We start from the raw sequence: 144,179 nt of genomic DNA, 5'->3' as shown, positions 1-144,179 counted from the left end.
TTATTCTTGTATGTATATGCTTGTTTATATGTTAGAAAAGTTATATATACATAATTTTTTTTTTTTTGGGGTGGGGGTGGGGGAGGCATTACTTAGTTTTTCACACCGCTATCCTCACAGCAGCGCATCTGTGCCTCCGTTTCCCACGCCGGTCCGGGACCAATTCAATCATCCGTCTGGGAGGCGACTTCGCTCTTTGACAAAAGGATCAAGCCAGATCCGACGGCTTTAGCGCTCGCGGCCCTTGCGAGGACGATAAACGTCAGCGGGATATTTACGGTGCCGTAATGATACACACATCTGCGAACGACATCAGCGCCGCGACGGTGGACGGACAACGAAGGCCGTTTTCCTTTTCATTTGGGCAGTGCTGACATAACTCCCCCCCCCCACACACACACACACACACACGCACGCACGCACACACACACACACACGGTGACCCCCACCCCCCGGGCCTCACCGTGTCCATGAACGGCCAATGTACTCCACACTCACGGACTAACCCTACTGTACAGCGTGTATTTTTTACGCAGTCGTGGACGACTCACAAGGTGTCCGTACGTTTTCTCCGGGCACTCCGGTTTCCTCCCACTTCCCAAAAACATGCAACATTAATTGGACACTCTAAATTGCCCCGAGGTGTGATTGTGAGTGCGGCTGTTTGTCTCGACGTGCCCTGCGATTGGCTGGCGACCAGTTCAGGGTGTACCCTGTCTGTTGATAGCTGAGATGGGCTCCAGCACTCTCCACGACCTTTGTGAGGATAAGCGGCAAAGAAAATGAATGGATGGATGGGTGGATGGAAGATTTGAAATTTCGGGACAGATTTGAGCAAGAATCGTGGCAGGTGACGCACTTGATTTGCTTTTGGGGGGCATATAAAATGACATAGCTGGTCGGATGTGGACCCTCGGGCCTTGAGTTTGACACCTGCGCCCTCGATGAAGAGACCATTGTAAAGCACCGTCACATGTATTACTGTATATATTACGCACACAGAGAAAGGCAAAGCCTCTTTTCCACAGCGGCCAGGTCACATCATTCCATCTTGGTCACAGACAAATGTGCAAATCAATTTTACACTCAAGCATTCGTGTCACGCATGTGTGTGTGCGTGCGTGTGTGTGTATGCTCACATAAACCATTTCAGCACAGCTGTGTTCTGCCACTCTATCTGTCTTGGCATAAGCCTTCCCAAATCTCCCTCCGACCATCATGTGGCCTCCAGCCTGGACTCGGCGCAAACGTGTGTGCGTGTGATTTAGCCGTGCCTAATCCAATCATCTAATCTAATCCACACAGCGGGTCCAGCGCAGGAGGTAACCGGGCACCGGGAGGCCACCTGAAGATGCTTGGAGGCCATCCCCACGTGACAAAAAAGGTGAAGAGGCGCCGAAGGTACAGCGTTGATGTGATTTTAAACTATTTTATTATGTGCAGAGGTTTGGGGGGCGGGGGGGGGGGGCAGCGTGTGGGGAAGCGCACAAAAGTAACAACATGACTACATGATCCATTTTGTTCATTTTCAAATGTGTATTTTTGGGGGAAAGTAGGAGGAAGCCGAACGGGCAAACTTCACACAAGAGGGCCGGACCCCACAACGTCACAATTGTAAAGCAGATGTGCTAACCTTAAGATTTCAGCGGCATGGGGATGTACATCAGCTGTGAGCTAAAAGCTACAAGGACGGTGTCATTTTCAGACGACAACTTTTAAGACGTGTTGTGTTTCAGCACTAATAGAAAGCTCAGCTAATTAAGATCGGAGAGGAGGGGGCACCAGCAAAAAGCCAGCGGGATTTCAGTTCTGGGTGGGGGGAGGGGGAGGACCGAGGTTTTTGGGCCTCAGCACCTGTCGCGTTCAGCCTGGGGGTAATGAATGCTATTGATGAGCTGAGCGGGGAAAGCTCGGACCTCGGGATCTCCGGCGCAAAGCCAGGGGATAGGCAGACACCTGTCAATCAGGCCGGGAAGGCGCAATGGTGGTTGGGGGCGGGAGAAGTGGGGCGTGTATGCGTACAGACGGGGGTAGGATCCCCACTTGGCTACTGACAGCGCAGCTGTAAGATTGCTAAGCTCTGAGCCCAAGCCATCTTGTGACATTCTCACGGAAACCAGATCAGCCCATGGTACACAAACACCAACTCATAGCGCGTGGGGCACGACCATTTTCGGAGCGGACGGGACATTTTGGCTCGACACAGTACCAAAGAAAAGTCACAAAAACAGCTCAGGCATTTCCTAATGACCATGTGTTATTTGAAAAAATAAAAATAAACAATCCAAAACGTCAGCGTCACATAAAAGCTTGAAAGATGGCTGAGGTCACAAAATTTCCCAACAAGACATAACTGAAAGGAGACAGGAAGTTTGTCATTTTGGTTACAATCATCTTTTTCGGGGTCAAACTAATAAACTCAGGTCATCCTTTTTTTTGTTTTGTGTTTTTGTTTTATTCCACCCCTATAGGCGATTTTATTCAAAAACTAAAAGCCCTGCTTAAAAAGACACAGGAAGTCAGCCATTATTATGTTTTGAAATTCACCCCCCCGGAAAGAGTTTCACGTTAAAACTTGGTAGATGATAAATGGGTGCACAAAAAAAAAAAAGTCCCAAGAAGCCAAGGCTTGGAAAGAAACAGAAAGCTGGCCATTTTTTGTTTGCTGTAGCTATTTTAAAGTCATTTTCCAATGGGCCTTTAAAGGTCAAGTGTCATCCCTATAAACATTCTAAAATAGATATTGTAATGAAAAATACATACAACATTATTCACTTCAATGTCCATACGAAAAAATAAATATGAGTGGAGAGCGCGTCATCCATGCACAAAGTTGCAGAAGTCTCATTCGACATCCAAGTGGTAGCCATATTGCCTGCAAGGTCATCAGTAGATGCTACACTGGGACATTCACCATTGAAAACACGTAGTGGCCCCTCCTATGGGACACGGAAGTTCTTTTTGAAGAAGAGAACATCCCATAATCGAGTGAAGTGACCGGGGCAAAATTACCCCATCATTTTTGGCCACATTTAGATGATATGCGGATCACTTCTAACTAATAACAGACTCCTAGACAGTATGTATAAGCCAGCCCGGCCCAAGCTGTGCCTCATTCACGGCGGACGAAGCCCCGCCAAAACCGTGCTCAGCGCCGACAGGTACATTGACACATTTACCACCCCTGACTTACGTGCGCAGATTTTTTGTAACATTCTGAGAGGATTACGTCCCACCCCCCCAAAAAAACTATTATTTTTTTTCCGGTAGTTGTATACACACCTACCTGTCATTTGGAACCCACGAAGCTCTCGTCCTTTTCACCCGTGCAATCCATTTTTCACACCGAACTGGGTCTTTTTGAAAAGTAAGAAGAATGAATCCACCCTCCTGAATGTTCAAACAATATCCAGCAATACAACAAGCCGGCATTTTGGCTAACACAAAGGAACAACGAGTGACCTTCCAGCAGGTAAAACTAGTAGAAGCATACAAGACCGCCTGAGTTGGGCGTCTGTTACTAACGTCACTTCCTGCTTCTTCTCCAAAACAAATCCCTCGTGAGGATTTTCACGGTGGGAGTGACAAAAAGCCATACACATAAAAATCATGTTGTGTGGTGAAAAAACGGATGGGTCCATTCCGGCTGCCTTTTTTTTTTTTTTCATTAATAACATACTAAAAATCATACATTTCATGACAGTGGACCTTTTAATTCAGACTGATACCAGATTTAATTTGAAACTAGAAACTTGTTAGCCAAACCTATCATGACCAGACCTACTAAAAGTCTCTTAAAGCCATCCTTGAAAAGTTTCGAGACTTGGAAAAGTCTCAAAAAGCCACCCTTGAAAAGATACAGAAAGGCAGCTATTTTTCTGTTTGAAGACACCATTTTAGGGTCATTGTCTAACTTCCAGGGTAACATCAGCATCTGAAAACTGTTTCACTTTGAAACATGAAACTTGTAGGTAGAGATGTGTCTATCAGGAGTAGAGCCAAAAAAAAAAAAAAAAAAATGCCTCAAGAAGCTATGGCTGAAAAGACTGGAAGTCTGCACTTTCCTTTGAAACGGCTACATTAGGATCACTTTCAGGCGGTCCCCACAGACGAAGTCCTCCCCGGATTATTCAATGCATTTCCTGCCCGTGTACAAGACGGATGCCGCGTTTGGCCCCACCCACATGCCCTGGGTTGCCCGCCCCCGTTTTTTAGAGGGTGAGAAGAAAAACACCCTGCACCACCTGCAGTGAAATGGATTTTTGGTTTTATGTTGTGTTATGGTTTTAGGTTTTATGTGCAGCTTTGCTGGGCCCGCTGGAGGCTCAAGTGATCCAGTTACTTCCAAAATGTCATAAATTATGAGTTAGTGTCATTTCAAGGTACATAATTAGTATTACTTACATTATAACATTACACCCTGTCTGAATTGTAAAGGTTTTTTTTTTTTTTTTGAAACTGAGGCAGCAAACAAAACAGCACCTGAACAACAAATTATATATCAAATCTTTCCGGATTAACTGAATGGAAATTGGTTGATATATTAATTGTTATAACAGCGATGTTATTCATTATGGTGCGTTGCATTATGTGTTAGCATTTTGCGAGCAGATTTTCACAAGACGATGGCTTTGGCTTTGTGTTTAATTTGACAGTACACTTCAGCTACGAGTGACAATGAACAAGTTGACGTAAACGTTTGGCCTCTTTTTTTTAAAGTTTGCGGCTTCTGTTTAATGATCATATCGCAATTTTTTTGCTCACAACTCAAAACAAAAATTCGGTCAAAACCCCATTAGTCAAAATAAGTGTGTTCAGTTTAAAATCCAACTTCATGATTGGCCCACAGGTAAAAAAGCCCTTTCCCTGATTGGGCACTGCGCTTTTTCCCCACAAGTGACTTTCTTCAGGCTTGTGATTGGTCAAAGTCGCGTCCCAGTTGCTGTCGGTGTTCTAGCGCCCCCTGTTGCTTTGACATTCCCTCTGCATCTGTTCCATGTGGAAGACAAGTGCTAACCACATTCGGAGCTGGTTTTGCGGTTTTTAGTTTTGCGTCTTTCCACTCCGTGATGGTCCATTGCAGACACTTGCTTTGCGCCCATGTTACATAATATGCGGTGACATCACTAATAAGTGTCATAGATTAATGACGGCTCTTGATTTGCATTGATTAAATGCCGCTTTTTGTTGCCAAATCATGATTGCAATTAGCTGCCAGCCTAATGAATTCGCTACCATTTGCCTGCCAATCAGTCGCCAATTGAAAAAGTGCTCGACTGCTCCAGCTGCATTTGGAAAACGAGGCTAACTTGGATCAATTTAGACCAGGGGAAAATGTTCCTACATGGTCATTTGCGGAGGGGTTCTGTGACAGCAAGTTTTTGTGTCAAAACAGAACTTGGATGTCTTTCATGTTGGCAAATCCAAGGCCTGCTCGCTCCGGGACTGTGAATGACAGCAGCAGGATTTGTTTGATAACACCTCAATGGATCGACCTGTATGTGGAATAACCGGCAGAGGGGTGGGGGCTGGGGGGGGGGGGTGTTTCTCACCTTTTGTGGTTTATAAAATGTAATAAAGTAGCCTATTGCGTCAAACGACGTCAGGCATGCTGTGCATAGAGGACCCAATGGCTCAGTGTGTTAGGGCCTCTTATTTTGATGTGATGGTCCGGTCCAACTGGGCTTGGTTTGACCGCATTGCGCAGTGGGCTGCGGGCCATAGAGGGAAGCAACAAATGTTACAATGTGTGTGAGAGAGAGAGCACAGGTGTCATATGGTGGTGGGGATGGGGGGAAGAGTGTCGGGGTCTGACAATGTGAGCACATCGACACCAGGGAGGTCCTGGAGTTGTTCTCTCAGGAAGCAGCATTGGTTCAGGGAAAAGACGGCACATCCCGTGACCGTTTTTGCTTCGAAGGACTTGGCAGGAAAGCAAATTTTGCCCCGCCCTCATCACCAGATTTCCAATCCCTGATTTGAGCCCCCACCGATCACCACTGCCACCTCCGCCCGAGTGGTCCGCGGCAGCTGTTCCGTTTCCCTCTAATTTTTCTCTGTCAGATTTGCTCCTATAATTAGCAGACAGACCTCAGCGACCATTCTGCCCCCCACTCGTGGCCCTGGAGGGGCATCGGTAAATTTGCCCCGCCTCCCCAAGCGTCCCTTACCCGGCTCAGGCATTCCGAGGGGGCCTCCAACCACCCACCTGCTGCCCTCCTCCACCACCACCACCACCATTTTTTTTTTTTTAATCGGCAGGTTTCTGTGAATCTCCACGAGGCAAGCGAGGAGCGCCTCGGGTCCGGTGAGGTCATCGCACTCGGACCGCCGAAGCACCTGTTGCCGGCCGCTCCTGCCTCGACAGGCCCTGGAGGAGCTCAGTGACTCGTCGTCACGTCCGCGGGGACGCTTTGCACGTCGGTAATTGTTTTGCCGACATGTTGCGCTGCGAGACGACCAATCGGGAAAAGTCAGTTTCACGCAACATTTGAGCACACTGCTGAAAACGGTGTGAAAAAGGCTTTTTTGTCTTTGTTTCAGGGGAGAAAAAAAATCAGCTTGAAGAAATTAAAAATGCTTTTTTTTCTGTTTAATTTTTGGAGACAAATTGTGCTCTTTATTTAAAAACGTTTTTTAAAAAGACAAAACCCACTTTGAGTGATGTGTATTTTTCCAAAAATAAAATCAACAAAAGATGTTCTAGTCCTCTAGTTATCTTTGAGAAAGAAAAAAAAATCTAGTTTTAAATTTTTTCAAGATAATGGTATTTTTGAGGGGAAAAAAATGTCTCCCTAATAAGAAAAGGTTGATGGGGGTTCCAAGAAAAGTTGCCATCCCATGACAATAAAGGCAAATTTGATTAGAAAAGGTACTTTTTTAAAAAAGAAAACAAATTGAAACAAAAGTGTTAACCTTTTTTTTTAAATAGAAAAATAAAACATTTTAAGTAGATTTTTTTCAAGCAAACATGATTTGATCCAGAAAGGTGTAAGAAAAAAAAATCTACAGCAGTTGTTTTAGTCATGAATGTCATCTTTTTTCAAGAATTAACAAAAAATGTTTGTTTTCCCGAGAAACACGTCATTTTTCTTTCTTTTTTCTTTAAAGAACCCAACAAGTCAGCAAAAGAATCAAAATTTAGCCATCACTCCCTAATCTGCCTAGCAACCCATCAGGTAGATTTTCCCCCTTTGGATGGGGATACTCCGAAATTTAGAAAACCCATTCCAGAAAATCATTGTGGTGCATTCAATTCTTTGATATTTGACTTGGACGTGGGCCAAGGGCGGCTGCCTCCTCAGACCCTCTTTAGCCTTGCACCTGAGCACAGACCTGTGCCACGGGGGGTTAGGGTTACTTCTTTTGTATTTTTATTTGCTGGTTAGTTAGCAGTTCGACGTGAATTTGCCACACAATTTACCGTGAAAGTGAGCAAACTTTGTGGCAAGTTGAATGGTCTGCTGCGTTCCCAACGGTTTTTAGCTGAGCCGAGGACACGGATCAACACCGCGGGCTGAAAAGTGAGGAAAACACGGACTTTTAAAATGTATTTCTTGTATTTTTCTGTTGGTTAGTTAGCAGGTCAGCAGAAACACAAGTAAAAACTTTCAAATGTGAGCAGCTGGGCCCATCTGCTTTGAAACGTTTGCAGAGCTCAGACCGCCGCCACGGCCTAAAAAGTCTCTTCATCTTGTATTTTTATGATCGTTTATTTGCAGTATGAAGCGAAATCCACCGGAAACTTTGCGGCCGACTTGAAGGTCTCTGCTGCTCTTGAGCACTTTTGAGCCAAAGAAAATGGGAAAAGATTGTCTAAGTTTGACTTTGTCTGTTTGAAAGATTGCGTTGTGATGCAAAAACTACCGGAGACTTGTCCTGGGCCACGAGCCGAGAAAGAAAGTCGAAGTCCACGTTCCAGAATGGCCTTCAAAGAGAAAACCTTCAGTTTGCGTGCCACATTTTGCCATCACGCTTCAGAATATAAACAGTGGAAGCCACAGAAGCAGTGAGCGTTTTACGCCGGGTACGCTCTCAAATAAAAATAGAAGGCGGCGGACGCAGCAGTCCAATAAACACATGCGGTGGGAGCGCCGTATATTTCCAAAGGGCCTGAAACCCAAGCCGAACTATTTCCAGTGCGGGGGGCCACGCCCTAAGCCAGCGTGAAAAATTAAGACAAATGTCGGGCCGCATTGTGGCCGCGGAAACACGAGCTTCATCCTCGTCGTTAGATTTGCTTTCTTTCTTTCCCGTCGTTTTTCCTTCCTCTCTCACACCCGTTTTGGCCGCGACCCTCGTTTGGCCGTCATGGCGGATTTGCCTGCTTTACGCCTTTTCTCGGCCCTTCCAGCGGCGGCACGCAACTCTGCATTCGTGCGAGCAGATGTTGACTTTTTTTTAACGCACCGTGATGGTAAATGTGCGCGCACTACACGTTCTATGTTCTCAAAGGATTTATTTGTTCTTTTAATGCACGTGTCACTGATGTTTTTGTTTTCTTCAAGTTACAAGTTGTTAAAAAACAGGAGCGCCGAGGCCTACGAGTTCTGTTTGGAAGCCGCCATATTTAAAAAATGGGGTAAACAAGGAAGTCACGCGTCAAAATGGAGGAGCATGTGTAGACAGGACAGACCACCATTCCGCTTTACAGCTTGCATGATGGAAATTGACTTCTAAACAGTTTGCCAAACGGAATAATCCACCCATGCAAAACCAAATTAAATTCCATTTTCATTCGGTGTGAGCTGCTAAAATGAGTACAAAGCTTCCAGATGGAGCACAATATCTGTTTTTGATTTAGGGCTGATTAAAGGCATTTTTAAAGATGGTCGACTGCCACGTATTATGAATTTGAATGTGAGCGATTAACTGTCGTAGACGAATGCAGTCGCCAAGTATGTTGGGTCTCGCCCAGCTTGTTTGTCAAATTCAGCTTTGCCAACCACTGTAATGTCGAACGGATTCCTGCAGGTGGCGGCACCGAACGGCTTTAGATTTGGGATCGCCGCAGCTTTCCGGCAGAAGATAAAGATCGGCTTTGTCACGGCGATTACGAGGAAGAGAAATGCCAACACCTTGCAAGTCAGACAACCTTCCGCACCTGACGCATGAACAGAGGATATACTGTATTTGTACGGTATAAACAGACCATGTGTCACGGCAGGAAGTACAACGTATGTGATGCAATGCTAAGAAACCGGGCATTTAGACAGGGGTGTGAAGAATTTCTTTTCCCACTACAGATGTGGAAAATGGATCAAGTATTTGATTCTCCATTACAAAAAAAAGTACATTTTAACCGTGCTTTGTAAAAATAAACGTAGACAACAAAGGCTTGACCCAGAAGAAACCTGGCTCAGGTTCCTCTCACGTCACAGAATCACGAGCCAACACTGAGCGGAATACAATCAGGAAGATCGCTAACGAGGTAGGCGGGCCAACATAATTGCGGGGGTGTTTTGGGGACATGCTTTTATTGACTCATCTCTTCTTATCCACTGATGATAGTACTCTGATATAACTGTACATCGGGAAAACGGTTGTAAGCTTATAAAAGTACTTTTATTAGTCAAGACAGCAATAAAAAGTACACGAATAGAACGGCGCATGGAAAAAATTATCTTGCCATCACCATCTTTTCATTCCAAGTCATTTAGTTGCTTTCATTGGAAGAAGGTGGGGATCCTATTACAACCATGTTATTACAACCAAAGTCTACATATATGTGAGTGTCTGTACATAAACAGTATACGCACTCTATATACTGTATACAGTCAGTATCACCCGCCTTGATCATTTCCCCACATACTTAAATACTCTGTGAAAAAGCTTCAGATGAGAAAAAGGCCTCTTTTTTTTCAAAGGAGAAGTGACATTATATTGAAAATAAACACATAGTTTTTTTTTAAAGAACAAAATAACCTTGGACCGAATGAAGTCATGATTTTAGGAAATGTAATAAATATGTAATAACATTTTTCTTTGTTTTTTTTTAAAGCTTCAGTAGAATAAAGGTGTAATATTCCAACAACAACATAAATGTCATATTGTATCAGGCAAGACTATGCATTTTTAAAGCAATGATACTTTTGAGTGTCCCCAAGACTTCTGCACTTCTGCTTCAAGATGGCTGCTCCAGCTCAATCTTGGAGTTTGTCCCTCTGTTCCCCGCACTAACGATTGCTGTTTTGAGGAGCTTCAAGCCGCTCGGGTACTGCGCTATAATAAACTCGGTGAGGTTCAAACGGCATCTAACCTCGGCTGTCCGAGCGGCGGAACTATTTCGACTTCTCCGCCGCGGAACATTCGCACCGCGAGTTCAGAATGCCAAAGTCACACGTTAACAAACGGCTTTGTTGTGGCGATCGGCAGAGGGCGTGTGTCAAGGTGGGGCGGATTTATTGAAGCGCTACTGGACACCTGCCCCCGACGGTGCCGACTTCAGACGCCGTCACGACCGACATGTGACGATCTGGCTAAAGTTAGGACGGGATGAGATGGGGCAAAAGCGGCCCAAGAACTCTTGGTTAGAGGACATCAAATGTGTTTAATGTTAAAATGTCAAAACAGAGAACATTGATTTGCAAGAATAAAGTACCGTAGTCTTTTGTTCACACTGAAATTGGATTTTGGGAGAAAAATGAAGTCAAAACAGGGAGAACATCTGCCTCTCAGTTCCTAGGACTGGGGTTCAAATCCCGTCCCGCCCGTGTGGAGTGTGCATGCTCTCCCCGTGCCTGTGTAGATTTTCTCCAGGCACTGCAGTTTCCTCCCACTTCCCCAAAACATGCAACATAAATTGGACACTTTAAATTGCCCCTAGGTGTGATTGGGAGTCCGAATGTCGTCTGTCTCTACGTGCCATGCGATTGGCACCAGTTCAGGGTGTACCCTCCCTCACCGCCTGATGACAGCCGGGATAGCCTCCAGCACTCCTGCGACCCTCGTGAGGATAAACGGCTCAGAAAATGGGTGGATGGGTAATTAATAGATGCTAACATGAATGCTAACAAAAAGAAAGAATACATCAGTTAAGCCACTGACAACTCGAGTGGGCTAACTCCATAGGATTTTTAAATTAAGTCCAGAACTACATAGAGAAAGGGTTACGTACTTTTCAGATAAAGACTGTCCTAACACAAGGTTCAGTTTAGTAGTGTAGTAAATAACTGGAGGAGGCAAAATTTCCTTCACCTAAACCACAAAAAAAACCAAGATAATTGTTTTTGGCAATAAAGAAAAAAAGGATTGCTGTTCGTAAATACCTAGACTCACTATCTTTAAAAAGCAACGGCCAAGTCTAGAATCTTGGTGTTCTTACTTTCAACAGTCATATCGAATCAATCACAAAAACTGCTTTTTACCACCTGAAGAACATATCTAGGGTGAAGACTTGTATGTGTCAAGCAGACACATACATGCTTTGATCTCAAGCAGACTTGACTATTGTAATGGTCTTCTGACTGGGGTCCCCAAAAAGAGCATTAAACATTAAATCTTCCAGTCAATTTTAGAATAAATGTTAAATTTCTGCTACTGGCTTATAAATCACTGAATGGTTTAGTTCCTGAATACATGAAAGAAATGCTAGTGGAATACAAGCCGGGGTTGGGGTCTGAGATCGACTGACTCACGTCTAATAATGGAGTGCAGAGTCCAAAGCAAACATGGTGAAGCAGCATTTAGCTATTATGTTGCAAAAAATGGAATAAGTTGCCAACAGAGGCGAGGTGAGTCCCAAGAATGAGTGTTTTCAAATCCAGATTGAAAACATCTGTTCTACAGTACTTCCACTTTCCAGTGATATTTCTTGCACTAAAAGCTGTTTTAATTACAGTATATTTTTTTCAAATGCTTTATGTATTATGTATGCTTTTAATCACGTAAAGCACATTGCGTTAACGTCTTTATGAAATGTGCTATAGAAATACATTTGATTTGGTTCCAATTTTGACATAAAGTGAGCAAGTCATAATTGCACCCAGAAGTTTTCCCGTGATTGTTGTCCACTAGCTTGTACTGCAAGCTAGCGAAAACTTTGACCACTATTATGCTGAACGTTTGCTAGCTGCCGTAACACTTATGATCACTCTGTTTGCAAAATGACAAAAATGGAGTTAACCCACAAAAACGGACTTAGTCCACTCTAATTCCCGGTGGATCACTTACTTTGAAGTCACGCAACATTGTGAGGCGGCCACAGCACGCGCTGACCCTGGGAAACTGTGTGCGTGTGCGTGTGTGTGTGTGTATGTAACGTTAGCTGCACAGCTCAAGCCAGGCCAGGACAGGCCATTAAAGCAGACGTGAGCCAAGCGGGTGAAATGTAGTCTACCGGAATGTTCCACTTGACTAGCCAGAGCACCCCAAGTCAGGATGAAGGAGAGTGTGCACGCGTGTGTACGCGCGAGTATTATAACGTTTCATTAGACCTTCTCAAGTTGCAACAGTCAAGCAAACGTTTGAGTTCACAAAAAAAAAAAAAAAAAAAAAGATGTGCTGACTGACTTTGTCCGCGATGGCCGCTACGACGTGTTAAGAGTTGATGTGAGGCTACCTCAGTGTAAACACGGAATACATTGACATTCTTTCTCGTGTGTGGTGTGCGCGTCATACGTCATGTCGCGTTTCATGATCATTATTTTAGGGGGGCATTAAATATAGCCTTGGAGGCAAGAAGCAATGTAAATGTTGTTTTTCAGCCTGTTTAAGACACCTAGCGAGTAAGAAACCGACCAAGCAAACTTGAAAGAATCCAAATTAACTAACCAACCAAATAATGTGAATGAGTGCTTGTGTGTATGTGGCTGAGCATGTCGTGTGTGTGTGTGTGTGTGTGTGCACGTTGCTTTAGTCGAGCTCCAAAAATAGTCTCCCAGACAAGCCTCAGAGTCCCTCAGACCCCCACACCCCCAAACTCCTGCACCCATGTCCCACCGGTGGAAATATTTCTGTGTGCATTTCTCGGTGCCTCCTTTCAAATACATCCTCAGCGGGCTTGGCAAGTCCACGTCCTTTTAAGCGGTGGCAACAAGTTTGCGACTTTTCGACAGAAAAAAAAAAAAAAAATCGGTCGCCGCTGATGGTATCGCGTTGCCGCATTGGTGCCAGCTGAAAAACACTTAGCACTCAGCGACCCATCTGTCACTGAACGGTTGACAATTAGGACTTCATAAATCAGATCTTGTTTTATCAATGCTGCTTTTTTTTTTGCATTGGAACACTTGATAGTGAAAAAAAGTATGTCACTTAGTTTCATTATCTTGTTTTTTTTACGCACTAATTTGTAGGTTAGCTACTTTTCTTTGTCAGTTTGTCCCTCAGCACAAAAAGACGGGGTGTGTAGCCACCCTGGACTTGCTGGGTGACCACCGCCGAGGCAGCGCGAACTGTCAGCTGACCTTAACAGTGAAAGTCCACAAAGTAAACAAACAAACAATTTGTCCAAATGTCTTGGTTTCCCCCGCTGGGCGTTTTGCCGCCACGGGTCAAAGGGAAGAGATGAGTGGAAACGTCATAAATCAGACGGATTTTAGAATCTGATGACAAACCTCATTCCTGTCTGAAAACAGCCGAGACCCCCGAGACCCGCTCCCTCCCTTCGTCCGTCCCCCCACCACGCAGGACTGTCATCGAAGCCGCCCCATAAACATCGCAGCTGTCAACCAAGCTCGCCCGGACCGCCATCCGACCGCTCACATGCTCCTTCTGAGGGACAATTCTGGCCCGGTGAATTCCACTTTGCATTTTGTCACATCAGACTGCTGCGGTGCTGGTGGGGGTGGGGTGGGGGGGTGAAGGGTGGTGGTGCTCGTGAGGGTCTCGCAGTGTTTAAAAAAAAAAAAAAAACTAAACAAAAGCGACCCGCTGCCCGCTTTGACCATCTGTTGAAGGGCACTGAGTGGTCCACAATGGCTTCATCCAAAAACAGGCAGCTTATCTGGGAAATGGCTGAGCGAGGGTCCTGGGGTGCGGGAAGGTAAGGGTGGCATGCGCGGGGGGGGGGGGGGGGGGGGTCATCGCATCGTGCTAAATGTTGTCACGGCGAAAGGTGAGTCGAGGAGCTTTGGAGGCCATTTTCCACTCAACAAATGCTCACACACACACACACACACACACGCATGCTCGAGTGGTGACAAGCTAGCGGACTGCTCGGCAAATTATAAACAGAAAGTGGATCAAGTTGTAGGAAAACAAATATAAAATGAGAAAATATGAACGTCATCATATATTACGACGTTTGGAGAGTTTGTTCATATGGTTGGTTGGGTTGTTACTTTAGTGGGTTAGCTAGTTTGCTACGCTGGTTGTTCAGTTGGTTTGGTTCGTTGGTTGGTTTGCTACTTTGGTTCATTGCTTTTTTTTTGTGGGGGTGTTACTTTTGTAGGTTTGTTGCTTACGTTAATTGGTGTGTTGCTTTTGCTTTGACGATTTGTGGTAACAAGAGAGTGGTTAACGCGCTTGCTAGGCTAATACACAACTAAACCCGGTGAGTGCTTTGCTAGAGGAATTTAGTTTTAAAAGCACTGATGTAAAATTACACATGCAGTGCCCTGCACACTGGGTCAATTGAGGTTTATCAGTGTTTTATGGAAATCTATTCATCCGAATTAAATACTCGTTTGATTTGTTACTGGGATTGTTTGAAAAAGTGATTACGCTCTTGGCGTGAACAAGTTATAATGTCACAGTACGACTTAGCCGTCCTAAATTAAAACTTGTCCAAAGGCGCTAGTAAATTTAACTTGACATTCTGTCACGCAGCAGGTGGGAGGGATTATGGTGGACTGCTAGGAAGTGGGTGGAGGCGGGCGACAGGGAGGGGGTGAGCTTGTGGTGGGTTCAAGGGTCGTGAACAGTAGAAAAGGCCGCACGTATAAATACATCCACGTGGTATATGCCACATGAAAAGACGTTTACCTAGAAAAGGACAACTGCGCGGTCGTGCTCTTAAGATATCTATCTGTCAACTGACACCTGTTCACCATAGCAACAGCAGCACTTCTGATGCATTCTGGGTCGCTCGTACTTCACATCAGTAACTACAGTAACTCCAAGTAGCTGAAACAGGCAGAATAGTACCTGTACCCCTTTTTATACTTGTAAGAAGCTGGACTTTTTTGTGGGGGTTGCTTATCATTTTTTTATGAAGGGGGGTGGGGGCGTAGGTTGGTTGGTGACTTTGTTAGTTTGGTGATTATCGTATTTCATTGATCAGTATCAGTTGGTAGTTTGTTACTTTGATTATTCACTTTGTTAATTTACTTGACAACTTAGTTGATTAATTTATTTTACTCAAGTTAAAATACTTTTATTGCTTGGTTTATTATTTTGGTTGGCAGGTGTCGTATTTGCTTAATCAGTTGATTTGTTGCATTTGGTCATTGTTTTGTTAGTAATTTTGAGAGCGGGAACGTGTTAATGAGGCGGTTGGTTTGTTATTTTGGTGCCGTACTTTCATTGTTTGTTAATGCAAAAAATCAAAGTTGATACAAAAAAAAAATAAGACACCAAAGTGAACTAGCGGCGATCCCGTCGTGGCCATGCAACATGAAATAAGGAGGCTCCGAGGCCGCTCCGACTTTTATCTTCAAAACGCTCGTTATGATCACAGGAAATTTGTTTAAACTCAGCATAGGCACGATTCTAATGACTAGCTCTGCCCCCCCTATGGTGAAATATTTTGTAATAATGAAGCAACACACACATGCGTGACTTAAATCACTTTTATAACGCTTGTCACATAAAATTGGGCTGCAGAATGTGTCGGCTGCGTTTAAAATGGAGGCCTGTTTTCTGCTTGACCCCCCGCCAGTCTAACAATGGGTCTGGGTCATACATACGTACTTGCATCCATACAGTATACAGACACATATAAAGTAGTGGTGATTGAATGTGTGTTTGAGAGTGGCAGCTGAACGAGGATACAAATATGCACAGACCTCCACCAAGGCCAAACAATAAAGGCATGGGGGGAGGGGGTACTTTTATTACCTCAAATGAGGAATATTGCTTGGTCGACCCATTAAGTAACGGCCTTATACAGAACAGCGACCTGGATAAAAGGTGGAAAATCTTCAGCTATAACAAGCATAGATCTGCAAAAGATGCTGTTACAGCTCTTATATTACCCTCCTAATGCAGAATACTACACATTCCGTCTCGGTGTTGTTATACCAAACAATAGCCTGCAAACAAGACATAAAGATGTTAGCTTTTTCATGTAGAAAGGGGCTAGATGCAGTGTCTTCTGCCGATAGTACCGCTAAAAGTGGTACTATCTACGCGTGCTCTTAAGGCTCACATACTACCTCTAAATTCCGAACATTGCCGGGTCGACATCAATCCCACATTTTGTTTGATAGAAGTGCAAAAAGAAGCTACAGGCACTGTCCCGACTACGATACTACTTCTGAAGGTAGAAACATTACCTGGTCAACTTGGTCAACCCAGTTCGTGTCAGTGCTGATAACGTACAGTCCAGGTGACACCACATCCGACGGTGGAAAATTAATGGGTTGACTTTATTCACGTATTGGTGGTCAGTGGTGTGAATCCAGGATAGCGAGCTGGAAAAAGATTGAAAAAAATGTGGGGTTCTATGAGTGTAAAATGGGCTACAAGTACTGATACAGCCCTCACATGACCTCAGAACACAGAATAACGCCAGGACAAAAACTATGACGCATCCACTGCCTCGCTAAACGAAATTAACCTTCCCTCACTGTTGGCGGTCAGCCTGGCCTTAGCATGAAAAAGCTGCCTTCTACGCTGACGTTACAAGAGAAAAGCCAGGTGATAATGTAAGCAGCCTGGTGTTTGGGGGGGGTTGCAAAGCGTGTTGTTAACAAGGCGGCTAAAAGCCAGCAGGCGCACTAACATGTGTCGCCGCGGCGTCTCTTAAGGTGTGAGGTTTACGTGAGCGCTGGCTGGCTACTGTTCCTCGCGCCCCACGAAGCCGACGCCCCCAAAGACAGCAACGTTAAATCCAGGGAGGGGCGCCGCAAAATTGGGTGAAATGTAACAGGATGCAAGGAAAAGTCTCTGGGATCCATGGTTGGATATTTTGTTTACAAGACGCCATTTTGAGCAACAACAAAAAAAACAAAACCGCAGCCCCGGACGCCACTTTCACAATTCGACACAATATTCTGTGGCGTTGCCTATCATGACAGGAAGCAGACGAAAAAAGTAGTCTAAATAACAGATGGGTGAAATCCAATAGGAAGTCGGACATTTTGATTTCAAATCAGCTATTCTGAGGAATATCCAAGGCCTGAAATTTAATCAGGAACAGGAAGTTAGCAAGATAATCAGATCTGGACATGAAATTCACCGATCAACAAAAATTTGGTGGAAATGTCTGTCATTAAAAGTCTCTAGGTGCAAAATTTTGTTTGGAATCAGTCACTTTGGGGTGAATTAAAGGTCTAAAGATATATGAGAACATTTGGAGAGAAAAAAAAAATCCTGCAGACACCAGTCTGTGTCTGGTGTTCTGTGCGACAGAAGAGTCTCCGCTAGGATGAAGGGCAAAGTTTACAAAACAGTGGTGAGGCCGGCCATGATGTACGGATGAGAGACGGTGGCCCTGAAGAGACAACAGGAAGCAGAACAGGAGGTAGCAAAAATGAAGATGTTGAGGTTCTCGCTCGGAGTGAGCAGGTTGGATAGGGTTAGAAATGAGCTCATTAGAGGGACAGCCAAAGTTGGATGTTTTGGAGACAAGGTTCGAGAGAGCAGACTTCGATGGTTTGAACATGTCCAGAGGCGAGAGAGTGAGTACATTGGTGGTAGGGTGCTGAGGATGGAGCTGCCAGGCAAAAGGGCGAGAGGAAGACCAAAGAAAAGGTTGATGGGTGTTGTGAGGGAAGACATGAGGACAGTGGGTGTTAGAGAGGAAGATGCACGAGATAGGCTTAGATGGAAAAAAAGATGACATGCTGTGGCGACCCCTAATCGGGACAAGCGGAAAGGAAAAGAGGAAGAAGAGACCAGTTTCCCTCGTCAACAAACAATTGAGGAGACATGTCAAGTGAACCAACAACTTCCTGCTGGCTCTTGTTCTGCTCTTCGCTCGTGCAATAAATTCATTTGGATCAGCCATTTTAGGGGGAATTTTGTTTCTTTCCGTAGCGCATTCTAGCGCTCATATTTTGACCAATTATGACTGCGCCAAGAAAAGGCAATAACTCCAACACTACCTCAGCCCACTGGGCAGGCTTCTAATGGTTCCTCTCATTCTCAACAGGGGTGCGGACGAGGGTTCCGGGGAAGGGTGGGGTGGGGGGCTTCAGTGTATCCGGGTCACCTGCGCGGTCAGTCACACTATCCGTCGGACCTCTCGGGACCCTGCCCACCAGAGCGGACCTCTCTCATTTAGACACGGGCCCTGCTCGGCGGGGCACCTTTAAAAATGAGAACCACCTGCCGGTGGGGGTCGACCATATCACCGAAATCTCCTTTGGCTCCCTAGGCTTTGGTGTGTGTGTGTGTGTTTCTAAAATGAGCAAAAACGGCCCGCGGCTGCAAAGTGTAGCCAGTCATCTGGTCTTTAGAAGCTTCAGTCTGGTGCTGGTTATGCTTAAAAGTGGCGGCCAAATGCAAACGTTTTTTTAATTGATCAAATGTTTTTTTGTTACGTTTTGGGATTTTTTTCCCCAAAGAGAACAGGCATGAGGAATTCTGGCTATGCTTAATGTCATTAAAGCCACAAGAATGAAATTGACATTTGAAAATTGAAAATTCAGGCAACAAAAAAAAATACAAAAAATTGGGAAAAAAAATTAGTCAATTTGTCTTTTTTGTTAGCCTTGTATATTTGTAAAATGTGTATTTTTTAATCATTAAAATCTAATGTCATTTCAATATATTTTTAAAATTATTTCAAATTGTTTTTTAATATACATACACCTTGTGATATGTGGGTACATCTTTAAAATAATGTATTTTAACATCCATGACCCTTGTGAGGATAAATACGGATTAAAAAAAATAAAAAAATGTTCATTGCTATAGCAATGCATTATTTTATGATTGTAATAGTCTAAATTTGTGTGGCAGATACATTTGCAGTGCTCCTTTTTATTGCTTGAAAACTGACAAAATTATTTAATATACTATTAAATATTCTGATGGCCTTATTTTACGACTTCAGATTTTTTTAAATCATTTAATAATGGATTTTTAAAATGTTTTATTTTTGTGCATATATTGATTTTGATAAGTGTTTTAAAGGTTGAAAATTGGTATAAAAAAATTAAACTAAATATTGGGTCAAATTGGGCCAAAAGATCTCCCGTGCAAATCCACCCAACGATAATTGGATCCTCTTTTCCCACATTTGCTTGGCAGAGCATGCATGTAAATCAAAACAGATAGCGGCGCAAATCATATACAGTCCTGTAAAGTAGTTGGGCAAGACGATTTCCAGTGTGAAGGCAGGCTACGATACCACAAGATGACTGGATCCCGCTTCTTTGCTTACATTTTTACCATCTATGGTTTCAAGCCGAATCTGAACAGACTTATATCAAGATCGTTTTGATGCAGTCTGTATATAACTTTAAAGGGCCACTGTTATGAAATGTATGATTTTTAGTATTTTATTAATGAAAAAACGGCAGCCAACATGGACCCATGCGTTTTTTTCACCACAAAACCCGATTTTGATGTATCCAGCTTTTTGTAACTCCCGCCATGAAAGTCCACTCGAGGGATTTGTTTTCGAGAAGAAGCAGGAAATGACGTATAGGACCGGACCGCCCGCAAGTGGACTCGTTTGTTTCTATTAGTTTTACCTTCCAGGAAGGTAGCTGGTTGTTCCTTCGTGTTAGCCAAAATGCACCCTCGTTCCACTGCTGGACATTGCTTGAACACTCGGGAGGATGGATTCACCCTTCATAAGTTTGCAAAAGACCTGGTTTGTCGTGAAAAATGGATTGCACGGGTGCAGAGGACGAGAGCTTTGTGGGTTCCCAATGACAGGTAGGTGTGTGTACAGCTACTAAAAAAAATAATAGTTTGGGGCGGACCACGTAATCCGTCTTTCACAACGTAAAAAAAAGTTCCGGGTACGGATGACAGGCGTGCTAAATGTGTCGATGTGCACGTCGGACGGCGTCGGGCTGCTGTGTCACGACGCCAGCAAAGGCTGTGGGTCGGGCTCGCGGATGGCGGCGGCTCTGAACAACGCTTCAGACAATGCCGAACTCAGCCGCGTGCGACAACGCTATAAAGCTCCCGGCTCGACGGTGTTGTTCATTGTGGACGGCAGCGGCTTTGAACAACGCTCTTGGCGAATGTCCGGGTGACGTCACGGACAGAGGATGCAGCCAATATGGTGACCACTTGGATGTTGTATAATGACACTTCTGCAACTTTGCGCATGGATGACGCACTCTCCGCTCACATTTATTTTTCCGTATAGACATTGAAGTGAATAATGTTATATGTATTTTTCATTACAATATCTATTTTAGAATGTTTACAGGGATGACACTTGACCTTTAAAGCCTTTTTTATGTCTGCGAAAGGTTTTTGACTGAAGGTGTCACGGGGGTCGGGAACCTATGGCTCGTGAGCCATACCTGGCTCTTTTGATGGTTGCATATGCCTCACAGAGCGCTCATAACGACATACTGTACATGTGATTTCTGTCGTGCAGGCAGCGCAAATGACACAGAGAGCGTTTGTCCTGTAGTGGCGTTGCCGTAGTTTATTGTGGCGGGCTGATCTGCGAGGCACGGAAGGGTCGAATGCAGGTCGGAACAACCAATTATGGAAACACTTCCGACAAAGGTCGCTCAAAGAAAAAAAAAAAATTAGGAGTACTGAAGTCTGCAACGAGAATGGAAAGAGAAAGTTCTGCTGTGTGTCTAAATTCACAGATGTACTCGACATTGCCAGTAAACATTTTGACAAATTCCCATAAAGACAAGATAATCAAACGAATAAAAGACGTGCCTTTGTGGGCAAGAACTCTTGTACTCATTGTACCAGCATGATGGCAAATCAAATTGAATTACGTTCACGATTAACGGATGGAAGTCTCAAAGCCTGCGTGAAGCTTAATCTGACAACGTATGAACTACCTGAAGTCACATTAATGGTAAGAAGTACTTTTGTCATCATTGGTTGGCAATATTATAACAATGTTATTTAAAAGAATTCAGAGACTTATTGTACTGTAAAAGTGTTGGTCCGAGATTAATACGCCAATACACCTATATTTACTTTTTAAAACATTGCATGGCTCTTTTGAAATTGCGTTTTAAAATATTTGGCATTTTTGGCTCTCTCAGCCAAAAAGGTTCCTGACCCCTGATCTATCAGGAACTGTGTTGTAATTGGCCATTACAAATTCAGGTTAAAAATGAAATGGATCCCCCTTCATTCGCCGTACCTAATCGAGAGTACATACAGTCTGGAAAACAATTGATATTGTTGCTGAAAGATGAGTGGCCATAAAGATGTACAGTACCTCTGAATTTTTTTTCTGTTTTTTTTCAATCAGGTCAATCACTGAGCCACGACTGAATTGTTGTCTTTTTTTTTTTTTTTTTTACTTAATTCTACTTCATCAAAATAACCAATTAGATCAGGGGTCGGGAACCTTTTCGGCTGAGAGAGCCATAAATGCCAAAATGTCATTTCAAAAGAGCCATGCAATATTTCAAAGCCTAAATACGGGTGTATTTGAGCATTTATGTAGACCCAACACTTTTGGCGTACAAGAAGTCCCTGAATTGTTTGAAATAACATTGTTATGATGTTGATAACCAGTGATGACAAAAGCACTTGTTACCATGTGACTTGTGATTTAGCTGACGGCTTTCTAGTGTTTCATACGTCGTTAAATTTTGCTTCATGCAGGCGTTGAGACTTCCATCTGTTCATCGTGAACGTAATTCAATTTGATTTGCCATCACGATGATGTACGATGCTGAACAGTTCTTGCCAACACTAGCGTGTCTTTTATTGGTTTGATGATCTTGTCTTTCTGCGAAAAGTTGTCAAAAAGTTCATTGGCAACATCAGGCACGAATGCTTTGGCCTCCTCCTCCATCTGTCAATGGCTGTCCAGTCTTACCAAAAACTGTACAACTCCCCATCTTTTTTTTCTTTGAGCAATCGTTTGCACAATGAGTAGTTGCGACCTGCTCTGCGTTGGACCCTTCTGCGCCTGCGCACATCGACTACTACGGTGAACTACGGCAAGCCCACTAGGACAAACTGTCTCTGCTCATTTGCGTTCCCTAAGTGACAGAAATGACATTGTACAGTATGTAGTGATGAGGGCTCTGCGAGCCATGTGCGACATCAAAAGAGCCAGATATGGCTCGCGAGCCATAGGTTCCCGACCCCTGAATTAGATCCTTCTTCCATTACTAAAATCTCATTGAAAGAATGTGAAAAAAACAAGAGGATACAGACATTAAATGTAAATTGGATGTTAAGATCTTAAGTGTAAATTAGGTTTAGGACACAAAGAGATAATTGGATGCCACTTCCCTCATGTAAATAAAAAGACCATATATATATATACAGTGAAGAAAATAAGTATTTGAACACCCTGCTATACAGCAAGTTCTCCCACTTAGAAATCATGGAGGGCTCTGAAAACTTTCATCGTAGGTGCATGTCCACTGTTAGGGAGATAACCTAAAAAGAAAAATCCAGAAATCACAATGTATGATTTTTTTTAACGATTTATTTGCGTGATACAGCTGCAAATAAGTATTTGAACACTTGCCCATCAGCTAAAATTCTGACCCTTAAAGACCTGTTAGTCCGCCTTTAAAAGTCCACCTTCACTCGATGGCTTATCCTGTATCAGATGCACCTGTGTGAGATCGTTAGCTGCATAAAGACACCTGTCCACCCCATACAATCAGTAAGACTCAAACATGGAACATGGCCAAGACCAAAGACAAACTTGTACAACTCCACACGGCTGGAAAGGGCTCCGGAGAAATTGCCAAGCGGCTTGGTGAAAAAAGGTCCACTGTTGGAGCAATCATTAGAAAATGGAAGAAGCGAAACATGAATGTCAATCGCAGTCAGACTGGAGCCCCAGGCAATATATCACCTTGTGGGGTATCATTGATACTTAGAAAGGTGAGGAATCAGCCCAGGGCTACGTGACAGGACTTGACCAAAGACCTGAAAAGAGCTGGTATCACCGTTTCCAAGGTGACTGTTGGCAATACACCAAGACATCATGGTTTGAAATCATGCACGGCACGAAAGGTTTCCCTACTAAAACCAGCACATGTCAAGGCCCGTCTTAAGTTTGCCAATGACCATTGTGATGATACAGAGGAGTCATGGGAGAAAATTTTGTGGTCAAATGAGAGCAAAATGGAACATTTTGGTCATAATTCCACTCACTGTGTTTGGAGGAAGACAAATGATGAGTTCTATCTCAAGATCACCATCCCGACTGTGAAGCATGGGGGTGGTAGCATCATGCTTTGGGGGTGTTTACCTGCACATGGGACAGGACGACTGCACTGTATTAAGGAGATGATGACCGTGGCCATGTCGTGTGAGATTTTGGGGAACAACCTCTTTCCCTCAGTCAGAGCATTGAAGATGGGTCGTGGCTGAGTCTTTCAACATGACAATGACCCGAAGCACGCAGCCAAGAAAACCAAGGAGTAGCTCCCTCAGAAGTATATCAAGGTTCTGGCGTGGCCTCGCCAGTCTCCAGACCTAAACCCAATAGAAAATCTTTGGAGGGAGCTGAAACTCTGTTTCTCAGTGACAGCCCAGAAACCTTTCTGATCTCAAGATCATCTGTGTAGAGGAGTGGCCCAAAATCCCTCCTGCAGTGTGTGCAAACTTGGTGAACAACTACAGGAAACGTTTAACCTCCGTAATTGCAAACAAAGGCTACTGTACCAAATATTAACATTGGTTTTCTCAGGTGTTCAAATACTTATTTGCAGCTGTATCACACAAATAAGCCAAATTCTCATCTCAACTCAGCTGTAGATGTTGAAATTAATTTTGGTGCATTCCTGACATGCATGTGATGACCTCACAGCTGACTTGATGTGCCTGTGAAGCTTTTTTGCCTTTTTTTTTTTGATATAGGGCTTCAACACGTGCCGGCCGCACCGCGAAACTCCTCCAAAAAGCAAATCCGTGTCTACTGTCTGCAATAATTCATGTCTGCGGAATCTTGACAAGAGATGAACAAACGTAAGAAGGAAACACTTACCAAGTATGTTGTGTGGAAGATTCGGACGCCAAAAGGTCACTTAAAAGATTGGCTTAAATTGGACCACCAGAACCTTCTGATCTTGTTAAAGGGATCCCCCTTTTATTCCCCGTTTGGGTGTCGGATGCCCGCGACTTATCCGTCCACGCCATGGTGGGAATGATGAAAGGCTTCCAGGACATTCTTTTCCACTTCTGGGACTCTGATGGATGGCGGAAGGTCCATTATGTCATTGATGAATTGGCGGAGACTTGGAAAGAACATCTACGCCGTTGGAGCACCGCCAACATTATGAAATCATGCTTGTCTACGGTCATTATTTAACGTCCCTCGAGTCGGGGGGGAAAAACAGGTGGTTGCAATAGTCTCGCTGGTCCTCATCGTGTACTGATGATGGCCCAGATATGATATTTCATGCACGTGATTGGGGAGAGACGAGTAACATGCATGTAATGCTGATTGGCCCAGGAGGCTGAATCCAGGGAGGCTAGTTAGCAAGAGGGAGAGAATTTGTAGTCAATATTACGCATGGTTAACTCTGCTGACCATATCAATGTGATCATCATATTCATGTTAACTAACTCATTTCTTCCCACTTTATGCTGACTTTTGTCGACATTTTTAACCATGCATTAGCATGTCTTCTGTTCCTTCAAGATCGCCATAGTCTTTGCTTCCAGGAAAAGGTCGTCAAAATCACATTATTATTTTCGTCTTAGTCCTGACACTTCCTCATTGCTTTTACGTCGAAAACAGGATTTTTTTTGTCTTTTCAGTGTCAACGTGTGACTTCTGGAATCCGTGAAAAGTCATCAAGATGACACGATAACATGCCTCACTTGATTCTCAATCTTATTGATGTCAATAAAACTGAGTTTTGTCGCTTCGGGGCAGCGTAATTGTGTGAGGCAAAAGCATTCAAGCCTGACACAAAGTTACACATGACTAACTCGACTGATTCTTTAGCACATCTTTTAGGAAAGTGAAATCTTTTTTACATTTCAAGCCACTGCCTATTCTCATGTTCAGTAGTCAATGAGGCACATTATTATGCACGACTAACTCAAGTGTTTGTCAGTGTGACAAGCTTATTCACAAGTTCACACAGCTTTATGAATGAGAACTGCAAGTCTTTGGTCGCTTTAGGGCCACCGTACATGTCTATCTTTGGTAGAAGACAACATTACGTGAGACTAATTCAGAAAACCATATCAATCTGATCATCTTTCGCATAACTACTGGATAATCAGCCAATTTTTTTACCATCCGACATTCACTTGTGTCCGGCAAAAGTAGCCAACATGATACTTTATTAAGCACTACTAACAAATAAAATGTCGGTAACAAATTATTTTTGTTCGTGTTACAGTTGTTAGCCTAAATTTCACCCACAGTGCTGATGGAAAAACCATTCGAAACACATACCTGAATTAAAACGTTTATTGAGGTTTTTTATGTGCTTGGCACTTTTATTTACATTTACACACAAAAAAACATATTTTTGCTGTTGCTTTTTTTTTTTTTTTCTTATTTTACTATGCCACACATTTATATAACAACGACGGTACTGCTCAGTACTTAAATACCACAAAACACACTTGAGCAACTTCGCTTTGCTATTGCTGATAACTTCACACGTTTAAGCTTATTGATTGCATTAAACATCTAAAAGACATAATCCACTCCAAAACGGCGACGCCAGGTGTCAGTCTGTCAGGGGATTTTGCTTCGGGGGGTTGATATTCCTTTTAGGACAGGTGAGGCCGCTACTTGTCCGACAAGACGCGTCCCGAGATTCCGTCCAAGGTGTCCCGATTCTCACCACACTTGGGCGGTCATTTTTTGCAGAACCAGGCTATAAGAAAGGGCGGTGAAAATATTGAACCAGAACAAATCTTGACTGTGTTGAGCCCTTTGCCCCTGTCATCCTTTCCAGCAATGGGTCACCTCTGTAAGTATAGCAGCCCGCCGATCCTGCCACCAACACAACCGCCCTTACCACTTCAGCCATCATCGTACCTAACATCTCCCATGATGCCGCCACAGTCACCACCACTTTCGTCATCCCTGCTGCCCCCTTTCGTCCCAAAAAAAAAAAAAAAAAATTAAATAGTAGTAGGTTGCCCCCTCGAAGGCCTTTTTAAGATGAGAAGGGCGTATTCACAAGTCACGATCCTTTTTTAAAAGGCTAACAGCTGGGGGAAAAAAAAAAAAAAAAAAATTCACAAGTTCCAAATTTGCGGCAGAATATCTCTGCACCACCCTCTCGTCTCTACACCATGTGCATGGACATCTGGGAGGAGGTGCCGTACTGACGTCCATCACAGGGAGCGGCGCCCTGCTGCTGGCCGCCGGCGCTGTTACCAATCATGTGCATCGTGTCCATGTTGCCGTTGGACAGGTACTGGCGCTCTGCAAAGGCACCGGCTGGGGCGGAGGAGCACAGCAGCCCCCCCTGGGGCTTCTCGGGGCTGGTGGCCAAGCGGGGCGAGGCGGGGAAGTTGTATCCGTACAAATTGTAGGGGTTGTGCAGGGAGAAGGCATTGTAGGAGCCCTGCTGTACGTGGTGATGGCCCCCGCTGAACATGTGAGCTGAGGACGGAGAAGAACCTGAGGGGGCGGTGGCCGAGGGACCCCCGGACCCGCCGGCGCCTGCCTGCATCACATACTGCAACTGTGATGCGGGGAAGGAGCTCAGCTGGCCTCCGTAGGCATCCATTTTGCCGCCGGTGGCGCCGGGGGCGACCGTGGAAGCGCTGCCTTGCATGCCGATCAAAGAGGAAGTCCTCTGTGGCAGGAAGGACTCGGCCGGCTGCGTGGGGGCCACGCCGCTACCCGCCGCCTGGAGGCGTCCGTAGGAGCCGTCAGCCAGGCCTCCGTAGCCCTGTAGCGCTGCCATGTTGCTGCGGGCGCACGCCGGGTACTCAGACAGTCCCAGGTTGCACAGCTGGCTCTCCCGGCAGCCCACATTGAAGGTGTTGGGCGCAAGATGGAAGGCGGGTGGCGAGCAGGAAGGGGACAGGAGATGGGCGGCTCCGGAGGGGGAGGGCGTCCCTGTGCTGGAGGTGGTTGGAGATGTACCCGTGCTCCCACCTGAACACACACACACATACATATAAAAAAAAAAAAAAAAAAAAAAAAGCGCAAACGTTTAATCCCGTTAAGGCTTTGCTGGTGGAGGTACATGCTGCAACCTTTCATGCAGACGCCGTGGGTTCTATTCCCGGCCACTGCCCCAATACACAATATTGTCGCTTTAGGGCACAGCTGGTCCGAAGTCCGGATAAAAAGAAGGGTGGATTGTGTCAGGAAGGCCATCCATCGTGAAAACTGTGCCAAAGAAATCATGCGAGTGATTCGCTGTGGCGACGCCTGACAGAAAAAGCTGAAAGTCACCACAACCGACCACGATTTTGGATGTCTGGCAACCCCTTACGTGAGAGCCGATATGGAGCTGCTTTTGGTAAACTAAGAACTTTGGACGCACCGAGTAAAAATGTGCTATCGATGTGAACATCTCTAGCATACTACCACTCATGCCGCCACCCTTGCAGCCGACTGACAGAGTAAATTAAGACTACCGCTTTTAAGTATCTTACTACTTCCTGTTTTGTTTGTTATTGTTCATCTCGCTTCTCCACCTTATTTCAGACAATAACCAAAGATTAGTTGTAGTGCTTTTTCTTTGGCTTTTGACACAGTCACAGTCACCTCTTAAATTTTTGTACGTTGCGACTTTCTCTTTTCTTTCATTGGTCTGACACGACTCTCAGTTGCCATTGAGCAATTCTTTCAACCAAGGAGTTTAATTTTCATTCATCCTTGACCAGAGTTGTGACACTGAGTGTAGACATCAACCACGATGTTGGCAACTCGTTACTCTACCTCATTTTCTGTGTTTATGTCAGAATGTTTTTCTTTCTCTTTGGCTTTATAATAACCACAAGAAGATATCATGAAAGAGGATGTTATCACTTTAATTGGGATTTTGAGAAAGTGTGTGAAAAGAAGAAAACACTGTCTTTTTCCAAACACGTGTACTCTAACTAATTTTAGTTTGGTATGTTTCCCCTTGGTGTTTTGTTATTTTGCCATAACAAGACTCTTGGCCCTCACTGAGAAACTGAACAAAGAATGAGAGTCTTCAATGACTGGTCTGTTTGTACCGTTCCGATAAAATCTGAGCCCTGAATACAGACGTTGACTGCTATGCTAGCTCCCAGTGCTAGCTGCAGACTGGTTCAATTGTAATAATCGCATGCGCCATATGCCTTCGATAAGAAGCGGGACAAAAAGGGTTCACCGTGGGGGGGAAGGCATATGCATGAAATATATGTGAAGTCATGTTTTCCTTTGCTTCTAAGGACTTGAGGGATGTTGGGAGGGCTTGCTGTGGACTTGCAGAAGGAGAAAAAAAAAATGGTGTTTGCGCTCAGGGTTCACGTTTTTAAGAAAAAAAAACACGTCGTCCCACTGCAACGTCAGGCGAGCCGGGTCGCCCTGGCAACGGTCACACGGTGTCAGAGGATGCATTGGGTGACCTATGTTACTCACACCGAGCAAGAACTGTATGTTTTTTTTTATGTTTTATGATGCAAAACCATTGCAAGTGACCCAAAAGGGAACGGTTCCATTTAGGTGTGGGGATGGGAAAAAAATTGGAGTAGAGCCATTCTACTGTTATTTTATCGTCATTTAGCCATTTGTGCAAAAAGAGAGCATAAACCTTTTAAGTGTTCATCTTTTGTTTGCTGGATTAGAAAAAAAACTTAAGAGCATGGAACGAAAAACCTTTGGTGGTGGATAGAGAGAAAAAAATAATCCCACGGAAGAAAAATGGCAGGATTTTTCTTTTTTTCCCCTTCAGAAAACGGTGCAGATGTTCCCCCCCAACCGCATTTTAAAGTCAAATCATAGACAAATATTCTTTTTGAGTACAAATTACTTTTTTCCCCATTGTACAAGAAGTTGAAAATTTCATTCATTTATTCATTTTCTGAGCTGCTTATCCAAATAAAGTGTTGGGGGAGTGCTGGAGCCAATACCAGGTGTCAATGGGCAGGAGGAAGGGTACACCTTCAACTGGTTGCCAGCCAATCGTAGGACAGATTGAGAAGAAATAAAGAAAACAATAAAATACATTCCCACTCACAGTCACACCAAGGGGCAATTTAGAGTCCCCGATTTCTAGATGTTTTTGGGATGTGGGAGGGAACGGGAGTGCCCGGAGAAAACCCACACAGGTACAGGGAGAACATGCAAACTCCTCACAGCTAGGGGGGCACTTGAACCCTGGCACTCAGAACTGCAAGGCCAACACTCTAAGAGTTGCGCCGCCATGCCGCTGAAACAAATATATTTTTTAAAAATGAAAAAAAAAAAAGTGAATTATTGTGTAAGATCAATGTGCAAAGGAAACATCTAAAATGGCATAATTTTTAATAATTTTGCATGGGCCAAAGTAATGGTGTAATTTGACATAATATTTTCTCCAGAATTGTGCAAATTGTCAGTTTTCACTTAAAATGTAAGAAAGGGTTGGAACACTTTTTTTCCCCCAAAAAAACATGGTAATCATAGATTTGTTTTGCTAGTAATAATTTTACTACTGTTTTGTGGCTCCAGAAAATTACAGAAAATGTTAAATTTTTTTCATTAACATAGCAAGTAAAATACTACCCAAAAAATGATGCAAGTTTCTGAACTCTGAAGCATTACAAAACATAACGTAAAGACTGAAAAAGTTAAAGAATCGTCATCACACACTTATTTGGAACATGCTACGGGTGAACAGGCTAATAATAAATAATAAGAAGAATAAAACGTTTCGCTGAATTGTTTTTGTTCACAAGCAAAGATGAACAGGTGCGTGAGAAAATGGTCAACCAGTTAAGGACAATGTTCCTCAAAGTACAATCGCTAGGAATTTAGTGATTTCATCATCTTTGCTCCATGAGATCCTCAAAAGGTTCAGAGAATCTAGAGAAAAACTGCATGTAAGCGGCAAGGCCAAAAACCAACATAGAATGTCCGTGACCTTCGATCCCTCAGGTAGCACTGCATAAAAAAAATGATCATCAATGTGTAAAGGATATCACCACATGGGCTCAGGAACACTTCAGAAAACCACTGTCAGTAAATACAGTTCGGAGCTGCAGCCTTAAGTGCAACTTAAAACTTTACTATGCAAAGCAAAAACCATTTATCAACAACAGCCACAAACACTGGCCCCGAGCTCCTCTAAGATGGTCTGACGCAAAGGAGAAAAGTGTTCTGTGGTCCGACAAGTCCACATTTCAAATTGTTTTTGGAAATAGTGGACGTTGTGTCCTCCGGGCCAAAGCGGAAAGAACAACATCCGGACTGTGTGTGTGTTCACTGTGATGGCTAAAATGCAGAGAACAAATTTCATGTGCACGCATGCATGTTCATGACAATAAAGATGATTCTTCTTATTCTTATGATTATTAGTGGAAAATTCAAAAGCTGGCATTTGGAATGGGATGGGACTGTGTTCGTGTCAATGGCATGGGTAATTTACACATCTGTGAAGACACCACTAAAGCTGAAAAGTACATACAGGTTTTGAAGAAACATATGCCGCCAGCCAAGCAATATTTTTTGATGGATTTCCCTGCTCATTTCAGTAAGACAATGCCAAGCCACGTTCAGTACGTGTTACAACGGCGTGGCTTTGTAGTAAATGAGGGCGGGTACCCTACAGGCCTGCCTCCAGTCCAGTCCAGTGTGGCACATTATGAAATGTAAAATGTGACAACAGAGACCCCAGACTGTTGAACAGCTTAAGCAGTACATCATGGAAGAATGGGAAAGAATTCCACCTAGAACGCTAGAACAATTGGTCTCTTGAGTTCCCAAATAAGTATCAAATGTTGCTATAAGAAAAGGTGATGCAACACAGTGGTAAATATGATCATGGCCCAGCCTTTTTTGGAACATGTTGCGGTCATAAAATTCTAAGTTACCGGTAATTATTATTTACTAAAAAACAAACTTTATGAGTTTGAAAATTAAATCATTAAATATCTTTTCTTTGTAGTGTATTAAATTAAATATAGGTTGAACATGATTTGGAAATCATTGTATTCTGTTTTTGTTTAACACAATATCCTATCTTCATTCAAGTTGGTTTTAAAAAAAAGAAAAAAATATCCACCTGATACACCGCCCAAATCCATCATTGAGTAACACTATGATTAATACAGATATGTATTAATACTATAAACTTGTAGTATTGCAATCTGGGCATCTTTCTCAGTACCGCGTGAACGTGACGACTCACCCTGCTGCTTCTGCATGTTGGTGAAGTCTTCAAAGGTGAGCGTCCTCACTGGAGGTCTCCAGAAAGCGTACGTCTCCATGATGGCCTCAAGACCTGTCCTAAAATCAACGGACACATAAACACACACAATAAAAAGTATGAAATAACAATTAAAATCTAATCAGATAATGCTAATAACCTACTGCTATCGCAGAATGCAAAAGATAATCCAAATAAAAACGGTTCTGCAAGACCAACAGAGTGAAGTGACTCGTCTGCGTCAGAGGGTGATTATAATTACATGCTAGTGTAAATGAGCTACGTTTAAGCATTTTGAAAATAAAAGCAAATTCAAACGTGTTCCCTAAGTCCAACAGCGTGATGGCACGACTATGGGTCAGTGGCTAATGCTAATAAGTCTTGAAAAAGTGATCAAAATAAAAACATTTCTCAATCACACGGAGACCAACTCACAGGCAAATGCTAATGCTAGCAGTAGAGTTTGCCTGGCCTAAATCAAGGTGGTTGACATGTGTAATGCTAAAAGGAAACCGGAGAGGAAATGTAAGCAATAAACTAAAAGCTATTGCAAAGATGAGCTACTACCAGCGGAAGCATCTACCGCGTTGAAAGAAACCAAAGATTCCCGCTTGCAGGAAACCAGAGCTCTTAAAGACGAAGGCAGCGTTTTATTGTGTGCATAAATCTGCGTGAAAGTGTGGACACAAAGCTCTGCGACTAGCGTGATTTACTCCCATCGAACTCCCAGACGAATAATTTTAAGGCAGAAACTTCCTGGCTGACTGCTGTAGCACGTTAGCACTAACGCTAACTGGCCTCGGAAGCTGCCACAGGGGAAGTTGCCAAAATTTGGGATAAATATGCAAATAAGGGAAGAAAAACCTTACCAATCGATTACAATTTATGTAACTTTAATGTGGAAATAGCTGGCCACTAAATGATTTCCATCTGGTTGTCAATGTTGCTAATAAGTACAATCACGTTAGTAGTTTGATAAATACATGGGAGATAGTTGCTGCTTTTAATTAGTACATTATATGTGTATGTCTGTGGGAGGGGTGCGGGGGGGGGGGATGTCTGTGGCTGCGTGTGGACTGAAAACAGTTTGATCAATGAAAAATGGACATGAATATGGAATTACAGAACTATTTAAATGTGTTTTTTTTTTACTGCCAGCGCTATCAAGTATAATGATACCTTGAAACCTTCCTTTACTGCTAGTCATTTGATATTTCTTTGGAAATAGGAAATGTTCAAAATCGTTATATATGTCGGTAATTCACTATGTAACACATTGCAATTTGGTTTTTACTGCCACAAACAACAATCACAGCTAGATATGAGTCGAGTCAGTTGAAGTCAAGAAATGCATCAACATTTGCTACTTATGATTTTTGTGCACTGAACACAGGTCGCAGTTTTGCTGGGTTTGTGTTCAAATTTTGTTTGTAGCATTAAACATGTAACAACAATCTTTAAAAAAATTGACACTTTCATACTTTGTACAATTTTTGTGTAGATCCATCCATTTCCTTTGTTGCTTATCCTCACTAGGGTTGCGGGGAGTGCTGGAGCCTATCCCAGCTGTCTAGGGGCAGGAGGTGGGGTACACCCTGAACTGGTTGCCAGCCAATCGCAGGGGACATAGAGACAAACAGCCGCACTCACAGTCACACCTACGGGCAATTTAGAGTGTCCAATTAATGTTGCATGTTTTTGGGATGTGGGAGGAAACCGTAGTGCCCGGAGAAAACCCACGTAGGCACGGGAGAACATGCAAACTCCACACAGGTGGGTCCAGAATTGAACCCGGGACCTCAGAACTGTGAGGCCAATGCTTTACCAGCTGAACCACCGTGCCGCATTTTCATGTAGATATGAAATATATTTAAATTGGCAATCACTTTTATTTTAACCAGAGTATGCATCCCATCCATCCATTCAATTTCCAAACAGTTTATCCTCACAATACTCCAGATAAATTCGGGGTATCAGCGGACTACACCCACATCCCAAAAATATGCAAATTGATTGAAGACTAAATTGCCCGTAGGTGTGAATGTGAGTATGAATGGTTGTTTGTTTCCATGTGCCCTGCGATTGACTGGCGACCAGTTCAGGGTGTACCCTTCCCCCTGTCCCTGAGATAACAGATCGGCTCCAGCACGTCTGCAACCCTAGTAAGGATAATTGGTACAGAAAATGGATAGATAGACATACAATTGGCTGGGTTTATACTAATTATTCTGATGTAGTTGTTGCTATCTTTAATGTTAAATATACTCAGAACCAGCCAACCCTCGTTGTAGTTGCTAGATACTTGTCGTAACTTGTTTGGGAATAAAAAAATTGTAAGTTTCCTGTATTTGTCAGGGTTGTGTGTGTGTGTGTGTGTGTGTGTGTGTGTGTGTGTGTGTAGTGTTTGAAGCGGTACTTCAAATGTTAACATGAACCAAAAACGCTATCTTTCATTCTTCCGCTCTTTTCTGTGAGTGTGAAGACCACGTTATCTTCTCATGTGTTGCTGTTTTTCCTTTTAACACGGGGCCATAAATCACAAAGTCTATTGTTTGAAAAGCGAAAAAAGAAGTCTCAGATATCTGCGCTGCTAATAATGTGGACCAGATGACGGGGGGCTGCTTTCATGTTCAAAACACACCATCCCCCCCAACCCCCCACCCCATTCCTTAACATGCCGACTCAAAAGAAAAAGGAAAAGGAAGGTATGATGTCACCACCGATGGAACAAATATGTACTAATCAGATTTTTATTTTTTTTAACCTTTGAACTTTGTAGCTAACAAATAGTAGCCAATTTGACACACAGTTTAACGCCGATGGCATTTGTGTCAATGCCTGAACATGTAAAATCGTCACCGGAGAGCAACAGGCGCTTTAAACACGTGGGTGGGAGATGTAAGGGCTGGGTGTGAAGTATAACATTCCGGTCTTGGCTTTTTTTACTATACCATTCCGGAATCCAATAATTCACTGACGTTCGTGACAATGCCTTTCAACACAACAGAAATGGGGAAAAATGAGTGTCAGTTGTGAAGTTGCACATAACTGTTCCAGCTTTTCATAATACTATTTTGACACAGAGAGACGCCGTCAGTGGTGCATATGAAATAGCTGTGGGACAATTGCTTTCAACACAACAGGGGCCAAATGTGAGAAATGAGTGTTGAAGCTCACAGCCCATTCAAAAGAGACAATATTTGTCGTACAGCAACAACGGCTTTATGCACAAAAGGGGCAGCAGAAGTGAACGTTGGCTATAAAGTAGAACACTATGGTCCCAGAACTTGAATGTAGACTTCCATAAACAGAGACGCCATCCTGCAATCAAATGCAGGAATTGAATCACACCAACATTAAAATAGATAGATGTTGGACAGAGATGATTGGTTTTAATACAAAATATGCAGGAGAAATGAGTCCCAGGTGTGAAGCGTGACAATGTGGTCCTGTTCCATTCCATTTTGTAGAGACATGGCATTCCGCAATCAAATTATTAAATGATACCAGCCACCAAAACGTTCTTCGACAATGTTGGCTGTTGAACTTCACACCCCTTCCCAGATTTTTATTATTCCATTTCACACGGAGACTAGGACTCCCGCGAAATTATATGATGTCATCAGACTCAAATAGTTGGACACTGCCAATTGCTTTCAACATCACATTGTGTTGGGTGCGAAGTTCAACACCCTGTGCCGCCTTTTTCTCTATTCCATTTCACACTCCCAAAGTGTGAAAACAACATGAACGCACCTGTTTCTGCCAGAGTCCCGAAAACCTTTGGCAAAGGGGTTCCGGTCGATCTTTAGTCTGGTGATCTGCAAAAGAAAAATCCCAATCGTGACTCACGATTAAGCATGGGATCAAGACTGAACGATGGGGCCGCGACAGAGTTGGGACGGTACCTGCTGGTTCTGGTAAGCGGTGACTGTGGTGAAAACAGTCTCGGGAAAGCTGAAGGTCTTGACGCCCTCGCCGCCTGGAACCTGTTTGTTTGGCGACAGCTCACTGCTGAAGTCCTTGCGGATGACGTGAACGCGAGGCTGGTACTTGTGCATAGAGTGAAGGATGATCTGAGAGAAAAATAAGAAATGAAATTAATACTTACACCTTGATGTCAACGTGTTGTGCGTGTAGGATTATTAATACAATGCCATCTTTAAATTTCAACTGAACTAAAAATAATTGTCGGAACCAAAAAAAAAAAAAAACATAGGGTGAAAGAAACGAATGCAGAAAACCATTATCAGTTCTTGCACCGGGACATGAAAGTCTAGTATATACGGCACCATTACAACAACTTTTTTCCCTCCACATTTTTATTCAACTGAACTAAAAATGATTACCCGAACCAATTTAACATAAGGTCATGGATGATCTTTGGGAAAAGAAATAGAGAATGGGCATGGATTCCACCAAAATGACACCTGAGTGTGGCGTGTTCGGGATTGGAAAAACATTTTTAATTTCAACTAAACTAAAAACAATGGACTTTGGTCATTGATCACCTCAGTTCGGGTGACTTTTTTTCCCCCACACAGATTTAACTGAACCAAAAAGGATTGTCAGAACCAAAAAACTTTGAATGGTAAAAATACAGGCAACCGTCATTAATTCTTCCATCAGAATGCCAAAGTGTAGTACATATGGGATCATTAACAACAAATAAGCTTCAACTGTACTGAAAACTATTATCTGAACCAATAAGACACAAAGTGAAAAATATAACAAATGGGAATGTATTCCTCCCACAAGGACACCATAGTGTTATGCATACAGGATTGTAAAAAATATTTTTAAGTTTGAACTGGATTAAAAACAATGGATTTGTCAGCCAAACACACATGAAGCCATGGGGAATCTCCAGGAAAAAAATACCAAGAATGGACATAGGACCCCTGAGTGTAGCATGTACAGGTTAGTTAATAAAGCATTGCTTTTGTAAATTTCAACTAACCTTAAAAAAAAAAAAAATGCCAGATTCAAAACAACATGGAGTGAAGGGTCTACAAAAAAAAAAAAAAAAAAACACGTGAATTATCAATCATCAATTGTAGTGCAGTTCCTTAAACCTTTCAACTGGACTAAAAACTATTATCCATGCCAAAACAATATGAAGTGATGGATAAACTGTGAGAAACTATGCCAAGACAGATAAATATATAAATGATTCCACCAGGACTCCAGCAAGTATGGGGTTGTCAAACCAGCATTATTTCTGAACTGAAAAGAACGGGGTTGTCACGACAAAAACAACAGAGTGATGAATAATCTGCGGTAAGAAATACTAACAGATATCATGAATTCTCGCAGTAGGGTGTCAGTGTGTACCACGTATGGGACCGTTAATACAACACATTTTTTAACCTCAACTGAACTTAAAAGAATGGTGTTGTCGGAGTTAAAAAAAAAAAAAAAAAGATGGAAGTGATGGATATTAAGATAGATAAAATGCCAAGAACAGACATAAATTCTCCCATTAGGACACCAGAGTGGAGCGCATACGGGATTGTTAATACAGCACATTTTTCTTGCACAGTTTGAGGTCTCTTTTTTTTTTTTTTAAAAGAATATTCAACTAAGCAGCCAAAGTGCTGCTTGTTGTCAAGTAAGTGACCTACGTGGAGTCACCTGCAACCATACAGCTCTTGTTTCTCAAATTTGGGGTTGCAAGTCAAAGCAAAAACATGTCTGACTGTAACTCAAATCCCTCGTAAATTGAGTCACTTGTATCTCAGGGCACCACCATATAATGTAAGCACACGGGGGGAAAAAAATTAAAACTGAATTATTAAAAACCAAACTGAAGTAATCAAACAGTGACTTAATAAAAAAATCATTTAGTGTAACCTGGTAGTTTAACCTGAAAGTTTTGATTTAATAAAAAAAAAAAAAAAAAACTATGTCTGAATGTTGGAATGAACATTACCTGTTTTCAGAGGCGACACGAGGGGATTACTAGGGGTCGCCACGTTATATTTTAACAACATAAAATGTTCTATCACCATACCACCAATCGACAAATCTCTTTGGCCACCCAGCCCAAAACTCTCTGGATGGGGCCCTGCTCGTGTTAGCCAAAATGTTAGCACTAGCTTACTTGTCTTAGCTTGATTTTGAGGTTCAGTTCTCGTACACATTCACACACTCAAACAAGCTTCACACAAGCGAGAAGCTTTTACTTTTGTTATCAAAATAACATTTTTTGGCAGATCTCTGGTTTATCTACCACAAATACGTCTTAGCAACAACTTTTGGTTTCCACAGTAAGTTATCATCTACCAGGCCTGTAGTCTCGGGGCAAAAGTGCATCGGATAAGAGGCCTGAAAGTTACGTCCAGTCAAGGACAGATACATGTTTTTAAACATAAATAGGCCTGAGAATTGAGAACCGATCGGATCTGGGACTAACATGCCAGTTCTCACGAAATGATTCAAAATGATTCAAAAAAAAAAAAAAAACCGGTTCCCAGTTTTGGATGCCCACAGCCCAAGGACCCCGAAGAAGAAAATGGCGAAAACCAATGAAGAAGAACCCGCACGAAGACGACCTTGCGTCCAAAGTCACCGGCGGATAAAAAGTATTACACACCTTAGAACAAATGACCAAACCCGAGTGTGACACTTACGTTAAGATTATACTGTGCAAAGAAGTCTTTCGCGATGTGTTCAAGTCTGATGCTCTGCCTCCGAGCCTCCGCACGGGACTTCTACCAAGAGGTGAGTGAAATATGCCTACGCTAACATCGAAACCGCTAACAAAATGTGGCTTCCACTCTTCCATTGGTGATTTTTAGCATCTAGTCTTCAAAATAAAGTAAGAGCTGATGACAGATGGAAAAACAAAACATCAATTACTTCACTGCACTGGAAAAAGTAGAATGAGTCGTATGACCTGCGGAACACTGAGCTAAAATGTCACCAATTCAACTACCAACATTACATCACAATAAAGAGGAGACAAAACTCACAAAAACGTCGTCTCATAGTATTACAATGACGAACCTCGTGTTTTATCAGTGTATAGGTAAAGAAATCGACATTTTACAGACTATTTGGTTCTATTTCTTTTTTTTTTTTTCGGTTCGTTTTACCAGTTTTGTGTGATGTTATTTTTTGTGAAAAAAATTATTGTACATCACTTTCAAAATAAAAGGCTTTATGCGTAAAACAGGAAGTCAATATAAAATTAGATAAAAGATTTGTGGCGATAACACTGTTGCAAATAACTTAATGCTATATTTAAACGTTAGCTGAAAGAATTAATGAAGACTAAGTCAATTAGGTTAGTGCTACACACATTGCCTTTTAATCCATTTGTTGGATATTGAAACTGGTTAAAAAAAACAATCACAACATGGTCAAATGTTCATTTTACTTTATGCTGTTGGCTCCTTAAAAAAATTGAAGTTCATAATTTGGACACTTTTTATTTAAATTATGCAAACTTTTTTGACCCAGCCCCCTGAAACAATTAGAATCGTTTGGAACCAGAAGTGAAATGAAGAACTGGAATCATTCAAAATCAAACAATGCCCAAACCTAAACATAAATAACTAAACTGTAAATTTACCAAAATGCAGCGTTTCTTAAGTTATGTTACCAATGTCAACACTGCTTTGAAAACTGAATGTTTAGCAAATCGCATTCAATTCATGAAAATGTTTTGATCAAAATCAAATATGTCCGTTTGGTGCCAAGCTGTAAAGTTAAATTTCAGTCAAGACTTATTTATTTATTTATTTTTACATCACTCGACCCAAAGAAAACTAACATTTTTCAATAATTTGAATTAAAAAAAAAAAAAGAAGATAGCTGGGATAGGCTCTCGTGCTCCCGTGACCATTTTGAGGATAAGTGGGTCTGAAAATGGATGGAAATTATTATAATATCTTTTTTTAAATGCTTTTTTCAGTGTATATCGACGTAGACGCATTCCTTTATGCTTGTAGGTGACTCGATAGACATGGCGTAAATGCTAACAGCAGGTGGCAAAGACCCTAACATCCCGGCTTTCACCAAGCTCGCACGACTCGACTTTTAGGAAACATATTTGTCACAGCTGGTGGGTACACACATGTAGCGAGCGCGGGATCAGCCAGAGGACGACAGCTCGTCGTTGTTCGCACTCAAAGGCGCTTAAGCCTTAGAAGTGATGTTTGTCTTTTCATGTCGCAGCTGGACCAGCAAAAGTCCAAGTCGACACAATCCGTTGGCGCTAATGTAACTAAAGCACGAAAAGGCTGTGAAGTCAGCGCCAAACGCAACAGGTGGTGGCGCCGTAGTCCCCATGCACAGAGGCAGATAGAGCCAATCACAAGGTGGAGGAAAGTCGTTCCCGGAAAAGGTGCATTGGGGATCGATGTCACACAAATATGAAGTTATCCCAAAATAATAAATATCGAAACATTAAGTTGGCTGTTGACAGAACAGCACCCCACCCCCCCAAAAAAAGAAAGAAAAATAAATAATATCTATTTGCAGGGCCCATAGAAACAAAGAATCATTCCAACTCACAATCACACCAAGGGGCAATTTAAAGTCACCAATTAATGGCTGCCTTTGGGATCTGGGAGGAAACCAGAGTGCCCGGAGAAAAGCCACGCAGAACATGCGAACTTCACAGGAGGGGTTGGATCCCGGTCCTCAGAACTGTGAGGCCAACACCCTAACAGGTTGCGCCTATCCGTCCATCCATTTTCCCAGCTTCTTATCCTCACAAGGGTCGCAGGAGTGCTGGACCCTATCCCAGCTGTCAACGGGCAGGAGGCAGGGTACACCCTGAACTGGTTTCCAGCCAATCGCAGGGTACATCGAAACAAACCGCCACTCTCACAATCACACTTCAAGGCAATTTAGAGTATCTAATTAATGTTGCATGTTTTGGGGATGTGGGAGAAAAACCGGAGTGCTCGGAGAAAACCCACAAAGGAACGGGGAGAACATGCAAACTCCACACAGGCGGGGCCAGGATCGAACACGAGACCTCAGAACTGTGAGGCCAACGCTTAACACCTGCCTCACCATGCCCCCTATATTAAATTAAATTTAAATTAAACAATGTGAAACAAAATTTGAATTCTGGAAAAAAAATACAACTCCATCAAATTAAGCATTTTTAAATTATATGCGTGCTAACAAAACAAAACAACAACAAAACAAAACAAACAAAGACAAAAGACCATTACAATAAGACGCATTGGGTCAATGACATCACAACCAATCAGCGGTGCCGCTTTCACGATTGACGAAGAAGAGCGACCAATGAGAACGCCTGAGCGCTTACATGTCCTTGGTCGTCCAGCTCGTTGTTGGTGAGTTTGAGCTTGTCGAAGCTGACCACCTGCCGCATCCACGTGTCGCCCGAAGCCAGGGAGTCCGGGTGGATGTAGACCCGCGGGGGCACCGGGGAGTCAGCGTTGCCCGCCACCATCCACTTGGAGCTGTGGTACACGTACCTGCCACCAGAGGATGGGGGAGAAAAATGGAATACTCTCATTTGTCCGTAGGTCAGAATGCGAGTGCGAATGGTTGTTTGTTTCTATGTGCCCTGCGATTGGCTAGCAACGAGTTCAGGGGTAGCCGGCCACTCGCCCATTGTCAGGTGGAATAGGTGCCAGCACCCCTGTTACCCTACTGAGGACAAGCAGCCTGGAAAAGGGATGGATCGATGAAGAAAAACTAAGCTAAACTTAGCAACAGAGTTGAAATGCACTCAGCAGCAAGATCTTCGACATTGTGTGTGCACAAAAGCAACTGGGATACATTTTTTTTTTTCCCTTATTGGGGAAAAGGCAGCCATAAATTTAAGGGAGGCATTCATTTTTTTTTTTTTTTCTTCAAACACACCTCGGTAAGTGCTGTTGTTTTGGTCAGCAAAAACATAGTTAGCTCTTTATAAAGTCTAATTATGAACAATAATTGCAGTGAGTGGCCAATATTGTCAGTGACGGCCAAATAGGGAGGCTTGTATTTTGTGGGAGACATTTTTATTATTATATACGCGCTTGAGTCGGCCTGTCATTTTCGTGTGTGTGATCAATAATTACAGCTATTATTATACTGCTAATAATTTGACTGATGGGAAATGTCAAACAGTCTATTCAAAGGAAGCATTTTTTTGTTTACTTTCTGCTATTTAAGGTAGCAACAAATTTCAAATGGCCTCAGTCATTAGCAATCAATAAATAGCTATCATTATTATAATTCATAACATCTCATTGCTATTGACTTGATTATTTCACGAGCTAATATAGATCATCTGTAACTCAGTACGACGTTCACGAATCCGAGCAGTAGCGTTGACATATTAAGCAAAACGGACCGTCATTGACGTTGAAAGCGTGAAAAGATGTTTTTCTTTACAACAGTAATCATCATTTGATGAGAAGATTTTTATTAAAAATGACACCATCCTCCGCTAATTTCACGTTTGTTTGCTCTGGCCCACCGCTAACATGTGCGCGCGTGCGCACACCCACAAACACTCACACACTTATTAGCTATTAGCGTTAAGCGTTCACAGATGCTTGTTTTCCTTCCAAAAGCTTCTCCAGCTTCCTCTCGTTTCTGTCTTCATTGCTGTCTTGCATACATGCAGAAAATATGACTCGTAAAATATGACTTTTTGAAACTTGGAAATGTGTGTTAGCACGTTAATTTAGTTTTTCATAAATACGTCATAAAATGTATTCTTACATTGTTTTCTTTAATTATCTGTTTATCCAGATTTTGTTAACCACAGTGACATTGCGACTTTGGCCTGTTATAACACGTTTCACCACAAGAGGGTGTACACACGCCTAACCTTTATCTTATTCACCTGCGTTACGTTCACTTGTGATTTGTCACAGTTAAAAGTCGTAAATCTACTCACTCTGTGAGCGTTTTCGATGGAGCTTTCTTTGACAATGGTAAAAAAACACACACACACACACGCACACACTGGTCTATTCGCATTTCCCGAAATACCAGGCGCACTACATATTCTCCAACAGATTTCACAGATTAGGGACCTCAACAACTCCTGCAAATAGTTTCATGACTGTCAACACTTTTAATTGTTGGCATTAAAATGCAAGAAAAACGACAATGAGGTTTTGCAATGCTCTTCGAACTAAAAAGCTACGACTGAGCGTCGATACGATATTTTTCAGTGCCGCATTTACACTGTGCTCAGTATAGAGCTCGTGCACGTGACGTCACCATTTTCATGGCGCCATATTGCCGGTCAAAAAGAGCCGCTCGACAGTGTGGGGGACATTAAACCGGAGCAGAATATACACAATGCTCAAGACTTGTTATGCTGTTGGTTGTTACAACACACGAGACACATATTCAAAGAGATCACCCTATGGAATACCAGCTGAAAAGATGAGACAAGATCGATGGATTTCAGCAATTACACGTGATGGTTGGTCCCCAACCAAATAAACACGACTGTGTACCGATCACTTTATTTCAGGTAGGAATTATTCTTCTCAATTTCAAATCCCCAAGAAGTATTTATAATGCTAAGTTGCGCGCATTTGAGAACAATGCGTTTAAAAAAAAAAGACAGGGAGTCGTCTCCAGCGTACACGGAGGCGTGTTGCATCCACGCGTTAATCTTTGGTAAACCTCTCACCGACAGACTTTTTTTTTTCTCCCTAATATGCATTGTTCTCAAATGAGTTCAATGAGTTTTAAAAAAAAGAAAATAAACCGTTGATCACAGAGAGGTTTACATAGGTTAATGTGTAGCTGCAACACGCTTCCGTGTACGGGGGCTGTAGCCTATCCCAGCGGTTTATTTTCTTTTTTTAAATATGCATTGGGCTCATTTGAGAACAATGCGTATTTAAAAAAAAAAAAAAAAAAAAAAGTCCGTCTGAAGTTTACCAAACTTTAACGTGTGGTCCCAACACGCTTCGTGTACGGAGGAGCCACTCAGTCTTTTTTTTTTCCCCACAATCATAGTTAATGAATGCGAGATTGTGTAAAAGCAGGGGTCATTTATTTATATATTGGTATTTGTATTGAAAAAATCTGAGTGGCTCCATCGATATGTGGGATTTATTCTTGATTGAGAACAGATCCAGCAACGAAGTATTTTTTCTGCGTCCAGACTTTTCTACGCTTTCAAATCTCGACGACTTACTCACAAGATCCATGAGTAGATCCAGTTGGTTAATAGTCCAATTTCTTATCAGCAAAACCATCGACTTCGGCATTAAATATGGGTCCTCTATGCCAAGTGTCTCTCATTTTTCCACCTACCTTCATTTATTATTACCTTCTAAATGTTTAATGGTATCGGACAAAACTCTGGGCGTCCTGCATATTTTTGCTTCGTCTCCAACCTACTTAGCATTGAGCAATGCTTTGCTTGCCCGGCAATTCGGCCAGTCACGTGACTTCGGTGACGTAGGTGCACGAGGACCGACGAGATTAAAGTCATGTAATGTAAAATTTCAACTCTTTGACCCGTTTATGTCACGATTCTTAGCACAATCACTTAACAGATTTCGTAAACAAAAGAGTAAAATGTGCTATTTGTTGTGAAAAAACAGGGCTGTCATTTTTCTTGGCGCAAACAATAAGTAGCAATTCTTTTTTCAATAAGACCATCAAAGACGATACCAAGAACAGAAAAACACAAATCACAAATCACGTTAGCTTAGCGTAACCACAGTAAAGTATCATGTGTCAGGAACTATGTCGGGATTTGACTTGTTCTTATTGCATGTAATACCGCAGGATTGCTTACGACTAACCCCCCCCCCCCCCCCAAAAAAAAAAAAAAAAAAAAATCTGTCATCTATAGTGTGAAAGCGTGTTTTTGCTTTCCTGAAGGCAAACTTTAATGACATTTTCAATTTCTTTCGTCCTCAGAAGAAATTAAAACGTGAGCTTCATGGATCATGTTGGAGAAGAAGAATTTAAGCAACCAATCACATTGCACAGATTTTGGTCCCTGTATGCGCTAGCGCACGTGGAAAGGAGCAGTCAAACTCCACATAGTTGTTGTGCAACGTGTGCGCTAAGTCAACGAGTCCTCATTTGCATAATATTTTCTGTGGAGCTGTTTGCGGAGCCTTGAAGCCTGATCCAGTGTGACAATTTTTCCAGCACAGCGCGTCAGTAGATTTGCAGCGTTAAATTGCATGGTGAGCGGCAAACATTTTTGGGGGGGAAAGGTGGGGGTTATGTTACTTAAATTAAGACAAAAATGTAATATGGTGACGTCACGGCATTAACAAAAGATTAAAGCACGTACAATGCATCAGATGATTTTAATATAAGATGTGATGTGCTTTTTTTTTTTCATAGCGCCACGACGCCAACTGGCTCGGGGTTGTTTTTTTTTTTTTTTTTTTTCGGTCCTCGCAGAGTTGGTCGTCTCGGCCGGCGGGAACTCTGGCTTCGCTATCTGGGCCGCCTGGATATGATGAATATATTTCAATTGCGGCCCTCGGCTCTGGCTCCGACTTCAGGGCCCGCGACGGCGGCCGGCCAAAAGGCGTCCGTCTAGTCGAGTTCCCGGAGCGATCCATCACGCGGCCAGCGCAAATGGTGGGGGGGGGGGGGGGAAGCCAGCGAATAGCCCGGGAGGTAAAAACTTTTTAGAATTGGCGTGTAGTGGAAATTCATCTCCAGGGTTTGCTTAGCTGGAGGCAAGGCGAGCGTGCGCGTGAATATGATGTACTACAATGTTTACAAAAGTACACTTTGACAAAAACTAAGCAGAGCTCCTTCTTTCTGTTGCTTCTTTGCCATTCAAATTGTTAAAATAAGACCTACTACTACACCAAAAATTCTTGTCTGGTTGCTTTTTTCCCTTTGAAAAAAATAACTTGGAATATTTCATCTTATTCTCCTCCACTTCCTATTAAAAACTGTCAAAGTTTCGATATCTGTCCATTTTCTTAGCTGCTTATCCTCACAAGGGTCACAGGGAGTGCTGGAGCCTATCCCAGCTGTCAACGGCCAGGAGGCGGGATAAACCCTGAACTGGTTGCCAGCCAATCACAGCCCACATCGAGACAGACAACAGTGGCACTCACAATCTCACCTATGGGCAATTTAGAATGTCCAATTAATGTTGCATGGTCTTTGGGATGTGGGAGGAAATCAGAGTACCCGGAGAAAACCCACACAGGCACGGGGAGAACATGCAAACTCCGCACAGGCGGGGCCGGGATCAAACCCAGGACCTCGGAATTGTGAGGCCAACACTTTAACCAGTTGCCCCACTCTTCCGCAAGTACAAATAGCTTTTCCCTATAATATTACTTTTTAATCAAAAAATAAAGCAGACAACACAAATAGTAATTTATGCAAATTGTTTGTGAAGGAAGAGTTTATATTCCTAGAATGACGTCATATTTTCTTGGGAAATCTCCTGATTTGTGAAAATCTGAATCTTGGACCACATCTTGACAAAAGTAATTGTTATTTTTGGTAGATGAAATGATGAATGTTTTCTTGAATGAATTTTTTTTGTTTGTACATTTCCACCAAAACAAACAGATGTTGTAGCCGCCCAGCTTGCCTGTGTTAAATGGTGACATTTTAAAAAGACAACTGCAAAGCACAAATACAGTCATCATGACAGCGTTTGGATGTTTTCATGTTGGCAAAACACATATGGCATAGTTAAATTCTGATGACTTTCAAATTGGGCATTGTTGTTGTTGTAGTATTTTAGATCTTGATGTAGCCTAAAAATAGTATCTTTCACTTTAAAGAAGTTACAAACATTTTGGTGGGATGGTGGACGACTGGTTAGCACATCTGCCTCACGGTTCATCTGACCGCTGTTCAAATCACGGACCTGCCTGTGTGGAGTTTGCAATTTCTCCCCATGCCTGCGTGGGTTTCCTCCCGCATCCCAAAAACATCCGGCATTAATTGGACATTCCAAATTGCCCATAGGTGTGATTGTATGTGACCTGCAATTGGCTGGCAACCAGTTCAGGGTCTATGTCCAATATAGCTGGGATAGGCTCCAGCTCCCCCGTACCCCTTGTGAGGATAAGCAGTTTGGATAATGGCTGGTTTACTTTCTATGTCACACATAAGATGTGTCATCTCGGGTATTTTTTTTAACCCATTGTTGGGTTTTTTTGGGCCTCTTTATGGCCATTTTTCATGCTCTAGTTATGGTAAATACACGTATGCAGTACTTTATCAGTGTCCAAAGCAGTTTACAAGGCGTCCAAGGAGCGACTGCTTCCATGTTGCCCGGTGTGACAGTCTCAGCGCTCCCGGTGCTGAAAAGTCCCCTTTTGATTAACGCGCATGTGCGTATATTTTCTAAACTTCCGGCCAGTCTGAAACATCCCCATCCATGCTTCAACATGTGCCATTTGACAACTTGTCACAGAGTGCTTGTGTTCGCTATGGACGTCTCAGAAAGACGAACACAGCGAACGTACATATATGTGTGTATCTTTTTAATCAACTTTTATTTTGAGGTTAGGTTAGGGTTTGGTTATAATGTATGTTAGCTCCCTCTATGTAGAAGAAGGGGAACTATGAGACCGGGGGGATTTCCCAGTAAGCGTCTGCGCCGTACCCAGAGTTCCCCTTTTAGTAAACGCATGCGCATTAATCACAAGGAGACTTTTCAGCACGGGGGAGAGCTCAGACCCTCACACCGGCCCACTGTACACTGTACTGTGGGGTTCAGTGTTTTGCCCAAGGACACTTCTGCATGCAGACAATTGGAGCCAGGACTCAAACCAGCAACCCTTGGGTCACCGGACGACCCGCTCTACCTACTGAGCCGGCAGCCGCCACAGGGTAACGGAATGCATCCCGACAACTTCGCATCGACTGTTGTCGCTCACCGGTATCGTTTGTTGTCCACGGGCACGATGTCCATGGCGATGTAATACTGCTGGTGGGGGTCCAGGCCTGCGATCTTGACTCTCATCGCAGGAAACATCCTCCTGTTTAAAAAAAAAAAAAAAAAAAGGTGTGAGAAAATGATAACTGCTCAATCATCATTGGATGCTGACAAGCATGCGCTTATGCTTTTATCACAATTCTAAATTCTTTGCACTATTTTCCTTACATACACGGCGTTGTCATCATTCATTTTCTCACTTCCTTTGGCATTTTAGCTCAGAAACAATAAAACAGCCGACAGCTTTTTTTTTTTTTTTTTTAAATACAATCACTGCCCCCCCCCAAAAAAAGTAAAAAAACAAACTGCAACCAATTGTGGGTTTGCATTGTGTTCAGAGAAATAAAAGAAGAGTCCTTGGCTTGCCATTATTGCATTTCATAACTGCACTATCGCTCATGTGATTTTGACACACACAAAAAGTGGATTTGGCCATTAAAGTCGCACGCCATTTTGTTTTCTCACCGCACCAAGGATGAGCTATCGTTGGAAGTTTCGAATCTTTCTTTTTTTACAGCAGGAAGTTTTGAATGATGACGTCACGGCCTGGCCAGAACATCAAAAGACGTCACGTTGGCATTGCTATGTTGCAAAAAAAAGGGGGGGGGGTGTCCCCAAAATCAAAGAGCAGCACATGGTGGGAAAGGCAGTGACGTACGTGGAGGGGGTCAATGAATGCTGGAAGGACCTCAAGAGTTGGTCGGAAATGTTTATTGGTGACGTCATCGCATCTGGACGCCGACGCCATGCCGTTTTACGGCGGTCATTTCGGGATTAAAAAGAAAAGAAAAGTACTGATCTCTCCGTTCTTATCGTGACATTGATATACATTTAATTAGCTAAAGCCACACACAGGGTAAGGAAGGAAAGGTTGCACTTTCACGAGAGAGAAAATGGCAAAAATGATAAAAGGGGTGGCAAGAAAGTCTTGATGGTCGCTTTATTAGGGACCCCTATGTACAATGGACGCTCAAAATATTAGGAACAGTTCTCGGACTGAGACGGGACTACTTTTGAATATGAATATTTTCAAATGATTGAAATCGATAAAAAGTGAACGTTATTTTTATTTGTACAAGCAGACCTACATCTAGCTATCATTTTTTTTCCCATCAATGCATATTTACGATCTTGAAAAGGAGAGACAGGCGCGAAAATCTCATTTTATTCACTGGCTTGAAAGACGAAAAATTTCACACGCACCCGTTTGTCAATGTATGTAGTTTTTCCTTTTTCGTTGTGACTTTACAAATTAGAGAAAACAAATGTGCAGCAACAAATAATTTAAAACAAACACAATTTTTTAAAAGCTCATCGCAAAATGTAGTAGCTTTTCTTTTAAATCCACCAAAGGAAAATAGCTTATGAAGATAGAAAAAGTTAAAAGTTCATTTAACGAATATTTATTCATAAGTGCTTGTTAAAATAACCACCAAAAGTAAATAAAATACTTAATATGCATAGTTTATCTTTTTGGGTGGGGCAGCTTTGTCCAATAAAGAGAGGAAACTTAACTGAACAAAACGAATATTATTATATTAGAATAAAAAATATATACATTTATCATTTTTACGAGATAATTGGCAAGACGGTGGGCCACTGATCTGCGCATCTGGCTCACAGTTCTGAGAACCGGGTTTCAAATCCCGGCAGCCACCTGTGTGGAGTTTACATGCGCCTGCGTGGGTTTTCTGGGTCGGTAAATTAAAGACTATAAATTGTGAATGGTTGTTGCGATTGGCTGGCAAGCAGTTGAGGGTTGAAGATAGCGGGGATTGGCTCCAGCACACCCGCCACCCTCGTGAGGATGAGCGGGTCAGAAAATGGATGGGTGGATGGATGAATACAGTAAGTTATATTTAAAGAACTGGTTTCTTAAAATGAACAGTCCAGATGTTAGAATGAACATTTCACACAAAAAAAGAAAACATTCCTATTTAATATTTGTTTTGTAAAACAGGCGTACGGTTAACATCTATAGTAATTCAAATTACAAAATTCTGACTTGATAAAGCACTAAATTCGGAATTACAGAAAAGAAGTTAACATGACTGTAGTTATTAAAATTGCCTCTTCTTGTGAAAGGTGCTGCTTGGATGGGGGGTCGGTTTTGTTTCGTTTCGATGGCGAATGTACCTGCCGGCCTTGGTGATGATCATCTCGGTCCCGATGTCGTGGAATCGCTTCCACAGGTCGGCGCACTGCAGCTCCACGTGGATCTCCTCCATGGACGAGCAGTCCGAGGCCGAGGAGGCCTCGCAGGGGCCCGCCGCCACCACCGATGCGGCGGCCGGCAGCTCGCAACCCGGCGAGCCGAACGAGCACGACGTCCTCTCCGCCAGGTCCGAGCAGTCGGAGCCGGGACTCGCCTCTGAGTCTGCACGGCGAGGAGGGAACATGTTGGCCTTTTTTGTTTTTTGTTTTTTGTTTGGAGATTTATTGGAGGGGGGCGGAGAATGCGTGTGGAAATTGTTGGAGTCGCGCTGTGATGCGTGGAAACATCGGGAACACCAAACACTTTCCCATCATAAAAAAAGAAAAAAATCTGTTCCTTGCACGGATTCTTTTTTCAAGAACATCTAATAAGGATATTGTGGGTTTTAGTTGAGTACGTTAGGGTGCAAGATCAACTGAAGCTGACATTTTTCATATTAATGCAAATGTGGGAAAAACAAGATTCGAATTGGAACACAGTGCGTGTTTTGCATGCTTTTTATGTTTGTTTTATTACTTTATTTTGATTTTTATCAAGCTAGATAATGACAGTATTCTTATACCTCACTGAAAGAAATTTATGAGAATTTATTTATTGTGCTTTGGGGGGGATTTGGTCATAGAGGGTGAAAAATCTATAATTGTGGAGGCTGGATCCCGACAGAAATATACTTTACAAAAGTAAATTCTGCATTTTATGAACTGTAAGTATTCATCAAAATAAGTTACATTTACTAAATATAAACAACATTGAAGACATTGTCAAAAGTGTTACGCATTTTGGATGTACCATTGTATTTTTTACAATATTCATAACTAAACATGCGACTAAAATAAAATATTTACTGCCAAAATAAAATGCCAAATATGAATTCTGCGGGAGCAAATTGGGATTGATGACGTCAGCACGTTTGCCGATCACAGCAGAGTTTTGAAATCACGTGAGAGCTGAAATTATGTGAAGCCGAATTGCTTGACTTGGATATTCATGCGTGGCCTGCAGATGCCCGATTTGTTGACTTCCGATACATTTTTAGCCGGTGTGTGTGTGTGTGTGGGAGGGGGGTGTGCATACGCTGGGGGCAAAAAAAAATAATAATAATCGCAATTGTCGCAACTTTTTGACTATTTGGGAGCACTGGCTACAAAAAAAAAACAAAAGAAAATAGTATCATATGTATTGTATCAAGCCGTTAGAAATGGGTTTTTTTTTCAGCTAAACAAAGCATTTTATAGCCAGATGTTGCATTTTCTTGTGTGTGGGGGGGGGGGGGACATAATTACTACATAGTACTTCTTTCATTGTCTTCATTTTCGGTTTCATGGCAAATTATACTTTTTGTGAATAAATACCGAAAATTCTTCTTTGAGGCTTAATATATCATATTTGTTACTAAATTCGCATTTGTGGCCCACATGTGACGTCGTCGTGGCAAAATAAAGTCTTCAGTCGTGAGATTCACTTGGAAAACAAAATGGAGCGCTGTAATTAGAAAATATATAATATTGATTTGGCACCAAAACAGAACGTTTGTGGGGAAAACAAAAATGTTTTCGTGGTGCACTACAGCAATAACACAATTTACAAGTGTTTCAGATGGAAGCAGCAAACTTCATAATTGCCCCCCCCACCAACATCTTCAATCTGTTTATTGCCACTCCCATATGAAGTTTTCTTTTTAACTCCATGTTCCGTATTCAAGTTACGCAACAACGTTAACTCGTGATTGCAAACATTTTTCGATAGGCTGACAAAATTTGCATCAATTCATTTTTTTAACCTTCAAACAAAACAACGTTTATAAATACGTAGATTATACTGGACGACAATCCTCACAGGCATGTTCTTTATCCTCGCAAAGAATGACTATACAACTCCAGCTTTGTGAAGTCTGCGATTTTGTGTACGTAATACTGCCCCCTGTTGGTCAAGGGTTGCCCCCCCCAAAAAAAAAGCAGCAGCGCAATGAAATCATGACGCATGAATGGTTAGTTCAATATTTACCTTTCATTACATTATGTGTCTACAAAGTACAAAATACTATCAGCCGTCATTTGGATTTTGAAAAACATGTTACTGTACATGTTTGTGTGTGTGTGTGTGGGGGGGGGGGTGAATTCTTGGGGGACGCCGGAATAGATTAGCAGCATTTTCATTTATTTCAGTGTAGAAAGATCATTTGAGATACGAACGTGATCACAGAATAGCTACATTAAACCTTTATTTCAAGTCACTGTACAGTATACGTATTGCATTTCAATGGTAAAATTTGTCATTTGCTGAGGTTTACTTGAGTTTTACGCCCGATACAAAATACACCAAAATGAACTTGTCTGGGGAATAATAATAATAATTAAAAAAAAAACTTAATCAGAATTGTGTTGAAAAATGCAGTGCCATGTAAGTGTAGCTATGCTTAGTTCCGAAAATCTAACATTTGTGGGGCACATTTATTGCCGTTTGGTAACACAACGCGTGTGATGTTTTGTTTGTTTAACTACTTTTTTGTTGCTATTATTATTATTATTATTATTATTATTATGTATGGTGCTCAATTAAATCCTGATGAGATTCGCAACACACACACGCACTTAAACCGTTTTTTTTCCATGACACTTTGAAGAATGGGTTTATCGATTGTACATATGATTAAAGGTCATGTATGTACCACGTGATCTGGCTCCGGGTCATCGTGTACAACTTGAAGTCATATTTGAGTAAAAAAGGTCAAACGGAGAAAATATGACAGGAGCCCCTCAGAGGACGAAAAAGGCGGAGGCCAAACGGGGGCTGTCATCACACATACACCGGAGCTCATTAGAAGGGGGCCCCTAAATGGGGGTTGGGGGGGGGTGGCGATCACTCAAAATGGGTCCGCGCATTTCCTTGACTTCTTTTGTGGGAGTTCCTCGAAAAGTGACAAAATGCTTGTGTTGCCAAAAATGGTTTGGAGTGACCTTTTTTTTTTTTTTTTTTTAAACGCCGTCAATATCCAATATATATATATATATATATATATATATATATATATATATATATATATATATATATTATATATATATATATATATGGGGGGGCTAGTAATTGTATTTTGGAAAGTATAGCGCGCGTTTTTGGTCATTTCCTTCGACCGTGTTGAGAACAAGCCTGTAATTTGGTACCCAAAAAGTGTTTTTGTGGCAAAGCACTGCAGTGCACTTTCTCGGGAAACAATATTGTTATGTTGTCGAATGTGACGTACAGAATTCAACCAACTCATCTTTTGTACTCTCTGACAATATGAACTTTTTCTGCACGATGTAACATTTTGATGGCGAATTTGGTGATTATCTTATTTGTATCGCGATATTGCATTTTTGAGGAGAAACCAGGATTTGGTGGCATTATTGTGAAAGTGAAATATTTACTGACACAAAGAAGTTTATTATCATTACTTTGAATGTTCGTGTGGTGCCACAACGGAATTCATCAATATGTTTTTCTTTTTATGTCGGTTTATAATTACACTTACGTAAAAATGTTGACGATGAATTGACAGTTAAATATTTGGATGTGGGAACGCTAACAATACGACCACCATTAATATTTATAATGATAAATTACTGTATTTTTTTTACATATCACTTAAAGCAATACAAATCTTGTATAGTTAATGTATGGCTTGAAGAAAACAAATACAAATATTTTAAAACTGTGCATTTCTTTTAAAACTAATCCTTCATGTTCTCATTTATCTATGATTTTATTTTCTGAATATTATATTTTACCCTCAACTTTCATTCCCCTCCACATTCATAATATAAAAATGAAAATGTTTTTTTCAAAAACGCATTTACTTTTCTACATAAAATAAATTAATCCCAAATTGATGATGGAATTTATGTGACTAAAAGCCTACATTTGATTGGCGACCAGGTCTCACTGAAACGTATTTTAAAAAAGGATTCGAACTAATTATAGATTGTCCATATTACATAATAATGATGATGATGATGAGAAAGAGATTGTAAGTGATGCCAGTAAAGGTCCTGCAGGTCTTTTGTGGTTTTGGGCACCCGCGCAACTGTCCGACCTGCCGCCACACTAAACAAGACTTCGTGCGATGCATGACGCCTTCACGGATCAGTTTTTAAAAAATCCTCCGGTAAAAAAATACTGGATATAATAATAATAATAATAATAATGCATATATATATATATATATATATATATAACTAAAAGTATTTTCTGTTAAACCCAATTTTAAGCTAAACATCCTGACCGTTTGTTTCGTTGATGCTTAAATCGTCATTTCAAAACGAGCTTTGAAGAACAGACGTGTACTTCAACGTCGAGCTTCACTTAAAAAAACACACCAAAAACAAAAAAAAGCATTTGAATGTCCTTAATTGAACAAAACCATCGTGTGCAGGTGATTAAAATGTGTGAAACTAACATACCAATACATTTTCGAGAGGAAGGGGGGACAATTTTCTCAATTAATTGTTTCAATTATGTGTATACGACGTATATAATCAAATTAAGTGCTTTTTGTCTGAGCCAAACACATTTTTAAAATATAGATTAACTAATGTATAGTACATATTACGCAACGATAATTACATAACTCCATGGGTGGCGCCACTACAACATTTTATACCTTAATTTAAAAAATTATAAGCGTCTTGTGTAACACTTACTGTAATAATGTTACTTATATTGATATTATTATTAATGATTTTTTTGTGCTGACGACGTGATTTACGATAATTATTAATAATTTTTTCAAGTAAAACTTTTGTGTTGTTTGTGTGCGATTTCGAACGTGAATTTGAACGTGCGCGTTCCGTTCCGGTCCAAACGTTCCTCCGCTAAAATGGCCGATTAAATACCCGGGTGGTCTTTAAAAAAAAAAAAAAAAAAGAAAAACAAAACAAAAAAAGTTTGTGTCGTGAGCATGCGCACTGACCGGGATCCATGTGGAGGCAGTGCGCCGGGTCGTCGGCGTCCACCACGGCGGCCAAGTGGAGGTCGTCGTCGTCTTTTTGGGGGTCCCAACCTCCACCTCCACCGCCGCCGCCAGCTGCAGCCGCGGCGGCCGCAGCGGCGGCGGCGGCGGCGGCCGCCCGCAGCTTCCTCTTCTTGCCGGAGCCGATAAGGGCTTCCACGGAGAAGGCGTGGGCTCGCGAGCTGAGAGCGGCGGCCGAACGCCTCCTCTCACTCATGTCGGGAGCGGAGAGCGGCGCCCCGTCGGTCCGCGCCGACTTTCAAGTGGGAAAAGAGCCCGCAAAGGTAATCCAGCACTTAGAAGAAGGAGACGGACGAGGAGGAGGAGGAGGAGGAGGTGCGCTGTTCGGAGCTTCCCCGGGCCGCCATGGTCGTCACTGAGCTGGGGCGAGTCGCCTCTGATTGATCCCCACTTCTGGAGACCTGCTTTTCTCTTTTTTCAAACGAAGGGCGGGGCTATTTGAGTCGTCCAATCGGCAGCGACGACGGGCCGCCGGGCTAACTTTTTTTCCACCAATGGCGCGACAGGAGCCCCAAACGGACTTGCAGCCAAAATGGATGATTTCGCAACGGCTGTCAAATCAGACGCACACACACATACACTGCAAAATACAGAAAAAAACAAAAACAAACAAACAAACAAAAAAAAAAAAACAACAACTCAGTCAACGTGATGGACAAGTTTAAAATCTAAATAATTCTTACTATTTTTAACCTTATAAAAATTTCCATCAACTTTAGAAAGGAAAGCGCGAGATCGGAGGTCAAAGAGGACCCCAACGCGCAGGTGAGTCTAAAAAATAAATCCGTTAGACTTTACACGCATGACACAATTATTGTACTATATTTCGTTATGTATTCATTTGTAGCTCACCTGCGAATTTTCAGCGATGACGACTCGATCAGGGAAAACAATAGTTGTAAAATTGGATTACTCATTACGTAAATCTTAATACTGGTATTATTGTTGTTAATAAATTTATAAATACGATTTTGAGCATACCAGAATACAAATTCATACAAAAATAGCACTTTGTTAGAGAGACCAACACTAAAAATTTGAATTGACTCACGCGCACATGAGTGTATGTGAATATCTAAATCTAATATCTAATATCGAAATGTTAGGCAAACTGAATACTATCTGGCGACTTTCTTACATCACAATGCTCATTTTTTTTAACTTACAATTAATACCGCCCAAATCAACAATATACGTTGTCCCACGACGCCAATTATTTTAATAAATGGTTATTTTATTAATAAAGCAAATGATACATCTACTCCAACTCATAATACTCAACTCAATAAAAGCGGTAACAATGTCTTTGCGTTGATGGCTCTTGATGATGGTTGATGGCACGCAAAAATAAGTAGTAATTACATATTTTGGCACAAAACCTAATTTAAGGCTGTAGCAAAGTATTTTATGAGGGCCGTAAAATTCGTATATATTTGCAGTACTTACCGAGCGCGAACAAAAAATCTCTTTGCGTCTTTTGCGGGTCCGTGGAGATGGATCTGCAAAATACGAACAAAAAACGCGGGCTCGTTCCCCACCCCCCACACACATAAAAAGATTTTCCCATCATAGTTAATACTACATTGCAAAAGTTTCATAAGGTGTACACGAAGACGGCATATATTTTCCAAATAAAATGCACGTGGCTACTCATTATTCCATACTTTATTTTTATTGTATTATATCATCCTTGAAAAACTTTACACGGCGCTTCAACACTGGCAAGACGTACTGTAATTATGGCAAGTATTTTATTTTTCCAAATAAAAGACAATACATCAAAAGTGGGAATAATCTTGTTTGAATTGTGCCATCCCTCTATTTATAAAATGAAAATAAAATATAGGTATTTCTATGTGGTTGTTGCTTTTTTTTTTTTTTTTTTAGCTCTAACTTTCTGGTTTTCTTTCTAATTAACCGCACGAGTTTCCTTCGTTCGTTACCAAGGAAGACTTCAACCGCAGAACACAGTGCGCATGCGTGGAAGGTGCTGTGTTTAATAATCCATGAGCGGAACCTTTTTGACCCCGAGTGACCCTCAGACAACTAAAGGGTGCAGCAAAAAAAATAAAAGGGGAAAAAAAACTAGCCGCGCCTGAGTTAAGCACGCGAGCGCGCATGGACACACGCACAGACGGAGGCACGCATCATGTTTGCATCAAAAGTCAGCGATGTGATTTTGTGCAAAAGTAACGATTTTGATCATTAAAAATGAACAGGAAACGTCCGATTTTGACGATTAGTGACTACTCGTTAAACACTTTTTTCAAGAAATGCCTCGTGATTGTTTTGCCGTTTAAAGGCAGCGAGTTAATTGTTTAGTTTTATGGCAACTTGACGTTTTTATACGAGTGCATAAAACACATTTGAACATTTTGATTTAATTAAAGACCAAAATAAAAAGTCATTTTAATGTTGTTATATTTTACGGCTTATTTATATATATATTTTTAGGCTTTGGGCGCTAGGGGATTCGGGTTATATAGGATTGTGTATGAAGAGGATGAGAACTACAAAAGGGGGGAAAAAAAGGAAAGGTGCAAGAAAAAATAGTTTTTCAATTTGGGATGGGGGGGTCGGCTATACAGATACATCTAAACGTGTACTGTATAAAATTAAGGTTCGTATACAATTGAAAGCCTGAGGGCAATAATGGAGAAATCAATCATTTACATTATTTAAAAGGTATTATCTATAAGATTGCAAATACATTTAAAATGATTTGTAGTTATATTTTTAGTACTAAAACCTGTTTTAAACATAAATGTGGCTATCAGAAAATTACTTGGCAGGAAAGATACTGCTCACTTTAACTATTCAAAAGTTGTTTCTATTTTAATTAAAATGAATAAAAAAAAATTGCCCCTGATTTCTGTAGTTTTAATCATGACCAAAGACATCTTGGAAAAAGTATAAAAGGAAAAAAAATAGGTTAATTGTTTGAAGCCGAGACAGAGGACAAACATTCAGATATGCATTCATTTCTTGTAATCAAAATTATTCAAAACATGATCAATTAATTACAAATATCACGACGAAATTGTCTCAAAATAAGAGGTAGGAAGTGAGTCCATAAATTGTAACGTAAAAGGTCAACTTCAAGCATACCAATTTAGCAAATCTGACAGGTTGTGTACATTCTTTGGATTAAAAAAAGTTGTACATTTCAAAAAAGAAAATAATACTGAATGTTTAAAAAATATTTATTGGAATCATTATCCATTCCACCCAAATAACAGGCACACTTCCAATACAGGAACGATGACATCATGACAACAAAATGGACCAATCATTCATTCCAATTCTGCCTGTGAAGAGAATCTGACCCGTTGACTAACTTCATGGCGTGAAAAAGTCATTATGTTGTCATACCACAAAAAAATGTAAATGTCACGTTTAATTGTGATATATTGTTTTCAGTTACTAAAATGGAAAAATGTTTGAGTGGGAAGGGGGGAATTGACAAATCAGTTTTGTCAATTCCCAGTCCAAGTGTTTGAGATACACACACACACACACACACACACACACAACACACACACACACGCACACACGCACGCACGCACGCACGCACGCACGCACGCACGCACGCACACACACACGCACACACGCACACACGCACACACACACACACGCACACACACACGCACGCACACACACACACACACACACACACACAGGCACACACAAATAAATACACACGCTCCTTATGTACATATAAAGAAAGAGAGAGGAGCGAGAGCAAGAGTGAAGAGAAAAAAAAAGTTTCAGTTAAAAAAAAAAAAACAAATTGGGAGGTGGGAAATTAACTGGGATGTCATCTCAAAAATTGTCAGTGATACAGCGGCAGTCCCAAATCCCGCTGTCAACATAACCCAACTAATGTTTTGATTTCCTGTAGCGTGATGGTGGCCATCCGCCTGGCTTTTGTCCGCCCCTCGTCCAGCACGCCCTCCAGGTGGGGGCGCTCCGCCCTGAGCCGCAAAACCTCGTCTCGAATGGGCGCCAGCCTCTGGACAACAACATCGGCGACCAGATTCTTGTACGCCGCCGTGTCCAAACCTCGTGCTTGTGAGACCGCCTCGTCGACATCGATGGTGGCGGCGGCGGCGTGGATGGCAACCAGGTTGGACACTCCGGGCCTCGTTTCTGGGTGGTACGTCACCTCCGAGGTACAGTCGGTGACGGCGCGGCGGATTTTCAGAGTGATTTCGTCAGGGGTGTCTGTGATGTAAATGGTCGCCATGCTATGGGGGTCCGATTTCGACATCTTTGATGATGGGTCCCGGAGGGATTTGATCTTTCGGGTGGAGCCTGTGGAGGTAATCACGCGGCGAACGTCAGTAAAGGGAGTCAAAAACTGTCATGTGATCAGATGTAATTGTTAAAAGTGAAGGTGAGAGAATAGGTGGCAGACATAAGTAGGGGATAGGCTCCAGCTCTCCTGTGACCCTTGTGAGGATAAGCATCTTAGAAAATGGATGTATAGATAGTTCGGCCGGAACAAACAGCAAATAGCAGAAATCTGGGATTAATTGAGTCCCATTGCAATTTCATTGAAAAAAAATATATATATTTTGAACCCCGCAAAATTCTTGAATACATGGAAAAATGCAAAAAGGACGGTCTGCAAGAAACGTGTTTGTTCCCCGAAAAAAAAAAAAAATTGAACAAGGTTGAGGAAAAAGTAAATCTGCGAGTAGGCATATCTGCAAGTGCCCAAATGCAAATATGTGAGTGTCCCATTGTACATATTCACACCTCAAGTTGAAGGAAAACTCGGAAAGTGATAGGTCAGACAAACGAATAGGGTTGCACGAGCTGTGTTGAGTGCAACAGCAGAAACTCTTGGGGATGGGCTGGCAACAATCTTTTTTTTTTTGTGTGTGTGTAAAAGAATAATGTCCAAAACTGAAAACTTGTAAACTGGCAGGTTGGCGAACATTTTGGGGTGAAGGTGGAACGCAACAGAAAACCTCTGGAAAAGGCGAGCAAAAGGCAATCAGCCACGTATGTGAAATGTACATTTATCCCTCTCACTGATGGAAGTGTTGTAAATTGATAGGTGAGACAAATCTGGATTTACACTAACTCTGTTGCACAGTTACCTAAAACTCCTGATTTAGGATATTCGGAAAAACCTTTAGTAACCAAGCAAAACATACCCTTGGCTGTCGTGGTTATTTGAATGCACACCCTGACCCCTAATCCCCCCAAAAAAGACAGGATGGCAAATGGAGAGAGGACACAGTCAATGTTGCACGCCGCCAATCAATCAGATGTTCCGCCCCCCTCAGCAGTCAATTATCACCTTATTGGTGGGAAAAAGGCTTCCTTCATCAAATGCTGCTGACGCCATTTTGTACTTTTACGACACTTGGGAATAAACCGCATTGTGAGTGTGTGTCTATGTGTGTTTTCCATGTGTGTGTTTAATTGCAAGGCTTTTTAAGCAAGCATTTAAAAATAGTCCTATCTAATTATGATCAGAATTTCGAAATAGAAACTTATTGACTTAACTACAGATGGGTCTGGCATCTAATGAGTTCTTACTGAGCAAAGCGCGGGGTTCAGGGAAGACGTGGTCCCCGTAGCGCTTGTTGAAGATACGGGCCAAGTCCTGGGTCAGCTCCAGATGCTGGACCTGGTCCTCGCCGACAGGGATGTGCGTGGACCTGAGACCAATCCGGACATTGGAGAGCACATGAACAACTGTACACAATCGTATACAGAACATGTACTTTAGTAAATGTGGTTAAGCAGAAGAAAATACTCTCACTCCAATGTGTTTGTTTGGGATCATAAAAATTAATGCAAGGCTATAATTCACTTTATGGAAAGAAAAGGGGTTTCTATGTAATACTGAGATGGATTTAAAAAAAAAAAGAGACAGATCCTGGACCAAGTTCATTAAAAAACAAACAAAAAAAGTCATACCAAGAACATACCTTATAAAAAAAAAAAAAAAAAAAAATCCCAGGTCATAGTTAATAATAATATGATAACAAAAGATCATTTACTTTCCTTTGTAAAAACCATTATAACAACCAAAAAATAACAGCGATCACTTGGCATATTCCATATTTTGTTATTAAAAAATTGGCCATAAATTATGAAACAAAAAAAATGGAATAAAGAAAAAGTAGTAAATACTTCATTAGTGAGTTATGAAATCCATCACAGGGCTGGGATTTAAAAAAAAAACTTTTTCGCTCACGCATATTTGCCACCAACAGGACTGGAGTAGAACTGCAGATGAACATCTGGTACAATTGCTACAATGACAGGAGAATGTGCGAGATGTCACAATTCTCACTTGTAAAGGAGAATATCGGCAGCCTGGAGGACAGGATACGTGTACAGACCCACGCTGCCTTCGTTCTTCTGCTTGCTCTTCATCTGGATACACACCAAAAAAAAGATGGGCGAGATGCCCTTGGTGAGTGAAGAATGGAACATTTTCTGACTCCTGTTTTTTGGGGGGAATTTGGTCAGAAACAAAGTTTTTTTTTTTTTTTTTGCCCCCACCCCCACCCCAACCGCCTTTTTGGCTAAGGCGCTTCCTCAGGGCCCGATTGTCACTGCAGGTGGCCGGGAAATGACGGCTATTAAGAGGACAAATCTGGCAGGTGGAGAAAGCAATAAAACAGACGACGACAGAGAAACGGGACGGTAATTGGATATGTGGCGGGAGGGGGAAAAAAAAACGTGCAACTATTACTTAAGTCAATGTTAAGAGGTGTTGTCCACTTTAACAAATAAACCTCTCACTTCTGTGTTAACCCCCCCCCACCCCCAACAAACCTCTCTTTTAAAAATGGAGGTTCCATAAGCAGAAATCAGCAAACATGAACAGAAGTAACTTCTCCAGAGACACCTCAGCCATGTTGCGTCCAAGTTGTAAACAAAGCCAAATGTCACTGTCAACCTAGTTAGGACTTGGCATTGCTGAGAATCTCACGATTCAATGGTCAGGAAACCCCATTGACTTATTGCCACAGTCAACACGTTTGCTATATTTTGTGTCTGTCAACAAGTTAGTCAAATTGCTCCCTGTGTGGCTTCCATGCAGGGCTATTATATTATATTCTGCAGAACATTTGAAACTAATCCCCTACTTGAAAGAAATAAAATGAGAAGTGAGAGCTACAGTGAAGAAAATAAGTATTTGAACACCCTGCTATATTGCAAGTTCTCCCACTTAGAAATCATGGAGGGGTCTGAATTTTTTTTTTCGTAGGTGCATGTCCACTGTGAGAGAGATAATGTAAAGAAAAATCCAGAAATCACAATGTATGATTTTTTTTTACGATTTATTTGCATGACACAGCTGCAAATGAGTTTTTGAACACCTGTCTATCAGCTAGAATTCTGACCCTCAAAGACCTGTTAGTCTGCCTTTAAAAGTCCACCTCCACTTCATGGATTATCCTGAATCAGGTCGTTAGCTGCTTAAAGACACCTGTCTACCGTATACTATCAGTAAGACTCAAACTTGTAACATGGCCAAGACCAAAGAGCTATCCAAAGACTCCAGAGAAAAAATTGTACAACTCCACACGGCTGCAAAGAGCTGTGGAGAAATTGCCAAGCAGCTTGGTGAAAAAAGGTCCACTGTTGGAGCAATCATGAGAAAATGGAAGAAGCTAAACATGACGATCAATCTCAATCAGAGTGGAGCCCCATGCAAGATATCAACTCGTGGGGTCTCACTGATCCTGAGAAAGGTAAGAAATCAGCGCAGGATGACACGACAGGACTTGGTCAATGACCCGAAAAGACCCGGGACCACCGTTTCCAAGGTGACTGTTGGCAATACACTAAAACGTCATGGTTTGAAATCATGCGTGGCACGGAAGGTTCCCCTGCTTAAAGCAGCACGTGTCAACGCCAGTCTTAAGTTTGCCAATGACCATTTGGAGGAGGACCAGAGGAGTCATTGGAGAAAGGTTTGTGGTCAGAGGAGACCAAAATGGAACTTTTTGGTCATAATTCCACTAACCGTGTTTGGAGAAAGACGAATGATGAGTTCCATCCCAAGAACACCATCCCTACTGTGAAGCATGGGAGTTGTAGTATCATGCTTTGGGGGTGTTTTTTTTTGCACATGGGACAGGACGACTGCACTGTATTAAGGAGAGGATGACTGCGGCCATGTATTGTGAGATTTTGGGGAACAACGTCTTTCCCTCAGTCAGAGCATTGAAGATGGGTCATGGCTGGGTCTTTCAACATGACAATGACCCGAAGCAAACAGCCAGGAAAACCAAGGAGTAGCTCCCTCAGAAGTATATCAAGGTTCTGGCGTGGCCTAGCCAGTCTCCAGACCTAAACCCAAAAAAAAATCTTTGGAGGGAGCGGAAACTCTGTGTTTCTTAGCAACAGCCCAGAAACCTGTCTGATCTAGAGAAGATCTGTTTGAAGGAGTGGGCCAAAATCCCTCCTGCAGTGTGTGCAAACCTAGTGAACAACTGCAGGAAACATTTGACCTCTGTAATTGCAAACAAAGGATACTGTACCAAATATTAACATTGGTTTTCTCAGGTGTTCAAATACTTATTTGCAGCTGTATCACACAAATTGTTTAAAAAAAAAAAAAAAAAAATCATACATTCTGATTTCTGGATTTTTACTTTTAGATTATCTCTTTCACAATGAACATGTACCTCTGATGAAAATTTCAGACCCCTCGATGATTTCGCAGTGGGAGAACTTGCAATATAGCAGGGTGTTCAAATACTTATTTTCTACACAATACGTACAGGTGAGTCGCTCTGGAAGTCAAAACATCACATGCAAGTGCCAGTTTTTCTGTCCACTTAAACGATATCTAGACCAGGACGGTGACTTATGATGTATTTTCGTGTAGGTATCATTTATCGTCATGTGTCTTTTGTCCATTTCCTGTGTTCCGGATGTAACAGGAATCCAAAAGGAGAGCCTAACGATCAAATTTAAAAGTAGAAGTTGCTCGCTTCACACTGCTGCTTGCTTTAGTCACCATTTTGTCGTCGCGTGGTCAAGAGCAACTTCCGGCTGTACGATGTGAATCACACGTACACTGAATTGATATTAAACTGCAATGCATTGATGAATACACACTCCGAATAGATTGGGCCACAGTGTTTCAAGCTTGTCTGCGGCGTTTAGGCATGTGTATCCACATTACGGAAACCTAAAAATTAAATCCACCTGCAATTACACTACATTATTGATCAGTCTTAGTGCCAAGCAGCAAGTGTAAACCTGACTATAATGCGTGTGTGCTTGCATGCGTGTGGTTTCCATAGCTACCTTCCACTGTGGCAGGTGTCGAAGGCGTGGCATGCTGGTCAAGCATCCGAGGATCCAGGAGAGTTCGGCATGCTCAGGCACCTGGACAGTGGGGAAATGTCCAAATGTCTTTAAATGCACCATTAGGAAGTTAAAGTGCCATATGATCTTTTACATTAATGAAGTTTAGTGGAGAACCCCCCCATGGAGCCACTAAAGAAAACAAGATTGGAAGATTAAAGGTGACCCCTAGCACCTCATAGTGGTAGCAGAGGGTAGTGCATACAATTATATATATCTGATGACAAATACAATAACATATGAGGACATTTCAAGAGGTAGGCAGTGAGTCGATTAGTTTCAATGACAGATGTGAGTGCATGCGCATGCACGTGTATGCAAGTTTCGGGGAAATAGCCTCCCACTCCTGCAAATTAAAGTTTTATGGTTTGCTGGCTCCTTTGACATCCTCTCTCTGTGGCTGGGGGCAATGAATTGTGGGAGTGACGTCAATGTCAGATAACTGGGACTTAAATCAGAAATCTACAGAAGGGACAAACTCCAATTTCACACAGTTAAAAAAATAAATAAAAATTGTGGCGATAAAAAGTTGAATCTGAGATCATTTGTTAAGTATGGAATCTGATGGACAATTCCACATTAAAGGTGGTAACAATGAAAGACACAGTACTGGACGTATCGTTTGGGATGAGAAAAAAGGAACGGAGGGTCTCCTGTGTTCACATCTTGTTATGAGACTCTTTTTAATGTCAAAGAGAAAACTGCTGGAGCAATATGAATATTGTGGAGTACAATACTTGTGTACAAAGCTAAAGCAAAGACAGCCGTAAGCCTGATGTTGTTAGCATGAGTGTTTCTTTTCTTTTATAGGCTCAGGAGATGGAGAAAATGGACTGCTGTAGCAAAATGGAGACGCTAGTATCCACTGCAGTATCCAGATTCAAGTTATAGTAAAAGAGCAAGCTCATTATTGTCAATTCTAGCCATGTATCCACAACTGTTACAATGATTGGGCAATGATATCGAAGAGGAAACTGAAGGCAGCAAGAAACTGGAGTGCTGCCAAAAAGGAGAGACTTTGGCATAATATATTAAGCGAAAGTCATAGGTGTAAGAACAATGGTTTCCCGTGATTACTTCGAGGTAGACAGACGTATTTAATCACAGAAGAGACTTTGGCGACACAAGCAATGTGGGCAATTTGCACGTATCACACTAAGCAAAGATTCCGCCAGAAAGATTTCACAATAGCGACAATGGAGAACAACGCTCTCCTGTATTTACAGCTGGTAAGGAGGCAAATTTAATCCAGCAAGAAACTGAAGACTGCTGCAGCAAAGTGGATAATAATACAGCAGCATCCCGAGCTAAGACACAGCCACAGGCTAAGCTATCATTAGCACGTGTGTTTATAGTTGGTGGCATTTGGAGTCGTCTATCCTAAACAGTTACAACGAGGTGGAAACTTTATTCGAGAGGAGACTGAGGGCAAAACACAAAAAACAAAAATAAAAACGGAATGTGTAGCTACATCGTGTCTTTGTGGATCTAGAGAAAGCCTATGACAGACTACCAAAAGAGGAACTGTGATACTGCATGCACTGGGAAGGAGAGGAATTAAGATTAGCCGAAATAAAACAGAATATGTGTGTGTGAATAAGAGGGGACGAGAGGGAAGTGTGAGGCTACAGAGAGAAGAGATTGCAAGGGTGGACGACTTCAAACACTTGGGGGTCAACAATCCAGAGCAATGGCGAGTGTGGTAAGGAAGTGAAGAAACGGGCCCAAGCAGGTTGGAACAGCTGATGGAAGGTGTCTGGTGTTCTATGTGACAGAAGAGTGGGCAAAGGATGGATGAAGGGCAAAGTTTTTAAACAGTGGTGAGGCCGGCCATGATATACGGATTAGAGACGGTGGCACTGAAGAAACAACAGGAAGCAAAACTGGAGGTGGCAGAAATGGAGATGTTGAGGTTCTCACTCGGAGTGAGGAGGTTGGATAGGATTAGAAATGAGCTCATTAGAGGGACAGCCAAAGTTGGATGTTTTGGCGACAACGTTCGAGAGTGCAGACTTCGATGGTTTGGACATGTCCAGAGGCGAGAGAGTGAGTATATTGGTAGAAGGGTGCTGAGGATGGAGCTGCCAGCCAAAAGAGCGAGAGGAAGACCAAAGAAAAGGTTGATGGATGTTGTGAGGGAGGACATGAGGGCAGTGGGTGTTAAAGAAGAAGATGCACGAGATAGGCTTAGATGGAAAAAGATAACGCGCTGTGGTGACCCCAAATGGGACAAGCCAAAAGAAAAAGAAGAAGTTTTTAATTTCGAGCTGTCTATTCTTAAAACCAAAAACACAAGCTTACAGATCTAAGCCCAAAGAACTACATTATCCAGCGTTAAGTTGTGTATTTATCGCAGTCTCTGTAATATCTTCAAATGTTAGTGGCGTGGCAACTTCATCCAAAAAGGAACCCGAGGAGTACTGGGCAAAAGCACAGCCAGAGCGTAAAATAACATTAATGAGTCTGTGCTTGTATTTGTCATTTCTAGCTGCAAATAAGAAGAAACTTGAATCTCAGAGAAGACAAAGGGTGACAAAAGCTGCAGTGAAGTGGAGACGAAGGAGTATCAAACTAGTTCTGTCATACTCTTAGCAGGCTCCAAAGCTAAGATGAGTATTACAATTGTTATGTCCTTCCTCCTCAACATAAGGCTGTCGGTCATAATAATAATTTGATCAGAGAGGAGACTATGGGCAGAAACAAAGCAGCTGAAACTAATACTGCAAAGTTAGTGTGTAAAAATCGTTAGTGGTCACAAATTGTACCCTGCTGAGCATCCAAGAGGCCCAAAGCAGCTGTTCGGATTTCCCACATTGTCGTCGCCGTAACGCTGACAATTGTAATTTGCCCAAGTGCTGAAAATGGTCAAAATGCCCTCTTATTTACCTTTTTTTTCCGAGATTATTTGATGCTGCTTCTCGGTGGTTTATGTTTGTGTGTCTTTCAATCCCGCCGTATCAAAGAGCCTCTGTGCGTGTACGTCCATGTGCATGTGAAAGATAAGAATCAAGAGAGCGCACTGAGGCGCCGGAGTGCGATGACAGATAAACACGAAGGCGGTTGATGGGGAAAAAGTAAACAAAGAAAGAAAAGAAGACATGGATGAATTAGTTTTAAACCTGGGTTACATCTTTAAACAAGGGTTTGTGTTTGAGGTGACCGTTTCAAGCATCGGGTTAGAGTTTCAAGTAAAGCCTCGGGTTAGCATTTCCAATTCGAATTTCCAATTCTACATCTGGGTTTCAAATTAAGGTTTGAAGCCTAGGTTACGGTTTCAAACCTGGTTTAGGGTTTTAAATAGATGCTACGGTTTCAAGTTTAGGTTTGCCTGTTGTTTGTGCCTATGTAAAGGGCTGCATGATATTTGGGGGAAAAAAATGACTGCAATTTTTTTTTTTTTTTTTTAACAACCCTGCAATATATCTCTCATTGGAGCCAATCACACCAGAGCGTAAAGCCGTTGGGATGAGAATCAGCACCTCCAAATTTGAGCTTCTCTGGGTTGAGGAAGAGCTCCTGCCTGAAGTGGATGAATTCATGTACCTCAACACCTTGTTCACAAGTGAGGGAAGAATGTAGCGCTAGATCAGCAGGTGCATCGGTTCAACGTCTGTAGTGACGTGGACTCTGTATCAGTCTGTTGTGGTGAAGAAGAAAATGAGCTGAAAGGCAAAGCTCTTCATTTGCGGGTCGATCCATGTTCCTATCCTCATCAATGGTCACAAGTTACGGGTCATATCAGAAAGAACAAAATTCTGGATACAAGCGGTCAAAATGAAGTTCCTTGCTAGTGTGATCGAGCTTTCCTTTGGAGATAGGGTGAGAAGCTCAGCCACCCAGGGGGGGGGGGTCAGAGACGGGCCACTCCTCCTCCGCATTGAGAGGAGCCAAACGAAGTGGCTCAGGCATCTGGTTAGGATGCCCCGTGGAACTCCAAGAACGCCCCACTGGGAGGTGGTACTGGGGATGACCAAGGACATGCCAATCTTGCCTAGGAGCACGTTGCTCCATGAAGAGGGCTCGGGAGAGGGAAGTCCTGCTTCCTGATAAGAGGAAGACAATGAATGGATTGTTTTTGTAACAGGGTTAGGGCTCCAAATTGGAGTATGTGTTTCAAATTAGGGTTTTACAATAGTATTAGGGTTTGGAATTAGGATGTAAATCCTGGGTTTTGGTTTCAAACTAAGGTTAGGATTTCAACTTGGGTTTTCAAAAACAGTCTTAAATGATGATTTCAAATTGGGGGTTAGAGTTTCAAAATCATTTTAGGGTTTCCACTTAATGGCTGAAGTCTATAATATAGACCTAAACAAGCTTCGGGTTGCAAACCAAGATTTTAGAACATTTTCAAATATGACGTTTTAAGCCTGTCTTTGGGTTTCGATATTCAAAAAGCGCAGCAATTGGGCAGTGTGTCTGACAGAATGCTCAGCGGTTCTTATTCATTGATCTCTTTCCCCTCCTCCCAACCTTTGCATGTACTGCTGGGTCGCCCATACCTGAGACTGCTGGAAGAGAACGGACTTATTTGGGTCGATGCCACACGCCAGAAGGCTGGCCACCATGTCCAGCGCGTTGGTCCTGAGACTGCGGGGGTCCTGGGGCTGGGTGATAGCATGCAGGTCCACCACGCTGTATATGACTGACGGATAGCGGTCCTGGAGGGATGCCCATGTCGCCAGGGTCCCCAGGTAGTTGCCCAGGTGTGGGACCCCAGTGGGCTGGATCCCTGAAAATACCCGCTCCGATGTTGCCATAGACACCTATGAACACAGACAAAAAATAAGATAACTTTCACCTTTAGCTATTAAGATAGCTGGCATGAAGTTGATTACAGTGAACATCATCTTCACCAGACCCACCACACATCTTACCTGGAGACTATTTTGGCATTGCGATTGAAATAATTTTGATTGAAGATCAAAGGTCAACTGTTTACATTTGAGGTGATCTATTCCAATTGGGTGGATGCATGATGTGCACTACATTTCTTCAGAACATTATGTTATGTATTTATCAAGATGTAGGTGGGCGTTTATTCATTAGAGTAGCTCTATTCCCAGCTCTATTCTGAATGAGTGTTCAGATGCCAAAAAAGTGCTTTTCATTGGTTTGGTAAAAGTAATATTGGGACCTATATACGAATGGAACCTCATTTGGTTTCGGGCTGTTTATTCCAGTTGAAGTGTTTATATAGCGCATATTCATTTGGTCTGGGCTTCCATACCATTTTTAATCGTGAAGCTACATTATCTAAATCAGGCTACTCATGCACCTCTATTTTGTTATTTCAGACCCAGGGGTTCCATCCAGCCACCAATCCATCCACCCATCTTGTACCATTTTTCCGGGTCAGGTCATAGGGTTGATCCATATCACAGTAAAGAAAAACAAAGAGAAACAGGAAAGTAAATTATAATAGAAAATAATAAAAACAGTGGTTTAAACAGCAAATTAAATATAATTAAAAAAAACGAGGGCTGCCCTCCATTTTCATGATTTCTTTTATTATGATAGTTTGGGTGAAAAGATATTGTCTCACAAAAATTAACGTGGCAGGCCTATTTCCAAACATGTGTGAATGTCAAGATCAGGTTTCAACTCTTTCTTTGGGCTTCAAAGCTGGGCTAGGGTTTCAAACATTGGCTAGGGCTTCAAACTAATGTCAGGGTTTTGAATTAGGGTTCGGGATTTCAAGCTTAAGTCTTAGTTCCAAATGAATGTTTCAAGGCTCGGTTAGGGGTTTCAAGTTAAGAGTTTTGAGGCTGTGTTTTGGTTTCAACAGAGTAGTAAATAGGGTTTCAAGCTGAAATCTCGGTTTCAGGTTAGGGTATGAAACAATGGTTAAGTTTCCAAATTAGGGTTTCAACCCTGGGTTGGGTTTAAAATGATTTTTTCTACATTTAGCTTGAAGCCCATAACTCCGAAATGCCATGAGTACATTTCTGAGAGAGCCTATAAACACGGTGGAAATGTGAAAATGTGTGAAAGTCACAACAAGAGCGAGCAAGTCTGTGAGAGTGTTCTGAGAGCAAAGTGTCAAATTTACACCACGGACGCTTTGGAGGCCAGCGGCTAGTGCTTGTGTTCTCTCTCAAACACGCTCGGGAGCAAAGTATGCGTCACCTTGCGGGCCAAAAACATTTTTTATCCCCCCTCTTTGTTGGCCACCGGAGTGAGTGCTTGAGATGGAAAAGGGACAACAAACCACCAGAATGGTCAAGACCGCCTTCAACATCAACGTGACAAACTCGCAGCCTTCGTTCCCTCTTAAGTGTTTCTGGAAACTCCTGTTAGGTCTGACATCAGCCACTCAAGTGAAAAGTATACTTCCTTCCACAAGGGCACCATTCTGAATCCAAAATGGCCCCAAATACCAAGAAAAAAGGTTATTCACAACATGGCCCCGGTGGTTTCAAAACCTGGATACAGTTTCAAGGCCTGGGTTGGTCTTTAAACAAGGGGTAGTAATGGAAATTAGAATTAGCGTTTCAAACTTGAATCTAGGGTCAAGTTAAGGTTTCAACGTGGGATATGGTTTTAAGTTTGGGCTTTTGAAGGAGGGTTTCAGGTCTGGATTCCAATTCAGGTAAATGTTTCAATAAAAGGATTACATTTTCAAACTCAGGTTAGGGTCTGAAATTAAGGTTTAAAACAAGGGTAGAGGAGCTTTTTTCATTATATGACTGCATATAACGAGATAACGAGCGGTACGCCACAAGGTGCTTGAACCAATATAAATAAAAGAAAACATAAAATGTGACATAAATTGTGATTAAATATTTACAATCAAGTTCATCACAGTTATTGCTAGAGGAACTAAAAAAAGTGTTTTAACAAACAAAGAAATAAATAAAATAAGGTATATTTTTCCAGCCTTAATCCCTATGTCCCGGTATTGGTAAGGATTCATTTCAATTTAGAATAAACCAGGGTTCTGGTTTCAAACTAGGGTTTCAAGATTGGGTAAGGTTGTAAGCAAGGGTTTAGGATTTATGATTACAAAACTGGGTTAGAATTTGGAATTAGGGTTTCAACTCATGGTTTGGGTTTACAATTCATGTTTCAAAATTGGGTTTGACTTATAAACAAGGGCTAGGGTTTCAAAGCAGGCTTGGAGTTTGGAATTAGGGTTTCAAGAATAGATTAGGCTGTCAACAAAGGCTAGGGTTTCAAATTTGGATTGCAAGACAGGGATAACGTCTAAAATTAGGATTTAAAGACTTGGTTTGGGGTTTCAATTTGGGATGAGGACTCAAATTAGGGTTACAAACTTATGTTTAAATAAAGGGTCGGTGTTTCATATTCGAGTTTCAAAATAGAGTTAGTATTTCAAACTAGAAAGGGTTTACAAAAAAAAAAGTTTATTCAAGTGTTAGGGTTTTAAATTCTTTCTTTTAAAATAAGGTTTGGGTTTCAAATTAGGGTTTCAATACTGGGCTAAAATTTGAAATTAAGGTTTTAACTTGGGTCTAGCTTTTGAAATCATGATCATGCCAGGCTATGATCATAAAATGAAGATTTCTAGACTTGGCTAGTCTTTTAAATTAGGGTTAAAATCTCAGATTAGGGTTTTAAATTGGCGGTGCATAGAAGGGTTACTATTTTGAATTCGGGTTTTAAAGGGCTTTGGTTAGGATTTTACACCAGGGTTCGGTAGTCGAATTAGGGTTCCAAACTTTAATATGTTTCAGAGTCACCATTTTGTATTAGGGTCCCAAGCAAAAGTTAGGCTTTAAAACTAGGATTGGGTTTCAAATTAGGGTTTAAAACCAGGGTTAGGTTTTGAGGCAAGATTATGTTTTTTGACTAGTGTTGGGGTTTGAAAATAGGGTTTCAAACAATTGAGAGAAGTTTTTAAAAATGGGATTAGAATATTATGCAAAGGATTTTGATTTAGGATTCAACGCCATGGTTTGGATTTCAAGTGTTTAAGATTTCAAATCAGGGTTTCAACGATTGGGTTAAAAAAAAAAAAAAAAGAGCTCCGGCTTCAAATTAGGGTTAAGGCTTTCAATTAATATTTCAAGACATTTTCTGTACTCTTCTAGGTTATCTACAATTAAATCATAAAGTCCTTTCATCTTCCCTCCTGGTAGGAAAATCATATCAGGTTAAATCAATTTCTCCACACTAGCCCTGAAACCAGCTAGCAGAGCCTCCAAAACTCCCAGCCCTGCAGCCACAGAACAACCACCGATCTCAGGTCTGCATAAAGCCCTCGGCACGGGGGAACACGAACAAGGCCGGAAGGAACTGACCGCTTATGTCATTAGCCACCAGGTAATTGCGTTGAGCCTCTTCGGGAGTGTCAGAGTCGATTTGGAGTGCAGACGGGACCTAGAGTCTGGCTCATGTGTGTTCTCACCTCTAGTTGACATGTTAACCCCCTCGAGGGAAGCCATTAGCCACGCAGACATGCTAATATGGAGTCATTTGAGCCAATCATATGTCAAACCAGAGTCAACGCCGGCCACTAAGCAGCCGTCACCTGGCCAGACGAGGGGGGGGGGGGGAATGTAAATCAGCCCCCACCCGACGACAGGCCAGACAGCGAATGGTGTATGGTAATTAATTTTTATGACGGATGCAGCAACACAAGCGCAGCAGTCGTAAAAAGTGATACGCTTTTAAATCACGGGAGCCAGTGTCTGAAAGAAGGCATTGCTGCCGCGAAACATGATTTGTCCCCCAATATTTCATATCGCCAATAAAATTAGCAGGGAATAAAACACGGAGGACACTTGGTAACTTGATGGGATGTTTAAAAATGGACTCTACACGCCTTACTATGAGACAAGCATGTGGTTGGTTTCTTACAGCCAATTGATGCAGACATGAGGATAATTTTATCATAAGTCATGAATGCACAACATTGTCATGGTGAAGCCTCTGATGTGGATCAGAAAATCTACAGTACCCTCCAAAGTATTGAAACAGCAAGCTCAATTCCTTTTGTTTTTGTTGTATACTAAAAAATTTAAAACAAAAGATGAATTAATTAAATATCTTGTCTGTAGTTTCCATTAAGAATAGGTTGAACATGATTTATAAATGATTCTATTTTGTTTTTATTTAAGTTTAACAATTTCATTGGAATTGGGTTTGTCCTTTTGGATGATTTGGAAAAATGTTTCAAAGATGCCAATCTGCTCAGTCAGAGCATAGAATCGCTTCTCACAGATAATCCATCACCCAAAATATATTGATCGAGTTTATGCCATGATTTGCTAGTCATGTTGGAGGAGTAAAAATACATTAAAGCCCTCCCAGTGACTGCACAGATCCAACTTCTACACGAGTTCATAAGGCAGGATGAGCTTGAGTTTGTTATTAATAGAACAAATTGTCATGTTTATTTTTTTAAATTAAACTGCATTAAAATTTATCCATGTACTTTTTTGCTTTTGTTGTAACGCTTGCATTAATTGTTCCAAACATTATTTTTGGGTTTGTTTCCATTTTTCAGGCAAATTCCTCAATGTCAAATTTCTTTTCCCCTGCACTCTTTTTTTTTTTTTTTTCCAGAGAAGGAAGTAATCCATACGTAGATTCTTAAAAGAGATTGCCGCAACCACATGTGGTCAACTGGACGCATTTCTCAACGCAAAAGACACTAGAAGTGTGTGACCGTGGCAGTTTAGAACAGCTGGGATCTATCAATAATAAGGCTGTCAATCAACTATTATAATTATTTTTTTCATCAGATTAATCACACATCTGAATTTTATTTAACCGCCATTCATCTGAGGGGCCAAAATATACCACACACAGTACCACATTTTTCTTGCCGATAGTGTTTCAACTTGTGCTTTGATGAAAAGAAAGCTCAGCGCCACACTATAAGCAAATTACCTTTGTTTTATTTTAAAACTAAGACTTTTGAAGCTAAATTTCCTGCCAAGCACACCACTTGGTGTCTCGTCACTTATCTTTGCGATGGTTTAACTGACCCGATCACTGACCTTAAAAATGACCTGCATCTAATTTCAGATATGCCTTCCTCTCTCCGGGTAAAGGAGCATTTGTGGTCAAAATAAATAAGTGTGATTAATGCAATAATTTTGTTGTTACTGTTTTAACTATGACAGCCCTAATCATAAGTAACACATTACCGTAATTCCCAGCCTACAGAGTGCACCCGGTTATGAGCTTCACCCAGTACATTTGTAAAGGAAGTACCATTTGGTACATGCATACGCCGCAGTGGTGTAAAAGCCGCAAGTTCCCACATTGAAACAGAGATTGAAACACGAGATATTTACAAAAAAAGACAGTACACAGATACACAGAGACTTTAACGCTGGCGCTGTCGCGGTAACAGGCCCGGTTAAAGGAAAACATACTGGTAAAAATCATTGAGACACGGCAGTAACACGCTAGCGCAGCGCTAATAAGGCCGGAGCGGTAAAAGTCACTTCCTTGGCACATATCATATGTACGGTCTCACGCTTACCTTTTCTGCTCGAGTGCCCCCTCGCGGCCATTAGAAAAAAAATGCACAAATTAGACGCATCACCGCATAAACCGCAAGGTTGAAAGCATGTGAAAAAAGTCGCAGCTTATAGACTGGAAATTACGGTACTTACAGGTGTTCGTGCGACAGGTGTCCACACATTTGCTAAATTCGACAATTTTTTGGGGGTATTTTTATACATGCTAAATTTCAGTCTTACAAACAAACCTAAATCCCATTCTACACACATTTAGAATATAATAAAACGAGACCCCTCGACTTCGCCGGAAAATGGCTGTTTCAAACCAAAATGGTTGACATCCTGTTCAATTTTTTTGTATGAGTCCTATGGGTCCTTGAGACTATTCTGTGCATCCTGGGGAGTTAGTAACATTACTTTCACCTATCGACACGAAATTGGGTGGAAAATGACCAAAAATAGGACACACAAAAATATCCAATGGACCCAAGGCCTGAAATTTAAATGGAGTCAGCCATTTTGGTTTGAAGCAGTTCTTTTTTCTGTCATTTCAGGGCTCATCTGACAAACTCCAATGAGGGAATTTGCCCGAATGAGGCTCAATGTGAAGCAGGTATAATACGCGCCAGATGGGTGACTTAAAACTAACTTTTTTTTTTTTTTGCCTGTGCTGTCTAATATGGGGCGAAGGATGCTGTCAATGTTTGATCATCATTCCTAGGATTTGTTGTGGAACAAAAAGTGTTCAAGGGTCCGGTTCATCGCCTGTTTGCAGCTTCAATTTGTTATTGTGGTTGACAATGTTAGTGGAACTTCCTGAATTCTCAACGTGGAATTAAACTAAAATTAGTTTTGGTATGAGAACATCTTGCCAGCTTCCTCCAGGCCTTGTGCAAGCCCTTGCCTCGAATGAAAATGTTTTTACGGCTCTTCTTCCACTCTCTCTCTGGGTTGCTCATGTATTGTATTATCAGGCATTCTTGTACGAGGATGTCATTTTGTTGTGGTTGATTAATCCAATATTTTCTCGCCAGCACCACAGCGTGCGGTTGGTTGTTCCACAGCTCTGCAAGACATTGGCGGACAAGAAAAGAGAAAAATGTTGGAAAAGGGCTCTCCTCTGGAACTGTAAGCGCGGAAAAAACTGCTGCTCACTCCAGTGTTACTGTTAAGATTCACTTTTTGTCCTTACAAGATGTAATGGCTGTTTTTGTGTGGCAGCTTTTTTTTTTTTTTTTTTTTTTTTCAAGGCTTGTCTATCCAAGTTTAAGATGGACACATTTTCTCGACACCATGTTTGCGCTTGACCTCCACCCCACCACGGACGTTACCACACATGAACACCCCCAAACAAATGAACACCTATTCTGGGAAAAAGTGTGAAAACACGGTGCTAACGTGTACATAACCTTCCAAAAGTCCCCGCCCTCCACGTACCCCCACCCCCTTCAGACTCTTACGCCGTACACACAAAGCGTGTAATGTCTTCAGCATATGGCGGCCGTGAAAGACGGAAGCTTTCGTCACCTTAGTGACGATGTAGCGCGACGTCTGCTGCTGTCGGTGTTAAAATATGAGGGGGGAGAACACTGCAGTTTCTGAGTCTGTTATGCGTCGTCGACAGGTTTCCACGTGCTGACATCCATTTTTTTCAATTTAGTACATTTCCTTGTCAAGGAGACAGAGGACTTTGTCAGCCGCAGTTGGCTCTGGAGAAGCCTCAAAATGATCAAACTTTTGACACCGTGCTACCTCCATATAAGACAGAGTAACTAAAGCTTTGCAATTTAGTACCATCCATCTGTCCATAATACCTGCTTCTGATTGGAGCTCTTTTGGGCAAATGTGTCAAAGTTGTAGCCCGGGAATTCAATGAAAACGCCTGCAATTGAAATCAAAATGGCCGACGTTCTGTAAAGTTTTTGGAGTGGGATTGAGACGGTTTTCTGCATCTTGTATAACGAGGGTTGGGCATCGAGAATACAGAACTGATTGGAACTTGGGCCAACGTTCCAATTCGTTGGGAATCGTTCAAATTTTAAAATTTAGGTTCCGGGTTCAATGCCTACAGTCTGCCGAACCTGAATAAGACAGTGGCGAAAACCAATGAAAAAGAAGGTGCACAAAGACGTTCTTGTGCCCAATAGCAGCAGTAAAAAAAAAAGTATGCCTAACTTCGTTAAAATAAATGACCAGTTCCCTCAATGCAACACTTGCAAAGATTTTTTGACCCATCCCTCTAAAAGTATTTGAATCGAGAATCGTGAAAGCGGAATAGGGACCAGAATCCCTCAAATTCAAATTGATGCCCAACCCTAGTTACAATAGATGACTCCACACAATTGAGTTGATCGGGGAAACTGGTGCTTGGAAGTTGTTTTCATCCAACTTTCTAACCAAGTAATGGGCCAATAATTCACCCATAATGTCTGCTTCTAACCTAAATAGTCTACTCAATATTCCATGTTTGGCATGGATCCATGAGACTTATTTATGCATCCTCATTAGGTTATTGGGTTGGGGAAAAAAATCCTTCCATTTGTGTCAGGGTATTGCGATAGATTTTTAGGTTCAACGATTTAGGACTAGGAAAAACCTTTCCCTCTGCCCTCTGTTTGGTTACCTGTTCAGGCAAGTTTTTTTTTTTTTTATGTATAAAGGTACAAAATGTTCCCAAAATATTTTTAAAAAGTCAATAGAACTCACTATATTATATATATATATATATATCACATTTTATGGTCAAATACAGGTGTAGGGTGGTAAATGTGTACTTTTACATTTCAATATGATAGTCAATGTCTTATGTTACACATATGTATTACGGTAATGTGTGCAGCCAACCTGAGATTCCTGACCTGCTTGCGGGAGTTTGCCATGTTATGATCATTAGTGTATCATATTTGTCGCTACTGTAACAACCATTGGAAACGGCTGCCTGTGTGTTTGTTTTAACAAACTAAGACAAAAAGTGTCAACGACAAGGGCTCATAATACAGCCGCTTTTAAAAGAAGTGTCATCACTGCTGCCGAAGAAGTGGGAAACTGCAAGAGGCTGTGCTATTAGCACTGTGGAGCTTTGCTGACAATAATGAGGAATAAAGGGAACCAAGACACTTGGGATTCAAAAAAATCTTTCCTCACAAATACCATGGATGGCACAGAGAATGACATGATGTGGGGAGGAGGATGGGATCAGTGTTCATGATCTAATGCAGGAGGCACCGGAAGTGGACCAAAATATCAATGAGTTCCACGACAATGCACCAAAGGCAGCTACTATGAATCTTTTTCAGATTGGAGATGAGTCAGATGCTTCTTTTGAAAGCTTGGCCAAGGATAAGTAATGCAGGGGATAAATTGCACAAAGAACAAATGTCTTATGCACAAACATTTAATTAAAAAAAAAAAATTCTGAACAAAGTTTAAGTAAAACACTGTAAGATTAAGACTGTAATATGTGTTATTAACAGCATTAATAAAATGTTATACCATCATTGAGCGTTTATTTTAGTTTGTTGAGGGATTCTGTTCTGACAATTACAAGGAGCATGACAAGGCTGTCCTGTGGCCTGTCCTTAGACATTCATTACCGTAACATCAAGACATGCACAAAGATTATTATTAATGATTGTTGTACAGGGCTTGTTTCAGGCCATGCACAGTTTTGTCCATAATGTCGATGATTTTGGTATTAATGGACATCATTTTCTTTCCGTGGTATTTCAGAAAACATCCGATATTTAGCTTTTGAGAATAGTTTAATCTTGAACAAGATACACCGTTAGTTTTTGTCATCGAATGCTTTATTTATTGGTGTGATTGTGGATGACTCGTTAGCACATTTCCCTCACAGTTCTATCTTGCAATCGCGCCTCGCCTGTATGGAGTTTGCATGTTCTCCCCATGCCTGTGCAGGTTTACTCCTGTTACTCCTGTTTCCTCCGACATCCCAAAAACATGGAGGGTAGGTTAATTGAAGACTCTAAATTGTCCTTAGGTGTGAATCTCAGCGTAAATTGAGGTTTGTTTACATGTGCCCCACGATTGGCTGGCAAACACTTCAGGGTGTACCCTGCTTAAGGTCCGCAGTCAATTGGGATAGAGTCCAGCATGTGCACAACCTGAGTGAGGATAAGCGGTACAGGAAATGGATGATAGAATGAATATTTTGTTTTTGATGAGCATATAGTCCTGAACAAGTAACATTTAGTTTTTGTTTCATTTTCAATAATTTTCTGGCTGTACTATGACATCGGGGAACATCATTATATGTTCATGATTTTGCTTTTGATCTTGAAAAATATCCAATATTTCAGTTAAGATAAGCAGCATCCTGCATATTTAAACTGAGGATTGGGCATTGTCATCAAGTATTTTCCAGCATGTCCAGACCTGTCAACATTATTAATCACAGCTCAACAGACCATATCTGTTCCGTGATATGCTCTGGGCGTCCTTTCAGAGCTCAAACGTTCGATCGCAGCCAAGACATTTCACACCGACGGACTGTGCCAATTTCAACAAGTCTGCGGGACGACCGCCGTTTGGTCCCCCGCTGTGAACGACCGTCAAATCTTTGTAGGGGGACTCCGACGTCAGATCTTTGCCAACGTCGCATCCCGACAGGAGTGCAGATGGAAGGACGGAGGGATTCCCCCCACCCCCATCAACTCCCTCTCACGACTCTCCTGCTGAGCATCCCAACACAGAGGGTCCAGTGTTCCCTCTTCCGTCACAGAACCCCCCTCCCCCGTTAACACCGCCATACCGATGTTAATCCACCTTGACGTGCTTTCCCTCCCTATCCAACTTTCCCATCTCTGTCCCAAGACCTGTTAAATGAAATCTATGACATTGTGAGTGTTTTTGTCCGAGGTGAGAACACACCACAACCTAAGACAGAATACGTAGCAAGAAAATGTCTTGCCAAAAGAAAGCTGGAATGTTCTTCCGAAAAACAGCACACTCCAAATCCCCATTTTCATGGTTCCTACAAACTATTGGGTGGATTTGCACCTGCAGAAGTTTTCATCCATGGAATCTTGGCATTACCTATGCAGTTGGAGGGAACCCAACCATAACAAACCAAGAACCTCAGCCAACAATGCAGCAGCTGGGGTAGAAAAATGCAGCTAATGAACTCAGGGGCACTAATGCAGACATCGCAAATCTAAGTACAGTTGGATAAGTGTGATTTATTTGTTGATCTTTCATTGGTTCCATTGTAATAGGTCACAACATAACCCAAAACCTTGCCTGAACACGAAACCAAATGGAGGGCAGATGGAAAGGTTTTCCCAAGTCCTAAATCGTTAAACCTAAAAACCAAGCTCAATAACCTGACCCAGATAGAAGAATTTTTTTCCCCAACCCAATAACCTAATGCCGCACTGAAATGAAAAAGCTTGGTTGAAACTAAAAATTACGACGACAAGGCTGTAAACGAAACACTGTGGGGAAAAAAAATCTGTAAAATTATAAATATTTAAATATGAAATATGGTAAATAAATGAATAAATAAAATAAAAGCAAATAGTTTTTTTATATTTTCTGATCACAATTATTACAGTTTTTTAAAAAATAAATAATGGTTTTGGGCTGAAAGATTTAACCCATCTGTACTGGAAACTAAAGAAAATAGATACAGTAGTAGAACATTTCTTTGATGTATATTTTTCAATAATGGAAAAGAAAAAAAAATGAAAAAAATGACAGTAAGACAGAAGTAGAAATACATATGCATACAGTCAAAAAGTCTAGCACATGGGGAAAAAAAATTATAGTTTATGTAATTTTCTCAATTTGTTTTATCTTATTCCTTGGTTTCCTATTGCAATGGCGTATAGTAATTATAACATTTTTGTGGCTTTACTTTGAATGCTTCCTAGACATGTCCTATATTTTCACAAGTTTGAGCTCATGAGTTTATTTTGATGTATGGTGGATATGACAGTTGCTCACATCTTTCAGTTTACTTTTAGTTTACCTGAGATGCATGTAACGGACATATGAACTAACACGTCGTTGCCCTTTTTTTTCCACCAATTATTTCAACACACTACTGAAATAAAACCCAAATTTGAAGCCGCGTCTGTGTTCTGTGCTTTTTATGCCCATTAAAACAACAAAAACAATGTAGCTGAACATGGAGACTGCTCCGACCTCTGCTTGTAGCAGTGGCAGGCTTTGGAGACTCCGCTTGTATTTTGATGCTTCCCATATAATTAATTAGCAGTCACTCACATTTGAAAAATGTATGGGTGTGGTCAGTCATGCCCGCAGATATAAAAATCCGGGCGTGATTAGGGATGGAATCTCAAGACCTGAAAATAACTTACTGAGTTGTTATACCCGAGTATGTAGTTGTGACCGAATACTGTAATCAGAATTTACTGACACTGCACAGACTGAGACAGACATTTTTAAAGAGGTCAATAGATTACATTTCAAAACTAAATATTCATATAATCATGATGCATTGTTATAATCTCGCATAATTTACGGCGGTATCTATTGTCAATTCATTGATGAAAGGTAGCAGTAGATTATATCTTTCTAAAGAATGGAGAGGGGAAAATCTTTCAACTTCAAGATAAAGTCGTACCACGGGAGAAAATGACCGTTCGCATATATATATATATATATATATATATATGTGTGTGTGTGTGTGTGTGGAGAGACTAGTCTAACGTTAGAACTCAGATCAAGTCAAAGTAAATCACAATCTCATAATTATTATAGTTAGATACTGAAAGATTACCTGTGTTATATCCCAGATATGTTTTCAATGTAAATCACAGGTGCCCAGATTCCCCCCTGCCCCCCAAGATCTACCATATTTTTGGGCACTATAAAGCAAACCGCATTATAAGGCGCACCTTTGATGAATGGCCTATTTTAAGACTTTTTTCATTCATAAGACCTTACATACATAATACACCATACATAAGCATTATAAGGTGCATAGAAAAGACGCTACAGTAGAGGCTGTGGTTACGTTACGTATCCATTAGATGAAGCTATGCTAAAGGCTCAATATTGATCCATATATAAAGTGCACCGGATTATAAGGCGCACTGTTGGCTTTTGAGAAAATTAAAGGCTTTTAGGTGCGCCTTACAGTGTGGGAAATACGGTACTTTTCAAGCAGCCAGCCTCCTGGGATCGACTGGCGGGGTCGGAAGGGTATGCGGGTGCACGCGCAGATCGACGCGACTGCTGTAAATAGCAGGCCGACTTGCTAGAACAGGCCTTTATGTGCGTGCGCTCGACGTATTGGCCACACTTGAATCAAGCGACGAGGTGGATGGTAGTCCGTCTTTTTTTTTTTTTTTTTTTTTGGGCAGCCGTCACACGGTCAACCGAAACTGCCTCGCCATCGATGCATTGGCCTTGTGTAACTGAATTTCCTTTGACGTGGCTCATTATGTTGATGACTTTCGACGTAAATGCGCTTGCAATACGTGAAACAGCTCGGAACATGTGCTTTTGGCATCACTTCCATACATGCTCGGTTAACTGTTACGGTTAACTTCCATTTCCTGTTTCCGGGTGAATACTGATTATGTACGAGCAGGCTTGTTTTGTTACCAATGTTTATGAAATAAACACGTAAATTAATGTCAAGACAACACAAAATAAGCGACGTCTTGCAATATTTTTTTCTACTCGTAAAAAATTTTACATGCATGATTTTTCATGCTCGACTGTGCAGATTTGCGTGTGCAATGGCGCGCGGGAGTGATCGCATTCCGTCAAATGTGAGTGACTAACTCAAAGCATCTCATCTTTATCAAGGAAACGCTATTTTGAGATTTTAATGTAACATTTTGTCATCACCCATTCCTGGTTCAGACATTTTAACAAATCATCATAGCCACTAAATATAGCAAGAGAGACGCTCATTGAGCACACCACCTCGTTGTTGATGACACCTCTGACTTTCAACCAGAGAAGAGCGCACTGGCCGGTTGTCGCGCGGGGCCGCGACTGGCGTGGAGGAAGCAAAAGAGAGACCGTAAATAGGAGGCCAGTTTGCGAGAAAACGTCTTTATGTGCATGCGATCGACGTATGTGCCACACCCGAATCAGGCGACAATATGGACAATAGGCTGATGTCTTTTTTTTTTTTTTTTTTGGCACGCTGTCACGCGATCGACCAAAACTGCATCGCGGTCAACAAATTGAGCACCCCCGCTATAAAGCCTTCATTTCTCTGGCATAATCACGCCACTAACCCTAAACCATAACCAAATTTATTTTTTTCTAACTTGTCCTTCTCATCTGCTTGGTCACGGAGATTGGAACATCCATATACCTTATAATGCAAGCAGTTTTTTTGTACAACAGAGAAGCACCAAAACCCAAATCCTGACCCTGATGGATGGATTTTTCTTTACTTGATCATGTTAACTATAGCCTTAAACCTAAACCCAAACCCTAACCCTGAGGGTAGGATTCTCTCTAATCTAAAAACCGCATCCCTAAACCACTGGCACAAACCTTACAATATTCGCGTCATTCATTTCCATAACGGAAAGATTTTGCCTAAACTGACATTTTTCTAAAACCCTCGTCCTAAAAACTAACCCTACCCCCTAAACCCTGGAATATTGGTGTTATGCATTTTCCAAAGTGCCCTCATGCCAGGAGGTTTGAAAGAAAATGTGTAAGTCAAGTGTCTTAAAAACATAACATCTATGCATTTTTTTAAGCTCTTTCTAGATTTCAGTGTGTGTTTTTCTGTTTTTCCTCCACGGAGGGTGCCGAAGGGAGCCAGGGAGTTGGCAGGTATGCCCCCACCCCCCAAAAAAAGCATTTGATTAAATCTGTGGTGGAAAGGCAGGACAGGTGAGATTGATGAGGTTCCTCCAAGCTTCACACTGTGCAGAGTGCGGGGCGGCAGGGCAGGAACAGAAACGCCGCAGTGTGGCAGGCCAGGGCTGCCGGCCTCCACTCGCACCGTGGGGTCCCTGGCCTGATTAATGGGGACTGGAGGCCCTTCAAAAACAGCAGACATGGACCGTTCCAAAAATAACCTCAACGGGCAGCGGCTTCTGAAGGGTCCAGACTTCAAGACAGCTTGAAGGTTGGCCAGGGGAAGAGAGGGGAGGGGGTCAGGAAACTGTAATCTTCCTCATTAGGAACTCAACCTTTAAAGACTGTTTCCAGTTTACGTAAAATTACAAAAATTGATGAGGGGAACTGCATCAACTATATGTACTTGCAAACGCTTGCTGTGGTTACGTGCAAGTGACAGACACAATTAGCAGGAAAGAGAGCGGGACACTCAGGCCCATAAATGACATGATTTACCAATGTTTGCATACTTCTTTCAACAGAAAATTAGCAAATCCCAGGGGAACACAAAGAACGGGAAATTAGGCTTCAGTAGAACTAGCTAGAATATTTTTGCAGTACCAGGCAGGCAAAAAAACAAAAACAAAACAAAAAAAAAAACGGAACTTAAAGTTTCTCACCAGAACATTTGGAGCAAAAATAAACTACATTACATGAGCAACCTATGACAAAGAGTGGTCAGAAGTGAATCTAGGCATCACAGATTTAGTTGGCTTCATGAAAGAGTTACAAATAATTTAAAACAAAGTAACGAGGATATGATTTATCGCACAACAAATCTGAGCAAAAGGAAATATTGCAATCTGAGCAAAAGGAAATATTGCAATAACAGCTATAACAGACGAGCGAAATAAATAAATGGATTGCCTAGAAAAATGAAATTGCCACATTGAAATTGTTGAAACTCGAGGAATAAAAAAAAATGTACTAACGACTGTACTTATGACAAAGAGTGACAGAAAGTGAATTGATGCATACTGGATTTAGTTTCCTTCTTAAACGAGATCCGTACAAAAAGGAATGAAGAAATCTGTGACGTCCAATGTGAACCTAAAAGTTTTGCAATAGTGATGTTCAAGAACAAAGAGAGGTGAAGAGGAGATTTAAAAAAAAAGTATGCTTCCTTATAATTGCCATGAAATATATTGGAAAAAAAAAAAAAAAACGAGCTTGGGTAAAAAATAAACCATGACTAAGTATGGATTTCTAGGATGGGTAAAAAAAAATTTACAAATAGGTAATTTCTCGAATGCTGAAATGAAAACGACTTTATATTATATATATATATATATATAGAGAGAGAGAGAGAGAGAGAGAGAGATTTTTTGTACTCTACACTTTATTTATATTACCAAACTATTGGTTATTTGATAAGAATTACAATGAAATGAAATCAAAATAATATATTTGACCTATTTCACACACATTTCAGTAACTATTCAATTTTATAAATTAAATGCGGATTTTTGAGCACAAAGATTTGCTCATTCCTGGTGTTAAGTGTGCTAGAAATCTTCCTTGGGGAAATTGGACAAAAACATGTCACAGACTTGTTATCAAATCATTCTTTTAAACTCCGGCAAAATCCATAATGTCTTCTTTTTAAGTCGATTTTGATATTTGATGTTGGAACAAGCAGCGTACCGCTGGGACTCATGATGGGAATGACTTCTAAAATCAACTAGTAACCGCACACAAGCTAAGTCAGCAGGACACGGTCTTACGCTATCATCACATCACAACTTTTTCACTCCTGTCACGATGTGGTTGCCTTCAGGGAGGTAATAAGACGACGAGGTGGGGGTGGGGGGTGATAGGGAGGCGGGGCTTATAGATAATTTGTAGTAAAAACAACACACACAGCATGGAAAAAGGACTGAGGGTTGGTGATGCTCTAAAAAGGTAAACATCTCCACAGGTTACTTCCCTGAAAAATATCGTCATAATAAATCTGACTTGAATCGACTTTTTTCTTTTCGGGGAAGACGAAAACTTTAGTAAAAAAAAAACGTATAGAAAGGAAAAATGTTTTTTTTCCATTTCCTCCTGCTTGGGAGGTTTACGTTGGATGTAAGATTTGGCTTGGCAGAAGTCATTTTGAACGTCAAGCTGTCTCGATGATTTGTATTTTGTAAATATGTTGGCGGCATGACGAGTTTGGGGCTTTAGCGCTCCGATCTGACATCTGAAAACAAATCGGCCAGTTAATGAACAGCCCTCAAAAGATCCAGGTTAAGTCCCCCCGCACCCTCGCTACTCCACTCTTGCCGCAATCTCCCATGCGGCATGAGGCGGGGGTGAGGGGGATTTAATGGTTTTAGTCGACACCCGAGTAAGTGAATTTTGGGGCCATGGGGGAGAACAGAGGTCAATCACAACTCACTTCCTGTTTCCTGCAGGCTGACAGAACAGGACTGATTTGCAGCAACGACGTTTGCACTCACAGCTGACAGCTGAACATATCAATTAGTACCAAATAGCCCAAGAACCTATCGTATTTGTACAATTGCACGACTGTTAAGAACAGCGAAAATATGCTTCTCAAATGGGGTTTTTGTCACAATTCAACACCTTACTTTTCCCCCGTGCCAGCCTTTTCAAGTGTTATTTTATTATTTGTATACAGTTTGTTAGGACGGGCGGACTGCACCAATCCAAACTAAACTTTACGCCAATTTGATCAGTCTGATCAGATTGGCCGATAATTGACAATTTTTGATGAACGGTTTTGATGTCATAATTTTCCATCCCGACCAATTACAACATTGATGAGCTCCGAAAAAGACAATTCCTCCACATCGCTGTCATGCACAGTATATCTGAATCTAAAAGTTATATACAGTAGTTTTTTGTGTCTTTTGACGTAGTCCTGTAAACATCTGATGGCTGATAACATTATCACAAAACAGACAGCTGATACAGACAAGACAAATTTGTTCTTTTACGATTGCACTATATCAGATTACGGCAATAAAAATGTTTATTTTCTATACCACTGCAACCATTTTTTAATGATGACTGGGTTTTATCTTGTAAATGTAAGTGAGACATGACTAATGGATTGTGCCCACTGTATTATAAGAAGAAAATGGGGGGAAGAAACCCTTTTTGTCACTGGTGCTCAGGACAGGAGAGAACATTTGTGTCAGGCTTGGTTGAGAAGTGTTCACATACTGTAATTCCTGGCCTACAGAACGCACCTGTCTATAACCCTCACCCAGTACATTTGTAAAGGAAATACCATTTGCTACATCCATACGCCGCAGCAGTGTAAAAGTCGCAAGTGCCCACATTGAAACCTACATTGAAACATGAAATATTTACAAAGTGCCGCGCTAACAGGGCCGGTTAAAAACAAAAAAAAAACAAACAAAAAACAAACAAAAAAAAAGCATACCGGTAAAAATCATTGAGACACAGCAGTAACACTATAGCGCAGCACTAACAGGGCCTGACTGGTAAAAGTCTCTTCTTCGGTACATATATTCCACCGGTCTCACTCTTAACTTTTCCGCTCGAATGCCCTCTTGCGGCCGATAGGGAAAAAATGCAAAAATTAGCCGCATCTCTGCATAAACCGCAGGGTTGAAAGCATGTGAAAAGAGTCGCGGTTATAGGCCGGAAATTACAGTACATTTAATGCGCCACGGCTAGCAAGCAATCAAAATGTTACATAGCCTAGGAAGCCAATGTTAGTGCTTGTAGTTGTTTGTAAACGTGCTGCTGTTCTGTTCAGTGAAATCCAACCTTTTGGGAGCCAAGGCACATATACTCTATAGTTAAAAAATGTCACGGCACACCAACAAACAAAAATATCACAAAAGTTTATACATTAATTGCTGTATGTATTTACTGCAATCAAGATCATTAGTTCTGTCTGTCACTATGCCTAACTGGCATAAATAGATGAACAATGGTACATTATTTACTATAAATACTGTCCATATTTTAGGAACAGTTAGATACAAAAGCATGTACAGTAAATGAACAGATCATTCAAATAGACTCAGTGCTACATCTTGTGATTGGATCAGTGATCGTTTCTTTTAAACTCCCGGATTGGTGATTTGCCCCAAAAACATCTAGAGATTTGCCTCTAAAACAGCTATTTGCATTCATTTTTGTTAAAAAAAAACTTAAATATTTCCAGATCTCCAATCTTATTTCCTTCTTAAAACTACACTTCCACCTTTATTTTCACCCAAAACACAGCCACCCATCTTAAAATCCGCCCTTTAAAACACTTGTCCACCTTTACTTCCACATTAAGCTTTCAGCGCCACATTTACTTTGACAAGTTCTTTTCTGGTGTTTTATTTCTTCCCAAGACATGAGAAAAAAATCTTGAGTCCACCCCCCCATAAAGTTACAGACGTGCAATCCAGTGGTCTACGGGACCAAAGGACTGGTACGTACCAGAATGTTAAACTGGGGAAGAGACCGATTATCACCCAACCCAATTATTGGCCACAATATTCTGTGTTTTGACGCATATTAAATTAGCTTTTTCTTTAATATGACAGCCGAGAAGAAATCCATTTAAAACACGGTAAAGGGTATGAAACGATCTATACATACATTTAAATTTTCATGTAAATGTATAAAGCATGTTGATGACTGTGGGAACTCCATGTACTTATTTTTTGTTTCAAGTTAAAAACCCATTCGTGGGCAGCGTCACAATTTTGGGACATCATGATTTTAACGCATTATATCCTTCAGTATATCAAAATATTTGAGTGTTTTAATCTGAAGCCATACTTTGGTATCAGGAGAGGATAACTAATCGGTCAAAGTTAGCACGGCGTTATTTCCCTTTCATTCTTGACCCAACATGGCGGTCTCAAGTACACATCGAGCATTTTCCAAGAGAAGAAAGGGAGAAAGGTCAGTTTGCAACCAAGTTTGTCTTCAAAATGCTAATCCATCAGTATTATTAACGTGCAAGTGTCGTTCTAGAATAAGAATTAATTGATAAACATATCTCTAGTATGTACCACTTCACAGAACTGATACCAAACCCGTCCCAGTTTTGGGATGCTGCCCGCGAGAGGGTACACCTTTTTTGTTTTATGCGTTTATGCGTACAAAAAAGAAGTGTTATTTCCTTGATTGTGGCCTGTTGACTTTTATCTCAATAAGGCAAAAAATTGCCACCCTGCCCATGAATGGGTTAAAACAAAGATGGGCAAAAGATTTACATTTATTTTGAAATGTAGTAAACATTTTACTGCTAATAAAGATCAGCTCCAAATATCAGTTGTTGCCCTTCTAGACCATTAATAATTGGTATTGGCATCATCATTTTGGTCTATCCAGGCATGAGGATTTCGGCAAGTATGGTAACCGATCTTTCGGTTCTGTTGAATTTTGTCCTGGGAAACAGTGGGAAACAATTTTTCGGTTCCCATTGATAATGCTCATGGGAACCGGCTTTTGCATGTCCTTAAGAATAAAGCCTTAGCAGGCATGAGCATTTTGTCTTTTACGTTTAGCAACCGACATGTTTGACCAGCGTTTGAGTGACCTGGATATGAATAACTCGACCTTGCGCATGCGTAGCGCAGAAGCGGAAACCGGTGCTGTTTGTAAACCACACTGACAAAGCTGGGCGTTTTAATCATTAAAAATAAAGGGGTTCATGTCGGTTCGTTTTATACAGATTGTTGTATTTCGTTGAGAACTTGTTTTACATTCTACACATTGGCGAATTTTATTAAAAGTAAGCCCTGAGATCTGGGAAACGGACTTTCGGTTCTGTGTTTTCTCAGGCTGGGTAACGACACGGTAACGGAACGATCGTTTCCGTGAAATGCTCATGCCTGTCTATCTATACCTTAAAAGTATCTTCCCACATTATCTTTGCCCTTAAACTTTACAGCTCCATCTTTACTTCCACACTAAACACACCTCTCCACCCTCAATTGTACTTAAAATACCACTTTGAGTTGCAATTTAAAAATAATGGACCTATTTTTAATTCCACCTTAAATCCACCTGCCCACCTTAACACCTTAACATCAAACTACACCCCAACAAAACACCTCTTCTCCTTGACTGTACAGTGCCATTTTAAAAATATTTCTACACCTTTACACCCACCTTAAACACACATCCCCACTTTTACATCCACTTTCAAAACACTCAAAATTTATTTCCATCTTGAGCACACCTTTTCACCTTTATTGCATACACCTGGGCGAATACATAAATTGCTGTTTTCCTGGTAAACTAACGTTTCCACTTCAAGACAGGAATGTTCCAATTTGACATAAAACAATGCATGTACACAATAAAAGCTTTTACCCTGGCGAATTGGCTTGACATTATTTCCTACGGGGGAAAACATTTGCCGTTTAGGCCGATGTGCAAGCTGCACCATGTGTACTTTGTGAAGCCGTGCGAGGTGTGCTTGCAGCAATAACAGAGCAGATGAAGTGTTGCTTTTCATTCCTTTTAATTCTCCCCAAATGTGAAAAGCGCCTCACACAAAAGGGGGCTGAGGTGTGATGTGCGTCAAACCTGGCCAACCTTCACCTTCCCTTTCACTGCCTGGAAAAAAAAATTACTTTTTTTTGTTGTTGAATTTCTATTAATCTGACTGCAAGATGAAGTGTTACCTCTCTGTCACATGTTCTACACGCTCACCACGTGAGTAACATTTTAATATGAGCGCTGGTTAACTTATACATACACTTGCATGACAGTTAAACATGTTTAGAAGGTGAAGGTAGAGGTAGAGAAGTGTTTTTGAGGAGGAAATGAAGGTAACGAGGAATTTTAACAGTGCAGATGAGTAGTCAAAGACAATGAAGGCAAAAATGTAAAAATGAGGTGCTAATGCTGAAAGAAACATGAGAAAATTTGCATTTAACTTTAAAAAAGAAAAAACATAACCTAAAATGACCTATACAGGCAGTCCTCGGGTTAAAACGGTCTCGACCTACAACGTTTCCACCTTACAACGCCCGTCCACCGTCTGCCATTTTGTCAAGCTAATGTGCATAGCGCTCGTCCATGTTTGTGAGCCAGGAGTAGCTTCGCATTTTTCACTGTCCTTTTTATACATTATGGCCCCAAAGAAGAAAGCTGTGTCTTTTAGCAATGTTTCTGCAACCAAAACAAACTCCATTAACATGGAAACAAAGCTCAAGATCATAAGATCGGAGAAAGGAGCGATACCGACGAACATCGGTAAAGAGCTAGGCTTCAGTCGGTCGACCGTGGTGGCAATTATTAAAGACAGAGCCCGTATTTTAGCACATGTCAAGGGTTCCGTTCCTATGTCGGATACAGTGATTATAAAAATACGTTCTTTGATACTCGTTGAGATGGATAGACTACTTATGTTATGGATTGAGGACCAGATTCCTTTACAATAGCTAAGCACAGCCTCCCATTCATCTTCTCCATCCACATCAGCAGTAATGCCAAGTACAGCACCTTATTTGTTTATTTCAATGTATTTGCTTTTTTATACCAAGTATTTTGACCTAAATTCTGACTTTAATGGTGAAATTTGACTTACAATAAAATTTGAGTTACATTACCAGAATAGGAACAGAACTCGTTCATAAATTGAGGACTCCTTGTACTGGGATTTCCCCACCACCATATTACACAACACTGCTTGTATTGTTATAATCATATTTTTGTTACCGCAACATTTGTGTGAGAAGATTCGTCACTTAATAGCTACAACATCAATGCCATGTGTTTCCTTGTCCATACCGTTGGTTTAAGTGTAAACCTCAACCGAGTGTGCTGATAAACATCTTCAAGCAAGTACACGTTGACTTTGTTTGAAGAACTTTTGCTTGCCAAATTGCCCACCGTATGCTAAGGGAGGAACAAGTGTCCAATACAGAGTGCAAAACCCGAGTTGTTAATACTTTCCGGCATATATTCAGTTGAATACACAACAAAGCCAAGATATTTATTGTTCAAACTGATAAACTTGGTTTATGTTATACATTCACTCATTTTGCATTTGCTTGATGCGACACTTTCCTGCCAAAAAGCCCAAAGACCTATTCTCCCAAAAGCTACTATACTTTAAAAATATATAAAAACTTAAAGTAAAAACAAACACTGACTAGTGCGATGCATGTACATTTTTTGGTTGCTATCCTTTTTTAAAATCACGCCCAACCTGCATTAGTGTAGCTCAGAAAAGGACTAATACAGATAAACATGCAAACATCTAAGGAATGAAAAAGGTCATAAAAAACTTTGTAGGGTAGATCTGGGAGGAAGGGGGGGAATCATGCATCTTTTCCCCCTAAATTTCAACATAATTTAAGCAATCTGGAAGACTCGGACGAGTACAAAAAGGCAAAATAAACGTGACCAGTATGACTAACCTGTGTAGAAAAATAAAAGAAGAATGAATGGGGCCATATAGATTTTGAGTGAAAAACATCCTTACATCAGCAAGGTATTAAAGATGAAAGGTGGCTAGGTCAGTACGACAATGACGCCAAACACACCGCCCAGGCAACGAAGGTGTGACTTCGTAAGAAGGATTTCAAAATCCTGTCGTGGCTTGCCAGTCGCCAGATCTCAACCCCATAGAAAATCTTTGGAGGGAGTTGAAAGTCTGGGTTGCCCAGTGAAACCCCCCAAAACGTCACTGCTCTAGAGGAGATCTGCATGGTGAATTGGGGCAAAAATAACAGCAACAGTCTGTGAAAACCTTGAAGACTTACAGAAAATGTTTGACCTTTGTCATTGCCAACAAAGGGAGTTGAACAAAGTATTGGGATGAACTTTCATTATTGATCAAATAGTTATTTTTCCACCATGATTTGGTAACAAATTCTTTAAAACCAGACAGTGATTTTTTTGGATTTTCTTTCCTCATTTTTGCACTCAAAGATAAAATATACCAATGCTAAAAAAAATAACGGGCCTCTCATCTTTTTAAATGTGACAACTTGCACAATTCATGGGTGGGTAAATACTTTTTTCCCCTACTTTATGTGTTATGATAGTTAGAAGAAGTATGTGCTTGTCAAAATGCGACAAAGTGGCTGTATGCCGAGTATACTGTGTGCCAACTAAACAGCCATAAAACAATACATGTCCGTGACTGACATGACATCCGGTATGTAAGTGTTAAATACGTCATGTGTACAGTACAATGGTAAATACTAGGTTAAGGAATCTCTGGTATGAAGTGGATTTGTTACATCTCGATACGATAATAAAAGGTTAGTAATCTGACAATAATAGTGCACTTTTCAAAGCCTAATTGACCATGACACAAAGGGCGATGAAACTTTGAGAAATGTATACAATTTAAAGTAGGATTAGTAGTGCGCAAGTAATCACAAGTAGTGCGGTAATCTAGTAAAACGTACAAATATTCAATTGCTGATTATTAAATAAGGTGAAAAGGTAGAATCCAAATTCTTTTTCGTGGTGAAATAAAATTATTACTTCATTTGGTAGAATTAGTGTATATGAGTCTTTAAAAAATAATTCTAAACTAAGAAATAACTTGTTAAATTGTACACTAATATACAGGAATCGGGAGGTTGATTCACTAAAAAGTTAAAAATTATAAACTGTCATCACATTAAATTAGCTAGTAAACTGTATCATACAGTCAAGTACTACCTCATATTTACATGTTTAAAGCTCGTTAAAAACGACAGAACTACCGCTTGAATCAACATAAATTCTAACTTAAATAAAAGTGTTGACTATTAACACGTACAAAAATATTTTAGTTATTGATGTAGAACATTAATGCATTAATGACTGACGCCAAAGAGGAGTGATGTTCCGAGTGTGTTAAAGGGAGTAAAAAGACAGTCGTCTAAAAACGACCTAGACAGCATGAATACAAATCTTTACCTTAGTTTCCAACGTGTCCCCATCACAGAGAAACCTTCGTTGGGCTCGGTGAAGCTTCCTGAAGAACTTGATCAGGAGATGTCGTGCCACATGAGCCCGTACCGACAGCGCCATGTTGGGATTCGACACATGATGACGTCACGTCACTAGAACTACGGTGGCCTCGATAGGACGAAAGATTTTGAGAGGATTTGTGCGATAATACTATGTATGATTGTCAAAGGGCAATTACGTCTCTTATTGTGTAAAATTATGAAACTCGACACTTATGTATTCACCCAGGGCTATTAAATTCATCGGTGGAGAGAGGGAGTGTTTTCAAAGTCAATTGAAGGTTGAAAAAGGTGTAAAATATATATATTTTTTTCCATAAAAAAATAGCGGTGTGAAGGTAAAACAGTGTTCTTAATGGACCAAAACTGCAAATAAAGGTGGAGATAAAATTATTAATAATAATAATAATAATAATAGGAGAGAAGGATCTGTTTAAAGTGGAAATATGCAATTTTGCACTTTTGCCTATTCCAATGTGTGTTTAAAGTGGACATGGAGGTTGTAACGAGTGTTTAAAGTTGAAATAAAGGTGGCGAGAATAATTTGGAGAAATTTCTTTGAAAGTCATAAGTCTCAAGTTTTTGCCTTCAAGTCTCAAGTTGAGACAGGAAAGTCCCGAGTCACCTCAAAACATGCAAGTCTCAGACCAATTCGCAAGTTTTACACATTGAGTTTGGAATCCTTTTGAGTTTACCAACAAAATAAAAAATATATATTTGAAGATATACAATATTTGTATTTAATGTGTATGATATACTGGATTTATATATTTCATATATTTGGAAAGCCACATCGACTGACAGTTCAATTGGAACACGAGTTTGTCATCTTATTATCCATCCATCCATCCATGCATTTTCTGAGCCGCTTATCCTCATAAGGGTTGCGGGAGTGCTGGAGCCTATCCCAGCTGTCATTGGGCAGGAGGTGGGGTACACCCTGAAGTGGTTGCCAGCCAATCGCAGGGCACATCAAGACAAACAACAGTTGCACTCACAATCACACCGAGGGGCAATTTAGAGTGTCCAATTAAAATTGCGTGTTTTTTGGGATGTGGGAGGAAACCAGAGTGCCTGGAGAAAACCCATGCAGGCATGGTGAAAACATGCAAACTGCACACAGGCGGGTCTGGGATTGAACGCGGGACCTCAGAACTGTGAGCCGAACGCTTTCCAGCTGCTCCACAGTGCTGCCTCATCTTATTTATAAGGAACAATTTCATCCAACTTTGGTATCTCAGGTGGAACACAAGGGGGGATTGTGTAAAACTATTCAATCATCAAAAAGTTGTGAAGAAGAATGTACATAGTTTCATATTGACTAGATGCTAGCTGTGTGCTGAGCGATAAAGGTAAATAAAGTAGATTGAAAAAAATAAATGTAGTACAAGACTGATTCTTGAGAGCACTCAACTGCCTAAACCAGATTGTCATGTAGTTTGCATGATGACTCCGATATATGTGATCAAATGAAACTGTTAATTTCATCATGGAACTAGTGTAGTATATGATGGAAATGAAGATGGACAGGTGTGTTTAAGGTGGAAATAAAGGTAGAGACATTTTTCATGTGGAAATTCCACTGAATTTACTTAATTTGAACATGTACATCGTGTGTAAATGTGCTCAACTATCAGATATTTGAGTACTGCCATGGAAACGAGAGTAACATTTTGTCAGTTTATCACATTTGAACCTTGTGCAAGCGAATATTAAGCTCTCTTTTGAAGAGAGATTTGTTTAAGGTGGAATTTAAGGTTCACAGGTGTTTTCAGGTGGAAATAAGAGTGACGACGAGACGGACACAAACCGTTAAATGGTGCACGTTCAGGTCGAGTTGTATTACTGTAAATGCAGTGGGTACTGTAGCACTGAAGGTGGAACTAAAGGCGTTAAGGTGTTTCCAGGAGGCCACGCTAATTGTTGCGTCTGGGCCCCAACGGCGCTGCCTTCCCTTTTTCCCATGACCGCTGAGCTCTTTTCCATGCGCGGCCGTCATATATTATTATTACACATATCGACTATATTAGCGATTAGTCGGCACACGGGGGTCAGGTTACGCGACACCCTGTTTGCGGGGTGGGCTGGCACTACCTGAGCGCTTTCATGTCGGCAACATCTGCCGCATCTGGTTGCATTTGCCACACAAAATGGGAGACTGTCATTCCATATTCATTATTGGTTCCCGAGGCCATGGAGCCGCATGGCTGCCTCTTGTATTCTCATGCTGCTGCTGTCGCTGTGTGTGTGTGCACGTGCACGTGCACGTGCGTGTGTATACCTTCAGCTCCTGTTTCCTGGCCACCCACCAGACACGGACGTGCACTCACGTACACCGTCGTTGATCCAGCGAGAAATTCCTCGACTTGACTCAAGGCAAAGTTCTTTGCAGTGAGGTACAAGGGGGGAAAAAATTGCTGAATAATAATGGAGAAGAGATAGAGTTACAAGCAATGAACGAATGGAATTTTTAACATGTGATTTTCATGCTAATTAAATTTACATGACGTATAAATGAATGTGATTAAACACAGACATGAGTTATTATTATAAAGTTATAAAGTCATCTTTTTATAATAATGAAAATACCAGATATAACCTAAATGTTAAAACCAATAGATAGCCAGAGTGCCCAACAACAACAACAAAAAAAAACACTTTGAGATTGCTTAAACTAACAAAAATTATTATTACATACAGAAAAGTTGCATTTTTGTAAGTGTTTCAGGCGAACAAAATACAATAAAATAATTAATTTGAAAAATGAATTAGGAATAGAAACACTGTACAACCTTTTTGTAAATATTTTGTATGATTAAAATACATTTAAATAGAAAAATACTGTATTTTAAATATAATAAAAGTAATACAATTATTGGGCGGCACGGTGATTCAGCTGGAAAGTGTTGGCCTCACAGTTCTGAGGTCCCGGGTTCAAATCTCAGCCCAACTTGTGTGGAGTTCGCATGTTTTCCCTTGCTTACATGGGTTTTTTTCCAGGCACTTCGGTTTCCTCCCAGGTCCCCAAAACATGCGACATTAATTGGAGACTCTAAATTTCCCTGAGGTATGATTGTGAGTGCAGCAGCTTGTCTCAATGTGCCCTACGATTGGCTGGCAACCAGTTCGGGGTGTACCCCGCCTCCTGCCTGTTGACAGCTGGGATAGGCTTCAGCTCTCCACGAGACTATTGTGAGGATAAGCGGTCAAGAAAACGGCTGGATGGATGGATAATACAATTATTGTTGTACTCTAATTTTGGGAAAATATTTTTTTAAAATGTTCTACTTATGCATATGCAATGAAATAATTCTAAAATATATTTTTTAAAATTATTTAAATGTTAATGAATTGCAATAAAATACAAACTACAATATTTTATCTTTTTTAATCAAAGATTTCATTCACTATTAATTAAATGTTAATTATAATCAGAATCAAATACAAACTATCTTCAAATGTATTATACTTATGATTATATGTATGACAAAACATACCATTGTGTATTTATGTACAGATTGAGTATAAAAATAAGTTTACTTATATTTTGTGCCGTACTTTAACTAGAGTGTTTATGTCTTGAAAACATTTTTAGTATTCGATGTGTGATCCAAAAAAAAGTTTCAGTCACGTCCTAACAAGCGCACACACACACACACACACACACACACACACACACACATACACACACAGAAGATAGAGCGAGGGAGTTTGTCGTCAAAGGGTTCAGCGTGTCCGTCATTCTCAGAGAAGAAAAGTTTGACCCGAGGAGAGTGAGAAGACCGACCCAGCCAGCGACGAGTGAAAGCGTCAAAACGCTCTCAGCAATAACATAAAATACAAGACGCTCATTTGTCTTGGTCTGACTTCCTCCTCCTCCTCCTCCTCCTCCTCACCACCACCATCTGACACTTCATTAGGTACCCCCACACCAACCAATACAAAACACACAATTTGACGGGTCGTCGGGCCGTCAATGCCAAACACCTGAACAGATTTAGAAATACATCCCACGATTCACTTTACGGGGTCTTCAATGTGGTGGAAAGAAAGATGGAGAGTTGTGATGTAATGCAATATTTAATGTAACGTGGAAGGATGTCGAAGGTGGGGGGAAAATGTAGACAGGTGTGTTTAACATCGAAATAAAGGTAAGGCTGTTTTTTTTTCTGTTTAAGGTGGCTATGAAGAGCAAAAGTTTATTTTGAATGGAAAAGTTCATGTGGAGGTATTTTGATGACTGATGAGTTCCGGTAAGTGTTAGTCAGGCATACGTCTGATGAATAATTGTTTTACTTGGATTGAACTGGGGGCTGTCAACTGAACTGCCCGTATGAAATGAAATCAAGTTTTCTGAAAGTGAAAGTGGACTTGAAGGTGGAGAAGTACTTTTAAGGTAGAAAAACAGGTGGAAGATGGCCTCTATAAGAGCGATTTGGAAGTGGAATCCCGAATTATACCAGTTGAGGGGTGTTAGTCTTCAGCAGCGCGTTTATTATGGTGGTTGTAGTTTTTTTTTGGTGGTGCAGTCCACCTGTCATAATAACGCCACCCTTTCTTCTGGGTCAGGGTGTGGGGGTGTAGGGTGTGGGGGGGTGCTGAGTGAGGTCTCAAATGTGTCAATGCGTGTGCGTGCGTGTGTGGCGTGCGGATGTTGATGCTGAAAGATAGCCGACCCCGAAGGCCTTCGGTGCGCACACGGGACGGCCGGACGCCACCCAAGTGGATGACGTATGGGCAGATGGACGGACAGACAGAAAGGTTGACACTCGGCATCTGCGCTTCAGCTTGGCCATCGATTTGGTGATCCTTTTTTTTTTTTTTATTTTATTCACACAAATACAAAATAAATGTGCGCGTGAGTGTGCGTTTCTATACTGTGTGCGTGTGTGCTTCCCTAAGGCCGACTGGTTTCAGCACCTTGTCTCATTTCCTGTTGTGGTGTCGACAGCGGCTGAAGTGTGTGTGTGTGTGTGTCAATTAAAGTGAATGGCAGAAACAGACAAGGTCAACCAAGATCACGCACGACTGTTCCCTGTTTGAGATCAATGTTTTACAGCAAACTTGGCAACAATTTGGGACTCACTCAATTTTGGAACCACTGATGAATAATGTGGCTTAACTGCATTCTTGTCATTTGGAAGTTAAGTACAGAAATGTAGAAGCATATCTTCCCGATGATCAAATTCAAGGTTTGGTTCCAATGTTGACATATTGGAAGCAGTGTATTAATGCACTCAGCACTTTTCATGATTATCAGTTAAACAGGTTCACAGATTGATAAGTACATTGGTAAGTCCCGGAAGTCCTGGCCTACAGAGTGCACCTGGTTACAAGTCTCACTGAGTACCGTATTTTCCACACTATAAAGTGCACCAAAAAGCCTTTAATTTTCCTCAAAAGCCGACGGTGCACTTTATCATCCGGTGCACCTTATACAGTAGATGGAATATTGAGCCTTTAGTGCAAGTCCATCTACTGGATGCATAATGTAACCCCAGCCTCTATTGTAGCGTCTATTCTATGGGCCTTATAATCCAGTGTGCCTTATATATGAAAAAAAGTCTTAAAGTAGGCCATTCATTGAAGTTATAATGCGGTCCGCCTTATAGTGCGGAAAATACGGTACGTTTAGCGTTAAATATCACTGAGATATCAGTAACACAGCAGCAGCACACTAGCACAGCGCTAATTGTAGCGCAACGCTAACAGGGCAAAAGTGTAAAAGTCACTTCCTCGGCACATATATTCCACCGGTCTCATTCTTACCTTTTCCACTCGGGTGCCCCCTTGTGGCCGTTAGAATTTTTTTTATAAATTATCCGCATCACCACATAAACCGCAGGGTTGATAGCGTGTGAAAAAAGTCACGGCTTGTAGGCCAGAAATTACGGTGAATAGTCCTATAATTCAGGTGCCAGTGCATTAACAAGGGAGTTTTATTTATCACCACTCATGAAATATCAATAGATGTAATACATGTTTGATTTGGACCAGTATTCCACTCAGCTTTTTTTTTTTTTTTTCTCTCATCCCAGTTTCTTTCTTTTCAGACAATCCTGACCGGGATCTGTGAGTCTGAAAATGGTGACAGTACCTCAGTTATTGATAAAAGTGCAGGCGGTATGATCCAAGTCCAAAATCATTATACTTCATGTCATAATGCCCCATATTTCAGGAAAACCCCAATTCCTGCAAAAGCAAATATCCAGAAGTCATCATTCCCATACAAATGGTCAAGATATAAGATTTGATGGTACTGATGAAAGTTTAAATCACTCACTCTCCTACAGAGGACTTCACCCACTCTCGTTCTCAGGTTCTCAATTTGTGTTTAAAATGAAATTGAAGGTAGAAAAGGGTTGTAAGATCCGAGAAGAAAACGATGAGATGATTTAAAGGTAGAACTAATATCAGAGATGTGTTTTTAAGGAGAAAAAGAAGGTGGAGAAAATCACTTTAAGATGGTGGGGATGGTAACGAGGGCTGTTTAAGGTGGAAATAAAGATAGCTTGATATTTATGAATCGAACGCAGAGGCAAAGAGGCACTTTTAAGGTGGATATAATGATTGAAAAGATGTGTTTGAGTTTGAAATAAAAGTGGAGAGGAATTTTGGAGGTGGTAATAAAGGTGACGAGGTGTGTTTAATGGGTGTTGAGACATTTATACAGATAAAGAGCTACGTTTAATGCAGAAATAAAAATCAAGTTATGTTTATAAGGTGCAACGAAGAGAGAAGTGGAAATAATGACGGAAAGGAGTGTTTCATTTAGGAATAAAGGTGGAGAAAAAGTTTTTAAGGCGGTACTGATGTTGGGAAGGTGTGTCAAATGGGGAAAGAAATGTGGAGAGCCATTTTTAAGGTGGAAATACTGGGAATGAGGTGAGCTTCCATGAACAAGAAAGGTGGAGAGGTGGAAGTAAATGTGGCACAGAAATAAAGGCTGGAATGGGGAAGGGTTTGTTACCTTTATGGAGCCGAGGGAGAAATTTTAGAATTGGAAAGTATCACGGCGCACCAACAAACAGAAATTGTCACAAAATCGAGATACTTAGTAATTACTGCATCTGCTTCCTGCCATTTAAAACAAGAGCATTTACTTGTTCTGTGTGTCACGATAAATCCCTGGCACAAATACGAGACACATTGGTTGCGATACAGCAGAATTCTATTCAGGCCGCCAACGTCATCGCAGCTTTATGCGTTTCCCCGAATCGTTACAAAATGTCAAATATCTGTGAATAATGGATGGATAGTAAATACAAAGTGTGCGTGAGAGAAGCTTCATCCTTGCATCTCCTTGTGTTTGTGTGGAGAGCACCTAATCAGAACCAGACTGGCAATCCATCAACGAACGCTCGGTCCGAACATGACACACACGAGAGACACGAGAGGATGGAGACTTTCTCTTCTGCTCGTTAGTCAACCTGACAGACTTCTGCCGCCCCTGCGAACAATTTCCGACTGTCTAAAAGTCGCGCACGCACCCGCACATGCTCACAATTTGTACTAAAAAGGTTTCGTCCGTGTATATTCATATTTACAAAAAAATAATGATTGTATTTATTGTTCAACCGCAGCATTTTCAGGCAATATAATATAGATTTTTTGTCGTCTTTGTCGTCTTCATATAGTATTTTGGGGTGAAAAACTAGTTTGGATGGTAACACTTTCCCTACCAGTTGCCACAGAAATTGTCTTTTATGCTGAACAAAAATAACAGATTTTTATGACTTTTTGTAGGCACATTTTGTATTTTTGTGTGCAAATAATGCAGTGTTCCGGCAAAGCTAAAATACAACTTATACAAACGCATATCGGACAAAATGATGTTTACAATATGTGATAAAACTATATCCTGGCCTTTTTGTGAGCAAATTGATTGTTTGATGGCAAAATGTTGCATCTGTGTGAGTAACTACCGCTTCATTGTAAACTTTGGAGAACATTTATTTATTGGGGCAAAGTATTTTTGTGCCCCCAAAAAATTGTTTTATGTCGACAGTCGTGTTTTTGTGAAAAAATATTGTAGTTTTGTGACAAAGTAAAGGATTTTTTACTAAATAGAAACTAAAAGCATTGTTTGTTGACCTTTATGTGGTTTAATCAAGTGGACAAATGTGTTTTATTGACATGTGACATTTTTGTGGAAAACTACCATATTTCTTTTCCATTTCAGGAACAAAATATAGGTTTTTGTGCTCAATTAACCTTTTCAAACTACAGTAAATATTGTGAGCGTGTGGCAAATTGTTGCATTTTTGTGCCAACAGAGAAATTTTAACCATGTGTATAGCATTTATGGGATTTATGGGATTTATGGGCTCAAACCTAATAATTGCATCATCTTTTCTACCTTTACTCTAACTTTTTGTGGTAAAATATTGATTTTAACAGTAAAGTTTATGTAGTCAAGACACTCTGAATTTTCTCCGAGGAGCATCTGACACCTGAGAGGCAGCTGTTTGGATATAAGGCCATCATTTGGTTGACGTGACACTTTCTTGATTGATGAAACATTATCATGAGAATCGCACCGTGCCGAGAAGAAAGACTTTCCATATTTTAAACACAGATTAAAAAAAAAAAAGAGACATCATGTTTGGATTTAACACCACCTCCCTGGAATGTTCACAATGTTTTTGCCAAATATGAATTTACAGTGGAACCTCCAATTTTCAACACAATCCAATGTGGGCCCTCACAATATCAATCATTTATCACATAGTAGGAAATAATCCTCATTGTAAATGCTCTAAAAAGTGTACAAGCAATGTTTTAACATAACTTTTTAAAACTCTTAACTGTCATACAAATGGAAAAAAATAACTTGGCACTGATAATATTAAGGTGCTGGTAAAGCGTTGGCCTCACAGTTTTGAGGTCCCGGGTTCAATTCCGGACCTGCCTGTGTGGAGTTTTCATGTTCTCCCCATGCTTGCGTGGGTTTCCTCCAGGCACTCTGGTTTCCTCCCACATTCCAAAAACATGCAACATTAATTGGACACTCTAAATTACCCCAAGGTGTGATTGTGAGTGTGGCTGTTTATCTCAAAATGCTCTGCAATTGGCTGGCAACCAGTTCAGGGTGTACCCTGCCTCCTGCCCGTTGACAGCTGGGATAGGCTCCAGCACTCCCAGCAACCCCCGTGAGGATAAGCGGTGAAAAAAATGGATGGATGGATGGATGGATGGAAGGTACAACACATTTACCAAAGAAGGCTTCAAGACTTTTTCTTCTCATTTCTATTCTTATTTTTACATGTATCTATATATTTTTACTTCATTCTAGTAACTTTGCAACACTTTGTAATAGTTTCATTTTTTTCAAGCAAAACTTGCAGTTTTATTGTAATATGTGTCGTTTTTTTTAATCATTTGATTCCATTTACTACAATTGTTTTTACTGTAATATTTGCATTTTTTTTCTTTTTTGGTTATTCTAAAAAAAATTTTATTGTAATATTTGTTTGATGATTGTAATATGGGTACATTATTTTAGTAGTAGTACTTTTGGCTCGTGATATATATATATATCTTTATTTTACTAGAACTACAACCTTTTTCTTGTAATACTTTTTTTTCTTGTAGTATTTGTACTATTAAAATTGAAATTACTCATCATATCATCGATTTTTCTGGTAATAATTGGACTTTACTCTGTCCATATTCCAACTTTATTATTATTTTATTTTACTCACGAAAGAATAAATGCAATTTTTTTCTTGTAATGAGATTTTTATATTTTCTTTGAACTTTCTTTTACTCCTCTAACAGCTGTTTCCCATGAAATGATTTCCCCTTCCCATAACGTAGCTTTACTGTTTTCGAATCTTTGAACTCTGTCTTATCAGGTAACCCAAAAATATTGTGGACGGCTCTCAATCTGATCCAAACTACAAAAACACTAATATTGTAAAATACTGTATATGTTCCCTTAGCTGTTATTTCGGGTGTGATGATGTTTTGACACATCGAGGATATACGGTTCCAATGAATAAAGATGAAGCAATGGTGTGGATATTTAAAAAAAAAATCTTTGATATTGATGCGGATGTCTGCTTTAATGATGAGACATATTTTATATGCTCCAAATATGCCAACTGGGAATAAGACAGAAACACTTTAAAAGTGGGTGAGTCACATCTGCTGTGACATTCCCACGCATTCCCAAGTGCGCACGTGTTTGAGTAACAGACACGTAATATGTACTCCAATGCCTCGCCGCCGCTGTCAGCACGTCAGGAATCAGCCACTTTCAACGGTGGATACCTTTACTCAAGTCGCTCAGCCGGAACGAGACGGAACGCGCGCTTCCGAATAGATAAAGGGCCACTCGGGTTAAAGCTATGCGGCTGTCCGCATAATCAGTGGAACGCATCAAAAATCAACAGCCACATTTTCCGGACTCGGCTGCTTCGTGTACATATCCAATAACCTGATTCCACTTTGACTCACAGTTCTGAGGTCGTGGGTTCTAATCACAGCTGCAACCTCCCTGTCTGGTGTTGCAATATTCGACCCGTGCCCGTCTAGGTTTTCTCTGGGTACTCCAGTTCCCTTCCACATTCCAGAAAAAGATAACTTGCGGGTGTTTTGAAAGTGAGTGTGAAAGGTGGTCGGTCTTCCTTTGCCTTGTGATATCCTGGCAACCTGTCCAGGGTGTACCCCGCCTCTTGCGCAGTCAACCATGACCCAAATGTGGACCGGTGCTATAGAAAATTGATGGATAATTGGTTCTTTTCATGTATTTATTCATGACAAATGTACAGAATCTTTGTTCATCTTTCGAAGAATTAAATGCTCTTCCATGAGGTGGCAGAAACTACAATAAACCTGTTAAGATTCATAAAACATCATCATCGCCATTTTAGGGTGAGGGAGTGACCATCTGATGAGCACATCTGCGTTGCAGTTCTTAGGGCTAAGATTCAGATGGCACCCCACCTGTGTGGTGTTTGTTTTATGGTTTTTGTCCAGGTAGTCCAGTTTCCTCCCACATTCCAAAAACATGCACTGTAGGTTAAGTGAAGACTCTAAATTGCCCATAGGTGTGAATGTGCATGTGAATGATTGCTCGTCTTTGTGTGCCATTCAAATTAGCTAGCAAACATTTCAGTGTGTACCACCCCAAAGATAGCTGGGCTAGTCTCCAGCACGCCCGCAACACCAGTGAGGATAAGCAGTATGCAAAATGGATGAAATGGTCATCACTATTCCAGCAGGACATTTTGTTTGGTGGTGTGCCATACATTTTTTTCTGATGTAAAGTGTGGGTACCTTGGTTAAATATGGGAAACGCTACGCAGTTTATGATAATTAACGTAGTTTTTATAATGGCTATAAATACAGTATGTGCAAATGTGAAACAGCTCACATGTCCATTTGAATTTTAACAGCTGTAAAACATTCCACAGTCACCATCCATGCAATGTCGCTTCATGCGTTAGGCTGAATTTCACACCAAGCGTCTTGATTTATGAATAATGTACAAAAAAAATAATTATTGTTTGTCTTGTAGACGATGTGGATGGGCAGCCATGCTTTATTAGTTTTTATGGCCGCACAGACAGAGGCATGTGGAGTGAAAGAATTATGGCCACATGGGCATCCTGCACACACACGCGCATGCGTACACGTGTATAAAAACGTGTGGAAAAAGTAATATATACTGTGTGTGTGTGTGTATATATATATATATATATATATCTTCTTGAGATATTCAGGGATATTCCAGAAAGTAGTTGTTGCATAAGCGCCCCAAAACATGATATAATAATATCCTCAGCAGGGTTAGTTTGCCATGAATGTTGCGTGTGAAACAATAACAGCATAAAACTGGAGAGTCGGCCTCCACCGAGCAGGAAAAATGACAATAAAAACACAAAACAGCTTCAAATCATATCATAAGGGTTTCGGGGTATAGTGTGGATTAGAAATGTCAGATTTTAAAAATGCTAAAACTTTTCATCAATGGGCTCCTTTGGGTTTTTGGGAGGAGGGTTGGGTCGAACAAAGATGTGCAAAATGAATGCTTATAAAGAAGAGCTGAGAGAGGACTGCCATGATTTACAAGTGCATCATCTGTCACTCGTTCACAAAGTCAAGGTAATATTATTACTTCACTTTAACAGCATCTCGAAATAAAGGTTTGCAGGTATATATACGCCTCGGTTTTTGTATGCTCTCATTTTCATACAATTCTGTTTTTAACTATTTTTTGTCACAGTTTTCATAAATCTGCTTGTTTTTTTTTCCAAATAAAAAACGTGACTTGACATGTGGCTTCGTTTGAGCCCTTTCATAATTTGTGTATCAAGTTTTCAATAATGCAAGGTGTACACAACAGATCCTGTCAAAGTGTAGACTTTCAAAATAAAAGTACTCAGCCCAGTTTTAGATCACTTTCTGTGAATGCATGGCATCTTATGTAACAGTCAAACTCAATGACTACCAAAGAAGCCAACATGGGTCCAAAGAAAGTGTGCTGAAACTTATTTTACTGGCGTGCTTTGAGTTTGAAGGCCTGTGATTTGACAGGGTGTTACTCTAATGTTGTCCCAACTTGTCTGAGTATTGCTGAGCAGACAGGGAGGCTTATTACTTTGCGTTTATAAGAAGTGCTCGCATTGTAGAATGTTTGCTACACTGTCTACTGAATCCTTTTTACACAATACAACAAGGTACAGAGTGTCAGCTATTTGATTTAAAAAAAAAAAAAAGGCGAGAAACCCCATAGAATTTTAGGAAGAACCTGGAAAATGGCTCCTCAGTTTTCCCTCATCTATACGCCATCAACAGTCTTGAATAAAGGTAAAAGTTATGTTAAATGGTTATGTATCCACTTCATTAGTCATTGTTTTTTTTACAGTTACGTACATAAAGCTTTAGTTATTCCTTCCGATATGTATTTTTGTTAATATTTTGGTGTGTATGAAATGGATTAATTGGATTTACTTTAATTCCTATGGGAAGCATTTCTTTGGATTTTGTGCAATTCTGTTCATGTTCGACTTTCTGGAACAAATTAATGATCAAAAAAGAAGTTCTAATCTAATATCCTTTTGCAAATTATTTTTCAGACCCCCAAGGCATGGCTTGCAAATCCCATTTTGAGAACGCCTGGTCGAATACATTTGAAGAGTTTGTTTTCAAAACGCGGCATAGGCATTTTTTACAGATTTACAAAACTCGCCCCAAAATTAATAATAATAATAATAATTTTGGCACGAGTTTCATAAATCTGAAAAAAATGCCCATGTCGCGTTTTGAAAACAAACTCTTCATTTGTTAAGCATGTTTTTTTTGGTCGAACAATAACTACCTTCCAATACCTGACCTCGCAGATCTTGCAGATACACCGCCGTGAATTACGCCATCCCACAGAATAAGAGCAGAGGTCAGCCCTTCCAGATGTTTTGTCAGGATACTTGAGACTATGTACCAGCTGCTCATCTCTGAGCAGAGAGCGAAAAGATGAGGAGAAACAATTAGGGATCATGAATGAGGCAAACTGTCCGTGACGGAGGGTGGGGGGTGGGGGGGGGTAATGACTCCCCAGAATCGCGCCGTTGTTTACGGGTGAACGACGGGTAGCGGGCAGTGCTATTGGAAACGATGCACATTGATCACATCTTAAAGGGAGCCATATGAGCGGGTCGCTTGATCGGTTGGTTGGATCCTCGAAACAGATCCTAATCAAGGCCCGTGAGGCAGAAAAATGGATAGGATCGGGGTGATTTGAAGCAAAATACAACGGTGTTGCCTGGGAACCCAAAGCTTAAAGAAGTCAATCATGTGATCTATCAATGGCATCTGGAAAAGATTGGGCCAGAGAGCGGCTGGCTCTTTTGCCTCGATCCTCTCGTTCGCTTCCCAGCTCTCCATTACGCTGTTTATTTGGGCAGCCGGACTTCGCTGCACCAACAGGATTACGTGGCCAGATCCTACACAAACACTGTTATTAAAGCTGGATTTCTGATATATTCTCCACAATAATCGACTTACAAGGAACAGATTTCCCCTCGCCTCCCCCCACAGTCGCTCTTTGTCATTGGTTTTCCAGAAATTGAAACCAGATCTGGCAGCTATGTGCGCAGCAAGAAGGAAGAAGCCAGCGGATGGCTTTTTAGCACGGCATTAAAAGACTTCCACTACGGCACCCGGGTCAAACTAAAGACCCGCGGGCCACATTTGGCCTCCAGGTTGTTTTAAGTGGCCTGTGAAAGCTTGACTTCTGCTCAAAACTAGCAACATATACTGAAACCATTATTAGGGTTCCCAGACAGACCATATGACTTAAGGCCTGGTACACACATTTTATTCTGTGACAGACCCCAAAGATAAATAAAATATGGCATTTAACCACTTTGGTGGAATTGTATGTGGTGTGGGCTGCGTGGACGACTGGTTAATACAGTTCTGCAGACCCGGGCCTGTGTGGTGTTTGCATGTTCTCCTTGTGCCTGTGTGGGTTTTCTCTGGGTATTCTGGTTTCCTCCCACATTCCAAAAACATGCATGAAAGGTTAATTGAAGCCTCTAAATTGCCCGCAGGTGTGAGTGCTTGTTTGTTTCTACTGCATGTGCCCTGCAATTGACAGGCAACTAGTTCAGGGGATAGGATTACAGCTGTTTCCTTTTCTCCGGTCAGGTGCTTCCATTTTCCCAATTTACTATTAACTATCCATTGTGCATAACTAAAGGTTTGGGGCGTTATTAGATCTCACATTTTTTGGTTGTGACATAGTTTCATCTTGTCGAAGTCTTTCATTAGTCTAGATTTGCCAAAGCCTTGGTCTTGACTTAATATAGACTCCCTAAATATTCATTTAGTCTGAAGTCATCACAGACTTGCACTTCATTTGGTCTAGGCATGTTAAAGACTTGATTTAGTCTTGACTCAGTCTCAACTTGTGAAAATCTCGGTCTTGACTCCTTAAAGTTGGGGTCTTCACTTGGTTTGGTCTTTTTTGGTCTTGATTTGGTTTCAACTCCTCAAAGTCCTGGACTTACCTTTGTCTAGGTAGGCTGAAAGTCTTTGCCTTGACCTGGTCTAAGCATGAGAAGTCTTGTATTGACTTGGTCCAGGTTCCTAAAATTTCTTAGTCTTGAAGTGTTCTAGATATTCAAAGTCTTGACTTGGTCTTAATATGAAATGTAGTCAATATGAAAACATTACCACATTGTGGGAGGTAACAGAAACAGTAGTTGAGTTCGGTGCCACTAATTGTATGTCGACATACAATTCGAACTCCTTCAGTATTTTGTGCTGGAACATTAACACCTTTGGGGGGTAAGAACAGAGGTGATAGCTGAGGTAAATGCTGTTAATTGGAATTTTGACATAACCCACAAAAAAATGGGCATACGCCTCTCTACCAGGAAGAACTCCAGTATTTTATGGGTATGAAGACTATCGTGACTTTAGCAGAGGTACGTTATGAAAACATTAGCACCTGGGGTTGGTAATAGCAGAGGCGATGGCTGAGGAAAATGCAGCTCAAATCACAAAGCAAAGTGCACATACAACTCTTCCACCTCTACTTCAACTCCTCGAGGACTGAGAGCAGCAAAAACTAATAATCCTGCCTGGCCATCATCTGGATTATATTTTTGCACTGTAACATGCTTGAAAGAGTTGGAGGAGGAAGCAATGGCGAGATAAAGACTAACAAAAAGGGGTGTGAGATGAGAGACTTGGCATTTGATTCTCCCCGTCTAATTTGGAGTCCTCCACAACAGGAAGTGAGGCTGCCATGTCCCCTTTCCCCCACAATCCCTCAGGCGGGACCTCCTCCTGCCTCCGAGCACGAGGTGCCAGCTCCAATCTCCGCTTTGCCGCCTCGCTGCGGGGCCCTCGAGACGAGACGAGGGGGCTGCCCTTCTGGTCCTGCAAAGGGGAACCAGGCTTCTTGTGGTACTGGTTTCTTCTCGATAGACTCAACGAGATTTACATAACACAGCCACGTGTTGATTATCACCACACATAAGAATAGTTACATTCTCAGCACAAATTAGAATATTTTTGTGATGAGGAATGTAAACAACCATCCATCCATTTTCTGAGCCGCTTATCCTCACATGCGTTGCGGGAGAACGTAAACATGTTTATTCAATTAAAACTGTCAATAATATACATTTGTATTATATACGGGCATAATATAATGAGTCAAAAAAGATCAGAAAATATCTTTTTTTATTTGATTTTGTGCTACATGCATTTTTTTCAGTTTGTGTGACATGAAATATATACAAGCATTATTAAAATAGGAATATGAAAGATTCATATTTTCATATTTCATATTTTGAGTTACATTAGTATTACACAGTGACATTTTTTGTCAGAAAATGATGTAATCCTGATTAAATCCAGAAATTAATTTAAATACATCACTACAAATTTCTCGCATTCATTTGTTTACTTATTCGAGTGACTTAAACATAGTCCATGTGTTGATAAAATTTTGCTTTGACATGTTTCAGAAGATCAGAAAATTATTACGAGACAGAGTAAAACAGTTTTCCAGTAGATCAAAAAAATGTACGTCAGTGTCAAATGCAACTGACAATTCTTCATTACAAACACAATACACACTGAAAAAAATATTGTGAAGAATTTTATTTTGTGAGGAATAAACTCTTAAAGTATTCATTAAAAAAAAAAAAAAAATCACGTGCTGAACAGGCTGCGAAATCCTCAAAAGTCATTTACTGAAATCAATGTGGTAGTTTTTTGTGCTGACAGACGGACAGAGAAACAAATAAAGCTGCAGATGTGGCCAGCGGAAAAGAAAGATGTGCTAATAAATCCACACATGCCGCGCTATGATTCAACTCATTTGCATAGCATATTGTTCCCATTAGGACTTTGAGATGACAAATTCAGCGTATTGTTCTTTGCTCACCACAGATGGTTGCTTATGTTGCACATGCGACACAGATCCTCGCCTGCACACATCGCACAGCCATCAAGAATGAAGCTGGAACATGCAAAAAGTCGACCGACCACTGCAAATTCCTCCAGGTGACCCTACCCACAATTATACAGACAGAATTTGGTAGGCAAGGAAACGGGGAGGGGGTGGGGCTTGAGGGGTTGACAGTAAATTCCCGGCCCCAAAAAACTGTGAAGAGGAAACTTTACATTGTAAATCCATTCGTCTATGGGGGATGTAAGATCAACGGATTTATAATTCCCCTGTCACTCATATAAAAAAATACCCCCGTATGGTACATCAGTCATTTTGCTCAGAAGCTGCCATTTTAGGGAATTTTAGGCATTTTGAAATTCTATCCGGTAACTACCAAATTTAAGGTTTTGAAAATTCTGCCCCCAAAGCACTTACTCACTTCGCTGTATGAAATGTGGTATGCATTTCCATCCCAAGTAGACCCAAAAAGACATGGGAAGTCTGTGCTTTTGGGGTCACTTTGGCCATTTCTAGGAAACCTTCAAAATCGTGATGATAAAAAATCATTTGTGCCACCTTTTGGCAGAAATGCATACTGTACATGCACTCACTGAGTTGTTCTTGTTGCAAGTTTAAACCCCGTTTGCTCACAATGAGTCATCCGTCTGGCTGTTTTGAAGAATTCGGTACATGTGTGACTCAAGGCTTCAAGTTTCATGCCAGTCCCTTTAATGGCAAACAACATGCATTCTCTCTCCACTTTGGTATTTCTGGGGTGCTCTGATCTTGCAGCACAATACAGTTCTACATCCATTAAACTGTCCCAAGTCAGAGTTTTTTCCCCAGTTACGAGCGATCACGTGGTGGATACTTTTTTTTAAATTTTTTTTCCCAAGCCAAAAGTTGAGCTACAAGCGAGTTACAAATATGCCGCTACTCTGGTGTCAACCAATTAAGGATCTTAAATCCCCCTTGCATGTGTGCAAGGAGAGTCAGAGTCACAAATGCTACTTTCAGACGTTTACTGGTAGTCAACTAGATAAATACAAAATGACAACACTCACCATGAGCTGATATGGGCTACTACTCACGCCCAGAGGCTCACACGCAGATGAACCCAACAAAATTAGCCATAGCACACATCTAACTTTCAAAGTCCTCCCCACAAAAATCAAAATTGCACTTTACAAAACCAGTTCTATAGGTATACTCGTTTTTTTGTTTTTTTTTCAGTTTTTAGACAACACAGTAAGTATTATTTTTCGTTATTTAAATCGTGATAAAAATGTGACTATTGGGGGGCTTGAACGAGCAATGGAATTTAAATGAGGGAAATTGATTTGAATTGTTTTGTAAATTGATTGACACCTCAACAAATGTGAATGTGGTAGTAAAGACCATTTGTTTCAGAACATTATACATACATTACATAGGTTATGGGGAGTTTAGAAATAGTTTGAGTGGAAAGTCCTGCCCAATATTTCTACATTAAAAATCATTTTCAACATTTCTTTATTGTCTGTTACGTAATACTCTAGTTCAGGGGTGCTCAATGCGTCGATCGCGATAAACTGGCAGTTTCGGTCGATCGCAACGGCGTGCCGAGAAGAAAAAAATAAAACAAAAAGACAGCCGCTGTAGTTTTTTTTTTAACTTTAGCTCACCACGCATGTGCAAACAACGACAGTACAGGAAAACACGGTGTCAGTGAGTCTCCTCCCCTATTTTAAGATCTCGCTTAAGAAATCTTAACAAACATGAGGATGGATGCTGCAATAAAAAAGACAAAAACATATCACTTTCATATGGAATGGGAGGTGGACATTTTTTTTAAACCACGTCATTTTCGAAGTGCGTTTGCCTCATCTGCCAGTGAAGTGAAATGTGGAACATCATTTTCAAATTGGTTATGGAAAATACAACACCGACATTCCGCCGAAAAGCAAGCTGAGAATGAGAAAAGTGAACGAACTAAAATCTCAATTGGCCGCACACACACATCTCAGATTGTGAGTGTTGCTCACTGCAGTTGGACGAATCCACTGACGCGGGTGACACAGCCCAGGTGTGCATTTTCATTCGTATGGCGTTTAGTGATCATCACCGTGAACTCAGATAGTTACAAAAAATGTTTTTAGTTAATTATGTTATGTTGTGCAATATTGGCTCATACGGTTATGCAAGGCACACAAACATACATTTACACATAAAGAATCCTCAATATACTTTAAAATAAATATGTTTTGCATTTTTGTAGTGGGTAGATCTTTGTGACTTGGCCATTCTATTTCATCATGGGTCATTCTTTTAAAAAAAAAAAAAAAAAAAACGTCAGTCCACCCCCTTCCCCCAAATTGATCGGGGGAGGCTGGATGCTTGAGAAGTAGAGCTTGGGGTAAAAAAAAGTCTGGGCAAGAAATCAAATCAAATCAAATCATGAAATATTTCTTTGAGTGGATGACTTTTTGGATTTAACTTTCTAATTTATTGAGACGTACCGCTATATGAATATAGTTACAGTTACCAACTTAGTCATGGGATGAATTGAACACGTAAGTCACGGTACCGCTGTAGGGCAAAGCTGGTATGACGTCTACATTTGTTAAAATGCCATGAAAGTTTCAGTGCTTCCCGCCTGAAAAAGGAGACTGGAGCGATTCCCAGTATTGGAGATACCCTGTCGAGGCAAACCGGGACGAGTGGCGCACAGACCAGCTCCATGTGTGAGCTGGATCTTGGGTACGTAGATAACAGCAACACATGGTTTCATCATTTTCACAAGTCTGACTGCACACATCAAAACTGTGTCCGACAGAATGTGGAACGCAGGAAGCGCACATGCAACAGAAAGGATTAGATTATTGTCAATAGCATGGGCGTGAACCCCTATTCGCTTTGATGGCGAATTAAAATGAAGATTAAGAGGAAGTTGACTTGCTTCCTTCCGGACTTAAATTGAGACTGATGACACATCAAAATAAATAAATACAGAAATAAATCATAAATATGTTCAACACATGAAACACACGATCATGACTTATTAGAAAACTACCAGTCCATACATCACAGTGTATGTACATTGTATGCATGTGTAGCTACAGCGCTTTGCTTTTACTGCAAACATGTTGGCCCGATAGCGCAGTTGGGCTGTAGTCAAAGTGAGAGACGTCGTGCCAGGAGAGAAACCAGAGAACTTTTCTTACCCGTTGATGACAACGCGACAGCATTGATTTTAATCTTAAACATATTCTCTTAATCCCAATAAGTACTCGTTAGATAAAGCAAGCCAATATTCTTATTTTCTGGGGGGCTTTTATTCTTCCTGGTTGAACAAAAGGCTTAAACGTATGACCTGTCGTTATCTAATAAAGAACATAAGATTGGGTAGTAATTTCATTTTTAGCGCAATTAGTGCAATACTTTTGTCTTTAGCGCGGGACTGTTGCACACAAGACAATTACGTGTGGTCGCTTCAAACCAAAATGACACACTTCCTGTGTCTTTTTAGACGTGGCTTCTTTAAAAAAAATGTGTGGGTCTTCTGATAATAGACATGTCTACTAAATTGCATGCTACTAAATTAAATTGTATTTTTAGGGCAGAATTTTCTTTAAAGGACCCCTGGAAATGGGCAGGAATTATGGTATAATGTCTGCTCCAAAGCAAAATGGTAGGCTTCTTCTGTCTTTTAAGGCTTGGCTTCTTGAGACTTTTTTTTGTGGGTCTACTACTCACGAGAGACATAACACAAGTCATGTTGCTGATTGACACTGGATTCAAAGACATTTAGAGACCCCTGGAAATGGCCTGTGTGTGCTGACTATGCCATCTCAAAACCAAAATGTCCGAGTGTTCTGTGACGTTTTCATGCACACGTCCACCCAATTTCATGATGATCCCAATGCATCTCATCCCTGGCCGTCCTTCTATATTCTACTGGTAGGAGGCCATGTTCTTGTTACCAACTTCATCTGTCTTTGCTTTTGTGCTGGCCAGGGAGTGGACAGTGAGCTCATTCGAATGTTGTTGCCGAAAAACAACACATGGTGGATCAAATTATCAGGTAAACTCTAATCAAAAGCATTCTCTTGCAATTATTTCATCTTATGTAGCTGTTAAAAAGCAGCTGAATGTGATACTCGTACGGTTCAGGACTTCACGCTGTTTTTTGAAGCATACTGCGGTTTAATTAATGCACATTTCTCTGTCTTTTTATAGACTGTTTTTTTTTTTTTTAATATTATGGCATTTAAGGAATGATGGCTTTTCCACCAGTTGATTTTCCCATTTGTAACTGGACGACATGATGAAGTCTCCATAAATGTTCTGCTTCTTTTTTTTTTTTTTTTTTTTTTTAAACAAAGGCTCTATTGCAGATTAGGCCTTGAATCCAAGTCAGTGGCCGGTCAGTTTTTCCACGGGGACCAGTCCCAAAGAATGTTACGTCAGGTTTGCGCTCAGAAGCATGACGATTAGCGAACTATGGCCTGGTGAACAACAGATTAACGCGAGTTAACATTTTCTGTCCTCCAAAAAGAAACTTGCAGATCTAAAAAGGAATCTTCAAAGGAGGACATCTCAAGTCTGGCAGCCAGGCAGAAAACTTTGGCGAGAAGGTTTTGCTTTTCTTAATCATCACGTGTGGCCTCTTCTAATTATATCCCTTTGCAACGGTTTTCCCCAAGAACATTGAGTGTAACAAACTAAAAACATGAGGAGATTTGGGAGGTCCAGTGGCATGAGTTTTGGATAATAGTCAAAGAGGGGACAAGTGGAAATTAGTATTTTTTATTTATTTCAAATCAGAAGCATAAATCTGGTGCTTCTCAAATCAGTTGAAACACAGCCAGAAGACAGCAAGAGTGGCCGATATGTAACAAGATAATTTGAACAAGGGAAGACAGTGACGATGATGATGCATAGCTGCAGTCACAAAGATAATGCTAGAGAGCTGATTTGGAGTAAGTCCTGTTATAAAAACATTTACGTCAGTCGACATTCGAATAGGTACAGACCTTTCATAATGGAAACAATAGGAGGCAGAATACTTCATGTGACAGAATAAGACTCAGTATGTAAATGAACCACTGGCCTGAACTGAAAGAATGTAGCTCGTTGTGTTTGCTGTTCTGCTGCAAGATATACTCTAAAAGGTTTTGCCTTTTTTTCCAAGTTCCTTAAAAAAAAGTCCAAACAAATCTGTCATGCTCCCATATCGTGACAAAATCAAGTTAAACCTGTTGGTAAAGAGGATTACGTGAGCGGATGTCAGAAATAATTGTACAGAGAAGGTCGCAGCAGTAGTAGTCACTTGTAATGGAATGGACTGTAGACTTGGTTCAGTTGTCTTTGAGTCATTTAGCAAATCATAATGCCAGCTTGCAGTCAACCATTAACACTATTGCACGATATCCATTTCGGCATCACAATTGCGCTTCTTTGTTATTAATCTGAGGAAGAGAAGAGTCAATTTATCGACCAATCCCTCAAAAATCAAATTTTCCACCAAAACAACATCAGAACATCTGTAATTTACCACAAGGTGTTTTCTCATGATAGAACTGGGCAAAAATATCCCTGTTTGTGCAGAGTGTGCCAGAAAAAAAATAAAAATGTGTTTGTCTGAATGTAAACAGAGGGCACACACAGTTGCTTTCGATGGTAACAACGACCTTCCCGACATGGTTACCATGCAGCCGGGTTATTTAGACAGGCTGGTGTATCTAGTGTTAATACCTTAAATGGTGTAGGTCCTACCTAGAGGAAAGGAGCTACTTTGTGACCATTGGAGGTGCTCGGTCTCAGCGAATGGCAATGACCTCTGGGGTCCCTCAAGAGTCAGTTCTTGGACCTCTCCTGTTCAGTCTGTACATGCTGCTCTTGGGTCAAATTCTTCAAAACTTTAATTTTGACTACCATAGCTTTGCAGATGACACACAGTTATATTTAGAAGTGTCTCCAGATGACTACAGTTCAATTGAGGTATTGTGCCACTGTCTAAATCAGATAAATGACTGGATGAGCCTTTTATCTCAAGTAGACTTGACTACTGTAATGGTCTTCTGACTGGACTCCCCAAAAAGAGTTAACCCATTCGTGGGCAGTATCCCATTTTTGGGACATCATGATTTTCATGCATTATATTCTTCAGTATGTCAAAATATTTAGGTGTTTTAATCTGAAGCCATAATTTGGTATCAGGAGAGGATAACTCATCGGTCAAAGTTAGCACGGAGTTATTTCCCTTTCATTCCTGACCCAACATGGCTGCCTCAAGTACACATGGAGCGTTTTCCAAGAGAAGAAAGGGAGAAAGGTAAGTTCGCAACCAAGTTTGTCTTCAAAATGCTAATCCATCAGTATAATTAATCCATAAATGTCGTTCTAGAATGATAATTAATTAATAAACATATCTCTAGTATGTACCACTTCACAGAACTGATACCATACCTGTCCCAGTTTTGGGACGCTGCCCACGAGAGGGTACATCTTTTTTGCCCTTTGTTTTATGCGTTAAACAAAAAAGAAGTATTTCCTTGATTGTGGCCTGTTAGGAGACTTTTATCTCAATAAGGCAAAAAATTGCCATCCTGCCCATGAATGTGTTAAACCATCCAGAATGCTGCAGCTCGCGTTTTGACCAAAACAAAGCGGTCAAAGCATATAACTCCAATCCTAAAGTCCTTGCACTGGCTTCCAGTCAGTTTTAGAATAGATTTTAAAGTTCTGCTACTGGTCTATAAATCATTAAGTGATTTAGAACCTGAATAAATGAAAGACATGCTTACGGAATACAAACCCAGTAGAGCTCTGAGATCGACTGACTTATGTGGAATAGTGGAGCGCAGAGTCCAAAGCAAACATGGTGAAGCAGCATTTAGCTATTATGCTGCACACAAATGGAATAAGTTGCCAACGGAGGTGAGGTCAGTCCCATGTGGGAATGTTTTTAAATCCAGGTTGAAAACTTCTTTTTTTTGTCATGCTTTTAAGAATATATCCACCTTTTGATGATATTACTTGCACTATATGCGGTTTTGTCTTTTTTTTAAATATTTTGTCATTTTTATTGTTTTTATGCCATTTTAAATGTTTTATCTCTTTGCTTTAAAATGCCTTCAATCATGTAAAGCACACATTGCCTTGTGTATGAAATGCGCTATACAAATAAATTTGCTTTGCTTTACCTATGCCTGGGAAGCCCAATCGAAGATGCTGTGTGCAGTCATGAGACGTCCTTGTTGTATTTGATTGGTGAACTAGACTTTAACATCACACATGCTTAAATTGGATTGGAAGAAACCCCAACTCAGTGCAGAAGTCCAAGTTGTAATTTAAACAGCGCAAAAAAAAAATTATGTATCAGCAATGATTGATAAATAAAAGTAGAGCACGGCATTTTGATTATTGTAACAGATTAAAAGTATGCTTTCTTCTTAACATAAAAACTTACATAAACGTAGGCTGCATTAAAACCACTTTCACAAGTTCCTCCAAAATTCTACTTGAGAAAATATAATGCAGAAAATGTAGCAGGTTACTGCCTACCTGTTGTGAACTCATGTGAAAAAGTTGTATTTAGAAGGTAACTACGAATGCAGCATTTACCATACGAAGAATTTGAGCGCTGTGTGGGATGATATATGACGTCATATGGCATAGCACAGAATGGTATAATGTAATACAGGATGGCATGGTTGGTATGATATAGCAAGGAATGGTAAGACGGGGTATGTGGAACAAAACAAAATGATGTGACAGCGTTCTGCGGTATGATGTGATATGATATGGCAGTGTATGTATGTCATTGCATGCTATGATATGACATGACATGGTGTAGTATAATATATCATGACATGGTATGGTATGCTGTGGTATGATGTGATAAGGCATGATATATGATACAGTATGTCATTAGGCGTAAGGTGTTTCATCTGCCTTCAGTTGGACTGATGTAATCATTTGTAAAGGTACTGAGTCAAGCCATCCGTGGCAGGGAAAAGGGTGTTCCTCAGGGATTGCTCACCCAGAACGCACAAAGCCTCAACTGTGTGAAGGATCACCACTGATCCCGTGCTGAGGCGTCAGAGAAATATGCTTTTGCAACACATCCAATGCTTCTTTTATCAATCACTGGGCTGGCACTGACTCCTCTGTTTTTACAGGGCTGGTGCGGAGAGGCCGAGAGCAGCGTTCCGTCTTTTCCGACTCATGCCAGCCGGGATGGAGCTTTGAAAATGAAACGCAAGAAGGCCCCAATGGCAGAGGCCAAAAAGGAAAAATGATATTCTTTTCATTACTTCCCCGGCCGTGGGCCCTTTGTTGTGGGGGCTTCTGCTTTTAACCAAAAACAGGTTTGGGTGGGCTCCTGTCGCACTAGTGAACCCCACAAACACGTGTACACTACATCACCATGCCCATTTTTACAGGATGTTCCAAGTGGCTACGCCATTTTGGACATTGTTTTCCCCTCTGTTTTTAAGTCTTGCTAAGTTTTTTTACCAAGGGGTTTCGAAGTCCCAAAGGGTCAAATGTGTGCTACAGTTTGACCTGCGGTTTACCACAGATGCCAGTACGTTTGACCCCACCTTGTTACATTCTGATGGGGTCCTTCAAATTGATCATGTTCTATCAAGGTTTTCCAAGAATTAAACATCGACACCAGGCAGCTTAAAAGCATGTTTGCAGCAAATGAATGGAACTTCATTGCTAGCCTGGCTGCAAATTCAGCGGAGGGCTCGGGGGCACATACTCCACCTCAATAAATTTGAGCAAATTAGTTTTCCTTCAACAACTAATTAATTATTTCATCTCTTGTATCAAAATTTGCAAAAGAGCCCCTTATTCACATATGCTCTGCACACTGAGTATTCTCTCTCTCTCTCTCTCTCTCTCTCTCTCTCTCTCTTTCTCTCTCTCTCTCTCTCTCTCTCTATGCCATCCAGTACTGGTCAAACAGGTAAAATGATACACATTTAAGTTACTTTAAGTTTATCCATCCTTCCATCCATTTTCTTTGTCGCTTATCCTCACGAGGGTCGTGGGAGTGCTGGAGCCTATCCCAGCAGGAGGCAGGGCACACCCTGAACTGGTTGCCAGCCAATCGCAGGGCACATCGAGAAACAGCCGCACTCAGAATCACACCTAGGAGCAATTTAGAATGTCCAATTAATGTTGCATGTTTTTGGGATGTGGGAAGAAACTGGAGTGCCCGGAGAAAACCCACGCAGGGAGGGCTGGGATTGAACTCGGGTCCTCAGCACTGAGAGGCAAACACTTAGCAGCTGCTCCCCAGTGGCGCCGTACTTTAAGGTTTTAAGATTTTGTTTATTGTTTCAATGCAGGGTGCACAGATTTTTACATTAAATAGGGACTAAAATAGCAATTTACTATTTGGGGGTAAAAAATAATTTTGCGGAGCCCCAAGTTACACCTCGAGGTCCAGAGTTTGAGAACCAACCATAAAAAGTTAGGCAATCTCATTTTCAGTCCCGCTCGTTCCGACGGTGAGTCAGTCCGCTGGCTCTGAAAAAAAATTTCCCCCTTTTTATAGTTGAAACTGATCCTCCAATTTCAGCTATGGACGTTTTCCGCCTTGTGAAAATCAAAATCCCGACAATTTCATTTCAAATTGATCCGTTAAATGTTCCGTCTGTTCAGGCGAGGGATGAAGGGGAGCTTCCCTTTCAGCTACATGCTGTTCTAATGTGTTATTAAAATATGTTTATCCCGTAACACTTGACTTCTCCTCTTTGGAGGTTTCCTCGGTGAAGAGCTGAATCCCTAACTTTAGTGCTTGTGCACCCCTGCGGGTGTGTGAGAGAACTCTAGGGGGCGTACGCTAACCCTATCAGGGTGTTGAAAGTTCAATGAACGTAAACGTAAAGCCAGCACCAGTATACGCTAAACCAAGTTTCTTTGCATTTCATTTTAGTTCAGTTTAGTTTTTGGCAGGTTGATGTGCCGTTGTGGTTCCGGTTACAAAGGTACGCCAAGTCTGTCGGAATGTCGAATGGGGTCCATGGCTTAAAGTTGTGAAAACGTAGTTTGATAACAAAATCGTTATGCTAAACAGGTTTTTATATATTCTGAAGAGGTGTGTTGATGGGAACTTGTGTTGACAAGGATGGAAGTGCATCAAAATCTGTCTGATTTCTCGCCTGAAGATAGCTGAAATAAGCTCCAGCACTCTGGAGACCCTTGTGAGGATGAGCAGTACAGAAAATGGACGGATGAATTTGTTTTTGTTGCGTCTGCCTTGTTAATGCACATTGGGCAACGCCAGTCATGGTGTGGAACATGGTATGTCCAGATTTTTTTCATTTTATTTATTTTTTTTTGGTAGATTGTTGGAAGGCTATAGTGTCGAAGAGGACGTGGGGAAAAATGTTTTGGGACATAAAACAAGTGTGCAAAACCAGATGAGTTCAATTTTTTGTTTGTTGTAGGTGGGTTGATGTGGGGTTGTAATATCTAGGATTGGTCTTCACCGAAGGGGGGGGGGCTCTAAAAAAAAAATGCTATTTTACTTGACAGCCTGTTATTTGCGTTTTTCAGGCACGTTTATGATTATTGAAATAAAGGCTAAATATGTGAAGTAAATCAGCGTGAAACGTTTTTACGCCGAATGCCCTTCCTGACGCAACCCCTCTCGGGGAGTGGATACCCCACGACCCCTGGTTTACCAGACCCATGCTCTAACCACTGCACAATTGGACCTCCATTTAGTGCTATGACATTGTTTTTTTTTTTTTTTTTTTAATTAAAGCAACTATTACATCTTATGTAGTCGAATAACATAACAAATAATGCATCCATCCATCTATTTTCTTAGCTGCTTTTCCTCACAAGGGTTGCAGGAGTGCGAGACCCTATCCCAGCTGTCAACGAGCAGGCGGCGGGGTACACCCTGAACTGGTTGCTAGCCAATCGCGGTTCACATGGAGACAAACAGCCGCACTCACAATCACACCGAGGGGCAATTTAGAGTCCAATTAATCTTGCATGTTTTGGGGATGGGGGAGGAAACTGGAGTGGCAGGATAAAACTCACACAAGCACGGGAAGAACATGCAAAGTCCACTCAGGCGGGGCCGGGATTGAACCCGGGACCTCAGAACTGTGAGGCCAAGGCTTTCGAGCTGACACACCATGCATAAATACTATTAAATTTTATATATTTTTTTTAAACTTATCCATTTGTTCATCTTAGATAATGTTTTATATCCTGTTTAGGGTAACAGGTGTACTATGACCTTTCCCAGTTTAACTTGTGCGAAACGTGCGCTGCACTCTGGTTTTCTCAGCAAAAATAGAGACAGACAAGCCATTCACTCTCACATTTCCACCATCACTGAGTGGAAACCGAAGTCAGGTGATAGTTCCATAACGCCGTCTTTTGAACTGAACTAATTAAAAACTTTTTTTCTTATTCGTTGAAATACAACACCTGGGTAGAAACACTGTAAAAACATGCATCTTGAAAAACACGTTGCCATTTAAATCCCCAAGATGTAATTCCCCTAGATTTTATTGCAGCCGTAAAACTTTAAATGCCTTTCCTGCAAAATGACAACAATGGAGTTAACCCACTCTAATTCTCAGCGGCTCAAATGTGGCTTGACTTCTGGTTTCAGATTTGATATATTTGGATGGCGTTCCGTGCCAGATCCCGTAGCGAGGTGTGCATGCAATCCCTCATCCTTGCCCAGTTAAAAGGAGGTAGTGATGGACAATGCTAAGCACTCACCACAGGGAGGAAGCACGGATCTGTGTTCACTTTCGGAGGCAGCTGCTCTTTTTTAATTTTTTTTTTTTTTTAGGAAAATGTCACCAGAAAAGAGAAAGTCCCTGCTCGTAACCCAGGAACAAAATGCCCTCGGCCTCTGCTGAAATGAAAAAAAAAAAAAAAAAAAAAACACTACAAAACAATTCTTGGTGCCGGGCGTCACTCGCTAGCCTGTTTATCGCCTCTCAAGAGATCTTCTCGCCTGCACATGTGCTCATAAAGACCAATTAAAAAAAAAAAAAAGATAAATTCATCCCTTTGAGCTAAATATATTCCTCAAGTTGTCTACGGATTGATTAGGCAGCGCTCCGTGTTTACGTGCAGCTGTCGCAAATTAGGCTGGGGTTTCATAAAAATAAATATCCGGCTTTATGGAGCTGAAGGAAAGGATACAATTAGATGCTTGGATGGACGCTTTGCGCGACGGGATTTGGACAGAAAAAAGACAAACAATGCAGTCACAGAGACGAAGATTCGAAAATACACTTGAAGAAGAAAGGACATAAAAAGCTACTCATGGCTGCTGTGTTTCACAGCTTTTTAGTGTATCGTTATTTATCAACATTACAATGAAGCGTTAAATTATACCCGTCTTAATCTAAATGACCATGCATTTATTTAAAGATGTAATGCATTTATTAAATGATGCTATTGCTATTGTATAAGACGATTGTTATTACTGTCCATATACAGCTGTGGAAAATATGTAGCACCCAATGGAACACTGGACCTTTTATGGTATACAGACTGTTTTTAAAACAAATAAAAGCTCAAAATGACAGTAGATGATTGATTTGAATGAAATGATTTGTCGTACTTGATTTGTGATTTGCATTTTGTCAGTGGCTTAAAGAACTAAACAAAGGCTATTTTTTTCTCAACATCAACCATCAAGTTGCAAAATCTATATCAACAATAATTTTACCTTCAAGTCCTGTACATGAATGGATATAAAATATAAAACTTTTTAAAATCTTCAGCTGGCTTCAATTTTGTTCTTTTAAAAATTTGCAAATACCTCATATCAATGCTACAATACATGGACTTTTGCTCTTTTCTTTTTTTCAGATATTTTTTATTTTCGTTATTTGCAATATTCCCACCTAAAAATAATTGGTGTGATAAATATAGTTTAATAGTTAAATAGAGTTTTGTTCTTTGTTCTAACACATATACAGACAGACAGACATACACATATATATATATATATATATATATATATATATATATATATATATACACACACATATATATATACACATATTTATATATATACACACACACATATATATATATATATATATATAAAACATACATTGGGGTTCATCCTTTAAGTCCACATCAAATCGTGTGAATACGGGCAAATGTCCTCCTAATTTGGCTCTCTGAAATCAACAGGTCATGACCAATAGGCCAAGCTTCTATGAAGGGAGAATCCGTAAACTCCATGACCGCTGGAATAATTAATAAATAAATATGTATACAGAGGAATGGAGTTGGGGGGAGGGGGGATATTGTACCACATGCCACCAACTTTCCAATTAATTTCGGAAGGAAACGCTTCAAGTACTGGATATGGAAATTAAAATATCTCTGTTCTTTTTATTTTTTTACATACAGTGTATAAACACCAAACCATGATAAATATATTGAATTATTATTACTATTGCACACTTTCCATTATCTATTTCACCTCTATTGAAGAAACAGACAAAGAATGTACTAAAACCGGAGACACACAAAGGCTACATTTGGGTGGAATGATTGTGTAAAATGCTTACAATCAGCTGTTGTATATTTTTTAACATTTTTTATGGGCTTTGAAATAAAAGTTGTTATCAAATTTCAATGAGCGTTAGCTCCTAATATTCAGTCTGTGTTTATAAAACAATATAAGGTGTGAAAGCAGGTTGCCGGGTAAATTGGAAGTACGTTGTTAGTAAATTGCAGATTTGCTGCTAGACTGTATAACAGTAGATTGTACGAATGTATCTCAAGTCACATGGTAGATTTGTGGTTTGTAGTTAAGTAGGTAGGTACAGTAGGTAAGTAGACATCAATTGGGTCCAAATTGATTGTAGCTATGCAGGGTTATAGGAAGTAGGCAAATAAATATTAGGATCATAAGAATACATTAAGTAGGTTTAAGTTAGTTGCTCACTTGTGTATGTCAATGTAAAACGGTTCACAAGTATATTAACTATACTTTTTAATATATAAAACCTCTGTGTTGTTTTTGGAGAAACTAAGCTCATGACGCTATCGTATTTTAATGTTTTATTATGGTGGTATTTTTTTAGGTGATACATCACGTAAAAAAAGAAAAAAAACTGACTTGCATTGAGTTGGACCTCATTAAATAAAAGATGCAATGTACGTATTTCTTTGTCAGTGACCCCCACACAAGCAGCAGATGTGGACGAGATCAAGCCATCGCATAATCAAATCCTCTTTGTTCCAGCCTTAACGATTAGCATAAATTGTTGGGAAAGAGACGGCGAGGACTGATTAAAGGCCTTGTCACAGTCCATCGGCGTTTTTCCCCGGCCGTCGCCAACCCACTAGCCGCCTGGAGGACATGTTAAAAGCAGGACCAGGAAGACGGTAAGCGGGAGATGGCAGCCGGGCTCTTATTTCAGCCGGGCTTTTAAATCAAAGCTCGGCGGATTGTCAGCGAGCTTTTTATTCGCCTTTTTACGAGCGATGCGACTTTTGATGGCTTTTAATGGGGCTTCATTTGGCGTGGCGGTGACTTCTTTAAGCACCCCCACATGCCAATAAACTGTATGGGCTGGCAAGGGGACAGCCATCTGAAAAGCAATCTGGTCATCAGAGAATACTGAAGGCATTTTGGATGCATTTACGTGGCGTGTGCGTGTGTGTTGATGTGTCTGCGAAAGCACAGAATCAAACCTCACCCATCAGCAGCCTTAAAAGTGGTGCCAGCCATTGGGCTGTCAGTGTGAGTGTTTATCTTAATGGTTAGCACTGAAGCTAATAAACACATGAGTGGGTGATTTTTGCTAACAACCATTAGTTAGCCGATCTATGCCATTTCCCATTATGTGTCAGCGTTAAGATAGCGGACTGTCATTTTGCTGCCCTTGCCATTGATATTCACTCATTCCCCAGTCATAACAATTTCCATGTTTTTTTGGGCGCCTTTTTGGTTAAGCATATAAAAAAAGGGAAAGCGCACAGAATGACTGAATGATTCCCAACACAGGCTACAAGAGTTAGCGTCACCTTTCGCACAGCTGTAGGCACAAAAAGAACACCACATTGGGAACATGCAGCAAACAGGCATTAAATTGTCTCCGGCGGCGTAATCAATGGAGATTTATGCAAAAAGGACAACAAACAAACCGTCCATCTCCTGAGCCATTATCACCCTATTTCCAGCTCGCTTCCAAGAGCCAAGCATTATTGATGTGCATATAATAATAAAACAAACATAGTGCCAACTTGATGAAAATAAAATGGCAGGATGTAAGTGCAACTGTTTCAACTGATTACAGACTGAGCTCAATATGTTCTCGGACAGAATTATAGTACTTGGAATTAATGAGTTACAGAATACCTGCTATTAACTTTACAGGCAGTCTTAAGTGCCTTTAAAATGAAGAAAAAACAACTTGAATGACAGTTGTGTCATGATGCAAAAAAAAAAAAAAAAAATCGTGAATTACAGTTTTTAAAAAAAAAGTTACACAACATTAACACAACTGACTGGTGAAAAGATGTAGTCCAGCTTTTGCTCAAATGTTAGCTGGGATAGGTTTCAGGATTCTCGCAACACTTGTGAGGATAAGCGGCTTGGAAAATGGATGGATGAATATACAGTCTTCCATTGCCATAGCACGATTCACTTGCAGTTTCACTCAATTGCAGATTTTTATAATATGTAGCTTCGGAAATGGATGGATGGAGCACCGATTTTTCGATATATCATGGGATTTTGTTATGGTCATTTTTTTTTTTTTTACTGCGGACATATGTGGCAATTAGTCTCACGGGGGAAACCAAAAGAGAGAAAATATCGAAAATGTGGTATCATTGCACTAAAAACAAAAGGTAAATTGCACTGTCTACTTCTAGTCAGAACTGGCACAAGTAAACATTGTTAGTTCTTAATAAAGCCTACGACCCCTAATTTGAGGTACTTTTTTACAATCGATTGTCCATTAGATATTTTGAGTACTCAAGTAATCGGCAACCTCCCCTTTTCAACGTTTTTAATCTACTTACAGGCATTGTTTCCTCATTTATGAAGGCTGGGCTTCCATCCTTGAATTGCATATGGTAGCGCGTATGGTGTAAAAAAAAAAGAAAAAAAACTGTTGTGAATTTGAACAACATAATTATCCTTTGCTACGCGGTTAACATTGGAGATTAGCATTAGCGTACTAGCGAGTTCTATTTTAAGTTAAAAAAATGCCAACTACCATTCATCACACTCATACATCACGTTATATGTCCATAGCACAACTAATAGTGTCTTAAAATGACTTACAGATGCTCCTCTGTCCCTTTTGGCAACGCTTTCCCACTGGTCCCACAGTGCGTCCGTGTGCAACAAATGCCGGTGGTAAACATAGGCAGTGGCCAAATGGTTTCAGGTGGCGCAAATTAGTTCCGGGCAGCGCAAATATGCTTTAATGAATACTTTTTATTACCCTATGGCGGAAATTTTTGCATCGATTAATTTCTGTGGTCGACTCAGCCAAGTTAGACGATTTTTTTCCCAGGCTCAATAACAAGCACATTCATATCCTAGCTGCATGGCTGCAATGCAGACTAATGTAGTCATTAGCCAATTAACATGCTAGCCCCTATCCGAGCCAACAACAGCTAACTTTACACTCTGATTCGCTGACTGCCACGTCACGCAACAACCCAGGGCCTTCCTTCTAACCCCACATACATTCAGCCACAGATACTACACTGAAGAGGAGGAGGATGGCAACACCAAGTAGACCAAAATAGCACAGTACCTGCATATCACATGCACTTTTTCTTTTGGTAGTATGCATAAAACGTTCATTCATTGATTCATTCATTCATTTATCCTCACAAGTGTTGCGGGAGTGCTGGAGTCTATCCCAGCTATCAAAGGGCAGGAGGCGGGGTACACTCTGAACTGGTTCCCAGCCAATTGCAGGGCACATGGAGAATAGTCACACCCACAATCACACCTATAGGGGCAATTTAGAGTCTCCAATTAATGCATGTTTTGGGATGTGGGAGGAAACCGGAGTGCCTGGAGAAAACCCACACAAGCCCGGGTAGAACATGTATACTCCACACAGGTGTGACCGGTATTTGAATCCTGGTCCTCAGAAATGCAAGGCCACTGCGCCGCCATAAACATTTTAATTGTACATTAAAATATTATTACAACTTCACAGATTTTTGGCTCTCATGGTGGTGATGGTGGGGTGTTCTGGAACATAACCCTTGCCATAAACACAGGACTTCTCTAAACCCGTTAAGTATCATTTTATGTGTTATTGTTGTTTGTGTGTTGTGAATTTTTTTTAGCAGTGAATATGGGACCTCGTCTCTCACATAGAGTCAGTTGGAATTGGTTCCAGCACAGCCACAATCCTAGTGAGGATAAGCAGTACAGACAATGACTAGATTGATGGAATGGATGTTTGGGAAACACTCAACTACAATCACATAAATTAAAAAAAGACAGCCAAATCAGGATCATGGGAACACAAGGGAGTCAAGAAGAGCCAAGCGAGTGGGAGTCTGTAACTGGTAATCAGTCCCATCCTACATCCATTATCTGAGCCGCTCATCCTCACAAGGGTCGCGGGCGTAATCATTTCCGATTCAAACCATTCAATGCCGCCACAAATCACCTGGCATGGACAAAATCATTTGGCGTCGCATGTAACCACACGGCGGTTCGTCACCATCCGTCAAAGTCACATTAGGGATGCTTCAAGGAGGAGTTAAACCCCACACATGGAATGACGTTTACCACCCTGGAGTAAAAGAAGAACAGCCATGTATCATCTTTAAAAGCAGCGTGTCACTTTTGGCCACATCCGCAGGCCTGCTGGGAATCAACAAGCTCTCAAACGGCGTGATGGTGTACTAAAAGGTCCTCAACTACCACCAACAGACTCGAGTATCCTTGAACGACCGGTTAGCGGAGGAATAAACACGTGGACATACTAAATTCATAAATCCATACTGTCTCGGACCAAATGAAAACCTGTTAGAAAAGGTCCGACCAGAAGATGAGAGTTAAGCACCTGGGGCATTCAAATAAAACTACTGTACCTGAATGTTACGTATTATAGCTAGCTAGATAACTAGATAGCGAGATAGATAGATGGTATAATGTCACAGACCACAATATTCTGAGGGTCCTGAAAGTTCAGTCAAAATGGCATGCTTTAAAAATGGCTGGTCGTGACTAAGTTCCATGCACAGGCCATCCTTTACATAGCCACAAAATTGCCTTCCCTGTTTTTATGCGTCACTTTAACGAGGTCTAGAACATTGTGTAACTTTTAAGATAACACAAACTTGGACTATGCAATGATGATAGCTCACTTTGGATAACATCAAAGGCAAAGCTAAAATACTGAGAGATATTCTGTTTTGTTTTTAGGTTACACAAAATGTTCCATGAAACGCGGGGGGTCAACGGAACAAAGCGTCTTATTAAAATGAAATGCTTGAACATTTAAAAGTACAGCTAATGAACATCCATTACACGCCCCATTTAGCTAGTCTATTTTTGACACCTTGAGAATTACACAATGTGTTTTGTCGGCAACGGTAAAAATGAGTGTGGCCCTCGTAAAAAAATCTATATATATATATTTACAAGACAAACAAAAACAGGAAAAAAAATATTATCAGCATCACACTTGTAAAAATTCAAGTCATTTTTATTCAAGCCTCAATTTTGAATCCCTTTTTACAACTATACTTGAATCTGCCTTTTTACTGCCTTTTTATGTTGGTTTTCATCACTCTGCATTTTTTTAATGACTCGCGCCTTTATTGCATGGGAAAGCAGGAAATGTGTCTGAAAAACACAGCAGGTAATGACGTTACTGCCTTTTCACGGTGAGCCAATACGGCAAAGTATTGAATACCACAATGACAATGACAACATAGATGCAAACTTAGCACTTTTTTGCTATGTTTCAGATGACCCCAGGTAGCCCCCCCCCCCATGAAATACATTAAACAATAAATTCAGCTACGTTTAAAATATTACAGTATTTACCCTTTAGCAACACAAGGAATTTAGCATGTACATAATCATGTATCCACATTACACAATCGACTGTATTCAGTTGTTCAACACAAAGAACAAACTTTAGCATGAGGGTGATCCATATTATTAGCTTGCATAGTGGTCTAAACAACAGTGGATAGGTTATAATATAGGAACTGCTCCCACCCACCCCTCCCAAAAAAAGCTATTCGGTAAATATGCAGAAATATGGAACACCACATCAACGTTGAGCTGTATTTAAGTGTGACAAAAGCAGAGACGGTGAAGGCGCGAGGGCCAGGACATGACAACACCTTCAGAATTGGACGCATGTGCTATGAGCATGTGGAAGAGTTTTTCCACTCATCTGAAGCTGGCGGCAGTGTTTATGGGACCAGGTGCAGCTGCAGATTGACGCAGTTTGCACAGGTAAAGGCACGACACCTCCAGTGGACCCCTGCGGAGGACCCACGCCACTGCTATCTGACAATGCCACTGCATTTTTTTTACCATCAAATATAATGTAGCATAGAGGTGTGAAGACCAATAAATACAACGTAAATATGGCACATAGTTACCAGACCTGTTAGATTTGAAGTAAATGTGGTACATTAGAGGGGTAAAGGACAATTATGTGCGTTAAAGAAACGTGTAATTATGCATTATTACAAGTGTACAGACTGTCAAATGTGATATAACCCTCGTATGCTACAGATGTTCAGACCATTAAATACTGTATGCACTGGAAGTATGAAATAGAGATGCACAGGAGTATAATGTGCAGGTAATATGGCACAGCAAAGGTTTGCAGTTATCTCATGTTAGGTTAGAGGTGCACAGACCACCAAATATAATGTCAATACGCTACATCCAAATTGAAACGACCATCACATATGATGTTGATGCTGAATGCTACGTTATATGAGTGCAAAAGTTTAAGTATAATTTAACTATAGTGGATTCGTTATCATGTTAATATGGTACGTTATAGAGCTTGTCCAAAATCACGTGACTTTGCATTGAACAATGCAAAGTCTCCCAGAGTTTTGTCTGATACCTTTACACATTTAGAAGGTGATAATAAACGAAGGGAAAATGGGAAAAATGAGAGACACTTGGCATAGAGGACCCATATTTAATGCCGAAATCAATGTTTTGACCAATAAGAAAGTGGACTGTAAACCTGCTTCTGCTTGTCTTGGACAACTGGATCTACACATGTACCTGGTGAGTAAGTCGTCGAGATTTACACGGAAGAGTTTGAAGGCGTAAAAAAGTCTGGACGCTGACAAATACTTTGTTGCTGGATCTCTTCTCAATCAAGAATAAATCCCACATATCGATGGAGTCACTCAGAATTTTTCAGGACAAATACAAATATTTAAATAAATGACCCCTTGTCACGACCCATCGAGACGGAGGAGGACCCAAATGCAGGACGCCGGAGATGCAGAGACACTTTGGAAAAAGTATTTATTCGTTCCAAGGTCGGGGATCAGGCAGACAGTCAAGTGCAGCGGCGGTAGTCAGGACGTCGGGCATAGAGAGCAGTTCCGCGGGCAGGCAGGGGTCGGTACACGGGAGATCAATCAGAGATAGCAGGAGTGTCAAAAGCGTCAGGCTTACGGGGTCGGTCAGAGAAATGGCGGACGTCGGTACACAAGGGTTTACGATCAGAGATACGGGAGAGCAGGAACGAGGCATAAGTTGCGACGATCTGGCAACCACCAGTCGTTCCCTGGTGTGCGCCTCCTCATCAGCGCCAGTGTGCTAGGACCCGCCCAGTCAGGGCTGGACCGGCAGGACCATGACACCCCTGGTTTGACACAAACTCGCATTCATTAACTATGATTGGGGGGGAAAAAAAAAAAGACAGAGAGTCAGCTCCTCCGTACACGAAGCGTGTTGCGGCCACACGTCAAACTTCGATAAACCTTTCCCTAATGTACTTTTTTTTTTTAATAATCATTGTTCTCAAATGAGTCAATTGAATATTTAAAAAAATAAAATAAACAGCTGGGATAGGCTTCAGCCCCCGTACACGGAAGCGGGTTGCGGCCACACAAACCTCAGTAAACCTGTGTGACAGACCGTTTATTTTCTTTTTTTTAAATATGCATTGGACTCATTTGTGAACAATGCATATTCAAAAAAAAAAAAAGTCTGTCGAGGAGAGGTTTACTGAAGATTAATGTGTGGCCACAACACGCTTCCGTGTACGTTGGCGACGACTCCCTGTCTTTTTTTTTTCTTTAACGCATTGTTCTCAAAAGAGGGCAACTTGGCATTACAAAGACTACTTGGGAATTTCAGATTGAGAAGAATAATTCCTACCTAAAATAAAGTGATCGCTACACAGTTGTGTGTATTTTGGTTGGGGACCAACCATCACGTTTAATTGCCGAAATCCATCAATCTTTTCTGGTCTTTTCAGCTGCTATTCTATAGAATAACTTCTTTGAATATCTGTCTCGTCTGTTGTAACAACCAACAGCACAACAAGTCTCAGCATTGTGTATATTCTGCTCCGGCTCAATGTCGCCCACACTGTCGAGCAGCTCTTTTTGACCGTCAATATGGCGCCGTGAAAATGGTGACGTTACGTGTCCGAGTTCTATAGCTGCACGCACAGGCCGTTAAATACAATGTGAAAATGTTATAGTTGCGCAGGACATTAAATATTACATATATCCACATATTAGAGGTGAAAATATAATTAAATATGATGTAAATATGTAACTTCTTATGTGTATGGAACATAAAAAACTGTGCAGTGTAAATATGTTTGAGCTACACAGACCAAAGATATTTTGTAAATATTTAACTTTAGATGTGTTCAGAACATTAATACAATGAAAACATGATCAAGGTATGCTGAATATAAGGTACGATATGTTTATGTTACATGAGACGTGTGGGGAACATTGAATATAAAATAAATAAGAGGAATAAATTAGAGGGGCACAGACCATAAAATATAAAATGTGATACATTAGATGTGTTTACATGCATACATGCATAATACTGTTAATCTGCTTAATTAGAGATGCACCGGCTGTTAAATGGGGCAGAAATATGATACATCATAAAATTGAATATAACGCGAATATGTTAGAGGGGCACAAAGCAATTCCATTTGAAAAAAGAATTAAATATTATGTAAACATGTTCGAGCTGCTTGGACCATAAAATATTATTTGGTGCATTACTTGTGGATCCATATTGATAATTAATGTAAATATGGCCAAATAAAAGTGCAGAGAGCACAAACAATGACATAAATTGAATGCATTTGAACATTAAATCACATGTAAATAGGTTAGAGTTGGTCAGGACAATTAAAACTTTGTTATATATGCAACATTAATTATAAGGTCAATAAGTTTGAGGGGCACAGAGCATAAAATGTGTTATTTGATGCATTAGATGTGTGTAGATAATTACATGGTAGTGGTAAAAAAAAATACTTGGAGGTGCATGGACTGTTAGATATGACAGATATATATACACAGTATGTAGCATTAGAGCATTAAATATGATGAGATTATGTGTCAAATACGCCAAAGATATGGTCCACTAGCAGTGCACAGACAAATAATGTAAATACCTTACTTCAGATGTGTACAGGACATTAACTCTTTGGATTGATGGGTTGGAATATTTCAGAAGAGTTGGCGTGCAGACTCAACGCAGGCCAAGAAGCTTTCTCAAACTATTTGCCGGACCCATAACATATAATCATTCCATTTCAACCCTAATGAAATAAAGTGGGACAATGTGATTATGGACCGTAAGAGTTGTTTAGAAAAAGCAGATCTTTGTTTCACTCGGGGGTTCGTTCCTCATCATCACTTACAGGTGCTGCCTGTCCAAAGGTCCGCCGGGCCAAGAAGCGTGGGCGTGTTGGCGTGTGTGCAAACACTTGGCACCTTCACAGGAAGAGGTGTGGGTGTGGATACCCTCTGGGTGCAAAGTTGCCAGCTATTGTTTTCAGTGGAGATTGTTGCTTACCATGGCTTTTAAACCATTACCAAAACAGATGAGAATTTTATTTCTCTTCTCATGGTTTGCATCAAAATGTGATACTTTTGTAATTTTCTATTTGATACTTTGGAAAATTCTACTGAAATCTCTTTTGATGCAGTCGTCATGTTTTGAGTCTGGTCCAGGCAGCAAGGGTTCAGTTCCCACTCGCTGACGATGTGAATCCGAGTGCGAATGGTCATCACTTTCTATTTATGCCCTGAAACTAACTGGCGACCAGTCCAGGGTGGAAACCACCTTTCGCCCGAAGTCAGCTGGGATAGGCGCCAGCGCCCCCAGAACCCTCAACAGGATAAACGGTGTTGAGAATGGAATGGAACTATTGGTGCCAGGGCTTGGTCCCTAATTGCAAAAATCAGACAGTAACTCAGAACAGTTTAGACAGCAGTTTAATGGCATTTATAGCCCACAAGAGAGCAGTGATCACGTACTAAATAAAGCTCTTGAAACACGCTTCAGCACCATGATGCCACCAGATGGCACCAAAGCAATAGTTATATTGCTTTGACCAGAACCCCAACACAGCGAATAGATGAGTGTTCATCAAATAGGCTACAAAAATATGCAAAATCCAAACAGGGGAGTAACTGACACATTGACCATTTGTGAAAACGTTCTTAATTTTCAATTGAATATATGGATAAATGACAAAAAAAAATCTTCAAAGCACCTCTAATGTTGTGTGAGGTTTTCTACATGCTGCAAATCTACAACCCAGTAATATTCATTTGGAATAACTTACCGGGGCGCACTTGGCATTATTAAAGCTGCAAGACTTGAAGCTCTTTCAACGCAAACGTTAGTGGAAATAAATCCAGGTGTTTGCTTCCACCTGGTGTAACAATTGGGAACGACATGGACACGGGGGGGGGGGGTGAAGTCAGGGCTTTCTTTTCCAACAATGACAAACAATTATTTCCGAGTTCACACTGAGCAAGTGCAATGTGAAAAGGTCTAAACTTGTAAACTCGCCGGCAGCCACCATTGGGGTGTGAGTTCAGGCCAGTAAGTTTGTAAACTAACCCAAAGCCCTGACCATCCATCCATTCTACTGGCTGCTTAGCCTCACAAGTGTCACGATAATCCTGGAGCCTATCCCAGCTAACTTCGGGCAAAACGCAGACTACACCCTGAACTGGTCGCCAGTCAGTTGCAGGGCACATATCAACATCATCACACAGCGAGTATTGATCGCTTTCACCAGTGTTTAGTAACTATAACCCCAACGCCAATCCCTTATTCTCCTAACACTTACGTCCTATCTGTAAAATACTCTCACTCAGTATTTAACACAAACCCTAAATCCTTAATCCTGTATTGGACCAACCCAACCCCGTAGAAAAGAAATACTGCTACCACATTGTAGCCACACAACAAACAATCTGCGAAAAATCCGCTTAAAAAAGCCCAAAGACTGACCCCAGCCAAGGCAAGCAAGGCAATGCCAGGAATGGGGTCCATGGTGTGGATCTTCCCATTGACAGAGATGATTTTGTTTTCTACAGCTGTGGCCTAATCCTACCTTCCGAACTCCAGTCTTCATTACACTAATAAAGAAACTCTACAACTCTACAAAGCAAAGCATGAAAGAAGAAGTGAAAATTCACTGATGGCCTCGATTGGGGACTGGACCACCTAGCCTTGAACAATTGTATACTTCCCATTTATTAAATGCGCCAAGACCTTAATTCCCTCCTGTGTCACAATGGAGGGTACTGGGAGGAAAACCACCTCCTCCCGAAGTCCAGTAGCAGCTGTCGGGCAAGGCACTCAGCTCTGCATTAAATATATATTTTTTTTAAAAACAGCTCTGTATTAATTACAAAAAGATGGTATGATGATGAGCAAATAATTGTCAAGATTGTTCATTTTTGTCTTACTTCCAGAGTAGGGAGAAATGCGAGGAGTGAGCCTCACCATCACTGCCTGAAATCAAACAAACAAGCAAGAAAGGGTTAAGGTTTCAAAGTACAAATTTGAAACAGGAACCGCGTTTCAAAACAGGATGAGCGTTTTTAATCCGTGTTTCAAAACATAGCATTTCAAACTGGGGATTCAAAATAGGACAAGGGTTTCGAATCAGGATTTTGAGACATGGTTAGGGCTTCGAATTAGGTCTAGGGTTTTCAAATTGGGGTTTCAGAATATGGGTTAGGGTTTTTTTAAGACAAGATTAGGGTGTTAAACTAGGGCAAGGGTTTCAAACCACGGATTCAAAACAAAGGGGCAGGTTTCAAATGGTTTGTTGATTCATTCATTCATTTTCCGAGCCGCCTGTCTTCACGAGGGTCGCGGGAGTGCTGGAGTCTATCCCAGCTATCATCAGTACACCCTGAACTGGTTGGCAGCCAATCGTAGAGCACATGCAGACAGACAACAGTCGCACTCACAATCACAGTTTGGGGTAATTTAGTCTCCAGTGAATGCATGTTTTTGGGATGTGGGAGGAAACCGGAATGCCCGGAGAAAACTCACACAGGCATGGGGAGAACATGCAAACTCGACACAGGCAGGGCCGGGATTTGAACTCCAGTCCTCAGAACTGTGAGCAAACGCTCCAATCAAGTACACCATCATGCCGCCTCAAAATGTTTATCCATCCATTTTCTTCACCACTTATCCTCACGACGGTCACGGGGAGTGCTGGAGCCTATCCCAGCTGCCAACGGGCAGGAGGCGGGGTACACCCTGAACTGGTTGCCAGTCAATCGTAGGGCACATAAAGACAGACAGCCGCACTCACAATCACACCAAGGTGCAATTTAGCGTGTCCAATTATTGTTACATGTTTTTGGAATGTGGGAGGAAAACGAAGTGCCTGGAGAAAACCCACGCAGGCACGGGGAGAACATGCAAACTACACATAGACGGGTCCAGGATGGAAACCGGGACCTCAGAACTGTGAGGCCAACGCTTTACAAGCTGATCCACCGTGCCGCTTCAAAAGGTTTAGTTTTATTTTATTTTTTAGATTAGGGTTTTAATGTATATGGTTTGAAGTAGTCACATGTGCAAAGTGTTTGACCTTCCAACTGTGTGACCTCAGAGTAGATTGGTGTGTATCTGTGTTGATCCTGGCGGTCATCCACAGTCTCATCATCACGGTGTTTTCCTTGTTTGCTACTTGGACGTTGAGGCCTTGGCGACGTCCTTTTTGTATTGGTCAGGTTCCACTGGATGACTTCCAACATCTCTAGCACCAAGTCCACCATCAGCAGGTGAGCATTTTCCTGTACAGTTGCATCCACAATTAAAACATTATTCCTGAAAATATACAGTATATATATTTTTTTCCAACCTGTCCTATTTGTTGTTAGATCAAGCATAATAGAGACGCTCCCTGGAACAGTTTTACTGTGTCACAGTAGAGTTTCTGTTTTTATTCAGAATTAGATTTTAAAGGAAAGAGATGCATAGAAAAAGGAAGTGACTGAGAAAATACAGGAAGACAACAAAAGACAGGACACTATATGTAGGAATGACAAGAAAAATCATTATACAGCCTATATCCTGAACCCCTAACATCCAAACATAACCCTTCATAACCAAAATATTACCTTAACCCTGAACCAAATAATTGTGAACCACAATTTTTAAACCCAAAGCAGAAAAAAACTCAACTTCACTATGAACCCTTCAGCCCAATCCCAGAATCCTAACCTGAAACATAAAACATAACCCTGAATTTTACCCAACCCTTACTAAAAAAAAAATATATATATATATATCTATATCTATATATATATATATATACTGTATATAGAATCCTAACCCTCAATGATAACGCTGACTTTAAAATTAGTCACAATCCTCCATTGCTAGACTTAATCATTAGTTGTAACCCTTAAATCATGACCCTTAAACATAACATCTATTCCTCCAACTAATCACGATAACCTTAATAACCAACTCTAGACTTAATCCTAAATCTTAACTTTAACTCTAACCCCAAAACCTAACCTTAGCCCCCATATCCTAAGGATGAGGGTTGAATAGTTCATCAATATTCACGAGTAACCTTTTCCATCTCCCATTGGGCACTGCAGCGGCCCACCCGCCCCTCGATGTGCTTCTTCTCAGCCAATCGGAATTTGCCGCCAACAAGAAGGTGCAACCTGGTGGCCAATCCTCGACAGGCGCAGCCCATTTTTATCAGGGCCATGTGGTTATTGAGGGTGCCTCCGATAGGGCCATCAGGGACCTCGGCCCTTAAATAAGACAAAAATTTAAGTGAGACCTTGATTTTTTTCCCCCCCAGATTCCGAGTGACGGTTCTATGACTCATATAGGCAAGTTTTAGAAGTCCACGTACAAGGTGGCGCCACTACAGAAGCCATGTCTGCAGCGTCTGGAGATGACCGGGCTGCTCCGGTGAAGACAAGCATTTTGTGGACCGAAACCAGATTGGTCCGTGGACTGCTTTTTCAAATCCTCTTCATCAGGTGCTCCTCCACAGGCTTGTGGTGGTGACATGTGAACTTGGGGCAGAATTCTGTTGTTTGGGTCAGGATCTGAAAATTGTGCAAAACATTTTAGAACCCGATTCAAAGAAAATCTCCTGGATCTGGTGGGGCAGTGCAATATTTGATCTGTATGCAAAATCTCCTTTCCTCAGGAAAGGTTGATGGGCATGATAACAAATGCTTTTTGATGTTTATCATTTTCAGTTTCTAAGTTTGGATCACAGTCAGTATCACATCGATACATTTCCTGAAAGGAATGGAACGAAGTGGAATTAGAAACAATGCTTAGTGCAATAGGGGTCTAGGTTAAACATAGACTTTTACTGACATGCAGATGTACCGGCACCCAAGCTGAAGCACTACTTACTTTTGAGTTTTTTTAATCCCTCTCTGAATCTCACTTTCTGTGATGTTTTTCTATGAAGTGAAGCCTCGGTTTGCCTAGAAAATGGGAGTTGACCCAGTGTTGCACTGATGAAACACAGAAACTGCTGAGTGCAATATTAGAGTTTCCTCTATATGTCAAAATTGGAATCAAACCTTTTAGACAAAATTGAATTAGGCCACTTTAGTTCTTGGTTTACTACTACGTTAATGGCAATTTCTCAAGTTTGGGATATGGAATCCCGGGTGCGCTCCGCTAGTATTTAATCATGTTTGTGCCTGTTTTCACACATGCAAATTTTTGTTAAATAGTCAAAATGTATCAGGCAGGTGTCCACATAAAGCAGTAGTTACCTGGTGTGGCAGTTTCAGGAAGTGATGGTTCCAAGCACCAGCTGACCTGCTTGCATCGGTGACTTCTGGAGGACATGATCCTTCTGAATTCTACTGTGATGCTTGTTTGCCCCACTTTGTTTGTGCATTTTGGCTGCCCAACCTCCACGACTACAGTGAGTTCGGTCGTGCGCAACTTCCCGTGTGTCAACGAACACGTCAGCAACGTGCTGTAAATATTCAGTGGCAGTTTCTCTTCCCAGTTGTTTTTTCTGTAAAGGTTAAAAGTATTGAATATCTGTAGCATTTGGCTTATCCTTTTGCGTGTGACCTCGCCACATTAAGTGGTACTGGAAATCTGAAAAGAAAATGAGTTATGACGGGACAACTCCAGACATCGGAGAGAGGTATGGGGTTCGGACACGTTCTCACTCACGCACAAACAACATTTCTGTCACTTCGTCTCCCTCTCCTCGAACACACGTTTGGGACTTGGGTTTCAAAAATCTACAAAAAGGCCCACATTCCCTCGCTGAATACGTGACGACACATTTACCCGCTAGGTGTCGCTGTGAACAAAGCTTCGGCCGTCCTTCCTACGTCAATACATTTCGCACATGTTCAAAGTACAGTACAGTTTTGACATGGCACTTCCGGGAGTTGTATTTTGAAAGGAAACCGAACGGAAGTGTCGTGGTCGTTGTTGTCGTCTTTGTGGTGTACCGCGCGGCATAGACGCGGCAGGAAGCGGACCTACAGACTGACGGGAGAGGAGGAGCGGCACCGACGGGGAAGCAGCAGCATCACCACCATGGCGACGCAAGGACCGGAGGCGGCCCGCCCTGCGCCCCTCGTCGCCCAGCTCGCGTCGCCGCCGCCCGGCCAGAATCTCAGCAACGGCGCGCCTTCGCCGCCCAACAACCGCGGCTTGGAACGGACGCTGGAGGAGGCGACCCTCAGCGGTTCGCTCAACCTCAGCGCCCGAAAACTCAAGGAGTTCCCGCGGACCGCCGCCGGTCACGACCTGAGCGACACGGTGGAGGCAGGTAAGGAAGCGTGAACGTGGGGCGTGGGCTGTGTGTATCGGTATGATGTGGGCGCCGTTCCCATGGAATCTCCCCCCTCCCCACCTCCGTTGGCTTCCTGTGTGTGACTCCGCGAAGGCTTGTCAACATCCACAGGGGCGCGCGTGCCGTCAACCCGGCAGGCCTGTGTCGTCACAAAGACGCGCCGGCCTCAAACGCACACAAACACGCTGACACTGTGGCGTGGGAGAAAGGGAATTGGAGGCTTTTGTCAACGACAATACACCAAAGTGGACGGCAGTAATAGACTTTGAAACATCTAAAGTAACACATTTGCTTGAATTGACCTTTTATCTGTTATTATTAATAATTAATATCATTCGTTCATACAAACAGCGATGTTATTATTGGTTTCTTACAATATCTGCAATTATTTGATAAGGTTTGAAAGAAATGTCAAATAAAATCAGAAACTCTTTGATGAATGAATAGTTTGTGGTCATGGTTCAACTTAAAAATTGTCCAAATCCTCTTATTTCAGCCTCTCAACATTAAAAATACTCAGATTTATTTCTCTACTCTTTCATGAACTGTTATTGAATCTCTTTTGTGCCAAATCAAAGCAAGACATTTGCTGTTACTTGAGAAAACCACGATCAAAATCTTGGCAAATTTTTTGAACGTTTTACCCTAACTTGAGTTATCATCAATAAATGGGAAAAATAATATTGGAATGAGCAGCCTCTAATTGATGTAGTAGATCATGAAGCTTCAGAAATGTATCTCAAATCAGTAACTCTTTTGCATTAATCAGTAAACAAAGTAGTTATCATCTCTCTTGCTCACCTGTGATATTGCTGTATTGCCGTGTATTTGGTTTTGTTAAATCACCAAACATTACCAAATGGAATCAGAAAACTATTATACAATAAACTTTAATGCAAACGTTTATCTCATTATTCAGTGAATTGGTGGAATAATTGTCAGAATAATTTGTTCTAAAAAATATTTGATAGTGAAGGCCCTAACTTCATTTCTATACATCTCTCCACGTGCTTGCTTTTTCAATCGAACATTTCCAGAACATTCCAAGGAAATCACCCAATGTCTCATCGATTGTGAGCTATTTTTAGAACACGACAATGATGTTGACCCATGCTGTGAAGTGTGATACTGCAGTAGTGGAGACTGTGAAGGGTAATAATGCAATAACGTCTAAACTGTGGTGTATAATGGTGATAAATGGAGGCTGGCGTACAATTACTGAAGTGAAGACAATTGAGCGTGATGCAGCACTGTGAATGTTGTACTATAATATAAAATATAAAGCTATATTGAAAAGCAGGGACTGTGGAGTGTAATAGCAGCAAAGTGGAGCGTGTGGGGTAGAACGATGCAACGGTGCTCATACAAAGCAACAGGTCTGCTAACGTTAGCGTGTCTTGATTTTTCCAATTTCTTGTTGTAACGTAAGGCAATGTACATGTAAATACTGAATGCAATACAACTGTAGTTTTGATAAATGACCAAGAGAGGGACCTGGTTTGGCATGCTAATAAGATTAACACTGATGTTTGGGTAAATTATAACCCATCAAACAACACAAGACGGAACAGCCCAGACTGTCATATACTTTTCTCGTTTGATAACTGTTAATGAGGACATCTGAAACAATTATGTGATTGCATTTTGCTGTATCTCTCGAGAATGTAACAAACGCATGTAGTCATGGGAGGGGTACAGCATTGTTGAATTAACAAATGTCTGGTGTACACAACAATGTGTTTGTTTTTTTTAACCTCTTGATGTCTAAAATAACTGGCTGCCTAAAATTAGGAATGTGCTAATGACTACAGTGCAACTGGGCATGTAAAAAAATAATTTTCCCTTATATCTGGTCAGACCATTGCTCAATACTATAATGCATTTAAACACAAGTACACATTGTACAAATACTGTATACTTTATTGCTCCACTGAGTATAGTTTTTCTAGACAACAAAAAGATTACAAAAAAAGTGCTAGTTTTCATGTTACGCATCTCTTTTGTCCACATCACAATCACAGGCTTAAAGAAAATCGCAATGTCATTTTTTCCCCCCCCAGTATCGGGCAGACGTGTTATGGACATGGTTAGAAGTGAACTCTTTGGATAGGGAGACATGCTAGCTCACTGGTTAGCTCACTCATGAGAAGCTAACATCGAAGAGACGGGAAGTGGCCGCACCCCAGCTCATTGTTTTTCTGAGGCCATCCTTTCCTCTGCTTTAAGCCAATGACTGGTGCGCCACACCACCAGTAAAAGTCCCAACAGTTTCACACCGCATGAATAGGCAAGGAGACAAATTGGAAGGAAAATCCAAACCTGTAAAGGCTGAGATTGATCAAAGTATGCCGTGTCACAACGTAAGAGGTTGTATCATTGTTTTAGCACAGAAAACAAATCAAAATCTGTGAAGGGGTTTTAATGGTTATAACACTACTTGAGGTGTGTCAAAGATTAGCAACAAAATTGAGCTGATATTTTATGTAGTTTTAAAAATGTACCCGCACCAAATCTGTCATGAAAAGTAACATAGTTGATGTGCATCAATATTTTTCTCAAATTTTTAATTTGTTTTTTTGCTTAAATTCCATAAATGAATTCCAGCTATAATTTAAATAAATATGCAGTAATTTAGATTACATTTAAAATGCCAGGTATGCAAATGATTAGTAATTTATTTAAAAGCTAACAAACAAAAAAATGTTTTCCTGTATTAAAAAAAAAGAGGATGCTGTGTGAGCTTTAAAGGTGGTAAAACTTTTATTACTGTCATCCAAATTGTACTATTATTGGTCTGTGTCCATGTCATCTGTTACTTTTATGATTTTAATTGAAAGTATTGAAAATAGCTTGGGGAAAAAAAATCCAGTTTCCTCCCAGATTCCAAAAACATGGCCGGCATCCAGTTCAGGGTGTACTCCGCCTCTCACCCGCACTTCCATGATTCTTGTGGAGTATCAGCGTCTCAGAAAATGTATATATGTATGTTGTTTTTAATTTTTTTTTAACAATTGGTTTCATCTCATCCTGTTCATTTTCTGAAGGAATCAAGTTCAGATAAGTGCATTTACCAAATGTTCAGGGAAGTCTTTGGTTTAATACACTATGAGAACTTGTTCAAAATATATAAATAAATCCATCCATCCATTTTCTTTGCCGCTTATCCTCACGAGGGTCGCGGGGAGCGCTGGAGCCCATCCCAGCTGTTAACGGGCAGGAGGCGGGGTACACCATGAACTGGTTGCCAGCCAATCACAGGGCACTTAGAGACAAACAGCCGCACTCACAATCACACCTGGGGGCAATTTAGAATGTCCAATTATTGTTGCCTGTTTTGGGGAAGTGGGAGGAACGGAGTCAGAGTGCGCGGAGGAAACCCACGAAGGCACGGAGAAAACATGCAAACTCCACACAGGCGGGTTCGGGATCGAACCCGGGATGTCAGAACTGCGAGGTTTTACCACCTACTGCACCGTGCCGCCTATATAAATAAATATTTGTAATAATTAAATAGTGACATCATACTTAATCCCTCCTTCCATTTTCTATACTGCTTATCCTCAAGAGTGTAATGGGTCTGCTGGAGTTTATCCTGGCTAATTGCGGGCCGGAGGCAGGGTACACCGTCAACTGATCACCAGCCAATCATGGGGCACATTTATACAAACAATTTGCACTCACATTTACACCTACGGACAACTTAGAGTCTTCAATTAAAGTATTTGTATTTATTTATACACTATACTAACACTAAACAGGTGAGTTCTGGGCTACATATTTTTTGGGTGTCACGCAGACTGAAAAAAAAATCTCTGGGTCCGTTGCCCTCTGTGCTATGCAGCAATGGCATGAGTGACTGACGTGATAACTACGCAAACTACATAAAGATATTACAACAACAAAAAATTGCTAGCCTTTTTAATTATCAATTTTTTCTCAATTCATTGGTCCAGCCCCATTTGATATATATATTTTTTTGTTTACTGACAACTATTCATTTTGGAGATGCGAGGATTCCCGACAGCAATGATCTAATAAATTGTACGGTGGTGGAGTCTTTGGTGTGTTTAAGATTGGCAATAAAAGTGCTTTGCCTGCTTATTATTTCATTGTACTTCCATATAACTTCCACTTGATATTTTTGTGATTTAAAATCTTTCATTGACAACTAAGAACTTTAAAAGCGTGTGTGGATGTGGGGGGCATAATAAAATCAATCACAATAATAATAATACTGAGCTTCACTCAAATGGTAGCTTTATCTATTTTTAGATGCCAGAAATGTATGTCTTTAGACGCTCCAAATCAAAACAAAGATGCTCAGTTGCTTGAGGATTTTGTGTTCGAGCCTGAAAGACGACAGGCCATGTATGAAAACGTTGTCTCTGACTTTGCGGTGTCTCCCAATCTGACAGACGCCAAATCCTTTTCAATAAATAAACTGGAGCAATCGCCCCCCCCACACCCGTCCCATCGCCCCTCCCCCTTCACCAAATGTAGGCCAAAATCTACCACACACACAACATACTGTGCCACACACACACAGACAAAGTTACACACACTGTCACATTCAGACTCACTCCATAGCGCATCACTTCAGGCTTATCGTAATACACCGTGAATCTCACGGCAGCGTACATAAATGAGCGTTATCACACGCTTACACAGACGCACACACAAGCATGTCTGGCTTTCAGTCA

At 41.0% G+C, this 144,179-nt stretch overlaps 4 protein-coding genes across 6 annotated transcripts in view; 1 reads left to right on the top strand and 3 right to left on the bottom strand.

The window, feature by feature from the left end:
* Positions 1-25,655: 25,655 nt before the first annotated feature.
* Positions 25,656-55,089, bottom strand: tbx15 (T-box transcription factor 15). The gene is made up of 8 exons (XM_061842414.1): positions 54,609-55,089; positions 49,582-49,822; positions 47,387-47,488; positions 40,840-41,011; positions 35,459-35,626; positions 35,307-35,371; positions 31,533-31,630; positions 25,656-27,322 (listed from the first exon to the last, which is right to left on the bottom strand). The coding sequence occupies exons 1-8, from the start codon at positions 54,862-54,864 to the stop codon at positions 26,502-26,504; spliced, it is 1,923 nt and encodes a 640-aa protein (XP_061698398.1). The 5' UTR covers positions 54,865-55,089; the 3' UTR covers positions 25,656-26,501.
* A 3,184-nt stretch (positions 55,090-58,273) lies between these two features.
* On the bottom strand, positions 58,274-93,358 carry wars2 (tryptophanyl tRNA synthetase 2, mitochondrial). The gene is made up of 6 exons (XM_061841514.1): positions 93,182-93,358; positions 68,522-68,785; positions 63,963-64,043; positions 60,985-61,067; positions 60,222-60,343; positions 58,274-58,982 (listed from the first exon to the last, which is right to left on the bottom strand). Exons 1-6 carry the CDS (start codon positions 93,293-93,295, stop codon positions 58,534-58,536), a joined length of 1,113 nt encoding a protein of 370 aa, XP_061697498.1. The 5' UTR covers positions 93,296-93,358; the 3' UTR covers positions 58,274-58,533.
* Positions 93,359-133,599: 40,241 nt separating this feature from the next.
* LOC133511928 (uncharacterized) lies at positions 133,600-138,716 on the bottom strand. Of its 2 annotated transcripts, none has more exons than XM_061841042.1 (6): positions 138,431-138,716; positions 137,542-137,740; positions 137,248-137,437; positions 136,255-136,459; positions 135,110-135,155; positions 133,600-135,005 (listed from the first exon to the last, which is right to left on the bottom strand). In XM_061841042.1, the coding sequence occupies exons 1-6, from the start codon at positions 138,714-138,716 to the stop codon at positions 134,930-134,932; spliced, it is 1,002 nt and encodes a 333-aa protein (XP_061697026.1). In that variant the 3' UTR covers positions 133,600-134,929. The 2 variants fall into 2 exon arrangements, with proteins under 2 accessions (XP_061697026.1, XP_061697027.1); XM_061841043.1 differs by having other exon boundaries at positions 136,271-136,459.
* A 503-nt stretch (positions 138,717-139,219) lies between these two features.
* lrch1 (leucine-rich repeats and calponin homology (CH) domain containing 1) overlaps positions 139,220-144,179 on the top strand; it is a 48,030-nt gene continuing 43,070 nt past the window's right edge. For both annotated transcript variants that reach the window (XM_061841041.1, XM_061841040.1), the window contains exon 1: positions 139,220-139,455. In XM_061841041.1, coding sequence (XP_061697025.1) covers positions 139,221-139,455 — 235 coding nt within the window. In that variant the 5' untranslated portion in view covers position 139,220. The remainder of the gene's footprint in view (positions 139,456-144,179) is intronic.

Source organism: Syngnathoides biaculeatus, chromosome 14 (genome assembly GCF_019802595.1).
Source record: "Syngnathoides biaculeatus isolate LvHL_M chromosome 14, ASM1980259v1, whole genome shotgun sequence".
Lineage (NCBI taxonomy): Eukaryota > Metazoa > Chordata > Actinopteri > Syngnathiformes > Syngnathidae > Syngnathoides > Syngnathoides biaculeatus.
The sequence above is the reverse complement of the archived record's forward strand: the minus strand, read 5'-3'. Positions and strand labels throughout refer to the sequence as shown.

What these genes read in the sequence shown, in the direction of transcription:
- tbx15 (XM_061842414.1), bottom strand. Translation starts at nt 54,864, where the DNA reads ATGAGTGAGAGGAGGCGTTCGGCCGCCGCTCTCAGCTCGCGAGCCCAC. An exon ending in CTGCCTCCACATGGATCCCG is followed by an intron (nt 49,823 to 54,608) that starts GTCAGTGCGCAT and finishes CTCGCCGTGCAG; the next exon opens with ACTCAGAGGCGAGTCCCGGC. An exon ending in GTGGACAACAAACGATACCG is followed by an intron (nt 41,012 to 47,386) that starts GTGAGCGACAAC and finishes CTCTGGTGGCAG; the next exon opens with GTACGTGTACCACAGCTCCA.
- wars2 (XM_061841514.1), bottom strand. Translation starts at nt 93,295, where the DNA reads ATGGCGCTGTCGGTACGGGCTCATGTGGCACGACATCTCCTGATCAAG. An exon ending in TTCTCTTCCAGCAGTCTCAG is followed by an intron (nt 64,044 to 68,521) that starts GTATGGGCGACC and finishes CCCACTGTCCAG; the next exon opens with GTGCCTGAGCATGCCGAACT. An exon ending in GACACCTGCCACAGTGGAAG is followed by an intron (nt 61,068 to 63,962) that starts GTAGCTATGGAA and finishes GTGTGTATCCAG; the next exon opens with ATGAAGAGCAAGCAGAAGAA.
- LOC133511928 (XM_061841042.1), bottom strand. Translation starts at nt 138,716, where the DNA reads ATGCTACAGATATTCAATACTTTTAACCTTTACAGAAAAAACAACTGG. An exon ending in TTCTGTAGTGGCGCCACCTT is followed by an intron (nt 137,438 to 137,541) that starts GTACGTGGACTT and finishes GTCTTATTTAAG; the next exon opens with GGCCGAGGTCCCTGATGGCC. An exon ending in CCCAATGGGAGATGGAAAAG is followed by an intron (nt 136,460 to 137,247) that starts GTTACTCGTGAA and finishes GCAACTGTACAG; the next exon opens with GAAAATGCTCACCTGCTGAT.